Below are 109,927 nucleotides of genomic sequence, written 5' to 3' on the forward strand. Positions count from 1 at the left end.
AATAACTGAAGGAGAATGAAGCAGAAGAAACAATAGGAGAGAAGTAAGGGAGATGTGGCTTATTGCTAATGTCACAATCCTTCTCATCCTCTTGAGTAGAGGAGAAGATGAAAAGAGGTAGAGGGAGGCAAGTTGGGAGAGAGGATTGACTTGTCTCTCTGATGTCATAGTCCGATTGCTTATCAGTTATGTCACAATCCGCTGCTCAACAGTGAGTAGTTCATAAGGCAGCAGAAGAAAGGAGAGGAATGTGAAAAGAGGAGAGGGAGGAACGATGAAGAGGGGGAGGGAAAGAGGGGAAGGAAGGAGGGGCCAAAAAGGTCTGGCGTTCTAAGATGACTGACACACCATATGAATCACTAGCTGTGCTATTTAGTGGTGGAGTTAAAACGTTTCATTGAGTGTGATGTTACGGAGAAGCCTATCTTCTACTACACAGTCTTCAGTAATCCTCTTCCATAGTCTTCCTCAACAGTTACTTATGAAGTCCAGCTTGGCATGTATTGTGGTGTAAGACTGGTAAGTGTTGCTGATATATATTATTATATTTTTGCATATTGGGTGAGATTTTCAAAGGCACCTAGGAGAGTTAGGCAGTTAAATCTGTGCTGCATTAGGATGTAGCTAACACCCATGCAGGGCCTTTTTCTCTGTTGTATACAAGGTGTAGCAGAGACAGGATTGGTACGAAGGTGCTCAGGGAGCCACTTATAGTTCCCTGATTCTCTGCCCAGCCATGGCCCTAGCACAGGTTAGAGTAGCCTGGGAGCTGTTCTCACCAGCTGGCAATGGTCCCCAGGTGACTGGCCACCAGCAGAGAATAAGCCATCCTCATCCCTAGCCTCCCTCTGCTTTCCCCACCCTCTGCCTTCTGCACTGGAGACTGCAGGGAGGGTGCTGTAAGATCCATTATCCACCAGCAGTTCCCCTAGGGGCGATAGGGCCAGATTCTGTGCCTCTTGCATTGTGGCTATAGCACACAGGTCCGTGTTGGTGGTAGAGTTAATGAATGGTTGTAAGCCTTTGAGATCGTTGGATGAAAAGTGCTATTCACATCCACATATTGGTATTAATTTTCAAAATCCATGAATTTCTTTTCTGAGCCAGACAGTCAGGGCAGCAGACCCTCTGTCAGATCAACTATACACTTAAGGTATGTATAAGAAAACCCAAAACAGAAGGGATGCGGAAAAATAGATGGCAATTGATGGGAAAAAATACACCATCATCTGGGTGTATGAAAAGGCTTACCTCCAGACTTGCTAATGAGCACTCAGAAGGTCTCAAAGGCATTATAAATATCCACGGACCCATAGATACGTTCTGTTTTATGATTTTTCTCTAGTAATTCACTTTACCCCCCAGCCTTCCGCCCCGCAAAACCTGATAAATTGTTCATAGTGCAGATTAATTGGATTGCTTATGGAGACACTGATCAGATCTATTTTGCTGTAAAACTTTTTATTATTTTATTTCAAGTCATTTCAACCCTCAATATTTTCTTATGGGGAGGAATTCAGGCAGTATAATTCACAAAAAGTAGATAACCGCCTGGAGATTTTTGAAGAACAAATAGTTTACTTTGTGAGCAATCAGAGGGATGTTTTCGCCTGCCTAATAACCCAGTTTCATCATGAAGCTGGAGATTCTGACACAAGATATTCCCTCAGTAGCTGCAGCAGACTCTTCTGCCATTGACAAATAGCATTTTTGAAACAGCAAGGTTAGAGGGACAGTCACAGAACAAATGAGGGACACAGATTTCCTGTGTGCCCTTGGGCAAGTCACATAGTGCCTTTGTGCTTCATTTCCCCATCTGTAAAATGGGCATAATAACAGTACCCTGGCTCACAGGGTTGAGGGAGGATAAATACATTAGAGATTTTGAGATGCTCAGATATTACCATGATGGGGGCCAGATAAGGACCTAGATAAGTGAGCAGGAATTTTCATCAAGGCCAACCCTTAGTGGGTTGAGCCTTTTTGTTAACAAACTTGAGGCAAAATGCCATGACTACTAAAGTGAAATTATGTGTAACAATAACTACCCCAATGTGAACCAAACTCCAACCATCCCTATTGCTCTTGTGTCCTGCTGAGCTGCAATCTCAGAGCCTGTCCAACCTGTTATATACAGCAAGTAGAGATGGCAAGCACTGAATAGACAATGACATGACTGCACATTCTGATCGCAGTATTGAATAGACCAGTGTTTCTCAACGACCAGTCTGTGGACTGGCACTGGTCCCTGAGATCTCTCTGACACAGTTTAGGAAGGCAGCAAATTGGTCCCTGGTATCAAAAAGATTGAGAAAACACTGGAATACACCGTGTTATGTATGGTAGATGATTACTTCATTTCGTGGTAGCATTATATGGCTACATGAGGCAGGTCCAGAGACCTCTTTATGCTTACCAGATTTAGTAAGGAGCTGATTGTCTATATGTGACATAAGCTAAACAAACAAACATGCTAGCATTTTGAGGAAAACAATCAATGCTTTATATTCATATGACATAAAAGTCTCCCTTTCTGGCTCATAATAGTTTTAAAATGAAAACTGTTTGGAGAAAAGAAAAGAGCAGAAATGAAAGAGGCAAACTAGGAAGATGATAGCATGCAACAGGCTGGGACTGCAAATGAGTGTAACAGAAAAGCAAAACAGAAAGATCTCTCAGTTGGAACGAGTGAATGACAAGGAAAGAAGAGCGTGACAAGAAAGTCATACAGCAGTGATTCAGGGAATCTAGACAGAAAGCTACCAGCTGATGATGCCCAGGAAAAGAATTACATTAGGGGAAGAGGGAAAGAAATCTAGAAAAGGCTCCATCTACCCTATTGAAAAAGCCATGTTTAAGCAACAAGACTCCAACATGCTCCTCTCACATGTTTCTATGTGTCCACATAGCATTATTTATCCTGGTATATTTTTGTGCCAATTTTTTTGGCCAGTCCACGGCTACCATGCTGCACAGTGTGTTCGTGCATCCTGGGAAAATTTGTGCAAGTATCCCATAATGCCTCAGCTACTAGCGTCAGAGGGCACAGGATTTTAGATATTCATGATATAATGCAATCCATTTTGGGATAGCTTCCCATGCAGAGTTGGAAAGTAAAAGAACTGTTTAATCCAACTACAGTACACAGTCATAGTTGTATGGTTCCGTATGCTGATCAGAAGAAACATGTTGCAACCCAGTTGCAGCCTAATTGTGTTATAGCCCAGATAATGAACAGGTTCAAAATACAGTACATCCACACAGTTAGGAATCATGGATTAATATTTTGTGAGTACGTAGACACAAACCATGAGGGGAATCAATTGTATCACAACCTAGTTGCAAAATCAGTTAAAGTGTGCAGTGTAAAGTCTCATCTACATGTTAACTCCTCCCATGTTCAGGAAAGTTACAATACAGTAGTCTTCTGACAACACTGAAATACAGTTGTGTCATGCAGGATAGATGCGACAACACTGTATTTTAACTGTGTTCCCAAATAGTGCTTCAGCTCTTCAAAAGTTTGGGATTTCAGTCAATACATGTTAATACTGCAAGAGCAAATCATGCTTTAACCATGCCAATGGGCTATTGTTTTTGTAACCAGCTCAGCTCTGGAAAATAAGGAGCAGTTGGCCCGTTAGGGCCAGATCCTGCTAGGTTCTAAACTCCTGCCAGGTGTTGGGGCTTTTTATTTCCATTGAAGTTAATGGGAGACAAGGGCACTCATCACCTGGCAGCAGGTGCTTAGTGCCACACAAGATCATGACTCCTAGTCCTAATTCACTAATGGTATTGGTTCCCTCACTGCTTGTTCTAAAATCCAGACTGTGACTAAATCCTTACCATGTCCTCAACACTTCTCCCGCTTTTGCTTTCTCCACCGAGCTCATGGAGGAGCATGCTACGCTCTTCCTTTTGAAAATCAAACTTGCTACTTTACCTCACTCTTAGGAAAAATAATAAAACAAAAAACAAAACAAAAAACTCACTTGATATTTACCATCTCATCTTCTGTCTCTTGCTCCTCCTCAGCAATGTTTTAGAGAAAATAGATTTCTCTTTCCACCAGCTGTTTCAGTTGAGCCTTTGACCTTTTGCATCTTCACTAGCTGATTTCTGACCCTTTCTCAGTATTGAGAGTAGAGGGCCCTTCTCTCAGTGTTTAACAGTTTATTCTTTCCTCTGATCACAGATCTCTCTCTTTTCTCATCCTACTTGACTTCAGGGCAGTTTTTTATACTACTGATGGCGCTTATCCTTCTTTAGTTCCTCCAGTGAGAAAACTGGAGTTTCCTCTCTTGCTTTCAATCTTCCTTCTTTAATCACATCTTTCCCTTTGTAGTGGACCAAGATTTACACCTAGCCTTTATCTCCTCCATTACTGTAAGACGCTCTCCTTGGGCCTCTTCTCCATATAATTTCTCCCTTGGGGACAATTCACTACTAGCTTCAAATGCAGGCACTATCTATGAAGATGACACACAACTATGCATCTTCAATTCTTTCTCTATTTTCCATTTAGCTGCCTGTCTTGGCTCTGTCAGTTCCTAGCTACATGATAACTTCCTGAGTCTGAATGCTTCAAGGAGGAAAGTCCATGAGTCTTTGTCTCATGTTTCTGGCTCCGCTATCATATTACTGTCCTTAACTCACACATTTCTCCACTGTCAAAGCAGTTCTCATTTTGGTGTGTATGCACTGAATGGTTGGGGGCAAACTTGGTACACAACTCCAGGAATGTGGCCTTTCACACCTGAAAGTTCTGCATCATTCCAGGTTTCAGTGAATACCTACAGCAGCTGTCCAGTTTCATTCACTGCTGCCTGCATCATCTAATCCTCCTCACTATTCTCATTTTCCCTGCTGCATGACCAGGCACTGTGGTAGTTCTGCAAATATAAAGAATCAGTCATCCTGTCTCTGAAATAGACACAAGAGCTCCACTAATCTGTTCAGCCTCCATATTTCTGATGGCGAGATGGTGAAGAGATTGAAAACCTGCACGGAGGAGAGTAGATTATGGGATGGACCAGAAAGAAACATGGGAATTTTAAAAACGGTATGAAAGAGAGAAGATTATGGGATGGAACAGAAGAAATGGTGGGAAATTGACCCAAACTCCCCCAGTTCCCTAAGTTGTGCTGGTATCCCACAGTACACCACAAAAATTTCCCACAAAGTAGTGTGCCAGACAGTGGTTCAGGGGACACTGTGATGCCAACCCACAATACCACATATCTTCTGCCAATACAACCTGTCACTGTGAGGTAGCACTGCATTAGCAAAGGCCGACAAATGTGAATGCACTCTACAGCTATTTTGGCAGATACTTGCCCCAGACATTTTACCAAGAAAGCTTTCTAGTGTAGACATGGTTTCAGATACCATGGCCAGAAACCTAGAAATCATCATTCACAAATCATCTTCATGCTGAACCTTTTTCACTTGTTGAATCTCCTCTGTCTATAAGTCTATTACTGGATCATCCGTACCTTGATTTTATCTCTTGTGAAACCTTGATCTATGTCCTGTTGCAATCCTCTCTTCATGGTGTTCCCAAATTCCTATTATCTAAACTCAGAGATTCTAAAATGCAGCAACCTGGCTAAACTTTCCCTCCAAGAACTGGAAACATGTCCAATCCATAATCACCTTCCCTGGCTTCCTCTCCATTTCTGAATCTACTTCAAAATTGTTCTTTTTCCCCAAAAAAACTCCCAATAGGCTCACTTTACCTAACTTCTCTGACTCATCATCCAGCTATTCTCTTGTGTGTACCTCCAATCTTGACCTCTTCCCCTCAGTTTTCCACACTAAGGTTGTTTTTTTGCTTGTGCTGTTTCATCTATCTGGAATTCTCACCTCTCCTATCTGCCTTTAAGCCATTGAGTCATTCATGCTCTTTAAATCTCATTTTAAAACCTTCCTTTATGCTTTAATTTACAGCTGACTCTCTGTGTGGTTATGTGATACTGTGAACTGAAGACGCTATATAAAAATCACTATATAAAAATAAGATGTGGTATATTGTCTCAGCTCTCCATGGGAAAATAAAACTGGTGTGACATATTGCACAGAACTACAAGATATTCAAAATCTGGAGCTGACTTTTTATAGGGGGAATAAAGTAGCTAAACTAAACTAAAAGCAAGTGACCACGAATGTATTTGATTAACTGACTGACATGACTATATACTTTTAATGTCCATAGAACAATAAAAAAGACTACATAGTAAAATTTATCTCAGTTTAGTAAGCCAGAATCATTCTTGTTTTCTCTGTAAACTCCAAACATCTTCCTATACAGAAGTGGGTAGAGTGGAGAGCTGAAAAGATGAAATTGTGTAAAATCTTTGGAGCAGCAGTCAAATAAATAAATAATTAAAGGGAAAAATACTAACAGATCATGCTGGTTTCAGTGAGCAAAATCTTTTAATCAGGCTGACTTCAAAGGGGATGCCACAGGAATTCTCCTCTCTCTCCATAGAGCGCTCAGCTGCAAAGTTGTTTGAATATAAGGTTGCATACGTCAGTGATTTAGTTGTGAAATATTCCTGGAATGGGAAGAAGCCACACAAAGGTCTTGAAGCTCTGGTCCGAGGTAAATAATACGTCAGGAAACTTGTAACAAACAATGACACAAACCACAGAGACGGACCTGTCAACTCTAATTTATTTGGAAGGTGGTTCCATCCCTTATTCTGGACCAAGGCAGCTTTTGAAGGTAGCTTTTAAAATGTGTGATTCTGCAATATGTAAAGTCCCTGACACATTTTAAAATAGAATCGCTTGTTTTTAACTTTCCCCATTTAGATCGTCACTGTTGGAGGCAGAGCACTGCAGATATATATAGAGGGGTGGGGGGAGCATTGGTGCCCTGGCTGGGGAGTTACTGAACATTTAATGCATGGAGATGGGGGGGGGGGAAGGGGGACATTTCCCTGACCTATCAATACATTTTTGTCTTGTGTTATTATGATTCATGTTACAGTTGCCACAAAACTGCTTCCTATTTGGCACTTTGCCCCTTGCCTTCTTCTTCCTCCTTATCCCTCCTCCCCCCATCTCCCCTTTCTCCTTCCTTCCTACCCATCAGCCCTACCCCCCGCCACCCATTCCACATCCCCGCTCTCCTTCCCAATCTCCGATCCCACCCTCTTCTCACCCACACTTGCCGCTCGCCTCCCCTAAGCCTCTGCCACTCTCCCCCGCTTACCTCACCTACTGCCCTACCCCCCTCTGCTCTGCCCCACATCCCCCGGCTGGGTCAGGCAGCAGCTGCGCACTGGGGCGCTGTCCCTTTAAATCCCTCTCTGTCCAGCTCTGTGGTTCACGTCGCCGCCGTCCCCTGTAATAATTAGTTGCGGGAGCCGGTGCCACCCTCCCTCCCTCCCGGCTCCGCCAATCAGCGCCCGCCCGCGTCACTCTCAGGGCAACGAAACAGGAAAAAAAAAGTTTAGTAAAGAGCTAGCGAGCGGGGCCAGCGGCGGCGGCCGGGCGGAGTGGGGGCTTCAGCGGGCCCTGGAGCCAGGTAAGGGCGGGTGCCAAGCTACGGGGGCCCGCTGGGCGGCTGTCTCGGAGGGGCGGCCCCCCAGCATGGTGATGGGGGGCAGGCTCCCCCCCTCAGGCACCGTGGCCTGGAGCGTAAGGGGACCAGCGGCCCCGGCCGGGGGCGCCCTGTCCGCAGAGGGGCGGGGGGCCCGGAGTGAGGGGGGGCGCCCTGTCCGCAGAGGGGCCCGGAGTGAGGAGAGGGGCCGTCAGGGGTGGGGTGAGGTGAGGGAGGAGGAGGGGGGGGCCGTAGCAGGAGGACCCCCGGAAGAGTAAAGGGAGGTGAGGGGGTGGCTAAGGAGGGGCCTCCCATAGGGGAGTAGGGAGGATACGGGGCAGGTGGTGCGCACCCCTCCCACATACAAACATAGGAAGTGAGTCTCACTCAAGGAAGCTGCTGTTGCCCCCACCCCAGTCCTGGATGTTTGTGTGGGTGAGTCAGGTGAGCGTCCAGGAAGGAGCATCTGGCTGTGTGGCTCAGCCTCTAGGACTTCCTGTAATTTGTGGGGCACGGGGAGAGGGCGATCCATGGGACTCGGACTCAGCCCGTCAGGGACCGAGGGTTGAAGGAGTCAAAATTGAGTTCCACACAGTGTGTTGTATTTAACTGTGGTTTCTCCCTTTTTTGGGTTGTTTCTTCTCCCGCCCAACACTAATAGCGTGAAAGCCCAAGAGCAACCTTATGGGAGTAGAATTTCTACTAGTGTCCTTCAGTGACAATTCCCCTTCCCTTGTTGTTACTCAACTTGTTTGCTGGTATGTTGGCTTCTACACAAGGGAGGCTGAATTTCAGAGGTGATAGGTTTCAGAGTTCAGAGTAGCAGCCGTGTTAGGCTAGGTCTACACTACCCGCCTGAATCGGCGGGTAGAAATCGACCTCTCGGGGATCGATTTATCGCGTCCCGTTGGGATGCGACAATCGATCCCCGAATCGACGCTCTTACTCCACCAGCGGAGGTGGGAGTAAGCGCCGTCGACAGGGAGCTGCAGAGGTCGATTTTGCCGCCGTCCCTACAGCGGGGTAAGTCGGCTGCGATACGTCGAATTCAGCTACGCTATTCACGTAGCTGAATTTGCGTATCTTAAATCAACCCCCCCCCCCTGTAGTGTAGATGTAGCCTTAGTCTGTATCCGCAAAAAGAACAGGAGGACTTGTGGCACCTTAGAGACTAACAAATTTATTAGAGCATAAGCTTTCGTGGACTACAGCCCACTTCTTCTCCTCAATATATGTTCCACTCTATATGCATCCGAAGAAGTGGGCTGTAGTCCACGAAAGCTTATGCTCTAATAAATGTGTTAGTCTCTAAGGTGCCACAAGTCCTCCTGTTCTTTTTGAGGTTTCAGAGTGGTAGCTGTATTAGTCTGTATCAGCAAAAACAAGGAGGAGTCCTTGTGGCACCTTAGAGCCTAACAAATTTATTTGGGCATAAGCTTTCATGGGCTAGAACCCACTTCATCATAATAGTCCACTATAATTGAATTGTCTCGTTAGAATTGGTAAGGCAACCCCCATCTTTTCATGTACTCTATCTATCTATCTTCCTACTGTATTTTCCACTCCATGCATCTGATGAAGTGGGTTCTAGCCCATGAAAGCTTATACCCAAATAAATTTGTTAGTCTCTAAGGTGCTACAAGTACTCTTTGTTGTTTTTTCAGAGGTGATGTGATTCCTCTGTTTTGTAGAGTGTTATGTGATCTTTCTGAACAAAGGGTGCTATATAGAGGTGGTCAGAATAGTTTGTCATGATTTATTTAACCAATCCAAGATGCATTTTTGAGAGAATTTTCCTAAATTGTTTTTTTCAACCAACTCTACTGCTATGTAAACACAGAGACTGCTGCTTCTGTTGTAAGTGTAAGGATTGAGTTTGTATGCCTGTGTATTTTTATACAGCAACCAGCACTCCATTGGGGGGTTAGGGCCTTAGGGACAGTACTATAATATAAATATTTACTACTAGGATGGCTTCAGTCCAGAACACCTGGCTGTTTGGGAGCACGTGGATGAATTTTTGCTTCCTGAACAACCTAAATTGTGGTACTAAGCTCCTAGTTGAACCAGTGTGTATGATTGACTTAGGATTTCATTTTAAAATATTACATTTTTTCTAGCCCTTACACTTGTGAAAATAACCTTCCCAATGTAACCTTGATGAAGTGCTCTCTTTCCAGTCTCTGAAAAGCCTGAAATGCTAGGTGTGAGTGGTGTGAACATCCCCTTTTGTCTCAGTGGGTTGTTAACTGTGAAAGAATGACTTCCTACAGGTCAGCATTAATTATCTCACTGAACTGTTTTTACAGACGCATGCAGCAAATGTATTTATGTAGTGGCAGATACTCGCCAGGAGTGGTGGTGGCAGAAGCAGCTGCACCTCTTTTTCTCAGGGTTTATGCACGTGTACTACTAGATGTGTCTTGCACAGTTGCACCGCGGTCCTTTCCCTGACTCTTTGTCTGCACTTGTTCTGTAACTGAAATCTGTGCCCAAAAGGCCTGGGGGGAGTGGGTAGAGAAATTAGCTGGTGGGTTTTTTTTCCATTCTGCTGAAGGGTATATAATCTACTCTCAATTATTGTGTCAAACTTTTATTAACATTAGTGTATTGAGGGTAGTATATATCCCTAACTTTGTAGTCATGACCTTTAAAACTGAAATTTAGTCCTCTCCATTTCATCCAATTATTCCTTGTTATATCCTTTTGGTTCCACCTTAAATAATTCCTTTCTTGGTGTGTTTACACTCTTTGAATTGTAGATGGTTAATCATACTCTCATTCCCTTAGATGATCAGCAGAGTTATATGTATCTAGTTCTAAACTTTCTTTAATTTCTTAACCGTTTCCTCCAGGCTCCTTGATAATTTTTATCACGGCTCTTTGAATTCTCTCTAATCTATTGATATCTTTCTGGTATTGAGGTACATAGAAATGTACTTTGCACTAGAAATAGTCTCCAATGTGTCATATAGAAGGAGACGGTCCCCTTCTATCTAGTCCAGGGATTCTCAAACTTCATTGCACTGCGACTCCCTTCTGACAACAAACATTACTACATGATCCTGGGGGAACGAAGCCTGAGTCCGCCCGAGGCCTGCCACCCCGGGCGGAGGGGCGTGTGGGGCCAGAGCCTGCTGCCCCTGGCAGCGGGCCAAAGCTGAAATCCCAGGGCTTCCGTCCCAGGCAGGGGGCCCTGTAACCTGAGCCCTGCCAGCCAGGGCTGAAGCTCTCAGGCTTCGGCCCCTGGCAGTGGGGCTCAGGAGTCAGCTTCAGCCCTGGACCCCAGTAAGTCTTAAACCAGCCCTGGCAACCCCGTTAAAACGGGGTGGTGGTCCACTTTCGGGGCCCGACCCACAGTTTGAGAACCCCTGATCTGCCTTTTTGTTCTGCCCAAAGTGTCATTGTGTGGTGTGTGTATAGTGTTTTGGGGTTTTTCGCTATACACCGCTACCTCGATATAACGCGACCCGATATAACACAAATTTGGATATAACGCAGTAAAGCAGTGCTCCGGGGGGGGCGGGGCTGCGCACTCCGGTGGATCAAAGCAAGTTCAATATAATGCGGTTTCACCTATAACGCGGTAAGATTTTTTGGCTCCCAAGGACAGCATTATATCGAGGTAGAGATGTATATCACTGCAAGTTTATATCTGATTTGATATTTACTACTGCCCCTCTACCACTTTTGGTGTGACTTCTTTTCAGGTGTCTCCTTCACTACTGAATAGTTGTGATTTTTTTTTTCTCCAACTTTCCTGACCTTTTTTTTTTTTTTTTTTTTTATTAGAGAAAACCCAAACTATTTCCTGCATGTATTTGTTATGTCTTCAGGTCCCTTTGTATTATTTTTTTTGTCTTCATAAGCAATTAGTTTGGTATATTATACATATGGAAAGTGGCTTCTGGTTTGTCATATTCTTTTGCTCTTATAACTCAAGTGGTGTGTGTTTGAAAATATAAGAACTCACAGTAGTTATAAATTCAACATCTGACTACCTTAAACTCAAACTGTCTACACAAAACCCCATACAAATAACTTACCACTCTCTTTTTAAAGTTATCAGTAGATGACAGAAATATTAACACAAGCTGCTGAGAAGTTACTATGGTTACTGATTAGGGTACCTCCTGTTCCTGTGAAAATGTTTGCCTTTTTGTAGGAACTATATTAATCACTTCTCTTTAAAGAATCGTAAATACACTTGGCAGCTAATTGGTATAAAGTTATATACACCTGGATCTTGAGTAGCCTTTCTGAATCAGATGTTGAACAAATTTTGGCTTGTTCTATATAGCCTTACTGGACATGCTTATTTCAGTTTAGCAAAAAGGGCAAACATTGATATATACGTATTCTTAGGCCATTGAATTCAGCATGCTCAACCATACTGTAGGATGCTGCTGTCCCATCTGAGCAAGATGGCTGATGTCAAGGGAATGGTCTGGATCCTTCCACAGGGGCTGTAGCCAAAAGGTATGATGTCTACCACCAGAGCTTTCACCTGTATAGTTCTATAATAGACACTACTCTTTCCTGGTCTTATTGAATATCATAACCCTTGGGAGTGATTGAGACTTCTTGAAGCTACAATTGTCAGAAAGATGTAGCCAATACTCAACTGTTTATTCTTCATGAAATCTCTGTCACCCAGGTATCCCAGCATCTGGGTGAAAAACTGGCTGAAGCTACTCTGTCCTGTTTTATGCTTCTAGGCAGGGCCGGCTCCAGGCACCAGCTTACCAAGCAGCAATTCGGCGGATGGTCTCTCACTTCTGCTCGGAGCAAAGGACCTCACGCCGAATTGCCGCCGCAGATCGCAATCGCAGCTTTTTTTTTTTTTTTTTTTTTTTTTTGGCTGCTTGGGGCGGCCAAAACCCTGGAGCCGGCCCTGCTTCTAGGCAGAAGGAAGCACTGTGAGGTGCTTTCTGCCACGCTGACAATTTTGGACTAGTGGAGACTTTAGGGTATCTAATGTAAAGGGTCCTTCAGGATATTTTGTTAGACTTTCCTTTAGCATCAGTCACAAAAACACATTTGACCTTCTATGGCTAGCCAGGCATCTAAGGCCTGGCCTAGGTCATATGCACTTTTATTATTTCCAGACTTGATTGTAGCAGTGTAATATATCTTGGGCCTGGTCTACACTAGGGGCGGGTGTCGATGTAAGATATGCAACTTTAGCTACGGGAATACCATAGCTGAAGTCAACTTATCTTATTCCGACTTACCTCCCGTCCTCACGGCGCAGGATCGACGGCTGCGGCTCCCCCGTTGACTCCGCTACCGCCGCTCGCTCCGGTGGAGTTCCGGAGTCAACAGGGTAGGCATTCGGAGATCGATCACTACCCGCTGATACGGCGGGTAGTCTGGATGTACCCTTGGATTGAAATCATCAAGAAAAGCACTAGAAAGACTCAGAGGGGTGGCCATGTTAGTCTGGATCTGTAAAAAGCAACAAAACGTCCTCATGCGTCTGACGAAGTGGGTATTCACCCACGAAAGCTTATGCTCCAATACGTCTGCTAGTCTATAAGGTGCCACAGAACTCTTTGTCGCTTTTTACTAGAAAGACTGAGGTTACCAGGAGCACATCTGTATACTGCTCATTCTGCTGGCTTCCTGTTGAACAAATAGTCAGATTCAAGGTCTTGGTCCTAATCCTCTGGTTTTACCCTAGAATAGGTGAAATACTGCTTAACCATCCAGGCGCTTGACTGCCTTTGACAGTTTTGCTCCTTTTGAATAATGGAATTGTATGTCACTAAGGAGAAGCTCATCTGCACAGGGGAGAGTTTGTTCTTGGTGGTGGAATTCACACCCACAGGATCAAAGGATGAACACTAACTTCAAAACTTTCAGCTGAAAATGCAAATCTCCATTCTTTGATCTTTCCACACAGCTACTCATAACCTACTAGCATATCTGCAAAATGCAATCTCATGCAACTAATTCAGGGAGGAGCTGATATACATAGAATACATCAGCGATGTAAATCACTCTCTCTTTTGAGGATGATGCCCAGATACCATGCCCATCACCATGGTATAAGAAAGTGAACAGAATAGTGTTTGGAATATACTTTTGAAACAATGATTTGTATGTTCATGTAGTCATGGCACTAGTGTACATGTAAGTCATCTGTTGAGAGAATGGCTTTTTTTATAGAATAATTTAAAGTATTCAGAGATAATCTGGTGGTCAATAGGTATACTATTTTTAAAATTATTAAGAATAGTAAAGTTTTTGTATATAGCAACTTCAAAAGCATAATTACTTTTTGTGTAAATATTCATAAATTTTGAAATTTGCCCGGGGTGGGAAAGAATTTGCAAGCTAAATAACTAGTACCATAACTTAAAATTAAAAGGCAGATAACGGTGGAAAGCAGGTTAAAAATTAGAGCTGCATTTCTTTAAAAAAAAACATACCCAAGAATGAACCCCATAATAGTACTGGCATATTGACAGCCCTGGAGGCTGAAGACCTTTTTCCACAGTGCAGGTACAGCACATGAAAGCTGTAGTTCCCTATGTTGCTTTGCCATTTATTAACCTGTAGAAACCTAGAGGTAAGTGTTATGTGTTTCCTAAGACTGCTTCACAATTGGCACCAATTTTTGGCAGGCTTTTGTGATTCACACATGCCCATAGGGACCTGGACTGAGATTGACATGTTTTTACATAGATCACTGAACAGCCATCAGATGAAAGCATTTGATCATTACCATTCTGTTCTGTTTGAACTGGAGACTTAAATGTAACAGGCTCAGTTCTTCTTTTCCTGAGCTATCTAGTCTCACTATGTATCTTTTATGTATCTTAATATTGCAGCAGAAATAGACTTCTGGGTTTTCTACAATTAAAATAATCAAGTGAGACTAAGGCACCTTCTTTTCTTACTCTTGTCTCCAGCGCAAGTTACAGTAGCAGCTAAAATTTGAATTTGTCTTCAAGGCTGCTCATGCTCAGAGCTTCCTTAATTAAGTAGCAGATTGCGACTAGGATGATCACATCAGTTTCACTCTGCAGATGTTACAAGAGCAGCAGAGGCTTAACTTCCCTTCTGAGTTTGATATAAAGTGAATTTCTCCAGACTCTGATCTAGAAAAATATAGGATGTGTGCAGAAATTAAACCTATAAAATTAGTGTCCTTCATGCTCATTTTCAACAGTCCTGATTGTGGTTTTCTTTGAGGCTGGACAGGGATTTGAGCAACAAAATTCCAACCTGGATTTCTAACCCCTAAATTCAGCTGTATCCACACATGAACTTTGATATGTAATAAATAAGAATCCAGGCCAGTTGTATCTTTACCCCAGTTCTCTGATTTTGGGGGTGGGGGTGGTGTCTGTTTACTTCACAAGGGCAGCAAACTATTCCCTGGCCCAGTTAGTAAAAATAGGGTATCCTTGGACAAAATTTTCTCCCCTTTCAATACTATGCAGTGTGCTATTTGTTTGGATGTTGTAGATCACCTGATGGTGGCTGCATTTCTGTGGTAATGGATAGGTATGGGGTTTCTGGGATTCTTCAGGAAGAAAGGTACTATGTAAATACAATATAAGGTTGTATATGTAAGCAACAAAACTTGTTTTTAGGGCAGAAGATGTTGCCTTTCCAGAGTAGGGTGGTTTTGATGGTAAGATTTTGTGACTGTATCTATTGTTCTCACAGACCTGCAACTTCATGAACTCCAAATTGAAAGTTAGAAGTTTGTCCTAGGTATCATTGTGACCCTTTACAAGTCTTACTCAAGTTGCTTTATTTGCCTAAACTATGTTCTTGCCATCGATTGCTTAGATTGCATGGCACTTTTATGATTTAATGCTGTCTTTTGCAATACAGCTGTGAAACTATATGAAGAGGATCTGAGTAACTTTATTCTTAATGTTCTGTGCATTCAAAGTACAGAATCCTCACAAAGCATCTTGGGATTAGGCCTCTGAATTGACTTTTTCAGTTAGTATATTAGGCACTATAATACATTGTGCAGCTGTAGAGCTTTCTTAAAGTTAGCCCCCCCTTTTTTATTTTTTAAAAAAGCTCTTTTTAGAAAGTGGTGCATGCATTAAAATTCAGCCTAGTATTTTGCTGTAAATATTCCCCTCAAATGTGGGTAATAACGTAGTATTTTGCTGTGACTAAAATTTCTTGGACATTTCATCTATAATAGCAAAATAGTTTAGAAGGGCCCATTGCTCTACAAATACAATCTTGGAGACCCTATATAAAACAGTTATCCCTCAACACTGTTGACACTGGCATCCATTTTGCAGTATAGCCTAGACCTTAATTATTTCAGAAGGAAAGCTGCTGCAATGGAGTCTTGAGGAAAGAGGGGTGAGAACCAAAGGGCTGGGAATTGGCTGTTCTCCCTGGAGATCCTTGTTTCCTCCTCCTCCTCCTCTTTCTCCCTCTAACTTTTCCCTTTTATTAAAAAAAAAAACAACAACAACCACCTTGCCTCCTTCCCCCCCCCCCCCAAACAAAACCAGACAAAAAGTACAAATGTGCAGATAATTCACAGCTTGTACCATCCTGGGTAGAGTTTGAAATGGATGAAATATTAAACCCATGAAAATCTTGCATGTAATACAACACTAACTGGGTAAACTGTGGTGGCACTAAAAGTGGGGAGGTGTCCTGTTCATCTGTCAGTCTCCAGAATACAGCATTTTCTGGGTTGAGTCAGGGAGGGGTCTTCCTGAAGTGATCTGTGCATTTGTGAGACCTGATGCGAGATGCCTCTTTATTCTGTGTAACTTTTCCCTCTGAATGTCAGGCTTGTCAGTTAGGTAGACTTTTCTGGCAGGTGGGGCGGGAGCTGTTCAGATTTTTTTTTTCCCCAATGATGCCTAAGATCTTGTTAATGCAAACTGACAGCATTTTGTATTATTCAGTTATGAAGTGTAAAGATCAGCTGAATGGAATATTTAGTCATAAGCTAATTATCAGATCTAATTATTAAAATTCTTTTTAAAAAATAGCTTTAAAATAGTGTTAAACAAAGATTGAATCAGCAAAAAATAAAAAACACTGACTGTCGCTGACTCAGAAACATACCTAGACCCTGGTAAGATCCAGATGTTGTTTTCCATAGTGTGAAAGCCACTTTTGCTGAGTCATGTCTTAAATTAGCAGAAGAAAGCAGGTTGAAACAAGTGACTGACTATTCATATTTTCAAGTTTAGACTACTAAATCGTACCTTGAAAGTTACGCATAGTGTACTTAATTTTTCAGTTAGTTTATTATGTGATTTTTGAATAGTGAATTTGTTCCTGAAGCTTGAATTAAATTTTAACCTATATTAAAAAGCAAGCAGCAGTTAAGCTTTATATAGATAGAATTCTTTCCATTTCACTTCATGAAGTTTTACAGTACATCTAGATTTGTCACAAGTATGTATTCTTTAACATCACCTTTATGTTTCTAGATAAAACCCTATGAATCCATATGGTTTTGAGTGTTATGTTCAAGATCCGGAGTAGCAAAGTCTAGGCTCGTATTGTTCAGTTTTATGTAATGTTAATTGATATCCAGCTAGTCAAAAATAATGTAATAAAATGCCTTAGGTTGGCACAACTAAAGGCTTGTGTGCTGTTTCTTTAAGAAACCAGCTTGTCCTGGGTGTTTTAACCAGATTAACCTAACATGCTAGCAAGGAAAAGTTCTTTAAATAATGGATATTAAGTTTTACCAATCAGAGATACAAGTTTTAGTGAAAGGGTGGAGTTTTTTCCATTTCAGCCACTAGAACTAAAGAAGGTGGGGCTTTCTGTTCAGGTTAGGTTGCTCAGGAGTACAGCTTCCAGTGAAGTTAATCTGGGGTGAAGCAAACAGAAAATTGTGCAGATTTTCTTGGTAGGATTTTTTTGTTTGTTCTAATCTTGTTGTATTTCTTCATTTTACCCTCTAAGGCACTTATGCTTATGTGTGGGCCAAATTTTGTGATTGTTTTGTTTTCCAGTGCTGGCAGAATATTAAAATGTATGCGGGGAAGCAGAACAAAAGGGCTCTTTGGGCAGGAAATAAGCTGTTGAGAGATGCAAACTTGATTGAGTTTCTTTTATCATTTATTGCTAGTTTAAAGTTTTGGTATTTTTATTTGAAAAGTTGTACAACAGTATCTTACCTAGTTGTGTTAATTGTAAAAAATTGAGGATCATGCTGCTGTTTTCTATAATGTTGTGTAACTCCAAAAGAGCTTTATTTTTAACTCTGACTTCTCTGGTTCTGATGAGACTTGAATTAACTGAATGTGACAGTTGCTAGTAGATTATACAATGATAACATTTGTTTAAAGTCATCTGCCTTTGTTTTAAGTCATGTCCATGTTTATGTCACTTGATTGATACTATTTATTTTTTGTGTTATACTTAAAAAGGAGAAGAACACTTTGTATAGATTTTGGTGTATTTGGAACAGTGTATGCAAAGAGGCTTAAAAGCTAGATTTAATGTGTTCTAAGCCCCCCCCCCCCCCCCACCTCCCTTTTCTCTTAATACAACTTCCCAGAATATCAAGGACCATCAGAGCTCTGATTTAAAAAAAATAAAATAAAAAAAAGGCGGGGGGGGGGGGGGGGGGGCAGGGGAGGAAATTAATTCCTCTTGCGCTTTGTTGCAGCCACGGTCCTTCCAGCTGAAGATGGGGCTTTCTTCAAAACTAATCAATACAGTACCACCCCAAATCTTATGTGTTACTTGAGCATAGTGTGGTGGTTACTTGTTGTTTGGGTGTGGGGAGAGGGTTATCTTCAGTTTCTACACCATTCCCCCCCCCCCCCCGCCCCCTTTTGGCTTTTATATTTAGGGGTGAGTTTTTGCAATACCTTTTCTCAGTGTCCAAGGGTCTTCAGGATTGGAACATGCTATAAATTAGTATTATGGAGAGGAGTTTCTATTGAGTATTGCAAAGTGTTTTTACTGCGATCCCTTTGTATTCCTAGACAGAGAGATCAGATCGTGCTCAAGTCTGGGTATTTGGTTCAAATGCAAGGCATACTTTTTTTTTTTTTTTTTTTTTGAAAGCCTTCCCTAATTTTCCCCCCCTTCCTTCACAAAAAAGTGTCTGTATGTGCATGCATGCACAGTTGTATTCATGCACACCTGCTCCTGGGGATCAAAGAAATACTATGTTATGTTCTCTGACATTGATTAACTTTAATGCTTAAATACCAAGTTGATGGATGCATTACAAGTAGCTAAGATGTGGCAGTACCTGGAAGTTTGGGGAATAGAAGAACAGACCTGAAAATCAAACCAGAATCTTCCAGGTGACAGTGCAGAGCATTTCACAAGATAATTAGACATGGTCAACATAGTACACTTCACACATTTTCAATTTTCCATTAGTTAATTTTCTTTAAAAAAAAAAACTTGGATTATAAATCGTTTTCATTTTTGTCTAAGAACATCCTAATACAGTGGCATCTCAGACTTGGTTCAGTATTTTATAGGCTTACGCACACTTATTACATATTCTGATTTTTATTATGGAATAATTTCATTCACTTTCTAAAATTTTTTGGAAATGTGTTTTACTACTAGAAAGTATTATTACAAAATGTGTGACCATCAAACTATGGAAATATTTAATACTCATCAGTAGCTCTACTGGCCATTCTAACTGCCCTTGGGCCAGAGGCCTCTTATTTAAATTGCTACTCTTCAATTACAGGAGAAAGGGAGTACTTCGACAAAAATTGACTTTAAGTGCAAAGTATCACAAACATCTTTCAATTGAAGTTAGGCCTTAATTGAGTGACCAAAGTTCATGTTTCAGATGAAAGCAAAAATAAACTACAGGGTTATACTTGTGCAAACTAAGCATGTATTATATGTATGTATATTTAATGTACACAAGCAAAATCCTACATATTTGTGTAATATTAAATACTAATTATGCAGAATGCTGCTTTTACTTAGCTGACATTTTCAGCAGACTTTTCTAGTTTAACTTATTTCAAACCAGTCAGTGGTTGAAACAACCATTCTTTAACTTTTCTTGTACATGATCTACCTAGCTAGTAAAGATGGGACCAGTAATTTTCCTGATGCATTAAACTTTTGAACAGGTCACTTCTGAGTCTTCACCTCATGTATATAATTCTGATTGGCCCTAAAGGATAAAGGTACCACGTTGCTGGCATGGCTAGAGAACCTCTGTATCAAGATACAGCAGGCATTCTTGCCTGTATTCAGAATTGTAGCTAAGCAATCTGCATAGATTTGCTAGTTATTCCAGCAATTTTTACTAGTAAAACATCATTTTACACAGACAATTCTTCTACACACAGAGAGGTGTATATTCTGTGTCTGGAGATTCATGTACATACTACTTATGTCAAGATGGAAATTTACACATCTGATGTAAGTGAAGTTTACATTCTCTTTAAAATTAAATTCTTAACTGACACTTAGGGCTAGATCATACTTTCTTCATCCATTCATGGAAAAGAGAGGGCAAAGGACCCATTCTTCCTCCCACCTACCTTCTGAAGTCACTCCATGGAGTAGTGATTGGGTGGTTCTGCATTGAGCATGGATGTAGCTGAAGCACACTACACAGAGCTGAAGGGGTGGGGGGGGCAAACTACTTGGGAAAGATAGTACAACTTGGGGCTGTATTGCATTTCTCACGGAACTCCCTTCTTGGTGAAGATACTGCTTTAAGGTTGTCCAAATTAGGAAAAGTGGTGTAGTATTAATATGTTTGTAAAAACTGCCTTGTCCATACTAGAATTTTTACCATGTTTGCCATGTTAGCTACATGTGGTAGCTAACACCTATTTTCCTAGTGAAGACAGGGCCTAAGTGGGGATCCAAGGGGCAGCTTTGGCTGTTGGTGCTGTGCTGCCAGCAAGTGGATTACGGATAGGGTACTGGAGGTACCGAGCTCATACATAAGATCAGGGACTTCAAGTGGATATCCTTTGGCTTCCCATGGTGTGGAATTTTGTATGGAATAGGTTGATTATACTGTAACAAAGTTGTGTGAAAACAGTCAATCAATAAAATGACCTGTAAAGCAATAAAAAATAGCTTTGGCCCATTTTAGCTGCATTAAGATGTATATAACAGAGGCATGAAAAGTTTTTTCAACATAACATGTTTTTTTTTTCCCTGCTTGTTTTTTTTACTGTAGAAATGTTAAGTCCTTCTTCCCTGATTTTGTTGGATGTGTCTACACTTTGAGATGAAGAGGTAAACTCCAGCTCAAGGAGACATACCCCTGGTAGTTCTGATTGAACTAGTGTGCTAAAAATAGTGTATAGCAGCATGAGGGACTAGCCACCCTGACTATGTACCCATCCAAGACCCAGGTACGTACTCGGGCAGCTAACCCCTTGTGCTGCTGCGTCTATATTCTGTTCTTATTGAGTTAGCATGAGTGTGTCTCCTTGAGCTGGAATTTATACCTCCAACTTAAAGTGTAGACATACCCTCAGATATGTGTGGTAACCTCTCAACCTTTAATTGAAGGGTGGGGGGACAGGTGGTACATTTTTACAGATCTCTTATTTCAACTGTGTTTATAGGGCTTTTGAGTTAAATAGGGATTAGCAAAAACAACGCTTTAAACAGTCTAAATGAAAACCATTGCCCTCCCTGCTTGTTATGCTCCTAGTTCTCTAGTTGTTCATAATCTTGCAGGTAAAATGGGGTAAACAAGACATGAACTTCTAATGTTCCATACAGAGAACTTTTTTTAAAAGGTTTTATTCATCATGAAGAAACAAAATGAGTTAAAACCTAATTTCTTTCCCGCACCCCTTTAAGTCAGCTTCAGGCAACTTCTCGAGGCTCTTTGTCAAATAACTGAAGCCTTGAACTTAAGGGCGAGTCTTCACAAGCAACATTAAAGCACTGCGCTCTCCCAGCGCTCTAAAAAAACCACCTCCACGAGGGGAATAGCTACTGGTGCTGGGAGCACAGCTACCGGCACTGGCACTTTATAGTGCTGAAACTTGCAGTGCGTGGGGGTGTTTTTTTCACACCCCTGAGCAAGGAAGTTGCAGCACTGTAAAGTGCCAGTGTAGACAAGCCCTTACATGCTAGACAAGCTATAGGGATTGAAAGCTTCTTATTTGCCAGAAGGTGGTGATGAAGGGTGTAAGAGAGTGAATATTTACTTCCCATACAGTAGTTTTTAAATGGGAAATCCGTAGAAGTTTACCTCTTTTGCTGTTAACCTGTCAAGATTTGCAGAACCTGAACTTGTCTCTGCATTCAGAATTTAGGCTTCCTGTGCACAGGGTGATTCCTGGTTAGCCATTTTATGTTGTGCTATGACACATTTGTATCATGACACTGACAAATACCACATCCTGAAGGATAGCCTAATATGTAGTAATACCTTGTTTGCTGGACCAAACTTTTAACAGCATGGCTGACCTGGCAAGCTCTGACAACCACCCAAACAGTTTAAGTAGCCTGTGTTTTTAAGACAGTAATGCTATGGTGTGCCTCCTATGATATATAGTTCTAATTTGTGTAGCCACATGAGGTGTTGGGGAAATGTATAAATACAAATTCAAAGCCACCTTACAGTAGGAGCTTAAAATTAGTATTTTTTTAGGCCAAAAATTAGCTATTGCCAGCATACTTGAATGCCCTGTAGTGGACTTTTACTCATAACTATTTTCTACCATGAATGTGTGTCTGCGCTACACTTAACTTGGGCAAAGAAAATAGACTAGACACTTTCACTTTCTGGCTGTTGAATACTAACACAACTTTGGGCTATTGCACTTGAAATAAAAATGTTTAAAGTTTCTCCCATAAAAATTCTATTTTTACAGGCATTTGAGATTCAATCAAGCTGACAGTAGTAGTTTTCAAACTAAGGAGTAATTTATATATCTTAGAACTAAATGTGTCTAGAAATATGTAGATTGATTTAACCAATTGTTGGTCATATTGTGTATCTGGTGGCAAAAGAAATAAGGCTAAGCATCAGATTGCAAAAAAGTAACCAAGTTTGTATTAAACTCTTGTAGGAGGTGGAGTGACTGAAGTTGCTTTCAGAAGTATAGTCTCATGGAATTATGTCCTTCATGTTGTAGTACTTTTATTGTCCAGTAGAACATTGTTTAAAGCAGCTTATTAGGACAGGTGTGGCAATACAGTGAACCTTTCTTAACAAGAGATCTGCAGCTTTTGGATAAATTGGTGTGTCTGTTAAAGGGTGAGAATGCAAAATGAGAAGTTGAAGGTGGTTTTTCCTGTCTAGCTTCTCTGAATTCAGGTAAGCAGCTTACCAAGGTAGCTTTTGTTGTCAGTGCAGGGGAGTTTATATAATTAAAATTTTCTAAGAACTGCATTAGACTTTTTATGTTGGGATAGTTCTAACAATAATTGCATGATATTGCTGGATATTGGTGTTAAATCTTGGAATGAAGTTGCTTTGCAGTTGTACTTACGGTAATCTGTTAACAGTTCAACAAAGTTTGGCTGAGTACAATTCAAAGATAAGTGGTCATGTAGTCACTACACAGTATAAATATCCCACTTTATTAAGAGGTAAGGTTTCCAGGTGTCCAGTTTTCAACCAGAACACCTGGTCAAAAAGGGACCCTGGCGGCTCCGGTCAGCACCATTGACTGGGCCGTTAAAAGTCCGGTTGGTGCGGGGCTGGCAGGCTCCCTACCCATCTCCATGCGGCTCCCGGTAAGTAGCGACGTATCCTTCTGGCTCCTATGCATAGGGGTGGCCGTGGGGGCTCCATGCACTGCCCCTGCTCCAAGCGCAGGCTCCATAGCTCCCATTGGCCAGGAACTGCAGCCATTGAGAGCTGCAGGGGCTGCGCCTGCAGGCGAGGGCTGCGCGTAAAGCCTCCTGGCCGCACCTCTGTCTATGAACCAGAGAGACATGCTGCCTGAGGTAAGCACCACCCACAGCCTGCACCCCAATCCCCTGCCCCAGCCCTAATCCCCCTTCTGCACCCCAAACTCCTCATCCCTGGCCCCACCCCAGAGCCCCCTATCCCCTCCCTCACCCCAGCCCCCTGCCACAATCCAGAGCCCCCTCCCACACTCTGAAACCCTCAACCCTGGCCTGGAGCCCCTTCTTGCACCCCAAATCCCTCAGTCCTGGCCCCACCACAGAGCCTGCACCCCCAGCCAGAGCCCTTACCCATTTCAGCAACCGAACCCTCTGCCTCAGTCCGGAGCCCCCTCCCACACCCTGAACCCCTCATTTCTGGCCCCATCCCACCCCAGAACCCTCACCCCGAGCCGGAGACCTCGCCCCCTCCCGCTCCCCAAGCCCCTGGCCCAGCCCAGTGAAAATGAGCGAGTGAGGGTGGGGGAGAACAAGCGATGGAGGGAGGGGCCTCAGAGAAGAGAAGGGGCAGGGCCTCAGGGCAGGGGGTGGGGCAAGGGTGTTCAGTTTTCCGTGGTTAGAAAGTTGGCAACCCTATTAAGAGGTGGTGAAACAAAAATGAAACATGACAGTCCAAAAGGAGGCTTGTGTCCACCTCGGTAGAGCAGCAGTGATTCTAAAGAGGGGGGATTATGAATTATTTAACACACATGTAAGCAACTGATTTTAAACAACAGTAGACTTCTATTAAAAAGAAACTTTGCTGTTAATGTTGCAAAGATTCTCTTTTCTTTTTAAAAATGAGCTGTCAACTAATTTACAACAAATCAGGTTCCCAATAAGCTGTAGAGATCAGTACAGAAAGGATGGAAAGCTTTCATCTCACTATATTTAAGTAATTCTTGTGGTCTGGCCCAACTTTCAAATATTGATGCCTTTTCATAGGTGTAGTACAAAGTGCAAGTTTGATTTAAAACTAGGAGTTATGTACCATATTGTTAAGTCAACTAAATTTCTGTCTTTTGCATTTTAAAAGATAACTTGCTTCTGTTCTGTCCTTTTTATCCTTCTTAATGTCACACTGTTCTCTTAACTAATCATAATGTATCTTCCTTCAATTTCATCTGTTCTTTCTCTCTCTCCATTGTTAGATCTCCACCCTATGTTTATCTTTTTCCTATATATTTAAGTAGAATTGCTCAATATACTTGCCAGAAAAAGCGACTTGTACATGTTGTCTACAAAACTGCATTTTAGAGATTTCAGACGGACATGGCTAATGTTTAGTTTGATTTTACTACAGCAATTAGCTTGCCATTCTGCAAAGTCACAGTGACCTATGACCTAAGTTTCGTATGCACAGTACATAAACCAGTCCTTGCATGGTTCTGCTTGTTGCCCATTTATTCACAGCTCTTTCTAATTTTTACATCAATTCTTCATTGCACAATCACAGATACTGGAAGTGATATCAGTCTGTCCCCTATATTGGAGAATTCCCATGTCCCTGCCTCAGCCTTGATGATAGTTTAATTTCTGGTTTCAGAGTAACAGCCGTGTTAGTCTGTATCCGCAAAAAGAAGAACAGGAGTACTTGTGGCACCTTAGAGACTGCACCCCCAGTCACAAGTACTCCTGTTCTTCAGTTTAATTTCTCACTGTCAAGGCCCTAGAACACTGTTTATCCTGCCATAAGAATGGGTTGAAACTCTTCGGTAAGCCTTAATTGACCAGAAGGCTCCTTCCACTTGGGGTGAAATATGCCTCACAAGATTTTAATGTTTACAATTGACTTTTACATCTAAATTTGCTTTTTTTAAAAATGAATATTTTTCTGCAATGGTAGGTCTTTCAAATAAAGAAACTTCACTTGACTCAATCATGTGATTTATCTATGTTTCTTCAACAAGCTTGTGTCTACCTTTTTTCAATCTTTTGTTATTGTACATATTTCTAAGGTGATCCCAGTGGTTGAGGCAGAAGTACTTTTTACTGGTGAAGGCTGCAGTTGGCCAAATTGTGAAGCATTGTTGATCTTGGTTATCCTGCCTGATGAAATGTTACTGTCACTGTAAACACAGTATCCCATATGTTTTTTTTGTCCTGATCACTTACCAATATAAATCCTGCTCTCTAGTATTTTTTGGGGATCAGGTGTGGGACAGTGAGGAAAGAGAGTACTAGGTTTGCGCCACAGCTCAGAGAGAGCCGAGAAGCGATAAATACCCCAAAGGGTGACTGCCACTTCAGATACATAGATTGACAGGGCCCTGTTTCAGAGGTTACAGTTTAAAAGCACAAAAGAGAAGGAAAGGAATTCTATAACATGCAAGCAAAATGACTGAGTTGAAATTTGGCATGCATATTGTTAATTCTACAGATTTTCTTTTTCCTCCATCCCCTTTATCTGCTCCCTCTTGCCATGTGACCATATATTTTTTTCTATGTAGTGTTATGGAAAGAACTCTGTACATAGGTGCCATCATATTAAGTGGGGAAACAGTGGCATCCAGCAGTACTGTTTTTAGACCATTGTGATCTTAACTTGCTGATCTAAATATTCTGGATGGTAAATGAGTAGGGGGATGATGGGAGTAGGAAGGGGAATTGACCTGGACTTGAATATCTAAGGCAGAGGTGTGCAAACTATGGCCTGTGGGCCCGTTCTGCCCGGCCTCTGAGCTCCTGGCCTGGGAGGCTAGCCCCCCGGCTCCTCCCCCGCTGTCCTCCCTTGCCGCAGCCTCAGTTCACTGCGCCGTGGGCGCGATGCTCTGGGCAGCGGGGCTGCGAGCTCCTGGAGTAGCGCAGCTGCAGAGCCCGGCCTGACCTGGTGCTCTGTGCTGTCTGGTGCATGGCTGGCTCCAGCCAGGCGGCGCGGCTGTAGCGCCGACAGCCATCGGTGCTCTAGGCAGCGCGGGAAGGGGGCAGGGAGTGGGGGAGGGGGGTTGGATAGAGGGCAGAGGAGTTTGGGGGGTGGTCAGGGGCCGGGGATGTGGATAGGGGTGGGGACGATCAGAGGGCAGGGAACGGGGGTTGAATGGGGGCAGGGGTTTGGGGGGTGGGTCAGGGAGAAGGGATGGTTGGATGGGGTAGGGGTCCTGGGGTGGGGCAATCAAGAAGAAGAGGAGGGGTTGGATGGGACGGTGGGGGGGCAGTCCGGGTCAGGGAGTCTGGGGGTGATCAGGGAACAGAGCAAGAGAGGTGGATGGGGCAGGGGTCCCGGGGGCGGGGGGAGCCATCGGGGAAAGAAGCAGGGGGGGGTCGGATAGGGGGTGGGGGCCAGGCCATGCCTGGCTGTTTGGGGAGGTACAGCCTTCCCTAACTGGCCCTCCATACAATTTCTGAAGCCCGATGCAGCCCTCAGGCCAAAAAGTTTGCCCGCTCCTGATCTAAGGGTTTGTCTTCACTATCACACTTAATCGACAAAGCTGGACGTAATTACTCCACCTCAACAAGAGGCGGAAGCTATGTCGGCAGGAGAGCATCTCCCGCCAACATTGCACGGTGTAGACACCACTTTAAGTCAGTGTAACGTGCATCAGTTGACGGTGGCTTTTTCACACCCCTGAGTGACATAAGTTACATCGACTTAAGTGGTATTGTCAACAAGCCCTAAATCTTGTCCAAAACCAGCGTGTGTCAAATTTGGTTGTCCAAAAAAGGTGGTTGACAACTTTTTGTACCCAAAGTGAGTACTTGTATTGTGTTTTGGATAGAAAGGTTGATTTAGTGGCTAAATCATTAGGTTTGATATGTAGACTTTTACTCAAGTCCTGACAGTCAGCTCTGCCTTTCATCCTTCTGAGTTTGAGAAATTAAAATCCATGCAGTTTATTCCATATCGGCTTTAGGAAGAGATGTTAAAAATGTGTGTTTGTTCCATGCTGATCTTTAAAAACACACAGTACCCTGGGCCTCTTCTGAAGACTGGAGGATTTGTGTGAGGTCTGATGTACACCTAAAAATTACGTTGACCAACTACGGCATTTAGAAGTATGAAAAACTCTCACCTCTGAGAGACTTAGTTACGCCAACCTAAACCCTAGTATAGGCATTGTTAGATTGATGGAAGAATTCTTCCATTGACCTAGCCGCTGCCTCTCAAGGCGATGGATTTACAACTGCAACAGAAAACCTCCTTCTGGTGGTGTTGTAAGTGTCTGCACTACAGTGTTACAGTGGCCGCTATGTCACTGTAGCGCTTGTAGTGTAGGCATAGGGCTTGTCGACCTAAGTTATGCTACGCCAGCTACGTGAATAATGTAGCCGGAGTTGACATAGCTTAGGTCGACTTACCCCAGTGTCTGCGCTGCGTTGATGGGAGACGCTCTCTGGTCGACTTCCCTTACTCGTCTCGGAGAGCTGGAGTATCGGGGTCGAATAGAGATCGCTCTGCTGTTGATTTAGCAGGTCTTCACTAGACCCGCTAAATCGACAGCTGCTGCATCAATTGCAGCAGCGTGGATCTCCTGGGTAGTAAAGACAAGCCCATAGCCTTAGTGTCCTTGGCTAAATGTGCTTTCCTACACCACTGTTGCATGATTTCAGTTAGCTGCCCCAGCAGTGCCCATATTTTAGCAGGGTGCTGTGTTTTGGGAACCTTCAAAAGGCAAGTCACTACATTAATGCAAACTGTTGTAGATTCAGTATAGTGAAATAAACACCCCTCCCTCTGAGACAAGGTGCTGATTTGACATAACATAAATCCTGGATGGACAAGGCTGAGATCTGAGGCTGCTAATGAAATCTGACCTGCCTCCCTATTTTTTGTAAATGATCCCCAAGCTACCCTTCAGGGAGACTATATACATATTCAGCTTTGTGCTCCCTGCCTAATGTATGGCAGTTGGCATTTTGGGCATCTACAAGGAAACTGAGGAAGGAGACCAACTTTCATTTCCAGTGTGACTTGGAATGTGCCAATCAGCCAGTGCCCCCATGCTTAAGTGCAAGTTGACAGCTTGTGTAATGGGCAATGAATAATTAAACTTCACTTGTGCAGATGGGATTTTGGTGAACTAAACTGAACGATTCAAGGTGGGTGAGGTAATGTATTTTATTGGCTCAACTTCTGTTGGTGAAAGACAACCTTTCAAGCTACATAGAGCACAAGACTTTCTTAGCCGGCATGCAGAATCAGTACTTCTATCCTATGGTTACACTCACTTTTTACAATCATTGGAGAACAGGCTTTTAAAATGTACCTCATAAGTTACTGGATGCCCAAATACAAAAATAGAGGAGCACCCTCTGAGTCAATGGATAAATTTAAGTGCATTGTAGAAAATTGGAAAAGTAATTCTTGCCACAGGGAATTGAATGCTTATATTTCTCACTATGCTGAAAATGTATCCCTACATATCCTCTCTACAGTTGGCAAGGCAGTAACTTTCAGCTGAGTGCCCCGTGTAGCATGTGATCACAGTGAGAATATTGTATATTCTGTTTGCTTAAATTAGACATGGTGCACAGCTTCAGATGGAAGCGACATAGCACGCTATAGTGAGTGGTAATAGCAATAACCCCAAAGTTAACCATATGCCCAGGTCTTGAATTGTTAACTTAAATGATACAATTTGTATTGGAGTAGCACCGAGGAGCCTCAGTCATGGACCAGGACTCCATTGTGCTAGTTGTTGTACAACTGCAATGCTATAAACTGACTTTCAAATTCGACACTGTACTGTTTATGCAGCAACTGCTCTTAGTTTCTGTTCTTGCTGTCAAAATTCTTTGCAACAGGTATCTTTTGAGAACTTGGGTTAAAACAGCTTTTTATCACTGCCTCTTTCCTCTAGGTTTAAATATCTGTTTAAAGTAAGTGAGGCCCTTGTTGCTCGAGAGAGAAGGGTTTGTGTACGCTGCAATTAAACAACCATATCTGGCCCATGTCAGCTGCTTCAGGCCCGTGGGGTTTGGGAAGTGGATTGTAAAATTGCAGTGTAGATGTTGAGGCTGGGACAGGAGCCCAGGCTCTGACACCCCCCCCCCCCCCCCCCCCCCCCGCAATAGGATCTCAGAGCTTGGGCTCCAGCCTGAGCTCGAATGTCTGCAGTGCAGTTTTATAATCCTGCAGCCCAAGACCCACAAGACTGATTCAGTTGACATGTGCCAGCTGCGGGTGTCTAACTGCAGTGTAGGCATACCTTTATGGGCTGTCTACACTGGGATTTTTAAAAACCTGCAGCATTGAGTCTGAGAGCTCAGATTAGCTGACACTGGCTGCTGGGCTAAAAATAGCAGTGTAGACATTTGGACTTCAGCCCAGACTCTGAGACTCTCTCCCCTTGCAAGGGCCAAAAACCGGGGTTCTGAGCCCAAATATCTACACTGCAATTTTATAGCCTCACAGCTTCAGCCCAGGTAAGCTAATACAGGCCAGCTGCAGGTGTTTTACTGCAGTGTAGATATACGCCTACAATCAGGGCTTCTGGGACCCTGGGTCCAAGCCCTGGGTTAGCATGATTTGTGTGTAGACAGAAGAGGGGTTAATCTTGAACCAGAGTTCAAACCCTGGTTTACATTGCAGTGTAGACATACCCTTAGAATACTCGATTCACTGAAGCTCAAAATAAACGACTAATTTTGTAAATGTTCTAATTTCCTTTGCAGAGTGTCATCTTTGTAAAGCTAGAACTGTTTTCAAACACCGGATCTAAGGCAGCTTTTGGAGTTGTGTAACTCTGCTTTACATTTTATAAATGATATTCAAAACATAGCTGGTCTTATCCTTCAAAATCCTAAACTAATCTAGATAGGTACCCCTTGGGTTAGCTAAACGGAATAGCAAAATTTTACACTGAGAACGCATCCTCTCTGTTTCAGCTTCCCCCAACACTTCAGTAAGACAGTGTGTCCCAGACAGTCTCTGATATCAGGTATCTTTTTCCTCCCTACCATCCCCTTTGCATCCCTTGTTTCCCTCCGTTATACCTCTCAAGTTTCCTTTATCATTCCATTGTTCCTCATGACCTCCCCCAGAAAGATATTCACACAAGTCCCTTCAGAGATGGATAAGGCAATCTCGTATGTAATGTCCATATTTATGGGTCTGAAATTTATTCAGACTTAGTCTTTGCTTGTACAAACAACTTTGGTTCCTGTTTTTCCTGTATTACTATTTAGTTTATACCAGTGTTCCAGATACCTTTACCTTCAACTTTTATTGCAAAATAAGCATGCCTACTCTAAGAATTGTTTGCTATTTGTCTAACCTATAGGCATGATTTTGCATTTTTATTTCCTGTTTTGGGAGGTCAGCCTGAATCGAGCCTTAGCGACAAAGCTCTTATTTTCCTATGATTTGTAGCTTTATAAATATGGCTTGGCAGTTTAACATTCCTCTGTCATAGAAAGGGGTAAAAGTAATTTAAGATGTTACAGCAGTGCCCTTTAGTCTTAAATTCTGAACGTGTCCTGATGACATTCTTGTTCACGCACTCACCTTTGGGCCACAATGTTATGGCTTCGTCAGGACTTGTGTATAGTCCTGATGCTGTACTTCAGTATTGGAAAATAGAGGTATGCTGCTATTGGTACTGTGACTTCAGTCAGATGATAAACGGCAATTTTTCTTGCCATTTCTGGAAACTAAAAATTTCCTGGTTTTGCTTTAAGATTAATTCTCCAACACTGCTTTGACAAGTTCACTGTAGGCTCTTTCGGCTTGTCTTTATTAGCTTTTTCTCATAAAATCTCCCACCAGTGGGACAAGGCAAGCTGACTTGGAAAAATGTGATTTGAGATTTTTAGGGTCCTAACTTTGCAAAGTTATTTCTGAAGAACTTGGAAACCAGAAATATGCACAATTTAAATACATTAACGATGTTATGATAGACATCTGAAACACATCTTGTGATTTTTATTTGTATTTCACTACTCTGAACTGAATATGTATAAACTGGGAAAGAACTCTGAGATTATATCTTTGGACTGGGGCATTTGGTCACCTATGCAATGCAACAGATATGTCAGATGCTTCAGTATAAAGAAGTGGTACTCTTAAAAATTATGTAAAACCAATAGCTCTGTGTAACAGCCTGTAGCTTCTGGAATTCTAACATTTTGATAAAACTCTTTTTTGTTCATGCTCTGCTTCTGTTAAATCTCTGGTGTAAACAAAATGTGATTTCTCTTAGTATTCAAGCAAACTGAGTGTATGTGTTATAATGCTGATATTCCTAATACTTACACATCTTTCAATGGATTTTCTCTGTCATGCTAGAGCAGCTTGACGAGAGCAGTGAAACTTTATGGAACCACCGCTTCATTTTGTACAATGCAGTTTGATGTGAATACATTTTGTACAAAAGGTGATTTTGCTTACCACTTGTATCCTCTGAGTGGTCATTGTATGTAATTTGTTCTACCGGTATGAGATGAACCAGAGTTCCTGAAGTGCCTTATTTTCAGCAGCTAGGATCTTTGATCCTTAAAACTATTTTTTGCTGATCTGTTTTATGTGAACCTTGAGTGTGGCTGTAAGTAGTAATTACTGTTTCAGAGTAACAGCTATTCATGGTGCAGTATATGCAAAGACATTTGCTGAAAACTAAATCTTCATAATCAGTGATTATCTTGGTATTTATATAGAGAACTTGTGTTTCTTGTAACTTTCTTTAGATTATTATTTTGTGTAGGAGTAGTAATGAAATATATGTTCAGCAAGTCCTGATGCAATCAAATTTTGAAGAGCACATTAGATTATGGTAGTAAGTAATGTAGGGGCAGGGAGCGTGATCTTGTTAGCTGTTGGTACAGCGCCTAGCTCAGTAGTCTACCATGACTTAGGTATCCTAGGTGTTATATGGTAATACTACTAATTATAGTAACTTGTGTCCTAGCCCAGGTCAGACATAATCATTGCTGATCTTTCTCCTCTTTCCTGCTCCTGCTGTCCTGTGGCCACTTATTGCTGGGATTGTGAGATCAGAGGTAAACTACCACTTGCATCCTTTTCCCTCCTCTTACCTGCTGACCTTCCACTTTCATCCTTCCCTCACCGCTTGTTGCTGTTCTTCCCTCCTTTTTGCAGTGTGACTGTGAACCAGGTAAGTAAGCCATTCATCTCCTCCCCTCCCATGAACAGATCAGTGTGGTGAGATTTACTATGTTGCTGGATTTTTGGGAGGCTCCAAATGTGGACTGTATCAAAAAATAGTACTTTATTGCATATTGGCTGGTTGCTGACTTTCAGATTCCAGTAAAATTACAGGAATTGGAGATTAGGGGGGAAACCAATTAGGATTTCTTTTCCATCCTCTACAGAGCTCCAACTAGGATCGGTCTGATATAAAATTTATTCTTAGCTGAAAGCCACATGTATGAAACACTGAAGAAACACATCTTTCACCAGAAATTGGCTGTGCGATAGGAAATCATAAGTGAATATCCGGTAGCTGACTTATTAAAAAGTGATTTAATAGAATACATTTGTATATAGTTTGTGGGCATTAATTTGGAACATGAAATGGTATTGTGATTATTCAAACTAAGGCAATATGATTCTGCTTCAGTGGTTCAACATAACCTTAAAAATTTATAGATCAATTACATTAAATATTACAGGAAGAAATCTGAAGAGTACTGGAGTAAACAAGATTTTAAAATAATGTACTTTAAGTAGATGTTTTTGGAGATAGGGAAGTCAGGAAGCTAGTATGCATGTGTTAAGCTGTTTGTTCTTCCCCAACTGTGTGAGTATGTATTTTAAAATGTTGTCCTACTAACCTGGATATTGAAAACAGACTTCTTTTGAAACTAGGTTTAAAACTTACTAAACCAGCATGGTTAAACGTTAAATTACAAAATTGATTTTGATGATTTTGTCTTAACTTTCTTACATAAAGCAGGCTCTCTCCACCCATATACACCTCTACCCCATATAATACGACCTGATATAACACAAATTCAGATACAACATCGTAAAGCAGTGCTCCGGGGGGGTGGGGCTGTGCACTCCGATGGATCAAAGCAAGTTCAATATAACGCGGTTTCACCTATAATGCGGTAAGATTTTTTGGCTCCCGAGGACAGCGTTATATCGGGCTAGAGGTGTAGTTAGCTGATTTGTAAGAACTAAATTACACACACCCATATTTGCCATATTTCCTTTATTGAAATTAGCAAGATAGATATTTAGATCCTAAACCTTGATCTAGTACAGGGGTCGGCAACGTTTGGCCCGCAGCCCGCCAGGGTAAGCACCCTGGCAGGCCGAGCCAGTTTTATTTACTGCTGACGCGGCAGGTTCGGCCGATCGCGGCCCCCGCTGGCCACGGTTCGCCGTCCCGGGCCAATGGGGGTGGCGGGAAGCCGCAGCCAGCACATCGCTCGCCCGTGCCACTTCTCACCGCCCCCGTTGGCCTGGGACGGCGAACCGTGGCCAGCGGGGGCCGCGATCGGCCGAACCTGCCGCGTCAGCAGGTAAATAAAACTGGCCCGGCCTGCCAGGGTGCTTACCCTGGCGAGCAGCGTGCCAAACGTTGCCAATCCCTGATCTAGTATTTCACTTAAATAGCATGGCTTTGCTCAAGTTTCTTTCAGCGTACGTGAAATTCTGATTTTACCAGGGTTTAGAATTGGTCTAAGGAAAACCTGACTGCTGTCTTTTGTGGGATAGCCCCCAAATTTAAGTGTTCTTGTTTTTAAAAATTTACAAGTTCTCTCCTGCTGTTAGTCATGGGCCTATATAGTATTTCTGAGGTAACCTGTTCATGGAGACTGATATAAATTCATATACAGGTCTGTCACATCTTAGGCGCATTTAACATGTGCGATTTCAGCTTTATGAGGTCGGCAAAAACAAAAAAAAGAGAGAAGAATAACAATTTAAATACTGTTTCTATAGTTGGGCGATTCCACCCGCCATTACACTCAATGTAATTTTGACTATACGCGATTTTCGCTTTAGGCGCTAACTGCAGAACATAACCCCAGCATAAGATGAGACAGACCTGTAGCTCTTTTGTCTAATCTTGCAGCATTTGTGACTTCTGTGTATGTAGTCACTGTTTCCAGCTTTGGGCTCTCTTTCCCTTTGCAAGCAAAGGAGTTTGCATCTTTTGAATGTCAAAGTAGTAACATTTTAGTCTGGTTCCCTTCATAGATCCTTGTTACTTTCATTTTTTTCTTTCAATAGATGATGTGGTTAAGTCAATTATTAGGTTCTTGACCTTCGGTAGACTTGGCAGTTGCCTTTTAGACCAGTTAGTTTCTCCTTCTCTAGAAGACTGGGTTTTATGTAGCAACTTTACATATAGGTAACTTCTTCCCATGATGTCTTGCAACAAAGAATGGAAAGAGCTACTACGCTTATAACTCCCATGTTTCCTAGATGAGAAAATCCAATAGAATGTTTAGGTCAAGAGATATTAATTTGTTCTAAAGTCGTCAAAGAAGTCCTGCGTACAATTGCTCAGATATCTTGAAGGCAGTGATATTGCTCAGGATAATGTGTACTTGTAGTGAAAATAGTGTAATATGCATATTACATGTAGTGTAATGTAATATATACACTTATTGTGTGTGTGTGTATAATATATATATATATATATATATGTAAGACAGAAATCCTGTTTATATATGAGATCTTTTTTGCTTCCTTCTCTCCTCACTTTTTTTTTTAAACACTCCTTCACTTTTTGAAAATTCTGCACAAATATATGTGACGGGTTCTCTCCCTCGCCCCCTTTTCAGGGTGCTGCCTGGGACTGTGGTACCACTGAGCCCACTTGACCCACCAGCCTGGGCTCCCTTTACACTGTATTGCTGAGGCAAGCCAGCCAAGCCCTTCCTCAGGCTTCAGACTGCACTTAACTAGCACACATACTGGTAGGGAGACACCTAGTTGCAGCTATACACACAGATGCTGAGATCAGCTCTGCATGGGAAGGCTCAGCTAAGGAACTGCCCAGTACTCAAGTGCACACCCCCCTCTGGAGTGGAAACCCAAAATTATACTGTCTTACGCTGCACAGAGAACTATACAGCATAAGCTCATGACATTCACTCCCTCCCTCAGTGTGGAGAGGGATATACACAGCTTTCTGCCCCAAGGTAGGATTTCTACACAAACTGGTTATAGACCAAACAAAAGCAAATTTATTAACTACAAAAGATAAATTTTAAGTGATTATAAGGGATAGCAAACAGATCAAAGCAGATTTCCTAGCAAATAAAACAAATATGCAATCTAAGTGTAATATACTAAAGAAACTGGTTATAAGTAACAAATTCTCACCCTAACTGTTGTTTTAGGCAGATTGCAGAGATTCTTGAAGATGAGCTGCACTTACCTGCAGCTTAAAACTCCAGATATTCCTTTCACAGGCCAGACCCCCTCCTGCCTAAATAAAAAAAAATAGGATATCTCCATTAATTTATTTATCTCCTAGAACTGGAAGGGACCTTGAAAGGTCATCAAGTCCAGCCCCTGCCTTCACTAGCAGGACCAAGTACTGATTTTGCCCCAGATCCCTAGGTGGCCCCCTCAAGGATTGAACTCACAACCCTGGGTTTAGCAGGCCAATGCTCAAACCACTGAGCTATCCCTCCCCCCTGAGCCTGGGCTCAGCCCTCCCCCCCAAATTCAATCTCTGTTTCTCAGGTGTTTCCAGCAGGCTTCTTTCTTTGCGGGGAGTTAATGAAGAATGAGCCATAAATAGTTTTTGCATATAGTGGGAATCCTTTGTCTCCTAGTGTGATTTTTCCCCCCCCCCCCATTAGTGGAAAAATACGTGTGGTGTTATGGAGTGCAGTTCCAGGTGACTTGGTCACATGACCCTGCAGCCATAACTCAGAGGCTGTTTGTAGCGTCCCCAGGAGGACTTCTCAGTGGGTGACTAACCTCTTCAAAGACCTATTGTTTTCTCTAATGTCCTTCCCAACCGGCCATCCATTCTGTCTAGTGGGCGTTCCCAAGATGTAAACACATTTGTAATAGATCATAGAAGATTAGGGTTGGAAGGGACCTCAAGAGGTCATCTAGTCCAGCCCCCTGCTCAAAGCAGGACCAATCCCCCAGACAGGCCAATTTTACCCCAGTTCCCTAAATGGTCCCCTCAAGGATTGTACTTTCAACCTTGTAGGCCAATGCTCAAACCACTGAGCTATCCCTTACGTACAAATAGGTAATCATATTCAGTAAATTATAACCTTTCCAATATCTCTCATGCCTTATACATCACAGTTATGCCATAATCGGATCATATAACAATATCTCTATGAAGAATATGGGGGCATAATGCCACAGTATACATTGCCCCTTTAATGCTTTTCAGACCCTCAGGACTTACCAGATAGTAAGTAATACCAGTAGGTGCTATAAAGTGAAAATGATTTAATCATGCAAATTGTCAAACCTTGCTTCTGATGAGAAAGTACAGTATGAGTGAGCAGCACAAGTACTACCCTCAGCCACTGGGGTGGCTGAATGGGGAAGGATGTGTCTGCAGTTTCTTTTCCTGTTTCATTAGCAATGGTAGAAGGTTACCATTAGCAGTTCCACAGAGGACCAGTCTTAAGTGTGCTTATGGTGGTGGTGGTGGGGGGGGATAGTTTAGCTACTTAATTTATTTAAAGTCTGCATTTAATGATATTCTAGTTAGATTTCATCCCCAAGTGTAATTTGAAATGGAAGGCTCTAACTAAAGTACTGAAAATAGTCTTTGTTAACACAACAGGTATGTAGTTTAAGCTTTCTCTCCTTCATTCTCCAATCCAGTAGTGATACTGTAGTATACCGATATCAACATGGTACAAATTGTATTTAGTTTTGTTATTGTAGTTGAGGCACCAGTATATCATTCTTGTGGTCTGCTCCACCCTAGTGGTTGTGGGGGCCAGAATCTCCATAAAAAATGCAGGGAGCACCTCATAGACTCTAAGGTCAGAAGGGACCATTATGATCTTCTAGTCTGACCTCCCGCATGATGCGGGCCACAAAAGCTGATCCACCCACTCCTGGAATAATTCCCTCCCTTGACTCAGCTGTTGAAGTCCTCAAATCATGATTTAGAGACTTCAAATCGCAGAGAATCCTCCAGCAAGCGACCCCTGCCCCATGCTGCGGAGGAAGGCGAAAAACCTCCAGGGCCTCTGCCAATCTACCCTGGAGGAAAATTCCTTCCCGACCCCAAATATGGCGATCAGCTGAACCCCGAGCATGTGGGCAAGATTCTCTAGCCAGACCCTCTGGAAAAAGTTCTCTGTACTAACTTTTAATATCCCATCATTGACCATTGTTACTAATTACCAGCGATGGCACGTTATTGACCTATTGACTAAAATCACTTTATCCCATCAAACCATCCCCTCCATAAACTTGTCAAGCTTAATCTTAAAGCCAGAGAGGTCTTTCGCCCCCACTGTTTCCCTCAGAAGGCTGTTCCAAAACTTCACGCCTCTGATGGTTAGAAACCTTCGTCTAATTTCAAGCCTAAACTTCCCGACGGCCAGTTTATATCCATTTGTTCTCGTGTCCACATTAGTACTGAGCTGAAATAATTCCTCTCCCTCCCTGTACAACTCAAATCTTGCTTGTGCACCTGAAGCACACCTTGGAACTGGAAAACTGTTCATGATTTGTATGTGCTTAAGCAGAGTTAGCTGATCTGCACCTGCAGCCTCACTACACTAAATCTTATAATAATAGTAATACAGTAACAGCTGCACATATGGTATACACTTACAAGTATACAAATAAGGAATAGGGGCGAGGAGACATACCTCTGTTCCGGGGAGGAATGCTGGGACAGTAAAAAGTGGAGATTTTTAGTTTGCTTTAAACCTCAGGTTTTTAATCTCCTTGTAGACTAATCCTACTAAATGCCTCTGTCACTGATCCCATTGATTGACGGTTGAAGCCTATGAACACTGACAGGTATGGAGTGTTTGAGACTGGTAGTAACTAAAAGCTCAAATGCACATACTTAATACTTTTAACGTTATCTGGCATCATGATCCATTTTACTCTCCATAACAGGATATACACCATACAGTGGTACTGAGAATTATCTTACTGAACATAACCAGTATGCTCAGGGCTGTGCAGAGTCTAGATAGAAGATTTCAGAGTAGCAGCTGTGTTAGTCTGTATCCTCAAAAAGAACAGGAGTACTTGTGGCACCTTGGAGACTAACAAATTTATTAGAGCATAAGCTTTCGTGGGCTACAACCTACTTCATATATGCATCCGAAGAAGTGGGTTGTAGCCCACGAAAGCTTATGCTCTAATAAATTTGTTAGTCTCTAAGGTGCCACAAGTACTCCTGTTCTTTTTGTAGATAGAAGATGTAGTCCTTGCCCCCAAAGAACTTACCATCTAGAAACTTACCCTGTTTTACTTTCTCTGCTATTTCAAGTTTTTGTAAATCAAGGTAGAAGTGTATAAAGATTCATCTGACACTGAATGCTGTCTGCTACGTAATGAGATATATGGAAGGACTTGCCCATGAAAACTGTGCAGGAGAAGAACTATAGGGACTGTACAGATATGTAAACTACATGTGTGACATTCTACTGTAACTAGGAAACCTATGAGCTATATTGTTCCATTCCGTTATCTTTGTGCTGTGGGAGAGTATCAGTTTTAGATGGATTCTTTTCTGTCTTTCAGTGAATTTTAGCAGGTGGGATCAGGATGATATAGCACCATGTCAGCAGACAGCTCTGCAGACCACCAGTGGTCCACAGACTATAGTTTGAGAACCATAATGTTAGGCGGTTTATCTAGCTGCAGAGACAATATTTGTTAAATGAGCAATGTATGAACAAAAATATCTATAGCAATAATAATCACAGTAACTGTGTGGTGCACTCATGTTAGTTACTGAGGGTATGGCTAGACAGCTCATGGAAGTGAGCCTCCCAGCCCAGGTCGAATTTTCAGTAGTCTCATTCTTCTGTCTCTGATCCATTTTAAAGAAAAGTGGTCACCCTTAACTAAGCCCAATTTTTAGTTACATGAAGCATGAAACTTTAGACTAGGGCTGGCCAAACTGTGGTTCATGAGCTGCATGTGGCTCTTTTACTGACCTTGTGGCTCATGAACCTGTAGTCTGTTGTGGGAGTGACTCCTCCTCCTCCAGGTCTGTGGGCGGCCAATCCGCCCCACTACGTCTCCGGGGATTGCCTGACATGGGGAATCAGCGGGGCAATGGGAGACGTGAGCTTGGGCCTGTGATCAGGGCTGAACAACAAACAGTTATGGAGCCCCAGCCCCTGGTCTGGGCAGGGCAGTAGAGCGTCTGAGGGCTCAGGCCTGCCCTCAGACTGAGCAGCAAACAGTGGGGCCTCCTAGCTCTGGCAGAGGGCCGACAAGTGCAGGCTTCTTGCCTCGGAGGGGAGGGGGGGGGGACTGCAACCCACTCCACTGCGTCCCGGCCCAGGGCAGTGGCAGAGCAATCTGCCACTGGGTCAGCGGGGATCCTGATCACAACACGCTGACTCACTTGCTGTCAGTGTTGCAGCCAGACGGGTCGGCTACCCCTGGGCCACTTCCCAACTCCCCCACAGGGTATATTTGGCTCTGTAGAGGTCGTCCTTGTCGTCGGGGAAGAGGGCCTCTGTCAGCACTTGCAGCTCCTCCTTGCTTAGGTCTGTAAATGGCTCTGACCGTCCTGGCCAGTCCTCAGCTCCCTCAGGATCTGCCGCAGCCTCCCAGCTTGGGGGCTCACAGGAGGCGTTTGGATCCTCCAGCGGCTGCCTCTCAACTGAGTTCTCTGGCCCGCCTATTGACTTCCAGCGGGAGGGTTGAACGTGATGTGGCTCCACCCACCAGGGTTCAATGAGGGGCTCCCCTCCAGCTCTATGGGTGGCCAATCTGCCCCACTACAGAGCTGCATGTGGCTCTTTTACAGACATTGTGGCTCGCGGAGTCCCCCACTCCCCTCCCCTCATTCTCCACCTACCAGACTTCGGGTGGGGAGAGCTCGGGACCTCTGCCTTGCAGCAGGGTGGTGGGGTAGGGGCTTCTGCCCAGGGGGTCTTGGGGCTTCAGCCCCATGGGGTGCACCTGCTGGGGCTTCAGCAGGAGGGGCTGAAGCCCCAAGACCCGGCAGGTGCCTCCCGCAGTCCTGAAGCGCCAACTCCCGGCAGGTGCGCCTTGCTCTTGAACTTCTGAAGATTGTCATATGTGGCTCAGAGGGTCAGTAAGTTTGGCCACCTCTGCTTTAGACTGTTGAGCTGGTTCTGAGTAAGACAATTAGTACCATTTTTAGTTCTTTGCGGTGAAGAAACATGGATACAGTAGAACCTCAGAGAATAAACCTTATTTACCTATCTATCTCATAGAACTGGAAGGGACCCTGAAAGGTCATAGAGTCCAGCCCCCTGCCTTCACTAGCAGGACCAAGTACTGATTTTGCCCCAGATCCCTAAGTGGCCCTCTCAAGGATTGAACTCACAACCCTGGGTTTAGCAAGCCAGTGCTCAAACCACTGAGCTATCCCTCCTCCCATTGACTTTATTCTCTAGTTTCAAAGCACCTGCTATTGGTGGTAAGATCATTAGTATATACTGACACTCCCTGGCTTGGGAAAATGACTAGGATTGCTGAAACAGGCCTTTGGTCTCATGTTTACTATATTGCCTTGCTCACTTCAAATCCACTCTGACATATCCACTGTTCATTTTATTTATAGTTTGGCTGTGCCCCTGATGAGGAAAACTTAGGAACGTGGATTTGTCTTCCATACAGCCAATATTTGCTGTACACTAAATGTCCATAGGTCTAAACCTACTGTATCATTCTTACTTGAATTCAACTGTCAAGTCTTGACAAGCTTCCAGTGTGCAACAATATCACTTTTTGGGGTGGTGTATATTGTATACATTTTGAATGGACCGTTGAATTGACTAGGCAAGTGATGATCTGAGACTTCTGCTTATGCTAATTTTGTTGTTTTTTGTTACCACAACCTTCCATCCCAACCTATGTCTGTTTGTTTCATATTTGTGCCCTGTCACAAACCCAGATTTTTATGCTCCTGAGAGCACAGAGTAACTCTGTTGCTTGCTTGTATAGTGCCTTGCACAAGGGGCATTTTGTTGAGTGGGGTCTCTGGGTGCTATATTAGAACAAACAATAATGGTCTGTAAACATCTTAAATATTAATTCAAAATATCTCTTTAGATTCGGATGGTCAGATTCACATTACTTTAGACTCGTAATGAAAGGGCAGTCTCCCTGCACTGATATACTTGTGAAAACTAAGCTGTAGAAGAAAGATGTTGTTCAGAAATTTCTACCATTAAAAATTTGTAAGGCAGTATTTTAAGACCTTTGATCATGAGGGGAAAACATTTGAGCATTTGCCAGATGTGTAAGAAGTGAAGTTAAAAGATAAATTTGACTGACTCCGCTACAAGAGTATTTTTCCTTTATTCTCTAGCTGAATAAATTGTACAGTGAGAGTATTTTATGGACCAAGCTTAGGCAGATGTCAGATTGCTTAACAATTCTGTGGTATTTTGTACTTTACAGTCAGCTTGGCATTCTTTAAGGTAATGGCACATTGATATGATCTATTTGAAACTGACACTATAGTATAGGCTAACATTGAACTATATACTATGGTCAGTTTTGGAGGTTTGATTGAGGGTGAAGAAGACAAAGTGATAGTATTGAATTCATGTATTATGGTATAGATTCCAATAGCCTGATCTAAGAGTTGGGTCACTTGAGAACTGCTAAGGAAACTCATCACAAAAGTTCATGATAGAAAGGCCATCTGAGCTTTTTAGCTTGCAAGACAAATGTTCCTTGTTAATAAGGAGAGAAATAAAAATAAAAGACAGGGTAACTTGCAAAGCAACACTTACCAAATTGACTACCGCATATGATCTAAATTGTATGAAAGAATATTCCAAAAATGCAAAAATCTTGTTGGAGTTGAGGTATGGAGGAATGTGTCTGTTCAAATGCTAGTCTTGACCAAAATGGTAACTTCTTAATATGAATTTATAATGTAACAGATTCCTAAATTCAGAGAAATTGACTGACAATTTTTGTAGTTGCTGTTCATGATTAAATGTTGTGAAGTAAGCAGGAATATTTCCCTTCTTTAGTCTTCAGTTTATACTTTAAGAGTTTGCGTAGTGTCATGAGTACAAGCTTCAAAAAGTGTGCTTTCAGGGTGTAGGCTAGGAATTAATATAGTCTCTCTGAAAGTGATAAATTACTGAATGCTCCACATGAAAGTAAAAAATTTGTATGCTTATGAAAATGAATACCCTGCTGCACATGCATTTAAAATGGCCCAGTCCTGTACAGTCTTTACCACCAAAATCAATGGAGTTTTAGTTTTTAACCAGGGTCTTGAAATTTGGTGGTGGTTTTGTTTTTTAAAGACACTGATTTCCATGAAACAATTGTAGAGAATTTAACCCAAAGATCCTTTTTTCTAAAGCAGACTTTTGTGCCTGGAATAGATGATGCCAAAGCAGTAGGAACCTTAGTATTTTAAAATGCAACAGGTGAAAATCATCTGAGCTCACTAGATCATTGGCTGTGTATGTGAATTTCAGGTTTACAGAAGAGGAAAATGGCTCAAGAAACTAACCATAGCCAAGTGCCTATGCTTTGTTCCACTGGATGCGGATTTTATGGAAACCCTCGTACAAATGGAATGTGTTCAATTTGCTATAAAGAACACCTTCAAAGACAGAATAGTAGTAATGGTAGAATTAGCCCTCCTGGTAAGTAACACTAATAAGTATTAGATTAATATCTAACATGTTGATTACCATTTGAGCAAACCTTGTGTGCTACATTAGAGTGAGATTCTATTCCTGACCCTGCCTCATTCTTTTTGAAGTGGGGGTTTGATTTATTTTTTTCAGCAGCCGATGATAACACAAAGAATGAGAGAGAGGGCAATCCACTGTACTGCTGCCAAAAAGTCTCTACTGTTTTACAGAATTTTTGAATCCGCTTTAAAATGAAATAAATATATTGTGGATAATCTTTTTATAAGTGTAATTGTAGTTTATATTTTTGTGCCTTGCATTTATTTCTGGCAAGATATAATAAGCACTAGGTGTCCAATATCACTATAAAAATGCTAGAAATTCTCTTCAGAGAAGATTTATCAGGAATTACTGACTCTACAGAGAACAACCTGTCTGGGGCAGATGAAAAATATTTAGAACAAAATCTAAATATTAAATTCTGGAAATAATTGGTGCAATATTAAGATTGACACTTCAAACACAGCTCAGGAAGCATTGTTTTTAGAAAGGTTGCCACAGCAGTCTTTATCTGCACCTGGATTAGGACAACTCAAAGCTTTAGGCACACTTCATGTGGGCTTCCTCCACTTTGGCCCTGCTCCAGGTCAGCAGCAGAGGTCCTTCATCCCCTGACCACTTGGAATGGGCAGCAGTTATGACAAGGGGCCTCTCCTTCCTCACCCTCAATTTCCTAGAGGAGCTAGGAGACTCCTTCCCCTCTGAACCATTGGCAGTATCCCCCGCGTTCCAAGCAGTGGTGAAAGCAGCAGCAGGGTCCCGCTAGCCCCATGATATGGTGGTCTTTCATGGTGTAGCTAAACCCTGGCCTGTTCTTGTGGTGAATGTGGGGCCAGACTGCTTTTTTGGTGACTAATGGCAGCTTCTCCTTCTGCTGGAAACTGTGTGCAGACTCTGGTAAACCTCACGGTATGGATTACATTCAGGTCACATTTTTAAGCTTTTTCACAACCACCAGGGCTAGAGACTCATTTAAATGGAAAGCTCTGGTTTTGATAGCCCATGACTCTAGGATCTGGGCCCCTAGGTGTGGGCCTGTTCTAAGAGTTTTTCAATGGAATATTTGTATGTTACTGCAATTTTATGTTACTGTATGTTCCCTCTTGTAGGAGTGTGTTGCTTGTTTCTGTGTGTGGCTTTTTGTGGGGTTTTTTTGTTTTACAAAACCCAGGAGATCCTATAGTACTTGGCCTTAGAGAAGGTGGTTCTTCCATTTCAAAATTATTTCTATTGGCCAGACAGTGAAAATACATCCTACCTTGTGTGGCAAGAATTGTACCTCTTTCAGTGGAGGTGTCATGATTCACTACACTAAGTGATCCCGTACGCAGTGCTTCTGGTAGTATGACTCAATGAGCGACTTGCCAGTTGGCTCAATAATAAGTTGGGTCAACACAGAGATTCCGTCCATAGTGTTCCCATGGCCTAAGTCTCTCTTTACAATTGAATAAACAAATGAAGAAATTTGCGTTCTAGTACAGGCAGTCTGTTACAGACTTCTTTGGATATAGACACAGTACAATATCTTCAGAGATACTTGTATAGTTCTTTGGTTTTAAGCTATGTCGTCTTATGTACTTTTAACTACTTGTCGACTGGAAATAGACCATGTAGAAAGCATAACTTGTGCTACTAAATGTGTCATTTCATGTAGGCCCTAACATTCCATTCAGTTCAATGGCATGTTATTGCCTGATGCATTGCCAAAAGTGTAGTGATTGATCCATAGTGAAATGGGTTAAGTAAAATGATAGCTGGATGAGATGTGTCTGGGCATACAGGGGCAGTTGGATACTGGTCCCAAATATTCTAAAATATCTTCCGTGGTATTGGTCTCTTACAAAAATGTGAAGTTGAAATACCAGTTATTCATAGAAGCTTTTGAAATTTAAAACAGTCAGGCCTTCCTTTGTTTAATGCTGCCTTTTTAAAATATGTGCAGTGTGGGCTTTCGGTGGACAAGGGTGGGAAGTGGGCAAATGTGACCAGACATAATTAATGTAAGTAATTACAGTACAATATAAATCCATTAAAATGTAGGCTCTGATTCAGCAAGCAATTTCACCATATGTTAAAATAGCATGTTGAATTGCGACCAGATGCAGAAGAATCTTTGTTATGGATAAATTCTGTAACTCCAGAAGGCAGTGTAACCCATTTTACATTAGTGTCTTTCTTCCAGCAACTTCTGTCAGTAGTATAACTGAGTCTTTACCAGTACAGCACACAGAAGGCAGTGTCCCGGAAACTCAGTCAACATTAGAATCTACATCTACCCAGTCTACGCAGCCAAGGTAAATTATCTTGTCTATGCTTATTAGTCAACATTTTACCTACAAACTGATATAAACATGATTTGTTTCTCTGTGTTCTGAGGTTGAATAATTAGATATTAAAAATTGGGAATGAGAAATGAGCAATTTGATCTTGCATACTTAAAAATGAGATTTCTGTACCAATTACTATTCTACAAACAAGATCATCTTATAAATATATTTGAATATAAAATTCTGATTTTTTTTCTTTTTTCTTAATTCAAAGTCTCAAATGCCAAAATCTCTGCAGTGATGCCTCTCTGGTCATAGAGAAATCCTATCTGCACTAGAACAGTCTATGAAGCCTTATCACTCCACAACATGTTGATTTGGCTGTTGATTTTCTTTGAAATAGGAACTATTAATTATAAATAAATAAATAAATAAATATATTTATTTATAAATACTTAAACTGGACAAGAAAGGTCTTCTAATTGCAATCTCTTTACTGACACACAATGTTGCATATTGAACTGCTTGCTTCATTTCATCTCATCTAGGATAGGTATTCAGAATAGGATATAGGAGACTTGAGTTCTGTTCCTAGCTCTGCTACTCAACTGCTGTCTCCTTCACCTCTGTCTGAATTAGTAAAGGATATATGTCTTTTGTAAATCATTCCGAGATCTACAAATGAAAAACAGTATGTAAGAGCTAAGTATTTATTTTGGACGCTGCATTTCAGTGTTGAATGACATGAATCCAACAGCAGTTTAATTTTTTCAAGTACATTGGGATCTTTTGGCATGAAAGAAGCTAGACAAGCAGATTATATTAATATTTAAAGTAAATTGACTTGCTATTTCTAACTTCATCGACCAAGCTTCTCCTTTTTAAAAATGTCATAACATAGACTAGTTAGGTAAGATTAGACTCCTTCGTTTATAGTTGTCTGAACACAACTAGTCCTAGTTTACAGCTTCTCAGTCAATATTTATGAAAGCTGTTAACTTGATACCCAAGTTTACAAGTATGAGTTATGAGCTGAATATGACCTGCAGTGCTAGCTGATCTTATGATCCTTTCACCCTTCTATTTCCAGCGTGGGTGGAAGGTTTGTACTTCACACTAATACTGCCTTTCTACCCAGTCAAACTGCACAAAGTTCATGCCAGGTCTGGAAAAGTGTCAAAGTATTATAGGCCCAGGGGTAGAGGAAAACCTTCTGAAATGATGCAAGGCCCCTTTACCCTTCCTCCCCCAGATCTTGGCTAGTATCCAGAGCCAGCCTCTCTTTCCTTCCGTCAGTTCTCTGATAATATCTGGCTTGGTTGGCAGATTAGGTAATGAGCCAATGGGGCCCATGCCCAGGGCCCCAACCAAGTGAGGGGTCCTGGAAAAATGGGCACCCTGGTGCCCCAACCCGCTCCACCAGCTCGCCCAGCACTCCTGCCAGGGTTGGAATGCGGTGGCTTGCCCCGCTCTGCCCGCTCGCCTGGTGCTCCTGCCAGGGAGCGGGGTTGTGGCGTGAGGGCTCTTCACCTGCTCACCCAGCGCTCCTGCCGGGGAGCAGGGGAGGCACCCGCGCCCAACCTTGCTCCCTGGTGGGAGGGGCAAGCCCCTGTGCCCTGACCCCATTCCCTGGCAGGAGTGCCGTGGGGGGAGGGACTGCAGGCGAAAGGGGTGGAGAGGGGCCCCCTGCTTGCTCTGGCCCAGGGCCCCACAAAATTGTAATCCACCTCTGGGTAAGTGGATTCCTAAAAGGGAAGTGTCCTGCACCCTATCAGCACCTGGGAGTTTTGATCTATTCTAAGTAGTTCATCATCAGTGTGGCTGAAGGCTCAAGTCACAAAGTTGTACGGGCTTCTTTATGTAACAGGGAATGATAGAATGGAAGAGCAGAATGCAAGATGTTCTGTGGAAGTCCTAAGTACACCTCTACCTCGATATAACACTGTCCTCGGGAGCCAAAAAATCTTACCGCGTTATAGGTGAAACCGTGTTATATCGAACTTGCTTTGATCCACCAGAGTGCGCAGCCCCGCCCCCCGCCCAGAGCACTGCTTTAGGGCGTTGTATCCAAATTTGTGTTATATCGGGTCGCGTTATATCGGGGTAGAGGTGTATTTGAGTAGATTGCCCTATCTTCCTGCATTCAGGCTACAGCCTAATGACCACGCACAGTGACAAGCTGCAATTTTCTTACTCACGTTAAACACACCAGTAGGTGAATCTGCGGTTTAGTAGCCCCTACAGTTACTTCATCTAGTTGTCATTACTCTTAATTAGGCTTGTAAGTATTAGATTATCTGTAAATTTTGATAAACATTGGTTTCACTATACACACAATCTGACAAAATATTTCTTTCAGTAATAATCAAAATTTACAGATAAGCAGACTTTTCTTACTTTGCCTGAGAATTTTTTAGGGTTTGGTTTAAGCATATTTACTTTGTTTATTTTGACTTGATGTTGACAATTTATGCTTTAAAGGTCATAAAGCTTTAACTATTTGAATCTCAATTCCTAGTGTCATTAAATAATAATTGTCTAATCTCCCCCATAATTTCTTGCAACTATGAAAATTAAAATGGGTAAAAATAAACATCAGTATTATCAGTTAAAATGATAAGAAAATAAAAATTGATTTGCCAAGCCTACTCCTTACTTAAGTGTGTGCTACAATGGAAGCTGAAAATATTTGGCTTCGCATCAGTTTTTGTTTTGTTTTGTTTATACACTAACTAGTGCTGTAATTTGCCATTGAAGTCCTTAACTTCTAAATTAAAAGATTTGGCACACTGCATTGTTGTCCTATCATAATATCTGAGCAATCTTTGTGAAAATAAAGCCTGTACCTGGCTCTTACGAATTCTCAACTGTTTTTTTCCTAGTCCTGTGTCAAACCAGTCACTTTTAACAGAATCTGTAGCATCATCCCAAGCAGAAATTACAGCTGTGGACAAAACAGTACCTGAAACAGAAGATTTGCAAGGTTAGTGTCTGAATTTGCATAATTAAAGCATGTATGAAACATATATGCTGTTTTTAAACCTTGACTAGTTTTATAATAAATTCTAATATACTGCATTCTGAGCAATGTAATGACAATGTTGCATAAAGCTGAAAGACAATAAAACATGGTATGCATGTGCTTTTAATGTGGAAATACTACCCGCATGGAAACTTCAAATAAGGTTGACAAAAATGTTCACATTTCAGTTGACTTTGAATTCTAACTATATAAAATGCGGTTAAAATCGGTGTGCGCCTTAGTGCTGGGTTTTTAACTGGGATTGGGGAAATATGCATTTAGCTAACATTATGAATGGATTGATTATTTTTTACTAAAACATTATTAAAATCAGATTTTAACTACTGAGTGATGAAAGAACTTGGTGCTGTTAAAAAATATATATAATGGACAATGGTCTGTTTTCATCTGCCCAAACTAGATTGTGAAATTTTTGACATAGTTTGGATATTAGCTGTAAATGCTCTAGCAGTAGCATACATTGTTGTGGAGCTGATACAGTGTGAATAATTCTAGTGGTCTTCAATCCATTTTGAAACTGGTAATACACTGTCATATGTAATATTATCTTGTAAGTAAAAGGCTGACTAATAGTACGTATACATTAGATGGAACCATCAATATTCATCTTATCAAAGATTAAATTATGTACACCAAACTGGCTGTAATTTTGCAGCAAGGGTTAAAATTCAGGTGCTAGACGGAAAATGGAAAATACATTAGAAAATAACTGGCTTTTTCTGGGTAGGTGACTTTACTAATATTGCCCTAAAATCTTTATGGTTGGCACAAAGTGCATTTTTTCCACGCGGTTTTCTGTTACTTACAGCAAACTTGCACATTTAACATGATCATAAGTAAAGATATATAATAGTGTTAAGTTTTATGAGATGGGTAGGAGAGAATGGAATTACCAATTCTATGTCCTAATTTTTCTCAGAATCTTGCAATACTTAAGCATTATCATCATCATGTGGTCCTCAACTTTCTTTTCACTGCTTCCTGGCCAGCACACTTCAGATATGGTGCAGATATCAATCTTCAGGGCTTTTACTGCTTGAGGAGGAGGATGGCTTTAGCCGTTTCAGGCAATGTTCAAATGTTCTGGACTAATTTGACATTTGCCACCACCGTGGAATGGCCCTTTCACACTATGCTGTTGGTTATTTTCACCCCAGTGGCAGAGAAACTCTTGGCTGTTTCAGCTACAAGGACAGTGGAGCAGACTGTTGCAGGGCCACCTTCGGGGTCTTTGTGATGCGAATGTATCAACTCTGAGGCATCGTGGAGAGGCCTTAAGGGTGGGATTTTTCCAACGAGCTTAGTGTTGTCTATTCTTGCTCCATTGATTTAAATTGCACCTGAGTGGGAGCAAGATTAGGGCAGTGCTGAGCACCTTTGGAAAAAAAATCTCACCCTAAATTTAGAATTTCGTGGTTGGCTTTTCCACAGATACAAGACCTGCTATACCTCTAACTTAGTGTTTCCCAAACTTGGGACACCGCTTGTGTAGGGAAAGCTCCTGGTGGGCCGGGCCGGTTTGTTTACCAGCCGCGTCCGCAGGTCCGGCCGATCGCGGCTCCCACTGGCCGTGGTTCGCTGCTCCAGGCCAATGGGAGCTGCTTGAAGCGGCATGGGCCAAGGGACGTACTGGCCGCTGCTTCCCGCAACTCCCATTGGCCTGGAGCGGCGAACCACGGGCAGTGGGAACCGCGATTGGCTGGACCTGCAGATGCGACGGGTAAACAAACTGGCCCGGCCCGCCAGGGGCTTTCCCTACACAAACGGCATCCCAAGTTTGGGAAACACTGCAACTTAATTTAATTATTTACTAAACATTCCTGAAGCTAAATTCTTATACCACACCCACCTCTGATATCTGAACCCCACTCTTCAGATATACTCTAAAGTTTAAACTTTATCATTTTGAATACTGTTCTCCCTCTTTGAGATAGGATGGGTCACTCGGTCTTTCTAACTGACTGCTACCTGTGCTAAATAGAAGAACATGGAAAATTGTTCTCATATGTGGTTTCATGCTTTTTTAGTTTATGTAGTCACAGTTTAAAATAGAGATATTTCTAAGGTAAATTCACACATTAAAATCCATCAGTACATAAATGAACATGTGTAAATGCATATCTCCATATTCCCATTTTATAGACTAACTGTCATGGCTTATAATTGGTAAAATATGTTACTCCTATTCATATGGAATTATCCCACAAGTGAAAACGCCTCAATTTTATCTATGAAGATAAAACCTTAATATGAGATCTAAGATGCCGTGGACTGTATATTAGGAAAAAATATATTTCCACGGTCTGGTCTCCCTGGCACACAGCTGGGTTTTCCCTTCTCCTTACTGGTTCTCAGGCCGGCAAATAACTTTCCAAGATTCTCCAGTCCCATGGCTCTTCTCCTTGCATCCAGTGCATGCTCTGCTCCCTACTCACTTTGCTTCGTTTCAGCTTGTAGCACAGTCAAGCCATTCCATCTCTGCAACATCTACCATCTTGTTTTTACTTTCCACAGGTGAATGAAAAAATGAGGGGTTCTTCCTCACCTGTTCTCTTCAGTGCTTACCTCTTTAGTGAACTTCACCTGCTCCATGAGGGTTTGCTGCAAGAGACCCCAGCCACAGGGGTAACTTGCCAGAACTAGCAGAACCTCCACTCCTAACTAATAACTGACTGATGATTCTGAGATGAGTACAGAGACCACTTACCTTTTGGTAAGGGAGCTCAGGTGGTTCCAGACTGACTTTCCACTCAGTTTTCTTTGCAGTAGTCCTGGAGTGAATTGAGCAATCTCATCTGACAGTGTAGGGTTGGGTTTACCCATTTATTTATCCTGAAGATTTGAGACCTACAATTCATTTCTTCCTTGGGGATGAATCTATAAGTGTCTTTCATCCTTTGTGCCTTCATTTTTAATAGGGCCAAGTCCTCAGATCTCTCTCATGACACTCTCCTACTAGTTCGTCTGAAGAGAGAGAATGTGTCCAGACTAGGAAGGACCTACCCGCTGAGCTTTCCTGCAGCGCCTCATCAATAGAACTGGGACTAACTGTCAAATGTCCCTGTGGCTATGAATGGAAGATTCTGAGGAAAAATTGGTGAGGGGAATGGAATAGGAAATGCGGGAGGCCATGCTAGTTAATTCATATATGCAAAAGAACATGGGTGGCTTGTGCCAATCCACATGCCAAATCTGCCCTAACAAAGCAATTTGAGCTCTACAAACTTTACAACAGATTCTTCAAGTGGATGTCCCCTGAATGGACTGGGCAGTTGGGCAGATGCACTGTTTTCTAAGACAGACTAGCTCTTAAACTCTAGTATCCTTCACAATATTGCAGATGGAAAAACACAAGGGTAGTCTAGAAAGACTCCTGACCTTGAGGCTGCTTATTTTACTTCTGCAGCAGATTCATATCTCCCATTCTGACATTGTCTGGTCTTGTGAGCTACAGTTCCTGCTTCCCTACATTTCCCCAGCAGTAAAATATTAATGATATGGATCAGATTGCTTTCCCTTTTCCGGGGGCTCTCTTTGTTGGGAACATCCCAGATTTGACTTTGGCCTCATGTCATCTCAGGATTTTCAGAGTTTGTGGTAGCCTTCATATAACAAGGATTCTGTATCATTCCATTGTTTATGAATGACCCAGTGCCCTAAAGGAAGTGCTTGGAGGCTAGTTTGGCATTCTGTTAGTTCTGGAATATGGAGCTGGTAATCAGCCGATAAGGTGTTTCTCCTCCTGTCTCCAAAGTGCCTATCTGGATGCACTGACAGATGACCCTGCCTCCTCCCCCAGAAGAGTGAAATGTGTATTGTTGGTTGTTTTTTTCACCAGAGGGAAGGCTCACATAAATGAGAGGCCCTAATACAGTAACACCTCGCTTAACGTTGTAGTTATGTTCTTAAATGCGAGTTTAAGCGAAACAATGTTAAGCGAATCCAATTTCTCCATAAGAATTAATGTAAATAGGGGGGTTAGGTTCCAGGGACATTTTTTGTGCCAGACAAAAGACATTATATACATATACAGTATACATTTTAAACAATTTAATACTGTTCTCAGCAATAACGACTGTGAAGCTTGGTAGAGGTGCTGGAGTCAGAGGGTGAAAGAGGGTGGATTGTCCTGCTGCTCCTCTTGCTGTTCTTTCCAAAGTGCTGGGGGGTGCTCAACTCCCGGTTCTGCCCTAGGCCTGCCCCCAGTCCACCCCCTTTCCCCAAGGCCCCACCCCCCGCCATGCGACTTCCCGCCCCTGCTCCACCCCCTTTCTCCCCGAGTGCGCCATGTCCTCACTCCTCCCACCTCCCCATGCCACGAAACAGCTGATTGCTGCAGGCGAGCGGTATGGAGAGGGAGGGGGGAGTTGCTGATCTGCGGGGCCGCCGGCAGGCGGGAGGTGCTGGGGTGGGGGGGGGACGGGAGCTGATGAGGGGAGGGGGGGGCTGTCAGCCCACCCTGGTTCCGAACCACCACGGTCAAACAACATTATAAGCAAACATTGCGCAACTTTAAATGAATATGTTCTCTAATAGATCAGTGACGTAACAATGAAACAATGTTAACCGGGAAGACATTAAGTGAGGAGTTACTGTAATGGGAATTTTCCTGTGCCTGGTGCTTGAGGAACTCTGGACCTTGTGGTCTCATGCTTCATTTTACTGCCTGTTTCACTGTAAGGATCACCAGCATCTAGTAACTACAGATCTAAACCATGAGGAGCCAGACATGGAATTCCCTGTCACAAGCAAATTCATAACTGCTCTCTAATGGTGGCAGTCAGCCCTCTCTCTCTTTTGAAGGGAGTTTCTGTGCATAACCTTAACACTGTACTTTGCAAACACAAAGTTCAGTCTGTTCACTTCCAGGTTTTGCAGGTAACGCTTAATTTTTTTGTTTAGACGCTTAGCAAATAAAATAATTTTTGCTTGGAGCTACCTAGACTCTACACAAACATGTTTTTAAGCTACTGTAACAATTTTGTGTGAATTAAGATAATGTAAAAAAAAATTTGAATGAAATTCATATTCATGCTAGTAGTGTGAGGATCTATTAGTATCTCTGGGGGAATCCAAGATAATATAAAATTTAAAAAACTGTTCGATCTATAGTATCACAGTTCAATTTACCCATTTTACTTACCCCAGCTTTCTAAAATTCTTGCTTCTAAGAAGCAATTCTTGCTTTGTGCATCAGAAAGTTGTACCTGTTCACCTTAAATTAAGAAAGTTTCATGTTTTGGTAGCTGCTTCAGTAGCTACCATAAAAATAGCTTGTAATTTCTGGTCAAAGCAGTGTGGGGCATTAGTGCCAGATTGAAGCATTAGTTCTTTATTGCATAAAACACTGCATCAGCTGAGAATTCAAAATGAAAATATTCTGCACAATATAATCAACATAAACCAAATATAAACATACCTCATTCAAATAAATCATTTGACGTTTATGAGTATGTTCCATACTGGTAATTTAATCAAGGTTAAAGTATGCACTAATGTTTTTGGTAGGAATCTAAATTGGTTACTATTAGATTTGTATAACAGAACACAAAAGGCTGCAGTAATGAGTAGGTTTGCACTTAAGGCAGTGTGTAGACATTCCATACCCAGCTAGCACAGGTATAAATAGCAGTGTAGACACTGAGGCACTGCTTAGGCGAGTAAAGAGATGCCAGAACCCTAGAATATATACCCTGGATGTCTCTCTACATGCCCAAGCTGTGCCTCCTACATCTACACTTTGTTTTTAGCAGTATACTGCCCAACTGCCAGAGCCTTTCACTGCCACATATAGCTACAAACAGCATTGTGGCTGCAGCCTGCCTTTCCCTGTGGCACGTGGCTACACATATGCTACATGCCGCTACAAGTGTAAACGAGAGCTCGGACAAATCACACTTACTTAGGCTCTCCTAGAAGTTAAAAAAACAAACTCGCAAACAGACACATGAAGTATTATTTGCATTTGTGCAGATATCATGTAACGTGTTCGGGCAGACTAGGTAAAATTGACAGGTTACAAATCCCTCAGACGGCTCTGACTTGAGCTGTGCGGCTTTGCCTTTATACACCCAAGTTTGTGTTATGCCTTGCAAAACAGATCAAGGAAGAGGTAGGAAACTTCAGCAAACCTGGCTTTCAAATAGTCCGTGTGTTCTACAATTTGTTTACTCAAACTGGTTGCAGGTATTAAATACTGAGGCAAAGCTAAAGACTTTGGATAACTCTAAAATTAATTGTGTTAATTGTGAACATTCTCAAATCTTATGAACATTATCCCTAATATGACAAGATAAAATGCATTAAGATAAAACCTAACTTCCCCCCCCCCCCCCCCATGAGGTTTTTGCCCTAGAAATGTTCAGGTAAACCACTTTGCAAGTTATTGTGCTACAAACCATTATCTTCATGTATGCTCCCTGCTAAATGCAGGGTAACACAGTAATATTTTTGTTCATGTGTAGCTAAACTCTCCAATATTCTTTGACTTCTTCTGACTATAATGTCAAGATCACTTAAGGGCATACGCAGCATAGTAGGGCTACAGGCTGGTCTGCCTTTTTTTCTTGCTTAATGGCAATATCTGCATAACTTTTAGGATGGGAGTGGGTTTCAACAAGTGGTAGGGTTGAGAGCTTTTTAATGAAACGTGCACTCAGCGTTATGGTAGTTACATTGGCCCAGAACAGCAAAAGATTGAGACCAAAGAACCAGGCTCTCAGGCCTCCTCTGTAGATGGCCGGCAAGTAGAAATAGCTTGATTTAAGTCACTGGGCATTGTGTGCCATCATGAAACTTGACTGAGCTCAATGAAAATGAACTTGGCAAAATGTCTGAAAGGTCTGTCTGGCTCATCTGACTACTAGAAGGTGCCCACTGTTGATGCATGTCTTGGTCTGTCCAGTCCATAGGTAAATAATCTTTTGAGCTGGTCTATTATTTAAAATAAAAATGGACTAACTACAGGGAACACATTGCATGCAGTATTGAATATCTTAGATAAATGCTATGGTGCTCACAATATCTGCTGGCGTGACTGAAAGCATATGTAAGTCAATGGGAACATTTCCATAGACTTCAAAAGGCTTTGGATCAGAGCTGTGACAGAACTGCTCATATTTAGTTTGCATATATTGCCCGTAGTGCTTAAAAGAGCACTTCTATTGCAAAAGGCAACATGGAGCAAAATTAAGGAAGCACCCTAGTGGCTCCACTGTTATGAATATTTTTGTGTTTTCCATTTGGAGTTGTGCTAAAATCCCTTAAACCGAAAACCTGACCCTGATCATTCTAAAAACAGATCATTTCAATAAGGAGCACAAACTTTAAATTTCTAGGCCACTGTCAGACTCCTAGGAGGCTTGCTTCACCCAATATAAGATGACAACTGTCCTTTCAGGCTTTCTTGAACTCCTGTAGTTTAACAATGATAACAGTTACGGACTTCAAATTTCACACAACATTTTATGTTGCAGACACAGCATTACATCACCTGGGAAGACTTAGAGTATCCAAAGATAACACTACTCCATCCTGTGCTTTGTTTTCCTTTCTGCAGTGGAAACTGATAGAACAATCTTTGCAGTCTACTTCCATTTTACTTTCAGTTTGGCTCCATGTCTTCTGCACCCGTCCCCAGACAGGCCCTCCAGCAAAGCTCAGATTCCCAGCAGAGCTGCCCAGTGTATCTCCATAACTATACCCTCCAGCGAGCTTCTCCCTGTAGCTTCCTAAACATACATCCTAGTGCATTGTGCCCTCCACCCCAAGTCTCCTTTGGACCTGCTAGTTAGCCAATGAGACTCTCAATCTGTTGAGCTAGCCAGTGGGTTCATTGGATTAGGGTTTCTCCTTAGCAAACTGTAGGAGAATCAGATGGTGAAGTTGCTTTTGTACTGGTGTACAACCTCTGTGTCTTAAGCATAGCCTCAGATAGATCTGCACATTGTGGGGACCCTTTACCTTGCAGATTTAGGATGTACGACTGGTCCTATAGAAATTAAAAGTGGAAAAGACCTTTGGGGTCATTGGAAGTGTTCTCTTCAATATATTGTACTTCTAGCCTCATGTTTTTGAATGTTAATTATCAAAACTGTTTGAGTTTCTGGGAGGGAGCGTTGGAGGCTCTTGATTTCTCTGTGTATTAATCAGGTAAAGACGTTATCTGGTTACTGCATGACCCTTCTGGGCTTTGCAGTCTAAATACTTAGTACTGCACCAGCCATTTTCACTCCTTGCTCAGGTTGGTCCCCGGCCTTGTTGCATTAATATGGGATTCTCTTGTTGGACAGGCCCAATTAGGCATACAAAAACTCTCCTTTGCAACTTGCTCTAACACAGGCAGCAAGCACTGCTATGCCTCCAGAGCTCTGGTTTATGTAATTAAGATTAATAGTCATGACTCCTATGCAAGTCAAAGATCCTTTACTTTACAGTGGGGCTGTTTTACACAAACTCAGCACCACAGTTCAGCATATTCTTGCAAGAGTTGCATTCAGGAGGGTAGCCTAGCAGTGTTACTGTGCTAGTGCAAGGAGGAGTTACAGGCCAGTGGGGCTAAAGTTCAAACCACTAGAGGTTTAAAGGTGTCTGAAACACACATTATAAGGGGGCTGCTGACTTCCATGTATAATCTACCTACATGGAGCTTTGAAACCCAAGAATAAGGAGGCTGTAACAGGGAAGACATACTAGCAGACAGTTGCTATGCTGCTTTTCCATTAGTACTGTTTTTTTTTCGTTTGTTTTTAAATAAGGGTTGTCTTTGCTTCCATTGTTTTCCCAAGCGTTTTGCTACTTAAGAATCCACCCTCCCTCTAAGAGGACTGGATTACACTGGGGAGGGAAGTATAAGTGGCTTTAACACTACCTTTTCGATTTTCCCCCCTCCCCCCTGATACTGGGAGCCACTAGGGCAGGGGTGGGCAAACTTTTTGGCCTGAGGGCCACATCAGGTTTTGGAAATCGTATGGAGGGCCGGTTAGGGGATGGGGTTGTGGCCCAGCCCCCACCTCCTATCTGCCGCCCCCACCCCGGGACTCCTGCCCCATCCAACCTCCCCGTTCCCTGATGGGGGGGGGGGGGGGGGGGCAGGGACCCTTGCCCCATCCATACACACTTGCTCCCTGTCCCCTGACTGTCCCCCGCCAGCCCATCCAACCCCCACTCCTTCCTGACTGCCTGCCCAGGACCGCTGCCCCCATTCAATCCCCCTGTTTCCCCCCCCCGATCGCCCCAACCCCTATCCACACCCCTGCCCCCTGACCACCACCCTGAACTCCCCTGCCCTCTATCCAACCCCCTCGCTCCCTGCCCCCTTACCGTGCTTCCTGGAGCACCGGTGGCTGGGGGCGCTACAGCCACGTCACCCGACTGGAGCTGGGGCACACCACCGCCACCACACAGCACAGAGCACCGGGTCAGGCCGGGCTCTGCAGTTGTGCTGCCCAGGAACTCACAGCTCCGCCACCCAGAGCATTGCGCCTGCAGCAGGGCGAGCTGAGGCTGTGGGGAAGGGGGAACAGTAGGGGAGGGACCGGAGGCTAGCCTCCTGGGCTAGGAGCTCGGGGCCGGGCAGAAGGGTCCCGTGGGCTGGATGTGGCCCGTTGGCCGGAGTTTGCCCACCTCTGTACTAGGGCCTCAGTAGCCCTAGTGCTGCTGTAACACAAGTAGAAGCTAGTTCAGCTTTAGTGCTTAAGAAGTACAAAGTGGAATGAGGAGGGACAGAGGATCAGGATCAGTATCTTGCATGAAGGAAAACTTTGGCAATGCCATTTTAAATAACCGGTAAGTGGTAAACAAAATTGCCTCTTGCTTATTTCTCGCCTTCCCCTGCTTCACGCTCATCTGACCTTACTTGTACTACTATTGCTGCAGCCAAAGAATATTTTAAGATGTCCCTTTAGCCCATCCACTGCTGATCAAGCAATATAAAATGTAGTGTTTGCAGCGATCATAGACTACCTGTCATAACTCCTGAAATGCAAGTAATTAAAATTAAATAGAAAGAAAGTGCAAACAAGTAACTTGAAATGAGCACAGATTATTAAGACATTTAAATGAAATGGATCTAAAATGTGCCATCCCAACCAACATCTGTGGACCTCACCTAGAGAATTTCAGTAGACCATATGGGAGAGGACTTGCTGATGGATATTTTAGATTTACTTGATACTACAAGGGGCTCAGAAACAGAGTACACTTACTTTATGATGCAAGCATAGAAGATAATGTAGATGATCCTGACTTCCTAGATGAAGGCCCCAGAGAGAGAGGAAAGATGTACGATACAGATTTTAAACTATGTACTATAGGTAAGTGAAAGTTTTACTTAAATACTATCCATTTGGTGACACACATATTAGGTCATATAAAATTCTTTGGTACAAATGTGTCATGATGGTAGTATTGCTTTATAATGGGATGAATGTCTTCATGGATATGTTTAATTTATATATTTATGCTCACTAGGTTAACCTTTCAACCAAATTGATGTATTTATTTGCATTAGGTCTTTGTTACAGCAAACCTTTATTTTGCTATTTAGCATTTTGTGGCTCGCTAATTTTCCTTAAACAGTAACTGTAAGATATTAACTCACTAAAATGAGGTTTTTCCTCTCTTGCATGCACCTTGCCGCCATTGTACATGCTGTTGCACGTCATGCTTTGTCCTAAGTCTCTTTGAATAAATAAGTGGAGTTGGTTACTTTAGAATTTCATCCTGTTAGTTCCGAAAGACTTAGATTCTCCTGTTTTGCATCCAAACTTACTTTCCTGCCTCTTGTAACCTTTTATTTTATTAGTTTTCAAAATGTCAGATTGCCAGTCTACAAAGTGGACTTCTAGTTAACAAACACTTGAAGACAGTTATAGTTGGACCATTGATAATTTCAAAGTTGTATATACACACTAAGCACACCCCAAACATTCAGATAATTTCGACAGTAAAAAAAGCATGAACCGTCAAGTAAAGGTGAGTCTTTAGGAGTAGTAGTGAGGTTGGTAGAGAGCTGTTAAGTGATACTTCACCGTATCTCTGACAAATTCTGCCTGGTAAGCATGCAGCTGTGTGTATATTGTCAGAAAAAGTGGCCCAGGTTCAGACAAACTTTTAGGACTACTGCTGTATCCCTTCCTTAGGAATTTATGTGATTTAGCCTGGTTTCCGCTGGCATTCACCCAGTTGCAGCCTCCTTTCATTCTTTCTCTGTCCCTTCCCTTGCACACCCGATTTCTTCTGCTCACTTTCCTACACCCTAGGCAGTGCAAGCTTGTCCTATTGTGACCTAGCAGATAGCTGGTAGGTAGTGTTTGGCTTACGGACCCATTTAAAATAAGTTTAATTTCCCTTGCTGTCAGTTTGTTTAAGTTTTGGATACACCAAGGTGTAGAGAAGAGGGCTGCAACTGAACAAAATACCACTCATGTTTTTCTTGGGTCAGGCAACTTGTTCAGTTGTATGTTCTCTACTCGGATTCTCCCATACGCAGCCCATGTCTAATTTTCAGATGCAAGAGAAGATTAGAATTGCCTGGAAACATTACAGCGCCACCTTCCCAAAAGGATGTAGTTTTCACTTTGGGTAATTCCTTCTCCCTCAGATTTCATAATTAAATTATTTTCTCCATTGGCAATGGATGTCTTCACTTTAGCCTCCAGTGGCTGGAAAGAGAAGCTGCATCTCAGTAGCATAAATCTGACATACCGAAAGTTGTTTGATCCAGTATTGTTATCCTCAGCAAGATAGCATTGTGAGGCAGCATTGCATAGGGTTACCATACGTCCAGATTTTCCTGGACATGTCCGGCTTTTTGGTGCTCAAATCCCCGTCCAGGGGGAATTGCCAAAAAGCCGAACATGTCCGGGAAAATGCCGGCATCCCTGCCCCAATCCCCTGTTTACCTGAGCGGCTCCGGCAGGTTGCGAGCTGCAGGCGGATTCCCCGGGCCGGGTGCTTCCCCAGTGCAGCCGGAGCCCGGGAGGGGAAGCGCCCAGCCAGGGGCGCAGGGTCTGGAGGTCTGGGGGCTGCCCGGCAAACCGTGAAGCTGGTAGCGCTGGGGCAGCTGTGCTCTTCAGCTGCACAGAGCTGAGGTGTCTGGGGGGAGCAGCAGCAGCCGCCGCCGCCGCGGAGGAATCCGGCAGCCCTTTTCGCGTGGCTGGGAGGGAGGAGGAGGGGGAATGTGGGGCGCTCAGGGGAGGGGGCGGAGTTGGGGCGGGGACTTTGGGGAAGGGGTGGAGTTGGGGCTGGGGCGGGGCCAGGGCCCTGTGGAGTGTCCTCTTTTTTTAAAAAACCTTTAATATGGTAACCCTAGCATTGCGGAAGGGAGAAGTGCTTTGTTGAACTCTGGTAAATTATCTGTTCTTCTCACTTGACTTGAATCAGCTTTGAAAACTGCTAATTGTAACAATTTTATGGAACTGTTAAACCTTACACTTGCATCTTGCCAAACTTGGTAACTTCAGGCCCATATTTAAATCTTGGTTTTTGAGGTTTAAAAGGAACAGTGTGTGTATATTTAAACCTTGGTCTTTCTTTATCTTACTAGTCCTTATGTTGGTATGTTATAAATTGTATATAAAACATTCAGCACTGTCAACTGACTTCTCTCTTGGATGACTCAGATTGGATAATTAAATTTAGAAAGAGGGAGCTCAAGTGCACTTGTTGTGTGATGCAGAAATATTGCTAAAGCAGAGTTCCACCCACTATTAGATTGTAGATTATGGAAGGAAAAATTGATTACAACAAGGTTACAAGTCCCAGAGCTTGAATTTACAAAATAGGCTTCAAATTTCTCTTGTGGCTCAAACAAATCTCTTGCAATTTTTTCCACTCTTTTTTCAGTGTTTTATCTCTTTTATATTAGCTTTAGTGTCAGAGAGTGCAGAGTCTACATCTGAAGAACAAGACAAGTCACTTGACAAACCAAAACAGAAAAAGAATCGCTGTTTCATGTGCCGGAAGAAGGTGGGACTTACTGGTAAGAAATATTTCATTTTCTTTCTTAATCCAAGACTAAGTTATGCAGTTAATATCAAAAGACCAAATTCTGCCTTCAGATTCATGTGTGGGTTAGTCTGTTGACTTCAATGTATTTGAAGTAAAACTTGGCCCTACGGTGTTTTCAACCAGTAGCTCTTATTAAAGAGGACTTTTCATATATCCTTGTGTTTAACTGTTTCATTTATTAAGCAAAATGATCTTCATTACAAATGCTTCTGTTTGGGAGCTCTTATATAATGGCCTGGGGAGTTAAGGTAAATGTAATAGTCTGCTCATTAATCAGCCCTCATAATGAAGTGGCGTGATTCAGTTTTAAGTATTTGAAAATCACTTGAGTCATTCCACTGTGTGGTGACTGAAAAAATGTCTGCAGCAAGTCTTGAGGGAATGTATTTTTGTAGTGCTGTATAGTGATGCATAGTTGAAGTGAGGGCTCTTTATTATAATCACTACAACAAAGATTTATAACTTTGGTGCTTTATATGACAGCAATTTTGGCAGCAGAAACTGGCTTTGGCTGACTGACACTGTTGATTGAGATTAGTTGGTACCAAATGTGAATGTAGTATTTAGGATATTAAAAAAGCCAAACCTGTAGAATTAAATTGTCTTTAATGTCTGTCTTAATAGGTCAATATTTCTGTTTACAGGGTTTGAATGCCGGTGTGGAAACGTTTACTGTGGTGTGCACCGTTATTCAGATGTACACAGTTGTTCTTACAATTACAAAGCTGATGCTGCTGAGAAAATCAGGAAAGAAAATCCTGTAGTTGTTGGGGAAAAGATTCAGAAGATCTGAACTGCTACTTCTGCTGGAATATAAAATCCCCTGACCATCTGCAGATTAAATTGACTTGAGCTTTTTCCTTAGTCATCAGGAATGTAGAGCAGTGTATCTTGCCTAGACCTTTTAATCATGCATGTCATCAGAAGAATAGATTTTTTTTGTTTGTTTTTGTTTTGAAAATGACTCTGAACATTTATTTTCATTGCAGTTTTCTGTGGCTGAAGACTTAAGTAAACTTTACAAGTATTATCCTTTAAGATCATTTTAATTTTAGTTGAGTGCAGAGGGCTTTTATAACAAACATGGAGAAAACATGGGAGGGCTGTGCTTTTCCAGTACAAAACATGCATGCATTAACGTTGCAGTTTATTTTCTTGTTGTATATAGCTTTTCTCTGCAGCACGATTTCTTTTTTGGTAATGCCTCATGGCACAACTAGTTATCAGTAACTGAATGTATTTTAATCATTATAGCTGCTTCTGGTTTTCATTAACGAGACAGGTTAAACATGTTAGCATATTAGCTTGTTTGCACCCACTACCTATTTATGTATGAATCATTTGTAATGAGAGAGTGTGTGCTGAGATTATAAGTTTGTGTGGGTTTTTTAAAAAAAAAAATAGATTTTGTTTTCGTGTGTGTGTGTGGGGGCGGGGTAGGCTAGTATGCACCTCATTGCTGACTGAAGGTTTCACTGGGATTACATTCATGAGTCTGTATGTACACAAATATGAAGAATGATCTGAAGTAACTGTGCTGTATTTATGTTTATCCACGTCTTAACTTTGATTAAATAAAATTTAAAAAAAATGGGGGTATTTTGTGTTGATCACTGGTATCTGTCACACTGATTGCTTTTCAGCCCTTGATTTTGATTTGGACCTCTTGTCTCTGGTTTCTCCAGGTACAGTGCATTCGGATATCCTTGTAGATCTGAATAGCAATTAAGTCAACTTTTATCTGAATTTATTTTACCTACTGTTACAAGTAACACCTACCTATTGAAAGACTGGAGGGAATAAAGTCATTGTCGTCATTCTTAACTTGTGTGTTTGAAAACACTTTGTATATAGTCAATGCTTTTTTTTTTCTCCCCACATGTCTTTTGTACAGCAGCAAGACGTAAAAATGCACTTTAAAATAGGCAAATGTGATCATAAAAGTGACAGGGAACTCTGGGGCAAGTGAGGCACATGAAATTGTTTTTCGTCTACCCTCTTGAAATTGACTGGATAAAAGGTTCCAACATTGCAGTTGGTGGGAGCCACTTCTGGCTTGGAGAACCAGGCAGTCGCAGGATGATGGCTCCTCCTGATTTCAGTCTGCTAAATTGCATTCAAAGTAGTGAAACATATATTGTCATTTTTCCATGTAAACAATTGCTCTAGCTGTTGTTAATTTGTGATGATTTAACCTAAGTTAGGGGATTTGGTCTGTGCAGTTCTGATTGGGAGAGCTGGCCCTTGAGACAACTTCTCCATTAAGATGTGATCTACACTATACAAAGGTTAGAAAACGCTTAGGCAGTGTTTCAAACTTAGTGTCCATTTTCAGACCTGGTGGCTTGTGAATCAACTTCTCTCACTCAGGGTATGTCTCCACTAGCAACGTTAAAGCACTGCCGCGGCAGCACTTTAATGTGTCTGTATAGTCACGGCACCACCCCCACGAGGGGAGTAGCTCCCAGTACTGGTGCACTGTTTACACTGCCACTTTACAGTGCTGAAATTTGCTGTGCTCAGGGGGGTGGTTTTTTTTCATTCACAAGCGAGAAAGTTGCAGCACTGTAAAGTGGCAGTATAGACAAGGCCGTCTTACAGTTGTACTGTGACTCATAGCTGCCTTTCTTGTCAAGTCCTGGATAGTCACTCTGCCGACAGATGTTCACACCCACCTAATCACCAATGTCCATTTAAAGGCTATGTGCTATAACTATAAGAAAGTGTGTGACAGTTTTTGTAACTGCACATATAAGCTCACCCTGCATTGGATTCTTTACAAAACTTACAAATACGCAGAAGTAGGACTCAAATTCCGCTCTGGATCTGATCCTCAGTTTAAATTTCTCTTGGTGACTCTTACTTCCGATTAAACAGCTTTCATATATTGTGGAACAAATGAGATTTTGTGTGCAGTTGCTCAGCCATTCAGGATTTTGACTTTATTTTAAAATGTTAATTTTCTTTAATCAATGCTGAATGCATCCTTTAAAATTCTGAACCCTGCAGGAAAAGTGGTTACTGACAATTACCAGAGAAGTACCATACATTGCACTGCAAAAAGGGTCTTACTACATCAGGTGGCATGTGAGGTAATCTACAACGTCAGATGATGGAGAAAACCATTTTGTCCCTGCAGGAACATATCATGGAGGTTTAATCAGGTGTGGACTTTGAACCATGCACTCCTAAGCACTCCTTGGCTGTGGAACATAGGGAGAGGGCATGAATCAAGGTCTTGCAAATCAAGATATTTCAGTGGTCCCCCAGTCTTTTTGGGTTAAAGAAGATCCTAATTTATGATGTTTGTGAACAGTGCATCCAAGTGTCATGCAATGGCATAGCATGGTAGTCACATCTCCCTTGAGTCTTGTATTTTTCCTTGTCTTTTATGTTTTCCACAGGTTTTGCTTACCATTTTTACCCTCCCCCACTACCCTTTCACCCAGTTCCCTTCTTCTTTTCTGGATCTTCCTTCTCAAGTTTTTGACCCCTCTCCCTTATCTTCTTCCTCCCCCCACTGTCAGTCCCTCCCTTCATTCCTCTTTTTATTTCTTTCCCCACAGCTTCCTTTCTCTTCCTTCATCTCTACCGTATATTTAACACAGCGACCCATTGGTGTGTTTGTGCTGCTGCAGGACTGACCAGAGAACAGGCACAACATGCATAAAGAGAAGCTGGTTGGCTTAAAAGGAACTGCTGCTTCTCTGCTCCATGGAGGAGGGAGGAGCAGGAGTAAGGCTGACATCCCTGAGTGACCAGGAGGGAAACAAGTGCAGGGAAAGCAGCTGCCTTTGGAGTTCCCATGCTCCCTTTGCTACCTGGTTCTGCACGTATGACATGCAGCAGGAACAATTGTGCCCCCTACCTCACATATTGGGAACCACCACCCTCAAGCAGGAGGAAACTAGAACTTAAAATACTATCCAAAATCAGATGGGGGTATTGACCAAGATTTAGAGTCAACCTTATCCAATTCCTCCTCTGTGCAAATCTATTTTGAACCAATTAAATAAGTATGCAGCCTGGCTGTTGAGGGCATGCTGTCATCGTCTTCCAAGCTTGTATACAATTCCTCTAGGAGTTAAGTGTATTGTATACAATGAATAGACTTTGGACAACGTCCTTCACAATTTATTATTAATGCACTAAAATAGAAATAGCACACGACACTGGAGCTTGATTTGACTGTTGCTGCGCTGAATGACCGCACTATGACAATGATGCTTCACATCCTAGTAGATGGTCTGCCTGATGCTAGCGGATGAGCATTTACTTCCCTTTATACCAGTGCAGCTGTTGCATCATTAAATGTGATGCTATCAGAAATCCTAATTCTGGAGAGGTATTAAGTGTGTTTCAATGAAACACATTCTCAAAACTTAATGCTTTAACTATAACTTTTGTTTTGGCGTAGATAAAATCAAATCCGCCGTGGAAATGTTTAGCAATATATGCTGGCTACCATAATAATGTAGGTATTCAAATGTCACAGTATACTGTGATACTACTGCCGTTAAACATAGTATATAACTGCTTGAAAGCTAATTTTTCCATGCAACAAACATTCCTAAAATTACATGGGCCAAGGCCTCAGCTGATGTAAACTAGCATAGCACCATTGAAGTCCATGAAGCTATGCCAGTCTAAAGTAGTTGAGAAGTCCATGAAGCTATGCCAGTCTAAAGTAGTTGAGAGTCATTAAGGAGCAGAGCAAATCAGAATAAATCCAAGCAAATCTTTGTTCCTTTAACTAGTCTCATCCCCCACCAAAATCAATTTAGGATAATCAGCTTTGTGGTTTGATAACCAGGAGTCTTCGTTCAAAAGGAATCTTCTCCCCCATCCGTTCTTTTTACTTCTTTTAAAAAGTCCTGCTTTTACATTCAGCCTTGTGTCCACATGTAGAACAGTGGTATTGGGTTTTTAATTTTGGGTCTAGGTTTTTCCCAAAAGGACCTAGGAGGGTTGGGAAGGATATGGGACAGAGGGAGGTTGTGTTTTCTGTCCTTTGCCACTGTTGGCAGATATTCACACCTCAGCAGCTGGAGCTTTATAGAAGGAATCAGCCAAATGGGGTTCTTTTGGAACTTCTAAACTGCACAAATTCTAAATGAAAACTGTCTGCTCTCCCCATGGTATCTGAGCTGACAGCTGAGCTGCCCCTTCTGTGTCTAGGTTCTTGTAGGGTCATTTGATACTATCACTTTTATAGCCAAGTGCCCCCAACTTGGGAAATAAATGTATGGCTCCTGGCCCAGCAGGCACATATCTATAGATTCTCCCAGTAATCAAGGGTTCAGGAAGGGGGAACAGTCTTCCCCTCAGTAACCGTACAAAATACTCCTCTCACAGAGGCTCTAGCCAGAAACAGTTAATGGTGCAGAGGCCCCTGCTGCTGAGTCATGCAGAACTCTGGTATTAATTAACCATCTAGCTCACAAGCACGAGCCGGGCTGAAGGGAGTGGGCTGGAGAGCAGCTTCTGGTTGGCTTGAGGCTGAAGAAAAGGGTGGGCCCAACAGATCCACGTTGTCTAATGCAACATGTGGAGGCTCTCTTGGCGTGGTTGTAGCCGAGCTGGGAGTGTGTTTGCACCACAGCTTGCCCTGAGCTCAAAATGTCTTTCATCCAGATAGAAGAGAACTCAAATTTCCCTCTTCAGAACCTTCCCTATGGGGTTTTCTCTACCGAGGAGAAGGTGAGTTATCTGCTGCTTTGTCTTTGTGTTGCAAAGATTGCTGCTGCTGTGGGTGAATCTTTGCTCTGAAGTTCAGAGGCTATGAATGAGGAGGAGGTTTTTTGGTTGTTAGATTGTTTGTTTTCCCAAATGCTGTGTGATGATCCCCAGATGCCAGGGACAGGAAAGGCTTGCCAGGCTGGGAATCTTAGGGGTTAGCTGATTGCACTAGGAAGCTTCAGTGTATATACAGTCTTTTCTTAATTTGATGATGACCTGAGTGCTATTTCTTTAAAGAACGTTAATATTTTCTATAAGTACTTTATATGTATGTAATATGGACTTAATATATTTTCTGCTTTTGAGTATAAAAGTCTATATTTCCTCATGTCTCTCTGTATGCTATAACGTTTTCACTTTTCTTTACCAGCACCATTTTTATTATCTCCTTTATGGCTGAATTTAACCCCTCCTTCCTCTTCCCTCTCAAAGCCCCATTTTAACTTTTATCCTATATACTACTAATCTTAGTTGTATTGTGGAATGTTCATTGTAAGCAATATGAATTGATGTATCTGAAAGCTAAATTTGATAAAAGAAATCTGTGTAAAATATAATTAGGCTTTGACAGTAGATATTGAGAGACAGTTAAAAGTTTATAACCATTAAAACACAAATTGTCAATATCAGATGTCAATATACACAGTCAATATCCTTAAATAAAATTTTAATAAGCTCTCAAGCAGCATTTTTCTTACTTTGCATGTCAGTAAATTTCAACTATTATTGATGAAATATTTTTGTCATTTCCTGTATATACAGTGGAATTGATGTTTACCAACATTTACTGATTAAAAATCTGATCCTTCCAAGCTAAATATCTTTTCAAGAGAGGTTTGTTTTAAACATGATAGTGGTCTACAGGGCCACAATTATAATCCTATAAATTAAGGGCCTACCCTTCATTTTTTCCCTAATTAGGATTGGGAGTCAGGAGATTTGGGTTCTGTTCCTAACCCTGCAATTGACTAGCTGAGTGACTTTGAGCAAGTCAAGTCTCTTCTGTATCTTCTATATTAGTGGTTTTCAACCCGTGATCCATGAACTCCTAAAATTTCCAAAGGGGTCCACGCATCCATTTGAAATTTTGTAGTGGTCTGCAAATGACTCAAGGCTGAAAACTATTATTCTATATATTTAATGTTCCATTCAATGCATATGTGCAGGGACCACACGGTGGGACTTACATTTTCTGAGACACGGTTGGTGAGGTCCTATCTTTTATTGAACCACCTTCTGTTGATGAAAGAGAAGTTCTTCTTCGAGTGCTTGCTCATATCCATTCCATTAGGTGTGTGCGCGCCGCGTGCACGATCGTCGGAAGATTTTTACCCTAGCAACACCGGCGGGTCGGCTGTGGAGCCCCCTAGAGTGGCGCCTTCATGGCGCTGAATATATACCCCAGCCGACCCGGCGCCCCCTCAGTTCCTTCTTACCGCCCCTGACGGTCGTTGGAACTGTGGAGCGCTGCTTAGCTGTTCTCCACTTTCCCTAGCTTATCTTGTTGTATCATAGTTGTAGTTATAGTTATAGTCCTAGAGTTTGTTGTAAATTAGTTAAGTAGTTTTAAAGTTGTTCTAAGTAGTCCAGGGGATTAAGGGGGTCGTCTCCCCCCTTTCTCCCCCGGCCGCGGGGCCGGGCTCATGCCCAACGCTCCCGGCTTCAAGCTGTGCGCCTCCTGCGCTAAACCTATGCCCACGAGCGACCCGCACGACTCCTGTCTGAAGTGCCTGGGAGAGTCACACCAGACAGACAAGTGTAAAATCTGTAAGGCCTTCCGTCCGAGGACCAAGAAGGAGCGGGACTTTCGGCTCAGGCAACTTCTGATGGAGGCGGCTCTTAGCCCGGACACTCCCTCCACGAGCAAGGCCCCGGCACCTAGCACCTCGGTGCGCAGTGCCACGGCGGCACCGACTGCGACGACCACGCGAGTGGCGTCAGACAAGCCTCCCCGGCACCGGACCTCGTCGGCACCGCAGACACAGCAAGTGCCTCGGCGCCGGTCCTTATCCCCAGGGCATAAAAAAGCCCATAAGACGGGGACATCCGTGCCGAAGACGCCAGCTCCCCCAGTGCCGGGGGTAGAGCCGCGTCCGCCAGTGGAGCACCGGAAACAGGTGCCTCCGGCACCGTCGACTCCGGCGCCGAGGCCGTTGAGTCCGGTGCAAATAGCGTCTCCCCCCAGGCCGGCGGTGATACAGTGCCTCCCGTCGACTCCAGAGACCTTCGCGGCGGCGAGAGACTTAATAGCTCTCACGGAGCCGGCACCGCCTCAACCACCGGCACCGACTGCACCGCTGACTCGCACGGTCCAGTCGAGGGGGAAACCTGCCTTAATGCGCCCGCCATCACAAGGGCTGGAACCTCGGCACCGATCCAGGTCCCGAAGCAGGTCCCCACGCCGCTCGCAGTCCCGGCACCGAATACCGTCTCGGCACCGGTCGTACTCGCGGCCAAGATCTTCTTCGCGGCACCGCTCTTCGTCTCGGCACCGATATGATCGTCGGCACCGATCAACGTCGAGACGTAGCTCTCGGCACCGCTACGGTCGACGCTCGACGTCGAGGGGTCGCTCCCGGCACCGGGCATACTCCAGGTCCTCGTCGAGGTCCAGATCCGACTCCCGGCACCGACGAGGTCATCGGCACCGGTCGCGGTCCCGGCACCGATCGCCGGCACCGCGCAGAGATAGATCATCTCCGGACCGGCACCGTGCGGCACCGCAGCCCACCGGGATGGTTTCATCTCTCTCGGCACCGCCATGGCCGTCAAGATCGGTGTCTCGTTCCTCGGAGGACCTGTCGAGATCGGCATACCCCCCTCAAGGGCACGCCGAGGAACAAAATTTCGGCCACTGGCAAGAGATGGCAGAGGACCACTCTCATGGACCATCTCACTGGTCGTTTTGGACCCCGTGGGCGTACCACCAAGAGCAAGGGGCTCCAATACCATCGACCTCTCGCTCGGGTCACTCGGTCAGAAGGGCCCCAGAATCCACCATCTCTCGGCCTCCGCCAGGAGGCATGGAGGCTTCGGTGTCCACGCCACCCGACACCAGGGACCCAAGTGCAGGTGATGCCCCGGCCCAAGAGCAAGGGGATCAGGACCCCCCCTTGGATCCGGTACCACCGGAGGCATCCTCTTCCTCCTCTCCGGACGAGGCAGTGGCGGGCACTTCATGTACGGGTCCCCCTCCGATAGATCTTCGGGCTCACCAGGATCTCCTGCGTAGGATGGCCCGTAATATGGACCTGCAGGCGGAGGAGATAGTGGAGGTGCACGACCCGATCGTGAACATCCTTGGAGCAGATGCCCCATCGAGGGTGGCGTTACCTCTGATCCGCACGATACAATCGAATGCGGATACGATATGGCAAACTCCTGCCTCCATTCCACCCACAGCGAGAGGGGTGGAAAGAAAATACTTTGTCCCCTCTAAGGACTATGGGTACTTGTATACCCACCCCCAACCGTGTTCACTGGTGGTGGAATCAGTGAATGCACGAGAGCGCCACGGCCAGCAGGCTGCAGCGCCTAAATCAAAAGAGGCTAAGCGGCTCGATCTGTTTGGCCGTAAGGTTTACTCAGCCGGAGGGCTACAACTTAGAGCGGCGAACCAACAGGCGCTACTGAGCCGCTACAATTTCAACTCCTGGAACTCTATGGGGAAGTTTAAGGAGTTGATTCCCCAAGAGTCCAGGGAAGAGTTTGGAGCCATGGTAGAGGAGGGCAAGAAGGTGGCTCGGACCTCCTTGCAGGCCTCCTTGGACATTGCAGACTCAGCGGCGAGGACCCTGGCTTCGGGTATCGCTATGCGCAGGATCTCCTGGCTTCAGGTTTCGGGTTTGCCTCCGGAGCTGCAGCAAACCCTACAAGATCTGCCTTTTGAGGGTCATGGATTGTTCTCAGATAAGACGGACTCTCGCCTGCAGAGCCTCAAGGACTCGAGAACAATCATGCGCTCCCTGGGGATGCATGTTGTGGGCCCCCAGCGCAGGCCATTTAGGCCGCAGCCTCAGCGCTTCTACCCCCCCCCGCCTCGTCAGAGACAGGACTCGGCCCGGAGGCGAGGGCGAGGTGGTAGAAGAAGGTGGACCGGCCCTCAACCCGGCCAGAACCAGGGGCCACCTAGACCACCTTCAGGCCCCAGGCAGAACTTTTGAAGGTGCGGTCGAGGACGGCGCCCCAGTCATCCCCCAGGATCCAGCCCCCTCCTTTCGGGATCGCCTCTCCCACTTCCACCGTGCTTGGTCCCTTATAACTTCGGACCGTTGGGTCCTCCGCACGGTGGAGAGGGGATACGCTATCCAGTTTTCTTCATTTCCCCCCTCCTCCCCCCCTTCCCCGTCCCTCTTCAGGGACCCTTCTCACGAGCAACTTCTTATACAGGAAGTCTCTACGCTCCTCGCCATGGGGGCCATAGAGGAGGTTCCGATGGATTTAAGGGGCAGGGGATTCTATTCCCGTTACTTCCTCATCCCCAAGTCCAAAGGAGGTCTGCGACCCATCTTGGACTTGCGCGGACTCAACAAATTCGTAGTAAAGTTGAAGTTCCGCATGGTCTCTCTGGGGGCCATTATCCCTTCCCTCGATCCTGGAGACTGGTTTGCCGCCCTCGACATGAAAGACGCATACTTTCACATTGCTATTTACCCGCCTCACAGACGCTTCCTCCGATTCGTGGTAAACAGGGTGCACTACCAATTTGCAGTCCTTCCCTTCGGCCTATCCTCGGCCCCACGGGTGTTCACGAAATGTATGGCTGTCGTGGCAGCGTACCTTCGTCGGCAAGGGATACAGGTGTTCCCGTACCTAGACGACTGGCTGGTACGCGGTCGCACCAAGGAACAAGTTCGCGATCACGTCCACATAATAGTGCGCACATTCAACAAGTTGGGTATCCTACTCAACAAGGACAAATCCACTCTAGAACCTACCCAGAGAATAGAATTCATCGGTGCGGTTCTAGACTCCAGACGCGCACAAGCCATCCTGCCAGACAATCGCTTTTGCACCATCACGAGCCTCATCCAAGGACTCAAGGCCTTCCCAACTACCACGGTGAGGTCGTGCCTTACCCTCCTGGGTCACATGGCTTCCTGCACGTACGTAACCAGGCATGCCAGACTTCGGCTTCGCCCACTCCAGACCTGGGTGTCATCAATATACCGCCCACATCGGGACAGCCTGAATATGGTGGTCACAATCCCGAACTCGGTCCTGACCTCCCTCACATGGTGGCTAGATCACAGTGTAGTTTGCGAGGGGATGCCGTTTCACGCCCCACAACCCTCTCTGCACCTGGTCACAGACGCTTCATCTCTGGGTTGGGGCGCCCATCTCAACGAGCACCATACCCAGGGCCTGTGGACGGCACCTCAGCTAGCCCTACACATCAATGTTCGGGAACTGATGGCGGTGCGCCTGGCGTGCCAGGCATTTCTCAATCTCCTACGGGGCCGCTGTGTGTTAGTTCTCACCGACAACACCACGGCCATGTTTTACATCAACAAGCAAGGAGGAGCACGTTCGTCAATTCTATGCCAAGAGGCCATTCGCCTGTGGGACTTCTGCATCGCCCACTCAATCCATCTCACGGCATCGTTCCTCCCTGGAGTCCAGAACACTTTAGCGGACCGACTCAGCAGGTCCTTTCAAACGCACGAGTGGTCTATCCGTCCGGACATCATACATTCCGTCTTCCAGAAGTGGGGGTTTCCCCAGATAGACCTGTTTGCATCTCGAGACAACAGGAAGTGCCACGTGTTCTGCTCCCTGCAAGGTCGAGCCCCGGGCTCCCTCTCGGATGCGTTTCTCCTTCTCTGGAAGGACCACCTGTTTTATGCCTTCCCTCCGTTTCCTCTGGTCCACAAGGTACTGCTCAAATTGCGCAGAGACCAGGCACAGGTAATTCTGGTCGCTCCAGCGTGGCCGAGACAACATTGGTACACCACGCTGTTGGAACTCTCGGTTCAGACACCGATCCCGCTTCCGTTGTATCCGGATCTCATCACGCAGAACCACGGCCGGCTGCGTCACCCCGACCTGCAATCACTCCACCTCACGGCGTGGCTGCTCCATGGTTCACCCAGGCAGAGCAACAGTGTTCACACTCTGTCCAACAGATTCTGCTGAGCAGTAGGAAGCCCTCAACACGGACCACATACTTGGCCAAGTGGAAGCGGTTCTCCTGTTGGTGCGAACAACGAGCCACGTCCCCATTGCACGCACCTATTCCTCTTATTTTGGAATATCTCCTCTCCCTAAAACAGCAGGGGTTGGCGATATCTTCAATTAGAGTTCACCTGGCCGCTATATCGGCCTTCCATCCAGGGGAACTCGCGTCCTCGGTATTCTCTAACCCGATGGTCGTTAGATTCCTCAAGGGCTTAGACCGGATGTACCCACAACAACGTCAGCCCGTTCCGACGTGGGACCTCAACCTGGTTCTCTCCAAGCTCACAGGTCCTCCATTCGAGCCACTGGCCACCTGTTCACTTCTGTACCTATCCTGGAAGACAGCCTTCCTCGTAGCCATCACCTCAGCAAGGCGCGTTTCTGAACTCAGGGCGCTTACATCCGAGCCCCCTTACACAGTTTTCCATAAGGATAAAGTGCAGCTTCGTCCACATCCTGCCTTTCTCCCTAAGGTGGTTTCTCCATTTCATATCAACCAGGATATATTTCTCCCGGTCTTTCACCCTAAACCACATGCTTCTCGCCAGGATCAACGTTTGCATTCTCTGGACGTACGCAGGGCCCTGGCCTTCTATATTGACCGCACAAGGCCCTTTAGAAAGACGACGCAACTCTTCGTTGCAGTGGCCGACCGAATGAAAGGCTCACCGGTCTCATCACAACGCCTATCCTCCTGGATTACGTCTTGCATCCGGACTTGCTACGACCTGGCAGGTGTCTCAGCACCCCACCTCACCGCTCACTCCACGAGGGCCCACGCTTCCTCGGCGGCTTTCCTGGCGCAAGTTCCGATCCAGGACATTTGTAGAGCTGCGGTTTGGTCGTCAGTCCACACGTTTACAGAACACTATGCACTAGTGCAGCAGTCCAGGGACGATGCTGCCTTTGGTTCAGCGGTTTTGCACACAGCAATGTCTCACTCCGACCCCACCACCTAAGTCGGGCTTGGGAGTCACCTAATGGAATGGATATGAGCAAGCACTCGAAGAAGAAAAGACGGTTACTCACCGTTGTAACTGTTGTTCTTCGAGATGTGTTGCTCATATCCATTCCAAACCCGCCCTCCGTCCCCACTGTCGGAGTAGCCGGCAAGAAGGAACTGAGGGGGCGCCGGGTCGGCTGGGGTATATATTCAGCGCCATGAAGGCGCCACTCTAGGGGGCTCCACAGCCGACCCGCCGGTGTTGCTAGGGTAAAAATCTTCCGACGATCGTGCACGCGGCGCGCACACACCTAATGGAATGGATATGAGCAACACATCTCGAAGAACAACAGTTACAACGGTGAGTAACCGTCTTTTTTCACGCTTACACGGAGCTTTTCTTCAGGTCTGAAGAAGTTGACCTGAAGAAGCTATGACCTCACCCACCCTTGTCTCTCTCATATCCTGGGTCCAACACAGCTACAACAACACTTATATTTTCTGGCCATACAAGAGAAACATGACACAGGTTTTGAAAGAAGCCTAATTTGGGTTAATCTATGGGAACTGGGTCCCTAACAGCTGGTCTACACTAGGGGGGGAGGGGGATCGATCTAAGATACGTCTACTTCAGCTACACTATTCTTGTAGCTGAAGTTGCATATCTTAGATCGACTTAGAATCACTTACTTCACGTCCTTGCGGCGCGGGATCGACAGCCGCCACTCCCCCGTCGACTTTGCTTCCGCCTCTCGCCGAGCTGGAGTTCAATCAGGGATCGATTGATTGCATCTACACTACACACGATAAATCGATCCCCGATAGATCGATCGCTACCCCCCGATCCGGTGGGTAGTGTAGACGTACCCCTAGACTCCTTTTGAAAATCACACCACGTACCTCCAATTTACTGTTCAATGCTGCTGTTTGCAACAGATTACATTCACGTGCACATTTAGCCATGAAACACCCGCCCCACACAAACACACATCGTAAAAGAGAGAGCTGGCAAGCAGATACCTCTGGAAACAGAGAAGCTGGAGGATTATCAATGGTTAATGGGCATTGCAGAGCCATCATAATGGTTCTCAGTTAGGCAAAAACAATGCTAGAGACTATCAGTAGTAGTTTAAAAATGAATTCCAGCATAGAAGAGCCTTGGCTCTAATTATCTGGTGTTTTGCAAAGATAAACGCTGGATGATGAAACCAAGGGCATGTCTACACTGCAATAAAACACTTGTAGCTGGCCTTTGTTAGCTGATTTGGGCTCAAGCTGAGTTTGGGCTCTGGGACCTCATGAGTGGGAAAGGTCCCAGAGCCCAGGCTTCAGCCCGACCCAGCTAACACGAGCCAGCTTAACCCTACGTTGCAAATTTATAGCCCCGCAGCCCGAGCCAGCTAACATGGGCTAGCCATGGGTGTTTTACTGCAGTGCTGACATGCCCTTAATCTGTTTCCAGATGCGTGTTTGTGTGTTACTGCCTAGTGCACTTTTTCCTTCCCTAGTAACTAATCTTTATTGTACAAATGTCTCAAATTTTTTTTAAAATGATTAAGATGATTTTATATCTTTTGGAAATTAATGTCCTATCACAATATTATAATAATCGCTCAGTTAAAATAACTGATTTTATTTAGGGCTACAGGTTACAAATTAACTTGTGCAGCCCTGAGATGTTTCTGGCAGGAATGCTTGCTGAATAAACATCTAGGATTATTTTCGTGCAAATCAGATTTGGGGTCTTGTTCAAAGAAGAGAGGCTAAAAGCGGTTGTTTTTTAATCTGTACTGGTTTTATTCTATTTTCATTGAGACAAAATTGAATATCTGTACTTTTGTTTGGGATGAAATTGGTTACTGTGGCTATATTTCATTTAAATTCACTACCAGTTGGAACTTGTGTTTGTAATGCCAAAGCCTCTTTATGATTTCAGCATAGCTGTGGTAGGGAGGATGTGGTCTGTGCCACTGCAAAGGTAGCAGTGCAAGTTCTGAGTTTGTGTAGGTCCTGTAAAAACTGTCACAGATGAGCAGGTTTTTTGCTTTTGTTTGTTTTTATTTTCATTTCTTTACACATGGAGGGAACCTTCCACACCAGCCTTTCCTCTTTCCCGTGTGGAAGGATAGATCAGTGATAAGAGTACTAGCCTGGGACTTGGTTAACTCAGATTCAGTCCCCTGCTCTGCCACAAGCTTCCTTTGTGACCTTGGGCAATCACTTAGCGTCTCTCTGCCTCATCTGTAAAATGGGGACAATAGCACTTCTCTGCCTCATGGGGGTGAGGGGATAAACCCACAAAGATTGTGAGGCCCTCTGATACTATAGGGATTGGGGGACGGGGGCATATGAGTACCATGGATAGATAGGCAGGGGGGAAGGGCAATATCCTCCTCTTACCCCACCCCTGGAAGGTTGGGGTGGAAGGATGTCCTTCCACCCTCAAAATCTGTGAGGAATTTACCAAAAAAATAGTGCAGCTTCCCCTGCCTTCCTCCTAGATTTTAAAATCAGCAGCTTTTGTCCATTAATTAGAACTATGGTAAGGTAGGCACCGATGTAGCTCCTCAACTCCTGCCCCACTTAAACTCCTTGTACTTCATTATTTTTTCCCCAGAACTCTCATAAGAGCATTATTGGCCACAGGTATAAACATTTTTTTTCCCCATTGTAGCCTAGGCACAGAATTGGGGTGGCAATTGGAGACCAGGTATTGGATCTGAGTGCTATTAAACATCTGTTCAGTGGACCAGCCCTTTCCAAGCATCAGGATGTCTTTGACCAGGTATTTATCATGCAGTTTGACAATGTCCATCTCCACAATGTTTTAAATGGAATGTCATATGAAATTTTAGTGACCCAGGCTCAGATCAAGAGCATTGTGGTAGCTTACATGGAGTTCCTGAGTTGATGGTTTGCCTCTTTTTTTTTTTTTTTTAAGAAAGGAGGGAGGGAAGAGGGATTGGGACTGATTCACCATTGTGGTGATGGTGGTTTATGTCAGTGTAACTGCTGAATGGAATTACTGGCTTAAAACTGGAGCGTAACAGTGCTGGGTTGGCACTGTGTGCACATTGCTGGCCAGATGATTCTGCAGCAATCCACAGAAGCAGTGTTAGATGGTCTAACTATGGCCCCAGTTCAGCAAAGCACAGGCAGGCCTCTCCTTCCTGTGCAGAAGTGGCAGGTGTAGGGGGAGCGCGCACTTAGCCACTCACAAAGAGCACCCGCAATTAAAATTTAGAAAGTAGTAAAATAAATGAGCTCTCCTAACGGTTTCTTTCATCTGATTAAGAAGTGCACTATGGAGTGAAATCCACCTAGTTCAGAGGGCCAGTACCAAGGTTTATACACCACTCCAGTTCCACTTAAACCCCTACATTTCTGGCATCTTCATGAGGAGGAATCTCCAAAAGGAAACAACTTGGATTAAGTGGGATTTAAGTGGTACATAGACCTTGCGGGCTCTCTGCATGGGTGTAAATATAATTTATATTCCGATCACAACTAGTCTTGTCATTGCAAGCTTCCATGGTATTTGAAGATGTAGGTGGATGATGATTTTAATTATTATTATAATTAGATTTATTAATTTATTTGGTTTGCAAGAGCACCTAGGTGCCTCTCTCTCAGACCAGGACCCTATAGTGATAAGTGCTGTAGAAAATCATAGTCCCTTCCCCAAAGAGATTGCAATCTAAGTATGAGGCAACAGATGTATACTGGCTAACAAGTGCGGGAGCACAAAGAAACAATGAGACCATAGTAATGATCGTGATAGGCAGGGTCTCTGCGCACGCAGCTGCCTGTTACTTCAGGATTAGTACACCTCTACCTCGATATAACGCTGTCCTCGGGAGCTAAAAAATATTACTGTGTTATAGGTGAAACCGTGTTATATTGAACTTGCTGTGATCCACCGGAGTGTGCAGCCCCGCCACCTGGGAGCACTGCTTTACCGCATATATCCGAATTCGTGTTATATCGGGTAGCGTTATATAGGGGTAGCGGTGTAATTTAATCTCAGTACTGGTAACATAGGAGATACTTCATGTACCATGTACAGCAAATGGAGCTGAGAAAACAAATGTTCTCTCACACATCTCTACCTTTATACTGTGTTTTAGCCAGCCCTTAATGACTTCATGGGGTTGGGCCATGAAGCTTGGAAGGAAGCTAGAATGTTTCTCCAAAAGCTACTGTCAGCCAGTGAGCCAACACTGAGAGACAACTCTGAGCTACGGAAAAGGTGAGGCATTCGGGAGCTGGAAGTGACTCAAGATCAACACTCGTGATTCCTCATCACATGTACAAAGCACTTTTGGCTCTTCAGCCTTCTCAGGGTCCTGGAGGAGATATTCCCGGAGAGTTGGAGGAGAGGAGCAGAGTGGTTGCTATTATTGTTGAGGCTTGGGAGCTATGGCACACTACTGTTAGAAGCTGCTGGAGTGTAAACAGAACCAATCAGTGCATCACCTAAAGAGGTGTTCTAGCCTCGCTGGCAGAGCGTCCCGTTCCCTGGAGAAGGGTAGTTGAATGTCACTGCAGTTCCAGTCTTCTCTCCCTCCCTTGATGCTTCATTTAACAGTGGCCTTGTGTAAATATTTAACATAGCTCTGGAGAGATGGATCTGTTGTTGTGTAGCTCTCAAGGCCTTTTGTAAACTTAGAAGGCACAATACAGTATCAACCTGAGGTAAACTTTCACGCGGGTTCCTTGCTGTAATGAAATCGGAGCTGGCCGCATATATAGATATCAGTATAGTCCCATGCTGGGCCGACGTTAGGGAAAATGGTGCCCTGGGCAAACGCAGGGGCAGCTCCCTGTACAGTGACCCCTCCCCCCACAGCTGGGGAGTGATGGGGGCAGGAAGCGGGGGTGGGGGGCATGCAGAGCTTCATGTAGCTGGGGGAGGTTCCTAGTGGTGGGTCTGACTCAGCCCTGGGAATGGCCAGTGCAGGGGAGGAGGAAGTCCTGTCCCTCTCCACCCTGCCAGGACTAGCAAGTGGAGCCTGGTGCACCATAGGAGCTCCCAGCCAGGTGCCCCCAACCCTTCCCCTCCCCAACTCCGGGCCCAGCGCTTGGGACTTAAAGGGGCCTTGGCCTGGCTTGGGGGGGGGGTGTGGTGGGAAGAGGGCAGTCGCCCATGTGTGAGGCCAGCCCCGGTCCCATAAATCCCATGCATGCAGCATGAAAGTCAGGGTATGTCTACACTGCAATAAAACGCCTGCCACTGGCCCATGTCAGCTGACTCGAGATGGGGGAAGGGGGGGGCGGCGCTATAAAATTGCAGTGTAGATCCTCCGGATCCCAGAGCTTGGGCACCAGCCTGAGCCCAAACATCGACACTATAATTCGATAGCCCCACAGCCTGAGCCCCGCGGACCTGAATCAGCTGTGGGTGTTTTATTGCAGTGTAGACGTACCCCCAGAGTCCTGAAAGGTTTAGCACTTGTGAGGTCCGAAAATAAGAGGGTCTTAACAGCTGTACTAAGGAGAGACCTTTTGAGCTTTACAGCTGTCAGTAGTAGTATAAAGGCTGTTTGTAGGCCTCCTGCAGGAGGGCAACTGAATCTAAAACAATTGCAATCGCACCTTCCATCCAGTAGAGGGCAGTGAGGACACATACATACTCACCTGCCAGTGCATCCCAATGGATGCATTTCCTCCCATGTAGAAAAAGAGTGAGATCTCCCACTCATGCAGCCCTTCCTGTGCTCTATTGTACATTTCCTCACAGGAGCTTGTAGAATCAGTTAACCACTTCAGTGCAATAGCAGCTTGTACCCTCTGTGCACTTACTTTATACACCACGAGCTAGCACAGAATTGCAGCAAGGCAAGATTTTTTCAGAGCAGATGCCAGAACGTAGTTAGTGCAAAAAGAGACTGAACTTCCTCGAAGCCAGCCCAGGGTGACACCAGCTTTTTTGAGAGTTGTAATCTTTGTTTTGTATTTTTAGAGCATTTGTACCTCAGGCCTCTACTATAATGCACCTTCCAGCTAAAATTGGTAAGTCTCCTGAACTGATATCTACACGATTTGCTTGTATCCACTGAGACTCCCAAATGTTCTAGATGGTCGGATTGTGGCTGTGACAAGGAATGGGTGTAAAGTAGATATTACAGATGATTAATTGCAGGTGCCATCTCTGATGTCACAGATAAAACATGTGTGCGCCATATTTTAACATAGATGTAAGGCCTCCGGAAGCAACTTTTACTAACTTAATCAAATCAAGGTTCCCTGGTGCCACATAATCCCTGAAGTCAGAACTATGTCTCCATAGGCCCATATGACCCCACTGGCTCAAAGCCCTTTTCTTTAGGCAGATGATTATCTTGACTGCAGAACACTGTGTCATGTAACTACAAATAACTTAAGGCTCAGTTGTGCCATTTAGATCCTCCCTACCAGAGCAGTGTCACGCTTGCCCTAAGAGTGAGCACTGGGCTGAATTTTGCATTGAGTTTGCAAGATGACTCCTGGAGGTCCTGGGTTTATGGAGGCTGGGTGCCTGGGGGACTTGTAGCTCTCATTAGGTTAAATTTATTACGTCTGACAATTCTGGAAAGCACCAGAGCAACCATTTCCTCCTATTTCTATAAGGTTGTCTGTCACTATGGTATGTGAGCACATATATTATGACCTTCAGGTGAAGAAAGAGTCAAGACGTACGTGTGTGTGTGTGTGTGTGTGTGTGTGTGGTGTGTGTATGAGGGACTGCTTTTAACAGGGCTGATTAAATACAAACCAAGGAAAGGGGAGAGTGAAATCAGCCTTATTTCTAACCTGTGACCAGTTGAATTTCAAAAACTGTCTCTGCCACCGTGGCCTGCAAGTTCTTCTGCAGTACTACCAAGCCCAAACGTTCAAACAGGTCAGGCACCAGCAATCATGAGTTAAATAAAATATTGTGGAGTTCTTTTTATTCGCCTTCTAGGTTTTGAGCCTTTATGGTACATGTGGGTCAAATTTTAAGCCTTTCTCTGCAACTATAAGGGGAAGCCTTTTTTCTTTAAATGAAAGCTGTGAGTCTCACATAATCACCTGATTCCAGGAGCTGGGGCTATAACAAAATAGTACGAGGCGTGTGATAAAATCACACGAATTGGCAACACTGTTTCTGTCAGTAACTTTGGAACTGGTGCTAGACTGGGGACCTGAAGCCATGTGTGGGCTCATCAATTAAGGGTGGAGCCAGGAAGGGGAGGAAAGTTTCTTATAATCTTTGGTATTTGTCATTCCCACTTCATACATTTTGAGTTCCATCAGGGCCACCAAGGTAATTGAAGTGTGAGTCAAACCATTTCTCAAAAAGGGCACCAGGGGGCAGTAGATGCCCTGTTTACAAAATCCTTTCCTTTGTTAGCAGTATTGCATTCTCAATAGCATCAGCAAAATGAAAATGACAATAGAAAATGGTTAAACTGTACAAAGCACGTGGTTTGTTCATATATTTGTAGCTAATGGGTTGAAATGGTGTGTTTTCTTGCTGCTCTTCACTGCAAGTTTAAAAAAAAAAATAAACAGTTTTGTAGTGTGTAACTTTTACCCTCCACGTGCCGTTGGCAGCCGTCCCCTTTTATAGACTATCTGCATAATTACTACAGTCTTGTGACTGCATGTTTCCAAACTCCTCTACTTCTCTCTCCCTTTCTCCATCCTTTTCAGGGCAACAGAATGTGGAAAGTTTATGCTCCTTTGTTCTACCAGATAATGGTCTTTCATATAGTTGATCTATATTTTGTGCTTTTCTTTTTCCCAGGAGACTACACTGACTTCTATTCTTCAAGGGAACATGCTACAAATGTTGGGATCATGTTCAGAGGGAAAGAGAATGCTTTGATGCCTAACTGGTTCGTAGTTCAGTTATCTGTTTTCTCACATGTCGTGTTTTACACATTTTGCAAAGGCCTCTATAACCTTACAGGAAAATAAGTCCCTAGGGACAGATTTCTAGTTTAGTGTACATATAGCTCTGCTGTGGAGCTATGACGATGTATACCAGCTGAGGATCTGTCCCCCAGTGTCTGAAACGCCACGTCTCCATTCTCCACTATGTCTGAGCTGTGTTTAGTTGTAGCAGAAAGGAGTGACTGTGAGGAGTCCGTTGCAGCTCCCTGATTCAGAGACCGTTTCATCTGAGAGCTGGTTCTTCTCATATAGCAAGACACCAATGATTGCGTGTCAGTAAATAAATCTGGATGCCTAGAAAGGTGGCACCATTCAGAGGAAAAATGTATTCAAAAGTGGTTAGATAACAGGGGAAACTTAGTAACTTACTGTAAAGTGCTTGGAGCTTCCACAGTGCATGGTTCTGGTGATTGTAATACAGCATTTAACACACAATCAATGCTTTGTTTTAACAAGGTTGCACTTACCCGTCGGTTACCATGGCCGTGCATCTTCAGTTGTGGTGTCTGGGACACCAATTCAAAGACCAGTGGGGCAGATGCGACCTGACGATGGTGAGTTCCTGGTCATGCCATTGAAATGCGCTGTTCTCCTTAGCGAGCAGCATGGCATTGGAATATGTTTGGCTGCCTCCTTGTCTTTTCTAGCTTCCTTGCTTGTTTATTTTAGCTTCATAATGCACCTTTCTGTCTGTTTAATTCACAGCTAAACCTCCAGTGTTTGGTGCTTGCAAACTTTTGGACATTGAGTTAGAAATGGTAGGATGTATTTATTGTATTACAACTTTCCCTTTAATAAAAGAGAGTAAAAAGCTGAGCCTGTTATGAAAACATAACATGACATCGGTTATATACATTCTTCTAGCACCTCCCTCTGGGCGGTATATTGCCTGCTGTAGAACTTGCTTCAAAGGGGAGAATTCAATGCCTAAGAGTTGCATGGGAAAAAGAGCCAATTCTAGGCTAACTTCTCTCCAGTATCATTCCAGTTCAAGGGGTATGAAAGACAGTGGCTGCATAATGGGGACAGGTAGGGAGTGTGCATTTTAGTGAGACTCTTGTAGGAAATATATTCATTTTCTATTAGCCCATGGCATTGGCCTGCTAAACCCAGAGTTATGAGTTCAATCCTTAAGGGGGCCATTTTGGGATCTGGAGCAAAAATCTGTCTGGGGGTTGGTCCTGCGTTGAGCCGGGGGTTGGACTAGATGATCTCCTGAGGTCCCTTCCAACCCTGATATTCTATGATTCATGCCCCTTAGCCAGTCTCTAAGCTGATAACCTAATCAGCTGTAGCTGCAAACGGAGGTGGTAGAGGGATGTAGAGAAGGGAAGATTCTTTGGTTAGGCAAACGGGAAGCAGAGTTCGCTGCATAAGATTCTGTTACAGGAACTTAAAACCTCTGCACAGGGAGACTTGATCATATTTCTTAATGGACAAACTATAGGTCTGCGCATGTGGGAGCTGCAGTTTTAATGAGAGTCCCTTTTGGCAAATTCAGGCCCTGAGTTTAATGACGGACTCTTATCAGCTCACTGCTATTCAGGTGGTTTAACCCTGCTCTCTCACATGGGGAAAGGAAAAAGCTGTAACTCTTGTTTCATCTGCACAAGGAGATTCCAGTTAAAGTTAAGGCGGAAAGCAAGTAAAATTGCATTCTACCCTATCTGTCTTGTCTTAGCACTACCTGCGGAGGATTTGTCTTGGTGTAAACAAAGGTTTTATTTTCAAAACTTTTGACTTGGTTAAAGCATTTTCTTCTCCATTTCAGGCGTTCTTTGTAGGCCCCGGAAACAAGTTGGGGGAGCCTATCCCAATCAACAAAGCTCATGAGCACATTTTTGGAATGGTCCTTATGAATGACTGGAGTGGTAATAAGTGTTACTCTGATTCCCTGGGGGGAATGCTTTTTGCTGTTACATGATATTCAAAATATTGACAGATATTGTATTTGTTTTAAATGATAGAAATATAAACTACTCAGGACACTGACGGGCTGAGGGTAGTGGGAATGGAATACAGTCTACAACTTTCAGGCATTGGTTCAAATCCAGCTCAGGTCAGTAGTGACTAAGAGCTACTGCTAATGGAGGTCATCTAGCTATGTATGTGAAATGAGCTGATTTAGGTCTAATTCCTGCTTATCAGGGACATGACATAAAACATCGGCACAGCTGGCGCTCTCAGCAGAGGGTAGCTGTATATTAGAGGGAAAAGAGTTAGCAATTACAACATATTCCCTAGTGTAGACACAGGTGAACACTTTTTAGCTCAATTTAGCTAATCAAGGTGGACCTTAAGATTGATTTCAACTAGTTAAATGGAAGTAAAAGATTCATAGATTCTAGGACTGGAAGGGACCTCGAGAAGTCATTCAGTCCAGTCCCCTGCCCTCATGGCAGGACCAAATACTGTCTAGACCATCCCTGATAGACATTTATCTAACCTACTCTTAAATATCTCCAGAGATGGAGATTCCACAACCTCCCTAGGCAATTTATTCCAGTGTTTAACCACCTTGACAGTTAGGAACTTTTTCCTAATGTCCAACCTAAACCTCCCTTGCTGCAGTTTAAGCCCATTGCTTCTTGTTCTATCCTTAGAGGCTAAGGTGAACAAGTTTTCTCCCTTGTCCTTATAACACCCTTTTAGATACCTGTTAACCCGTGTCTAGGCTAGGGAAAAATATTGTCTGGGTTGGAGTTAGCTAATGTGTTAACTAAACCTGAACTAACATTGGCCTCTCTTTCTAAGCTAGACCTACCCAGAGGATTTTGAACTGTGCTTTTGAGCCCTTCAGATGACTGCTTTATGTCATGGTTTGAGCTATCCTGGGCAAGCGGGTGGTATTTCATTGCTTGTTCAGTGGATGGTGGTGGCTGCTGGTGTGCAGAGCTCTTCATCTGTCCTCTCTATCACTGGCCTGGAGTCCATGTGACTCTCTGAAAATTTCATTATATTGCATTGATTTTCCTTTTTTTTTCAGCTCGAGACATTCAGAAGTGGGAATATGTTCCACTGGGTCCGTTTCTGGGCAAGAGCTTTGGCACAACCATCTCTCCTTGGGTTGTTACTATGGAAGCTCTCATGCCATTTGTGTTGCCAAACCCCGTCCAGGTTAGCAAGAGAACGGCTGGGTCACTAAAAATGATTTGAATGAAAATAGAATGGGGGTCTTTAGGTTCTGAGAACAGAAACGCTTGGTTGTACCAGTACCTTTCTACTGATTTCAAGGCTTGATCCTGCCTCCAAGAGGTGGGATGACATCCTGGCCCCATTGAAACCAATGGGAAAATGCCCATTGACTTCAGCCAGGCCAGGTTTTCAGTCATGGTGCATACAGCTGCATAGCTTTGAAAACCCAAGTGCTTACAATAAATGGTAGGGATGATGAATTCTAGCTAAAATGTTCTGATCAAGAGTCAAACCTGCCCATAGTTTGAGGGTATTTGATTCTATGGTATGTAGCCATTTAATTAGACTTAATACAGTGAAGAGAGTTTACAAGTCGCTCTTCTCTGTGTGAACTAAACAGCTCAGGTCTGAAACTGCAAGCCTTGAGTACACACGGTGTGCCAAATCAGGACAAAGGTACACTAAAATTCTATTTGGTTGGGTTTAACAACCATGTGAAAAATCAAGAGGACTTTTGGAGGCCAAGAGAAAAAAATGCATTTGATTAAATGAATACCTTGTTTAGTGGCATAAACATTTGTGATATAATTATGTATGTGAAACAGTAGCTTGGGCAAATATTCATGAAGGCAAGGGTACTGGAAAAATGCATGCCCTGAGAAAGGGACACATGGTACTCAGCAGAGCCTCGTGAAGAGAGCTGTTACAAAATGTCCCGTCTTTTCTCTTTCCTTTTGGCCTTCAGGCTGTAATGCCTGTTGTATGCTTTTAGGTTCCCAAGCCACTGCCATACCTCTGTGATGAAGAGCCCTATGCTTTTGACATAAATCTCTTTGTCGCTATCAAAGGTACAGTAAATGATTTGTGGAGTTAAAGTGATGTAGAATCTGCCATATGTTTCAGACATTTGTTCCATCAATTCTGCGATCCTGATTTCTGCATAGGGCAATACTTGCTGAGTCAGAGGAAGGTAAAAGAGCTCATAATGTGCCTACTCGCTAGTGCAGGGCTGTGCTATGGAAAACAGTCCCCTTGCGGTGGCTGCATATGATCATTTTACAATCTAAAGAATTATTGTAGATTTTTTTTTTTAATCTTCTGATAGCTCTTAGACACCCAAGCGGGCTCAGCGCGCCACTGTGCTGGCGTTCTGTGGAAACAGAGTAAAAGACACAGTCCCAACTCCAGTGACTTTGCAGTCTAATTTAAAACAAGATGTGGCAAGTGGGTGGTAACGAATAATCAGAAGGAACAGACAGAGGGAAGACCAGGGAAAGAGTACTAAGAATGTGTGTTTTACTAGAGGTGAAAGATGACTGACTTCATTGGGACTTGTAGAGGAAGGTATGTCCCGAAATGAGTATAGGGATCAGAACATGGCCCTCTGATGCTGTGCTTAATGTGTGGGACTGTCATTAAGTCCTGCTGTTGAATGTGTGTCAGTAGAAGAGGAGTTCAGCACCCTAACACCCAGTTAGGCCAGCAAGGGGGTGCAGGAGATTGTGTATCTTTCAATCCCCAACACATCCCCTTCACAGCTGCAGTTCATGGCCTCTTGGGATGATGCAGCAAAAGATTGATACAGTGAATCAGAGAGAACTGGGTTGGACCAATGGTTAAGACACTACCCTGTGTCATTGTAAAATGGGAATGATATTCTACTGATGGGGTCCATATGAGGACTTTACCTTCAACATGATTCTAGCTTAAGTATTATGCAAATGAAAATAGCAAAGGAGATTTTCCTTTTAATAATGCTATGTATTTCTGTAGATCCTGCCATTAGTACGAAATAAGCCTCGCAACTCCCCTATAAGACAGGGAAATAATATCTCCATTTTATGGTGAGGGGAGTAGAGGTACAAGAGATCAAGTGGCTTAGTCATAGGGGAAGTCTGTAGCAGAGCAGGGGATAGAAACCAGATTTTGACTTGTATTTGGAGTCGTACTTCCTCCCCTTGCAGCCCTTCATACCAGGACAGAGCATGTCATTGCTTATTTTCTCCTGAGCCTGACAATGGTAACGGAAGCCTCTGTCCAGCCATAAAATGAAAATGCCATAGACGTCTTCACCTAGTGCAATTTTCCCATTGATTGCTTTTCCCCCTCCTTCCTTTAGGAGAAGGAATGAGCAACCCAGCCACGATATGCAAATCAAACTTTAAGGTAAGAGTATGGTTTGATTTCATTCGTTTCAAATGATGCTGGCACACTGGGTCCCAGACATACACTGATTTACACTAGCTGAGAATCAGGCCTGTTATGAGAGGAAAGCTGGTGATGACTGTTGTCTCAACTGATTTACAAACACCTGAGAGCTTCAGCTCTGAACAGAGACTGGCTTTTCCTGCAACTAGGGCTTAGCACCAACAAAGTTCTACATGTGCTAGAAGAGTTTTGCTGGAGATGGTGCGAGGGCAGAGTGGGAAAGCAGGGGGAAGGTGGATGGATGAAAACATCCCAATTCCACCTGATAGGTGTTTGCCTCCAGAATCACTGCTGTTACACAGAGGTGACTGCAGCATTTGCCCCAGTCCAAGTATGTTGGAGGACACCATTAAAATAAATGTGTACACGCCAGCTGAAGGATTTCATAGTGTTTTGTGTCCACTCTGGATTTTAGTTCCTGGCTTCTAAGCCAAAGAGTTTAAACAATTGCAAGACAAATTCTAGGCAGCTATTTTTTATAGCCAGTGTTTAACATTGGGCCTAAGCCTTGAGTTTTACTAAACTCCACTAGGTACCGAACCCAGAAGGGTGGGGGGAAAGTGGACTCAATATAAATTAGGACAGCCTACTTCCTTAAGTATCCTAGGATGAATTTCCTCGGGCCCTGCCAACGTGAACACATCTAATATATCTAAATATTTTTTTAACCTGTTCTCTCTCTCTCTCACTTTTGGCTTGTGCTCCTTCCCCCTTGTTAATACTAATAGTGTTCAGCATCTGGTCACAATGTTTTTAGTGAAGCTGGAAGTAAAATAGACATTAAACACTTTGATTTCATTTATTATTAGCTCTTCATTCCTGCTAAGTAGTGGATTTACACTTTCCTTCATCTTTTTCTTGCTCCTAATGTATTTATAGAGCCTGTTTTTATTGCCATTTATGTCCCTTGCTAGCTGTAACTCATTTTATGCCTTAGCCTTTACATTCTTGTGGTATCCTTCTGTACTCAGTTTTAGCAATTTGTCCATCTTTCCACTTTTTGTAGGATTCTTTTTTGATTTTAGGTCATTAAAAGCGCCTCATGTGGTCATATTGGTTTCTTGCTATTCTTCCTATATTTCGTTTGCTGTTCTGCCTTTAATATTGTCCCTCTGAGAAACTGCCACCTCTCCTGAACTCCTTTTTACCCTTAGGTTTTCTTCCCATCAGTTCTTTACCTACAAGTTATGAGTTGGCTAAAGTCTGCTTTTTTTAAAAAAAAAAAAAGCCCGTTGTCCTTATTCTGCGGTTCTCACTCCTTCTTTCCTTAGAATCATTAAATCTATCTTTTCATGATTACTTTCACCCAAATTGCCTCCCACTTTCAGATTCACAACCAATTTCTCCCTGTCAAAATTAAGTCTAAAATGGCTGCCTCCCTGGTTACTTCCTCCACCTTCTGAAACAAGAAGCTGTCCTCAGTACATTCCAAGAATTTTAGATTTTATATTTGGCCATATTACGTTTCCAACAGATGTCTGGATAGTTAGTCTCCCATTGCTATCAGGTCTTGTGTTTTGGATATTTCTGTTGTTTGTTCCAGAAATGCCTCATCCACCTCCTCGTGATTGGGTGATCTATAGTAGACCCCTGACATGACATTACCCCTGGATTTTCCCCTTTCATCTTCACCCAGAGTCTTTGATCTGCCTCTCATCTCTTTCTGGACTTTGAAACAAGTGTGTATATTCTTGGTGTATAAAGCAACCCCTCCTCCTGTTCTTTTCCATGCCTGTCCTTCCTGAACAAACTGTTCCCCCTCTATACCAATATTCCAGTCATGAGATTTATCCCACCAAGTCTGTTATGCTAATTAAGTAATAATTTAGCTTGGGTACTAAGCCTTCCAGTTCTTCCTGTGTGTTTCCCAAACTCCTTGCATTTGTGCATAGACATCTAAGATGTTGAGCAGATTTCCCCATTGTTTTCCCCCCTTATGTTTTCCCCCCTGTGTCCCTATGGTAATTTTCCATGCCCTGCCCCCAACATCTAGCCGCCTTAAGTTTTGTCTACACTGCAGTAAAAGACCCGCGGCTGGCCCGGGTCAGCTGACTTGGACTGCGGGGCTATAAAATTGCAATGTAGACATTTGGGCTCAGGCTGGAGCCTAGGCTCAGAGACCCTGTGAGGGGGTGTGGTCACAGAGCCTGGGCTCCACCTCAAGACTGAACATCTGCATATAATTGTATAGCCCAAGTCAGCTGACCGGACCAACCGCAGGTCGTTTATTGCACGTAGACATACCCTTAAAGTCAACACCTGGACTTCTGTTAAGGTCAATTTTTATATATACTTCCCTGTGGACTTTTCTCCTCGGTCTCCTTTGAACTTCATTTAAAACCCTCCTCACTAGGTTAGCGAGTCAGTGTCCAAAGAGGCTCTTCCCCTTGAAAGTCATATTAGTAACATGACTGATGATGTCTGTGCTGTACTGCCAGGTACCTGCACTTCTGACGTCCTGCTACCCACTTAACAATTATTAGGACTGGTTGACTTGTTACATTGCACAGAAATATCTGACTCTGGTAGCCACAAATTGCCATTAATCCCAACATTAATGCCATGCCTTCAGGTGCTAAAATCCTTCTACACAGGATTCCATTGACCTCTGCTTATTCCCGCTGAAGGGCCAAATACTCATAGAGAGAGGGCCTGATTGAAAGTCTGTTATGTCATTGGAAAGGTTCCAATTGATTCCACTGAGCTTTGGACCAGACCAGTTGCCTACAGAGCTGGGATAGTAATATGCTGTAACCCTGCTTTCACAACATGCAATAGTTGCTTCTCATCTCTTCAAACATAAACTATTTGTATTCAGGCCATACGTCTGGAGACCAATCAATGAGCCAGAGGATCAATTTAAAGTAATTACAAATGTTCCATTTAGGCTGCGGAAGGCTCCTGATTAGATAAGGATGTCGTTCTTGTGGGCTAATGTTTAACAGTATGATCCAGAAAGAATGAAATGCATTTTGTACAGACTAGTGACATCTGTGAGTTATGTTTGTCCTTCACTTCCCCCTTTTTCCAGTACATGTACTGGACCATGAAACAGCAGCTGGCTCATCACTCCATCAATGGATGCAACCTCAGACCTGGAGATCTCCTGGCATCTGGAACAATCAGTGGACCTGTAAGCATTTAACTAACAGCTGTCACTAATAACGAAGTACTCAGCAATTAGAAACTGATCAGATGTGACCCTGGCCTTAAATCCACTTTGTTTTACTATGGACATCTTTGTAGTTCTTCCTCAGTCTTTTTGGAGTACATATTTTTTTAAGCCTTCCTACTGTCAGTATCCATAAAAGCCAGTTGTGGTATTTTAGAGGCAACAATATTCATGCACAAAAGTATCCACAAAAGTAGCCCAATCCTGCTGTGTGAGTTACAGCTACTGTCTCATTGTTAAAAACAAACCCCACAGCAAGAGTATGTTGAGATCGATGGAGGACAACCTCTAGAGCAGTGGTTTTCAAACTGCGGGAATGGAAGGCACCAGGCCATTAAAAGTCCCATTGGCGGTACTGTCCAGCTAAGGCAGGCTAGTCCCTACCTGTTCCAACACTGCACTGTGCCCCAGAAGCAGCCAGCAGCAGGTCTGGTTCCTAGGCGGGAGGGCCACGGGGCTCCGCGCTGCCCCTGCCCCAAGCACCGGTCTAGGAGCCAGACCTGCTACTGGCTGCTTCCGGGGCACAGTGCGGTCCGCGGTGCCAGGACAGGCGGGAAGCCTGCTTCTGCACCCCGGCTGCACCGCTAACTGGGAACCACTGGAAGTAAGCCCATACCCCAGCCCTGAGCCCCCCCAAACCCAGAGCCCCCTCCCGCACCCCAAACCCCTCATCCCTGGCCCCATCCCAGAGCCTGCACCCCCAGCCCAGAGCCCTGACCCCCCTCCCACACCCCAACCCCCTGCCCCAGCCCAGAGCCCCCTCCTGGCCCCACCCTGCAGCCCTCACCCCCACACCCTAATCCTTTGCCCCAGCCCTGAGCCCCTCCCACACCCCAAACCCCTCGTCCACAGCTCCATTGGGTCACAGGCATCAACAATTTTCTTAAACTGGCTCGCCAGAAAAAAAAGTTTGAAAACCACTGCTCTGGATAATGTAAGTGTTACTGTTATTCAAAGTGTTAACACTTCCAAGTCTCTCAATTCCGTATGACCCTAATTTCATAGTCCATTATTTTAATTTATACTGCACTGGTGTTGCACTGTACTTAGAAAATGCAAACCCCACTTTCTCCAATGTATTTTTTGGGATTCACGGAGCTCTGTCTCCTGACCAGCACATTGCTGGACATTGTTCAGTGGTGGACTGAGGTGTGATGTGTTGTTTTTCTTTCCTCTTGCTGAAATAGAAAATAAGGACAGGTTAAGATTTTATACCCTGGTGTCCAATAGCCTGTAAAGTCATTGGGAGACTTTCCACTGGGAAACGTCAGTGGGGGTTGGATCTTGCTCCTAGTCACCTAGTGCATTGCCATCTGTCCTTCTATAAGGCTCCAGTAGCGTGTCAGCGTAATAAAGCACATACACCAACCTGCTAGGGTACACATGTACAAGTGAAGTGCTTTTTCTTCTCTGTAGCACATCATGCTGCAGATTTACATTAAAATCGTTTAAACATTTAACAACATATAGCATTCCTCTCCACAATGAAATGTGACTAGGACTCTGAAATGTAACAACAGACAGATACTTGAGAGGCAGAAATAGTGCCCTAGATTTGTCTCCATACTTCCTTGAACAGGATCCAATTTTTCCGTATAGTGCCCACTACTAAAGCTAATGATACCAAAGAGAAGATTGCTTTAGGCAGTTGTGGCCTCCAGCAAGTAAGGAGTTAAAAACCAAAGACAGGTGAGTAAGCTAGCACATCAATGAACCCGATCAATGACTGTTACTGGCAAGGTTCCATTGCACAGAATCCAACAATATATTTGTTTTCTCACTCCCAGCAGCAGGGGGGTCGGGGGTTAATGGTAGTACAGACATGTGGAATGACTTTACAATTCTGTTACTAACTTATGCTTTGAAGGATCCGGAGAACTTTGGCTCCATGCTGGAGATGTCATGGAAGGGAACAAAAGTAATTGACCTTGGGAATGGACATTCTCGTAAATTTCTGCAGGATGGGGATGAAGTCATTATAACAGGTAACAACCAAATGATTATGGGTGTGTTCTCTTGGTACTGTGAGCTGGCTTAGTACCACGGTGTGTGGCCCGTAGTTGTTTTATATACAGGAACTCCTCACTTAGTCGCCCCAGTTAACGTTGTTTGGATGTTAAGTTGCTGATCAATTAGGGAACATGCTCGTTTAAAGTTGTGAAATGCTCCCTTCTAACGTCCTTTGGCAGCCGCCTGTTTTGTCCACTGCTTGCAGGAAGAGCAGCCCGTTGCAGCTAGCTGGTGGATGGTTGGAACCAGGGTGGACCAGCAGCCCCACCATCAGCTCCCCCTATCAGCTCCCCGCTCCCCTAAGTTCCCTGTGCAGCAGCTGTCCCTCCCCCCACTGCCATGTGCTGCTCCTGCCCTCTGCCTTGGAGCGGCTCCCAGAGACTCCTGCTTGCTGTACGGGGGAAGGGGGGAAAAGGGAGGCTAATGTCAGGGTGTCTCCCCCTCCCCCCTGCTCCTGTACCCCATTTACCCCATCTTCCATAGAGCAGGGGGGACACATGAGGGAGGAAGGGAGCTTCTAGGCAGTAGCTGCTGTCTCAGGTCTCAGCAAGCTGATTTAATTAAAAAGGCCGTGTACTTAAGCCTGGGGTCAGCTACTTAAAGGGGAAATGCGCATTTTTTCTCTCACACACAGGGTGTGTGTCTCTGTCTGCCCTCCCTCCTTTCCTGCTGCCTTGTAGACTGTTGAGAGTTAACCGTTGAGGGCTCAGTCAATTGCTAGTTCATTTAGCAGTAAGGCATTCCCTGGGAAATATCCCACCCTCTGACTCTTCCACCTCAACCAAGCTTCACAATCATCATCACTGTGTAGCAGTATTAAATTGTTTGTTTAAAACTTTGTGTGTGTGTGTGTGTCTGGTGAAAAACATTTCTCTGGAACCTAACCCCTTCATTTACATTAATTCTTATGGGGAAGTTGGATTCACTTAACATCGTTTCTCTTAAAGTCGCATTTTTCAGGACCATAACTACACCGTTAAGTAAGGAGTTACTGTATAGCATTTCTAGTGGGAGTCAGGCTTCCTGTGAATTCCTAGCTGCACATGACTCCCTCCTGGTTCCTGGGAGGTAAAGGCTGGGGGATAAACTGTCCCCTGCTATATCTGCTTTATAGGTCTGTTTTGTTGTGTTAGTTTTACTTTAGCCCAGTAACTGAAAGGCTATCTCCTCACTGCTCCCAGAATAAGTAGTGGATTCTTGCAGCTCAGTTTGTACGTGTCTGTCTATTTTTGGGTATTATACAGTGCCTGTTACCGTGGTATTGAAGCATATGGGTTCCTCGTTTCCCAGGTTCCTTTTGAGCATGATGCCAGGGTTCTGGTGTTCTGCTACTCTTTCTTTCCGCCCCCCCCCCCCCCCCATTATAGCCTTTATATCAAACAAAGTTGCCAGCTATTTTTGAATGTACTGAAAATGTACCAGTGTACCAGAGCAGGAATGGTGATGCTTTTTACTAGCCTGCCTTTCCCTTTAGTACATGCACACACACGCACCTAACTGTAGTCATATATAGTTTGCAATACTTTGAGGGCTAGTAGTTTGTTTCCAAACTACAAATAACACGTGATACATGGTTACTCCTCTTTTGACACTTCCCTCTCCATAGAGATGTGTGATAGTGTTGTTCCTTTAGGTAGCATAAAAGCTATTATAGAAAGCAAAGGAGGTTTTTTTTTTTTTTTCATCATGACACTAAGGACTGGGATTTTGAAAGGAGCCTTAAAGAGTTAGGTGTGGTGGTGTAATTTAGATGGAATGTATGGACCCAAAGAGTCAAAGGTGTTAACATGCCCCTGACATGGTCTAACATTAAACAATTTCAAACAAGGGTTGGTATACCGAGACTTCAGCCTGCTTAGTACCATGGCAAACACCATTAAAAGTCCTTTTAACCTTTTATTAAAGATACAGAACAAGAAGGGGGAAATAGTTTAAGTATTTGGAATGTAAAGTATTAAGTACGGTTTTCATTTTAACAGCATCTCTTGTTCCATTTCCCCTTGAGCTGTAGAGTCTTTAGACAGAAACCCCCACTTGGTTGACAGTCTCTTAGGTGGTATTGAAGATTGTAATGATTGTCCTTTTGGGGGGAAAAGAAAAAATTCGTTGAAATGAGTTGGTGCTGCTGTTGAAGAAGTCTGGTCCTGATTCCTAGAAAGCAAAACAAGACACACATGCACACACGCAGCTTCTGTCTCTGGTGTTGATTCTCCCTTGCAACCTTGCTGCTGGAAAACCCAGGCACAGCACACAGTCATATCAGCCACTCCGAGTCCTGGCAAACTCATACCAGCATCAGGATGTTTTAGAGCATTGCTTTTATCTGCTTCTCTGGTCACAGGCTTCACAGCGGTGTTGCAAAATATGCAATCCTGGCTGGCTAAGCCAGACTTCTCATAGACAGAAGGCAAAAGGAGAAGGATAGGAAAGAGAAGAAATAAGGTGGGGAAGGAAAAATACAGTGTGAATGTGAGAGAGAGCCAGTCTCTACATACCTTGTGGTGTTCGGGATTTAGCTGAAACCAGTGGAGATAGTGTCATCTCTGGCTCCCTTTCTTGGTTTGATCTAGTTGGGACATTTCTTGTGATCAGGACAATGAAGACCCAGTGATGTTACAGTGGATCCCAGGAGATAATGAGGGTGGCAGCCCTGATGGTGAAGCTCACTCCTTTCCCTTCTTTCAATCAGCAGTTGTTCCATTTCACTTCCTCTCTACCAATTTTCCTCAAACACTTTTATTTTAAGGAGCCCTTAGGAGAAGCGATGGGCAGAGTTGTTCACTCCTTCATTATTTTATCAGCCAATGGGTTAATTTTGGACCCACCAATTTTGGTTCATTTATTGCCAGTCTCCCACTGTTCTGGTTTACCAGATACGATCTTAATACAGTCTTTGAATTTTGTTGTAGGTTATTGTAACATTTTGTGAACTTTCACTCACTTTTCACGGTTAAGCTCAGATTTAGGGTAAATTGGTCGGCCCAATTATCACAACAGGTGCCAACTGAATTTCAATAGGATTTGAGTGCCTGCCTCCCTTAGGCTCTTCTGAAACTCCCAGCCAAAGCCTGCATGCACTTGAGCCATTTGTCCAGGCTGCAGGAGTCAAACCCAGAATCCTAGATCTAAACCATTTTGAATATGGGAGAGGGGGTTCCAATTCAAATTCCTGCATCCAAACCCAACTCCTGTGTTTTTTAGTTCAAGGTCAGATTCAGAACCAGAAATTACTTTTTTCCTCCTGCTTCTGATATGGGGTAAAGCCATTCTTGTGAGATTTTTTTGGCCTAAGTTTGCAGACATCTCCTCAGTTCCTCTGCTGGCCATTTTAGAGAACTATTTGTGAAATGTTTCACATCAACAAATCTCACTAGCCAGAAACTAACTATGCTCTGAACAACTTCTTCAATTCCTCGCCCACAACAGTTCTTACACATATATTAAGTGGAGTAGCCCACAGGATTTGCACAGACAATAAAGCTGCCAAAGTGATAAGAAGAATTTAATTAACGTGACTTGAACAAGAGAAAACAATTGTGACTAAGTCATGGAAGCTGGTACATATGTCTGGTAAGAGGAACATTGTTTGGGATTGGGAAACTTGCAAGGACTATCATAGAGGGGAAATACCTACAACACAGAGGCAAAACTAGGGTGCCTTGCCCAGCTGGGTATCTCTGCAATTAAGGAATGAGCACAAGAAAATAATTCTAGCCAAGTGAAGGAGCATCAATGCAAGGTCTGAGTATGAAGCTAAGCAAACACTGCAGGGCACTTCAAAGAGAGCACTGAAATAAATGAGGTGGCAAAATCCAGCACACGGTGGTGCGTGCACATCAGTACAGCCCATTACCCCCTTCGAAAGCATCAATAAGATTAACAGCTCTGACATCACAAGAGCGGGCCCTGTAATAGATCCCCTGAACCGAGAACGGGAATTGAAGATGTGTTACTGAAACTGACAACAGCTGCAATAAATGAGCTGAGATCTCCAGAGGGGTGATGGTGACAGTATGATGGACAAGAAGGCAATGAAGATTTCCATGCAGAGATGGACATGGAGCCTCACCATGTATTCACTTCTCTATGGGTTTGTTGGGAGAGCACATACATGACGCTGTAGAGGCTGTGGAATTTACCGTTGCACTGGGGTGACCTCTGCACGCAATTGGTGTAGTTAGATGAGGTGAATGGGCCCATCAGTGTGAATGAAGTGCAGATCCTGTAGTAGTTACATTTCAGAACTGCCTCTTGCTTTTTAAATCACTGTTGCAGCTGCCCCCACTACCACTCCCCACCACCCGCTAATAGGCAGACTCCACTTGTCTGGGGTTACCATATGTCCTGGTTTTCCAGGACATTGCCTCCTTTTTTGAGCCTCCGTCCTCTGTCCTGGCAGATTTTTCAAATAACAGGAAATGTCCTGGATTTTTGCAGAGCAGATACCGTAGCTCAGAAAGAGGCCCAATTGGTCCGCTTCCTGATTGGTCCCTCCTCTGCATCTGCAGCTGATTGGTCCATTCTCCTGCAGCCACATCTGCCTTACTCCCAGCCCTGGGTAGGGGAGCAGGAGGCCCGGACTGATGGCTGTCGCTGCGTCCTGCTCTTGCGCCAGCTCCCTGCCATGGTGGCAGGGTGGCGACACTGGCCCCCACCTCCAGTGAGTACCCCTGCTGCAGGTACCACCTCCAGCACCCCCAACTGTACTCCCCTTTCAGCCCCCCCCCCACCCCCACCCCTGAGTGTCCTTTTCTGGGGAACCTGAAATATGGTAACCCTACACTTGTCTCCTCTTTCTGCAGGCCAGAGCTCAAGGCATTGTCTGCTTCTAAGCAGAATGTGGAACAAAGGGCAGCATTTCCCCGTATCTTCCATCTCGATATGCACTGTGCATTTTCTGATGTAAAACAGCTACCACTTAATGAGATTATTCTTTATTAACACAGATTCTGCCACCTAGGACAGGTCAGCTAGATCAGAAAAGTTGAAATTTCAGTGCGTGGACACTCAATCCACACTGACTTAGGCACCGGAGTTAGTAGCCTAATTTTCAGATACTGAGAATCTCAGCTTGGTGCTCAAGTTCCCTAAAGGAATAAAAAGCACAGGCTGGATGGGTCTGGAGGGGTAATGTCTTCCTCACAGGATGCCAAGGCTGTCTGTATTGCTGTTTGTAAACTGCCTTGAGATCCTTGGATGAAAGCTGGTATAGAACTATTGGATTTTAATGAAATGTGTTAATAGATCATTGCAAATGGAGATGGTCAAAAATTTGCTGTCAGTGGTTTTTTTGGGCGGGTTTTGGGCTACAAAACGTTGTTTTTTTTACGGAAAAAGATCTGTTTTTGTCAAGTTTTCATTTAAAAAAAATAAAATACCACCCCTGCCTCCTCCCCCAAGTTAGGAAAATATTCAATGGAAACATTGTTCAACATTTTTGGCAGGAAATGAAATTATTTCCCAACCAATGTAATTTCCACCAATTTTGATAGAAGCCTTTTGGGCACTCAATTGTAGCACTAACTGATGCTCTGAGAGTTTTAGGTTAATAACTAAACCTCACTGGGGTTTTGATGCCTTGTGGAAGGTCACACAATACATCCGGAGCTAAGCTGTGAACAGAGCCCCAGCGTCCTGAATGTGTGTGACATACTCTAGCCCAGGTATTGGCAACCTTTGGCACAGGGCCCGTCAGGGTAAGCCCCTGGCGGGCCGGGCCGCTTTGTTTACCTGACGTGTCCGCAGGTTTGGCCGATTGCAGCTCCCACTGGCCACGGTTTGCCCTCCCAGGCCAATGGAGCCTGCAGGAAGGGCAGCCAGCACATCCCTTGGCCCATGCCGCTTCTCTTGGCCCGTGATCTCTTTGGTGCTTAATAAGAACTTACCTTTTAGACGGCTGTTTTAAATCTCGAACATTGTTTATCAGCAGGATGTTTAAAATAATATAACATAACACTAACACAATGCAGAACATTGCATGTGCATTTAGCCAAGTTAGTGATGATAACACTCTGCGATTTTGAAATAAACCATGTTCCACAGCTACTATGGATAAAAAATTTTTTAAAGCCCAACTGATGATGTATGTAAAAGGACTGGCTCCTGAGCTTGTTTGGGATGCGCTCATATTTAGTGACTTATGGTAAGTTGAACCAAAGCCTTTACGGCACAGGTTAGAGTGTAGGCCTATTACAGCCTGTCCCAAGGCAGGACTAAGGAGTGTCTTGCCAAGTGTCCAGCCAGTGATTTATAGCCTCCTTTGTTTCAAATTTCCACTTGAATTAACCCCTCCCCCCTCCTCCTTGAGCTATTTCAGAGAAACCTAATATAAATAAACCAAGAGCAATGTATTGTTCCTAAGAAATGTTTCTCATGGGAGCCAGTATTACGAGATTTCTTTCGCTAAACTGCACTGTGGCACATTTTGAAATGTAGCGGTAGTTCCTTGACTCTTTCCTTGGGGCCCATGGTATTGGCTGACTGGTGCACAGAGCCTGCTCCGTTAAATGTGCTGCACCTTGTTACTGCTTTGAATTATAGTGGACCGCAAGGAGAGCACATTGTGCTAAAAATCACCAGCAATGAAGCCTAACAAAGATTAATGGAAACTTGGTTGACTCCTCAAAGCGCTGTGACTGACTTAAGTAGTGTTTACTAGTGATGAGCCAACAGGCTGGTATTTGAATGTCATTCGTATTTACACCTCCTGAGAAGTTAGCTCCTGGTCAGAGGGGCTAGTGGGGAGCCCAGAGAGAGAGAGAGAAGGGAAAAACCAGCTCACTCTAAGTTGCTTTACCTTTGGGGGTTGAGGATGAGGGTGCCAGGAGCTTTTTACTGACACCCTCCTCTCCCCCCCCCCCCCCTCTCCCCAGACTCAGCTGAGAGGGGAAAAGGGCTCAGGGACTACATACACTCCCAGTCTGCTGGGTTCTGTGGGAGAAGGGGCACTGCAAAGATCATCTTCTTAGGACAAGGGTGAGGGTATCAATACTATGAGAACTTTCCCTCCTCCACCCTAGTGTGCCTGTAGGATGGGGACAGGGCTGGAGTTCATCTCCAGAGAAGGGGCAGGCTGGACTAGCTGGCCCTGCAGATAACTAGGTATATGTGTGCACTTGTAGCTGTGAGATACTGGTGAGACTAGAAAAGAGCAAATATTTTGGGGGCATAGAGCACGTAGAGTCATGAGGTTCAGCAAATGGAACATTGCGTTTTCCTATCCTCGTTAAGGTTTCCTTGTGTATATTCGCCTGCTGCGTGAAATCTGAATTGGTTTCCAACCCCAAGAGTAAAGGTGTGAATTGTTAGTGCTTAGCAGGCCCTTCTGAATAAATGTGTTCAATATTCTGTAGAGGCCAACTCATTTAACCTCACTGACAGTCGTTGCAATAAGTCAGTTATTCCTGAGCAGGAATTTGGCCAGTTATAAAGTTCAGAGTGTGCATTTTCTTTTCCAAAGTCAGGGTTTCTTGGAGGTTTTTTGGCATGTAGGTGGCCGGTGTGATACTGTTCTCATTAAATATTATATCCAAGTGTCCCTCCAATCTTAGCTAGTCAAAGATGGCTTTCTCCCTTTTAGTATCTATTCCTCTCTTTATCCCTTGGCTACTTGAGTTTCAGACCTGATCACTTCTCTGCACTAAGTTTTTCAACATTTGGTCCTTGGAAAGAGACCTCTTTGTTACCGCACAACCTGAGTTCTCGTAAGAAGTGAAATCTGCTCTCTCAAGGAAAACTCCACTGCTTTGTTATCAGCATTACAAAGACTCTCTGGAATGAACAGAGCATAGATGCAGTCATTCTGTGATATGATTCAGAGACAACCCCTGAGTGTGAGTGGACTGAAGAGGGAATGAGACATTCTATTTCTTTAGGACTTGTTTCTCTGAATATCACTCCTTAGTCAAGTCAAGAGCTGAAAAATCTCCTTTAAGGTCCTATTGAAGCCTCTAATGTCAGGAAAGGGAGTGCAGGTACTGAATCTGCTTAAGTGAATAGTCACCTTCCATGTCGCCAACTGAATGATTTCAGTGCCTTGTAAAAAACAGCAATAACCCACTATACTTTGGAAGCAATCAACTAAGAGGACAGTCTCCACTACATATATAATTAGGAAGTAGGGACAATGTTGCTATGAATCACTGCAGTGGTATGCTGCAAAGCCTTTTTTTCAGACCTCATGAATGTGAGCCTCACTCCTTGGTTCAGCCTGTTTATGCTGCGTAAAAGGGCCAGAGCACAATAAAGGGGCCCTAAATACCCCATATTCAGCTGCGGGAGGATTTCCCTGATGCAGGCACTATGGCTGACAGCCAGAAGGCTGCCCTCGGATGATGTAGGGGAATGACTGGAGCAGAAGGGGCTGCAGCCTCTAGGAGAGCCCAGGGAAGCTACAGAAACAGACAGACCTGCAAAGGGGCCTCTCCAGTCCCCAGAGCAGCCCAAGATGCACAAACTGGAGAAATGGTCTGAAGTAAATAAGATGATATTCAATAAGGACAAATGCAAAGTACTCCACTTAGGAAGGAACAATCAGTTGTGCACATACAAAATGGGAAATGACTGCGTAGGAAGGAGGACTGCAGAAAGGGATCTGGGGGTCATAGTGGACCACAAGCTAAATGAGTCAACAGTGTAACACTGTTGCAAAAAAAAAGCGAACATCCTTCTGGGACATCTTAAGAAGAGTGTTGTAAGCAAGACACAAGAAATAATTCTTCCGTTCTACTCTGTGCTGATTAGGCCTCAACCAGAGTGTTGTGTCCAGTTTGGGCACCACATTTCAGGAAGTATGTGGACAAATTGGAGAGAGTCCAGAGAATAGCGGGAAAAATGATTAAAGGTCTAGAAAACATGACCTATGAGGAAAGATTGAAAAAATTGGGTTTGTTTAGTCTGGAAAAGAGAAGACTGAGAGGGGACATAAGTTTTCAAGTACATAAAAGGTTGTTATAAGGAGGAGGGAGAAGAATTCTTCTTCTTAACCTCTGAGGATAGGACAAGAAACAATGGGCTTAAATTGCAGCAAGGGAGGTTTAGGTTGGACATTAAGAAAAACTTCCTGTCAGGGTGGTTAAGCACTGGAATAAATTGCCTAGGGAAGTTGTGAAATCTCCATCATTGGGGATTTTTAAGAGCAGGTTGGACAAACATCTGTCAGGCATGGTTTAGATAATATCTAGTCCTGCCACAAGTACAGGGGACTGGACTAGATGACCCCTCTCGGTCCCTTCCAGTCCTATGATTCTGTGAAGATTGGGAGAGCACAAAGGTGACTTTTCCCATTGTCCCTCTGGGCTGCGAGTTCTGTGAGCCTAGCTCAAGGGAGAGTGGCCACATGACTAAACAACATTTGAACTACACAGGCTGGTTGATAGGTGTAGCAGCTGGTGAGTTGTAGCCTGTAGCTGCATTCCCACTGCATTGCTAGCTTAAATGTCAGCAGCACTCAAGCTTCAATCTACTCCCCATCACCCCAATGGACCAGCTAGTTCTCATTTTAAAGTATCACCTTACCTAGGCTAGACACACCAATTTGTGTGTAGACAGGAGTCAGGTTAGGGGTAACATTGAGTTATACCTTGAGCTAACACTGCAGTAAAGACAAGCCCTCAGTAAGAAGATACAAATTATCTGTATAACATTAACTCTTTCTCTGTTGATAGAAATTCAGGGACAGATGAATCACTGGAACTACTGTACCATTAATTACATGCAGGGAAGAATGTATCTTTCATCATTTTTGAAGAATCCATCTTTTGACAATGAAACTGCTCCTTAAAATAAACTGTTCACAGGACATGTTATATCACTGTTGTCTTTCCCTTCACTAAACATTATCAGCCGAGGTCTACAGTAATTCTGTCTGTTGCTTCATCTCAGAATAACGTTTTCAGATATGCCTGAAGCATACGGGATGAAATGCCTTCAGCTGAGTTTCCTTTCCTGCTCTCTGCAAGCTGAACTAATGGATTGCTCTTTCTGAATACATACAGTACGTGACAGAATGAACCAGTACTGAGGGGGGGACTTGCAGCACCCACATACCTCAGGATTGTGGAATTAAAAAAAAAAAAAAATAGGATAGTAGGTCAGAATCAGAGGGGTAGCCATGTTAGTCTGGATCTGTAAAAAGCAACAAAGAGTCCTGTGGCACCTTATAGACTAACAGATGTATTGGAGCATAAGCTTTCGTGGGTGAATACCCACTTTGTCAGATGCAAGAATGTCAAGGTCAGAATGTCAACTCTCACAGCTTGCATGAGTATTGAGGGGTCAAATCGTTCCGTAGTTACAGATGTAATCAATGACCGGTAACATTGGCAGTAGTCATAGACTTTCATTTTCTGTTGATATAATTGAGCAGAGCCGGACATCTTGGGCCAGATCTTCAGCTGGAGTCAATGGAGCTGTGCCAGTACAGTTCAATGGATCTATTAGTTTTGGTTTTTTAATTGTAGCCGCCCCATTGATGGTCTGGAAAGCTGAGGATTCTCCTAAGGCTGCTCTAAACTATGCCAGGGACCAGGCCGGCATAGAACCAGGACCCACAAATATTGCCTTACAGCCCCCTCCCCACAGTGGTATCCAGTGTGTATTGGCCTGATCAAAAGCCCCTCAATGTCAATGGGAAACTTTGGGTCAATGGGGTGTGGATCACCCTGACTGAGCACAGCTCAGAAGCTAGGCCTACATCAGTGTATTTACATTCATTTCATTCCCTTTCATGTTGGTACTGCACCTTGTACTATTTTTATTTCATTTTATTTTTTACTACTTGTAAAAATCCGCTAGGTGCCCCTCTGGTGACTCTCTTCCTCTCCCCATTCCAGGTCACTGCCAGGGAAATGGGTACCGCGTGGGGTTTGGCCAGTGTTCAGGAAAAGTGCTTCCAGCCATCTCTGCTCCATGATTACCTGCACGAGGTGACTTTCCAGGAAGGGAAGAAGCCTAGCCACGTTCCTGATGTAACTGTTCTCTGACGTAACGAAATTAAAATCCGTGTGCGTGCGTGCACGCATTCAGTTTTCAGATCTGTATTTTTGATAGAAATGGTTGGAATTTCCCGAGTATTTTAACTGTTCTCAATAAATATCTTAATGATGGAGTTGCCTTCGGTGTCGACCTCGTCTTCTTATGACTGTAATACTGTCCTGGTTAAGCCCCCATAGATGTACGTAGAGTCCTTATATGCAGTCCGTTAGTAGTGGGCATTCTGAGCTGGGGCAACCTGATTTTCTCCAAGTACCTTGACGCATGTAAACACCAATGAGTCAGAGGAGGGGCTTTGCATGGTACAAGACAGGAGTAGATGGATTACATTAGCCAAGAAAATGTAGCCTGAACATTTTGAACCATGAATGGGGCGGGGGAGGGTTCTTGTAGAATAACCTTCTGTGGGAAGTGGGGGACTCCTTATTGTTGAGACACTTAAAAGCACTCCAGCAAGCAAGGAGGATAAGGGAATCTTTGCATCAGTCTTCACCACAGAGAATAATTGGGAGATACCTGCCCCAGAGTTACTCGTTTGCAGGCAATACAGGGGAGACAGTACTAGGGACCGAGGTGTTGCCTAGCTTGAATGCCGAAGAGTCACCAGGATAGGATGGTTAACCCAGGAACTCTGAAAGAATTTAAGAATTAAGTGGATGAACTGCTGGTAGAAATAAAGGGAGAGATTCTCCCCACCTCCACGCCTTATACACTGCTCTGGCACTGAATAGGGGCTGTACAAGTGCCCCAGGAGAGAATCCCTCTGGTGCAGGAGGAGTGCAGAGTACCCTTTACTAGCCCTGGTGTAGGAGGTGAGCTGGGAGCAGTAGGGTACATGTCCATAGTGTATACTGCCATGGACACTGGGCTGCAGAGCAGTTCACAAGCAGCCTTCCTGAGGCTGCCATAAATGAAAACTGCCCGCAGGGCTGCTCTAATTTATGTTGGGGGCTGCTTCCAAAATCCAGACATAAAAGCGATCTTTGCCCTACTACCTCGGGCTGCACATCCCAGAAGCTCAGCACAGAATCAGACCCACCTGATTTACCATTTAAATCAGCCGTTCTAGCAAAGACCTAGAGCTCAGCCAGTGTCATACTGATTATTTTTTTAATTGCTAAGATTGATCCTAGGAATTACAGACCAATAAGCTTTGCTTCAGTAGCAGGTAAATTAGCTGAAAAACAATTAAAGCGAGATTTAAAATCCCTAACTGAGTCTGATATAATATGGCAATGAACCAGCCCAGCTTCTCTACTAGAAAAATATGCCTCTCTAAGCTGCTGGAATTCTTTATGGGAGTCAGAAGTAGATATAACTTCTCAAACTTTTCAAACCCCCTTCGTTCAAGTCCCTGGCATGAGGCTCTTCAGGAATCTAAGGCGTGATTGGGCTGAGAGAGAACGGTTTGTCCTGGGTAAGAAACTGGTTGAGGGGGAGAACAGACCTATAATAAATGGTCTGTTTTCAGTAGAGGAGGTTTATAGCTGGGTGCCCTGAAAGTACACTATAGATATATTCTAGATCTGGGAAAGGTCAACAGTGAGGTGACAACATTTGCATGTGACACTTGTGTCCCTGTCCTCTCTGCGGGACGTGATCTGATAGATCAGGTAAAGCCAGAGCTAACTAAGTGACTGTAGACTCTGTAGTAACGTACACTGTGTTGCTGCAGATTTGAGGAAGTGGAGTTTGTCAGAGACCTCCTGTTCCTATTTCCTCTCCAGCCTTGTAGAGGGCTTCCAAAGGGTAAAGAAGGAGAGAATGACATGGAAAGAGCAATCTCCAGCCACAGCAGAGTCCATCCACAGCAGGGATCCACGGGTGCAGATCACGCTCTGCTGGAAGTTGGAGGGTCTTAGACAATTGTCAGGACATCAAAAGTTAATGCCTCAATTCCTGTGGAAAAGCCCACAGACTCATTAATGCCCACAAGCGGGGAAGGTCTCCATTTTAGTCTCATGCTGTGTTACTCAAGAAAGGTTGCCTTTTACCACGAGTGTCTCCTATCAGCTCAGCCTGTGCTCAGGACTGTGCTCCAGTTTTCTCGAGTGTAGGGGTAATACCAACAGTGAACATAACAACCATACTGGGTCAGACCAATGGTCCATCTAGCTCACATCCTATCTTCCACCAGTGGCCAGTGCCAGATGCGTCAGAGGGAATTAACAGAACTGGACGATTTCGAGTGATCCATCCCCTGTCATCCAGTCCCAGCTTCTGGTAGTCAGAGATTTAAGGACACCCAGAGCATGTCGTTGCATCCCTGGCCATCTTGGCTAATAGCTGTTGGTGGGCTTATTCTGTATGATCGTATCTAACTCTTTTTAAAAAAAAGTTATATTTTTGGGCCTTCACAATATCCCCTGGCAACAAGTTCCACAGGTCGACCATGTGTTGGGTGAAGTACTCCCTTTTGTTTGTTTTTTAACCTGCTGCCTATTAATTTCATTGAGTTGACCCCTGGTTCTTGTGTTATGTGAAGGGGTTGATAACACTTCCCTGTTCACTTTCTCAATTGTCCTTTGTGCTTTAAGACAGCAAAGTACATCCAGAAAACACCCACCATCTCATCTACATTGTGCTTAGGAATGTTGTCCCTGTTATCCTGCTCTGCAGGGTTCTCCGAACAATGGCTCATCTTACCCCAGCAGCTGCAATGGTGAGAAGCTGATGAAGGGCTCCATCCTGTACGGTGCGGAGTGCTCCTGTGAGATGCCCAGGTTCAGACTCAAATCTGAGTTTGATGCTGGAAATACTGACAGGACGTACCTGCACCACAGGCGCGACCTCCTGTTTTCTTTTGTTTGGGCTGTGGTTGTCGCCACACCCCACTGAGAGGCGAATCTTCTCCCCAGTGCCCAGCCTGAATAACTCAGTGGGGCACCAAGGAACTTTGCAGCGGGGGGCTGAGGAGCTGCTCTGAAGAGGTGACACCTAGCCCAACTCCACTCCCAACCTCCTATGCCCATGGTGCGCTCCTGGAAGCTCAGTGCCTGACCAGAGGAAATTGCTCACAGTGCTTCCTTAGGGACACCTAGCAACCTGCTCTCCTTGATAATCACCATCAACAAACACAGGGTCCAGTATTACCAATTCAGATATTCTTGGTTAACCTCTCCCGCCAGTACTTATGTGTACCCCATTGGACAGCTGAGTGCCTTGCAGTCATTACAGAATTATCCTCCCAACTCCTCTGGGCTGTTACATATACAGAACTGAGGAACAGAGAGCGAATGACTGGCTCAAGGTCACGCAGGGAGTTGGTGCAGAGTGGGGAATAGCACACCGATCTCCTGAGCTCTGGTCCCGTGCCTCAACACACGACTTCCTCTCTATTGAAGTGCTAGCCTCCATCTCTTCTGCAGTCCCTTGCAATTAGTTCTTTATCAAGTATGGCTGAAATCCTGTCCCCACTAAGTCAATGGAGCCAGCATTTCACCCTATAATGCTAAACATTGCTTAAGAGGTGGGGAATGTTTCATTGGCTAAGAGCATTGCTGTTGTATGGACACCATGTTGCTATGGTCTCACTGGAGACAAAAAGGAGGAGTTTCTTGTATGCTGAAGAAAAGGTCTTTTCTGAAAAGGCAGGGTAAAATCTGTATTGACAACAGCTGCTGACGGCCAACCAGCATGGCACGTTGTTATTAATGGGCTCTGATCTTGATGTACACATACTAATTACTTTTTTCACTCGGGTAGTAGCATAGCTGCAATGGTCTCAGAAGACAGATGTGTTTATTGGAAACCTATAAATCTTTTGTGTTGTGTTCTTATTTCTTGCCGAACTTAAGGCAGACACCATTCCCAGGAGCTGAACTTCTTTTTAAAAGAGAAATCTCATCTGTGCAGTTGTCCCCAGCATGACAAATGGAAAGTGCGCTTTCTGCTTAAATAGTGAGAGAGAGAGAGAGAGCTGCGGGAAAGGTTAAGTGACAGTGCATGGAGTCTGGTGTTTTAAACTGCTCCATTCTATTGGTATAAGCCCTCAAGACCTGAACGCTCCCTGAAGTTTGAGAGGTTCTGTGAATGGAACATATGTAGGATCCAGGTCAACATGCCAGTGTCCTGCTCCTAGCATAGCCCTTATGGAAAACCAGCAGTACTGTCATGTATGACTTCTCCACTGGAGGGAGGAGGATGGCTTCAGATGTACAGGGTGAAATCCTTGTCCCATTGATGTCAAAGACAAAACTCCCACTGATTTCACTGGGGACAGGATTTCACCCACTATATAGAAGAACATTTTTAAAAATGCATCCACTATTCAGGCTTGCATCCAGTAACATCTGAGCAAGGCTCCATTGGCCACATGGGCCAGATTCTGATCTCATCTACACAAGTGTAAAAATGGAGTAACATCCATGTAAATAAGATCAGAATCTGGCCCATAGAGTGCAGATTTCAAACACAGGCAGGAGAAAGTACTTGGCATCTCTGACAGCTCAGCGACATCATCTTCTCAATACACAGCGGAGGGCAAAAAACAAGATGCTGTTGAGTATTACTAAGAGAGAGAGGGTTTGTTTCTGTCAAGAGCTGTTTCATTGCAGGCCCACAGGTTCGTATTATTGCTAGGAGAGCCTGGTCCAGTGGGAAAGAGACTAAGGAATCCTGGGCTGCCCAGTGACCTGCTCTGTCACCTTGGACAATTTACTTCACCACTCTGCTCCTCCTCCCACCCTTTGTCTGTTTTGTCTGTATAGATGGTAAATCTCTTACTATGCATGTGTGCAAGTCCTAGCACAGTGGAGCCCTGATTTTGGTTGGGGTTTACAGGTGCTACTAGTACAACTAAATACAAATAGTTTAAAAATCACTAGAGACATTTTTAAATGAAAGGAATACTGCATAACACAAAAGGGTTAGTATGTCATGGTATACATCGATGGCACATGCTGGTCTTGCCTGTGTCCAGTTTTGCTTTACTCATCTCATAAAGCAGTGTTTCCCAAACTTGGGATGCCACTTGTGCAGGGAAAGCCCCTGGCGGGCCGGGCTGCTTTGTTTACCTGTCGTGTCCGCAGGTCCGGCCGATCGCGGCTCTCACTGGCCGCAGTTCGCTGCTCCAGGCCAATGGGAGCTGCTGGAAGCGCAGCCAGTATGTCCCTCAGCCTGCGCTGCTTCCAACAGCTCCCATTGGCCTGGAGCAGCAAACCGCGGCCAGTAGGAGCCGCGATCGGCTGGAGCTGCGGACGCGGCAGATAAACAAACCGGCCCGGCCCGCCAGGGGCTTTCCCTGCACAAGCGGCGTCCCAAGTTTGGGAAACACTGTCATAAAGCAGTGGTTCTGAACTGGGGGTATGCAGAGGTCGTGTAGATAGTTGCCTAGTTTTACAACAGGCTTCCTAAAAAGCACTAGCGAAGTCAGTACAAACTAAAATTGCATACAGACAATAACTTGTTTCTACTGCTCCATATACTATACACTGAAATGTAAGTGCAGTGTTTATATTCTAATTTATTTATTTTATAATTATATGGTAAAAATGAGAAATTAAGCCATTTTCCAGTAATAGTGTGGCTGTGACACTTCTGTAGTTTTATGTCTGGTTTTGTAAGCAAGTAGATTTTAAGTGAGGTGAAACTTGGGGGTACACAAGACAAATCAGCCTCCTGAAAGGGGCACAGTCCTCTGGAAAGGTTGAGAGCCACTGTCATAAAGCCTATAGCAACAATAGAAAAGGTGCCCAAAGCTACAGTGTTTGGGCTGTAAAAACAGCAGGAGATTGTAACTTTGTCTTGTGGCTTAAACAAAAGAGCAGTACCCAGGGCATCTGTCAAATATAATGGAGATCCGCGGGGCAAAAGAGAGCTTCAGCTCATGCACCAGTGTGTAAACTTATACAAACAATGATTAGAAGGTTTGATTTCCAAATTTCTATCCCCCACTCCAGTGGCTCAATGGTTTGACCCTCCCTACCAAAGGATTTCCCTTTACCTGCAAAAGCTTTCCCTGGAATTAGATTCCTTAAACATTAAAGGGGGCTCACCAAAGCACAGTCTTCTACTCTCGTGGGTTCCTTAGCCTAACCCAACAGAAGTCTATTTCTCCAGGCTTTGCTCAGATCCCCAGCTTACAGGAGAAAACAGACACAATAATAAAAATAAAATCAAAATGGAGCTCCCACATCCTCTTCTCTCCAGCAGCTCCACTCTTGTGGGCTTGCAAACTATTGAG

At 44.0% G+C, this 109,927-nt stretch overlaps 2 protein-coding genes across 11 annotated transcripts; both read left to right on the forward strand.

Annotated features, from left to right (window-relative positions):
- The first annotated feature begins 222 nt into the window (after positions 1-222).
- On the forward strand, positions 223-62,923 carry ZFAND6 (zinc finger AN1-type containing 6). Of its 9 annotated transcripts, none has more exons than XM_065559316.1 (7): positions 7,432-7,534; positions 20,703-20,880; positions 42,908-43,078; positions 45,312-45,423; positions 48,279-48,379; positions 61,308-61,421; positions 62,095-62,923. In XM_065559316.1, exons 3-7 carry the CDS (start codon positions 42,925-42,927, stop codon positions 62,241-62,243), a joined length of 630 nt encoding a protein of 209 aa, XP_065415388.1. In that variant the 5' UTR covers positions 7,432-7,534; positions 20,703-20,880; positions 42,908-42,924; the 3' UTR covers positions 62,244-62,923. The 9 variants fall into 9 exon arrangements, with proteins under 9 accessions (XP_065415390.1, XP_065415389.1, XP_005301750.1 ...); XM_065559320.1 differs by lacking the exon at positions 20,703-20,880 and adding an exon at positions 32,313-32,430 and having other exon boundaries at positions 7,433-7,534; XM_065559315.1 differs by lacking the exon at positions 20,703-20,880 and adding an exon at positions 11,915-12,028 and having other exon boundaries at positions 7,439-7,534.
- A 3,969-nt stretch (positions 62,924-66,892) lies between these two features.
- Positions 66,893-103,863, forward strand: FAH (fumarylacetoacetate hydrolase). Of its 2 annotated transcripts, none has more exons than XM_005301699.5 (14): positions 66,893-67,150; positions 76,984-77,094; positions 78,437-78,558; positions 80,272-80,321; positions 82,078-82,168; positions 82,683-82,780; positions 82,932-82,984; positions 83,998-84,097; positions 85,213-85,343; positions 86,134-86,209; positions 87,481-87,527; positions 90,601-90,702; positions 92,609-92,726; positions 103,584-103,863. In XM_005301699.5, exons 1-14 carry the CDS (start codon positions 67,070-67,072, stop codon positions 103,661-103,663), a joined length of 1,260 nt encoding a protein of 419 aa, XP_005301756.1. In that variant the 5' UTR covers positions 66,893-67,069; the 3' UTR covers positions 103,664-103,863. The 2 variants fall into 2 exon arrangements, with proteins under 2 accessions (XP_005301756.1, XP_065415386.1); XM_065559314.1 differs by lacking the exon at positions 103,584-103,863 and adding an exon at positions 102,417-102,547 and having other exon boundaries at positions 66,958-67,150.
- Positions 103,864-109,927: the final 6,064 nt, after the last annotated feature.

This window comes from Chrysemys picta, chromosome 10 (assembly GCF_011386835.1).
Source record: "Chrysemys picta bellii isolate R12L10 chromosome 10, ASM1138683v2, whole genome shotgun sequence".
NCBI lineage: Eukaryota > Metazoa > Chordata > Testudines > Emydidae > Chrysemys > Chrysemys picta.

Excerpts from the sequence above, each read along its gene's own strand:
- ZFAND6 (XM_065559318.1), top strand. The coding sequence starts at position 42,925 with ATGGCTCAAGAAACTAACCATAGCCAAGTGCCTATGCTTTGTTCCACT. Across the intron at positions 45,424-48,278 it reads ACCCAGTCTACGCAGCCAAG|TCCTGTGTCAAACCAGTCAC; the intron begins GTAAATTATCTT and ends TTTTTTTCCTAG. Across the intron at positions 48,380-61,307 it reads TGAAACAGAAGATTTGCAAG|CTTTAGTGTCAGAGAGTGCA; the intron begins GTTAGTGTCTGA and ends CTTTTATATTAG.
- FAH (XM_065559314.1), top strand. The coding sequence starts at position 67,070 with ATGTCTTTCATCCAGATAGAAGAGAACTCAAATTTCCCTCTTCAGAAC. Across the intron at positions 67,151-76,983 it reads TTTTCTCTACCGAGGAGAAG|CCTAGGCACAGAATTGGGGT; the intron begins GTGAGTTATCTG and ends TCCCCATTGTAG. Across the intron at positions 85,344-86,133 it reads TGTTGCCAAACCCCGTCCAG|GTTCCCAAGCCACTGCCATA; the intron begins GTTAGCAAGAGA and ends GTATGCTTTTAG.